Source organism: Carcharhinus amblyrhynchos, chromosome 4 (genome assembly GCF_965287045.1).
Source record: "Carcharhinus amblyrhynchos chromosome 4, sCarAmb.v2.hapA, whole genome shotgun sequence".
In the NCBI taxonomy this organism is placed as follows: domain Eukaryota; kingdom Metazoa; phylum Chordata; class Chondrichthyes; order Carcharhiniformes; family Carcharhinidae; genus Carcharhinus; species Carcharhinus amblyrhynchos.
The window spans coordinates 14,022,625-14,166,803 of record NC_137327.1 but is presented as its reverse complement, the minus strand read 5'-3'; the positions used below and the strand labels follow the sequence as shown (position 1 = coordinate 14,166,803).

Below are 144,179 nucleotides of genomic sequence, written 5' to 3'. Positions count from 1 at the left end.
GCAAGACCTCCCTACTTTTATATTCAATCCCCCTCGCTATGAAGGCCAGCATCCCATTCGCCTTCCTGACCACCTGCTGCACCTGCAAGCTGGGTTTTTGCGACTCATGCACAAGGACCCCGAGGTCCCTCTGCACCGTCGCCTGCTGCAGTTTTTCGCCACGTAAGTAATAGTCCTTCCTACCATTCTTCCTACCAAAGTGGACCACCTCACACTTGCCAACATTAAATTCCATTTGCCATTTCCTGGCCCATTCGCCCAGCCTATCTAGATCCTTCTGCAGACTCTCCACACCCTCCGCACAATTTGCCTTTCCCCCAATCTTGGTGTCATCAGCAGGGTTAATACGTGGGGTTATGGGGATAGGGCATGTATGCAATTGCTGTCAGTGCAAGCTTGTTAGGCCGAATGGCCTCTTTCAGCGTACAGAGATTCTATTCTATGATTTTGAGTCCATATGACTTCTGCAGAACTTCAATTACAGGGCTAGTAATCCCAAGGTCTGAATTAATAATCTGGAGAAACAACTTAATATTCCACCATGGAATATGGGAATTTAAACTGAGTCAATGGGGTGGCATGGTGGCACAGTGGTTAACACTGCTGTCTCATAGTACCAGGAGCCCAGGCTCAATTCCCAGCTTGGGTCACTGCTTGTGTGGAGTCTACACATTCTCCCCATGTCTGTGTGAGTTTCCACTGGGTGCTCTGGTTTCCTCCCACAGTTTGAAAGACATGTTGGTTATGTGCATTGGCCATAATAAATTCTCCCTCCGTGTACCCAAACAGGGGTCGGAGTATGGCGACTACGGGATTTTCACAGTAACTTCATTGCAGTGTTAATGTAAACCTACTTGTGACAAATAAATAAATAAACTTTAAAATAAATAATGTAGAGGAAAAACTGTCAGTAATGGTAATATGTAATGGGGCATGGCTTTAAACTAAGGGGGGGTAGTTATAGGACAGATGTCAGGGGTAGGTTCTTTACCCAGAGGGTGGTGAGGGATTGGAATGCCCTGCCTGCTGCAGTTGTAAATGCGCCTAGTTTGGGGGCGTTTAAGAGGTCTGTGGATAGGTTTATGGACGAAAAGGGATTGGTTTAGGTTAGTGGGTCATTGTTGTTGTTTTTTTTTACCTGGTCGGCGCAACATCGTGGGCCGAAGGGCCTGTTCTGCGCTGTAATGTTCTATGTTCTATGTAATCATTGGATTGTTATTAAAAAGCCATTTCTTTCACTAATGTCCTTTAGGGAAGCAAATCTGCTTGTCTTTACCTGTTCTGGCCTATGTATGAATTTTTCTATTCATTTGCAGGATGCGGGCGTCACTGATTGGGCCGGCATTTATTGCCCATCCTTAATTGTCCTTGAGCTAAACCCACAGCAGCGTGACTGACTCTCAACTCAGTCGTTGCTCTGTTCTACAGGCATGGGCAATAGCTACTGGCCATGCCACATCATGTGATGGAATTTTTAAAAATCGCCTAGGCTTTATCCCACTTCTCAAACTAAACCAACTAGGCAATCTGCTGGGAATAGCGTTGGATTTCACAATACACTGTTCCTAGCTGTTGCAGGATATGAACTGGCTCTCATAAACTCTCCAATGCAGTAATCATAACCCTTTAACAATCTCTCTCTCCAACACTACATTCGTGAATACTCTGCTATTATGGTTAATATTATCTTTTAAATTAAATTATACCTTGTGACCCACTAGTATCTTACTCATGCTAATTTAACATTGATTGGATTGTGCGATACTGAATATTTCAATGCCTGGGGGAATATAACTGTGGTTTGGAAATTGGATTGTGTCTCGAGTACAGCTCCTCACCCCTAATGAGGCCCACAGCAGGACCACAGCAAATTGGTTCTAATTTGTTTAATACCATCAAGCTGCAGGCATTAGTTTTTGCCCCAGAAATGGCTTGATGGTCACAAATGGGGAACCAATTCTGTCAGCTCAGATGCCAGCCTGTGCAGAGCTTGGAGGGATGAAGGAGGTATTTAGCATTAGAGAAATGTAGGTGATGAGTAGTGGTTTGTGGTGATCCATAGACCCTGGCTCGCAGATTTAATATGGAGCAGAGAGGAACACACGTTGTTCTTCTGTTTCACAATAAGGTAATTCTCATAGAATTCTCATAGAAACACTACAGTGCAGAAGGAGGCCATCTGGTCCATCAAGTCTGCACCGACCACAATCCCACCTAGGCCCCGCCCCCATATCCCTACATATTTACACACTAATTCCTCCAACCTATGCATCTCAGGACTCTAAGGGGCAATTTTAGCATGGCCAATCAACCTAACCCGCACATCTTTGGACTGTGGGAGGAAACCGGAGAACCCGGAGGAAACCCACGCAGACACAAAAAGAATGTGCAAACTCCACACAGACAGTGACCCGAGCCAGGAATCAAACCCAGGTCACCGGGGCTGTGAAGCAGCAGTGCTAACCACTGTGCTAACTTAAAAGGCTCTTGAGGTAACCTCCAGGGATGATTAAAAGAATCAAGTTTTGCTGTTGATTTTCGTTTACAAGGCACCTGGTGCCAGTTTCAGACAGACGCCCTGAATGCTTACAGTCCCAACCAACGTGGCAGACACCATATTTTCAAAGTGGAATTAGCGAACACATGCAATCCGCCATGTTAAGCCATTAGGTACAGCACAGTTTAATTACAAAGCCTGTGTGCTTGTATCCCAATCCAACATTAATAAACAATGGGTGGGATTTTCTGGCCCCTCCGACTGGCGAGACCTTCCAGTCCTGCTGATGGTGACACCCTGAAGGGAGTTTCTGGTGGCAGAATGGGCGCTGCCATGCAAAACTTTGTACACATCGGTAGGACCAGAAGAAGGCTGCAGTTTGGCACAGTGGTTAGCACTGCTGCCTCACAGTGCCAGGGGCCTGGGCGTAATTCCGGCTACGGGTCACTGTCTGTGTGGAGTCTGCACATTCTCCCTTTGCCTGCGTGGGTTTTCTCCAGGTGCTCTGGTTTCCTCCCACAGTCCAAAGATGTGCGGGTTAGGTTGATAGGCCATGATAAATTGCCTCTTACTAGAAACTGGCAGGATGAATACATGGTGTTGTGGGGATGGGGCCTGGTTGGGATTGTTGCCAGTGCAGGCTTGATGGGCCGAATGGCCTCCTTCTGCACTGTAGGGATTCTATGATTCTAAGAGCCAATCAGCAGCCAATGGCGAGCTGCCACTGTTACCAGGAGACACATTGCGGAGAGGGGGTGCGGGCGGGGTATACAGAAAATCCCTCTGATATCTTGACTGAATTGCCAAGGTGTGCTCCATAAAACCCCTTCAGTACTGAATATTCTGTTCAGTAATCAAAATACCTGCTACCAGTTTTGGCAAAGGGCTTTTACCTAAAACATTAACCATCCTCTTGTCTTCACAGATACTGACTGGCCTGCTATCCATTTTGCTGTTTACACTTCTGATCTTTAACATTTGCAGTTAATTTTTCCTTTTTATAGCATCTGATTTGAAATGAAATATTTGCAGTGAAACACTTCCATATACATTGTAAATCCATACAAAGAAACAAAGCCTCCAAATGGTTCTGTGAAAATCACAGTATTGTTTAGAATCAAAGGTTTTGATTATTATTTCTGGTATATCAGCATTGAATGGCATTCGCTGACGCGAATCATTTCATTTTGCAGTGATGATGAATAGACAGTCTGTTCAACATAGCACCAGGAAGGAACTGAAAAGAATGAGACAGACTGATACCTTTGGTAATTGGCTTTTGAACTCACAACCCAGGAGGGTCATGAGTTCAAGTCCAGGCCTTGACTGACATTACAACTTGACTGTGTTAAGTCAATAAGATTCACCAGTTCTCTTTCCTGTTCCAGAAGGTTGTGAGTTTAAATCCTATACCTTGATTGGCAATCCAAACTTTGCTGCCTTCACTCACTGGTCTCTTCTCCTTCTCTCATCTGATGTCCAAAACTGAAAATCCTATCTATGACAATCCTGCCTTCGAACCAGCTGCCTTTAGTTGATTAGCTTTGCCTGTTCTCGAGCTTCAACATGAGCAGGCATGAGGTTAAGACCCAGCTTCAAATAACATTCAAACCTGCCGGCTTTCAATTTTCAAGTTGTGCCAGATTGGCAACGAGGAGATGGCAGCCATTCAGAAACAAAAATAATGCCATGCATCATGGCAGTATGGTGGCACAGTGGTTAGCACTGCTGCCTCACAACACCAAGGACCTGGGTTCAATTCCTGGCTTGGGTCGATGTCTGTGTAGAGTTTGCACATTCTCCCGGTGTCTGTGTTGGCTTCCTCCGAGTGCTCCAGTTTCCTCCCACAGCCCATAGATGTGCAGGTTAGGTGGATTGGCCATGCTAATTTGCTCCTTAGTGTCAGGGGACTAGCTAGGCTAAATGCATGGGGTTATGGGGATAGGGCTTGGGTGGGATTGTGGTCAGTGTAGATTCGATGGGCCAAATAGTCTCCTTCTGCACTGTAGGATTCTATGATTCTTTAATTTCAGATCAGGCCTCCAACTAGTCGAGCCTTTATGCCCATTTGCAAAAGCTCATGATTGATGTCAATGCTTGGCAGAATGTGCATGATCCTTGCCTTTGATCTGACACTGGATTAATCGAATATGATATAAACAAGAGATACTAAATACAGGGGAGGGGCAATCAATTAAGTAAAACTTTTGTTCCCATTTATAGTTGATGTCACTTTCAGTGATATTGCCAGAATAACATTGGAGTTTAAATTATTTAATTTCAACACAAAATCATCTGTGAATGCACCAATCAGCATAAGACAGGCCAAAAGATTTCTGGACTAGGAGATCAAAGGAAGATCCATCTTTACAAATTGTGTTACACTACACAAATTTACCAGCTGAGGGAAAACATGACAATGGTATTGAATTACATCTTTCTACATAATGACAAGCAAGTGTGTCATCTCCAAATGTATTAATAAAAATTGGTGATTAGATAATTAAGTTTCAAGTCAGCCCACAGGCCATTTCAGGGGACTGTGAGAATTCATGTGGACGTCATATTCCCCCTGGGGAACAAACACACTTGTACCTTCTAGAGATTAAGATCTGCAACAATTAACCCACAAATAAATTATATTTTGAATGCAAAATCCATTCGTGAAATGAAGTTGCCAGTCTGATTGAATGAACCTCATGAGCACAGAGTACAAGCTACCTTCATGTCATCTTGGTAAGTAGGCACTGTATCGACCATTGTGTAAAGAGTCACCTTAACTTCCTTCCTTCTACCTCCTCCTTTCTATTATCTCTCCTGGGCATTATTCATACTTTAACTTTTTTAATTAGTTGAGGAGAATCCAGTCACCATGCAAACTTTTTTTTAAATTTTGATTTGATTTGTTTTGACACATGTATTAGTATACAGTGAAAAGTATTGTTTCTTGCATGCAATACAGACAAAGCATAGAGAAGGAAAGGAGAGAGTGCAGAATGTAGTTTTACAGTCATAGCTAGGGTGTAGAGAAAGATCAACTTAATGTGAGGTCGGTCCATTCAAAAGTCTGATGGCAGAAGGGAAGAGGCTGTTCTTGACTCAGTTGGTACATGACCTCAGACTTTTATATCTTTTCCCGACTGAAGAAGGTGGAAGAGAGTATGTCGAGGGTGCGTGGGTCCTTAATTATGCTGGCTGCTTTTCCAAGTTGGCGGGAAATCCAGACAGAATCAATGGATGGTTCGCATGATGGATTGGGCTACATTCACGACCTTTTGTAGTTTCTCGCAGTCTGGGGCAGAAAAAGGCATTTGTTTACATTCAGGAGTGCATTTGGGATAATCCAGGTCTGAGAACTGAAAGGGGGCCCTTTAAATAGGAAGATTTCTGAAGTTTATTTACTAGTGTCACAGGTAGGCTTACATTAATACTGCAGTGAAGTTACGGTGAAAATTCCCTAATCGCCACACTCTGGCACCTGTTCAGGTGCATTGTGGGAGAACTTAGCATGGCCAATCCACCCTAACCAGCATGTCTTTCAGTCAGAGCTCCCAGGGGAAACCCCTTACAGACACAGGGAAAACATGCAAACTCCACACAGACAGTGACCCAAGACTGGGATCAAACCCAGGTCCCTGGTGCTGTGAGGCAGCAGTGCTAACCACTGTGCCACCGTACTACCATTTCGCTGTATTTGCAGTTGATTTGTTTAGGGTGAATGCTGTTGTCCTGAATATTCATGAACACACAGAGATTTTTCTTCTAATCACCAAATTAAAACATGATGCATCCACAGCTTGTTTGTGTGGGGAGAGGGGTTGGTGCAAATTATTAATACCCTGCCTGAGGAAATGAGAAATTCTTGTAGGGAAACGCCTGTAAAATAAAGCATCTGGATTGCAAATTATACAACTTCAGTTCTATTCTAGTTTGTGGTTGCCAATGCATTTAAAGGAGCCCAGGGAGTGAAAGCTATTAGCGTGATACAATGAAAAATAAGTGTGGAGGGAGGCAGTGGTACAGGAAGAGAGATCTGAACCTTTACCACCCATTTAAAAGTCTTACACAGCATTACTGCACTCTATCCAGTTATCTAAGGCATATTTAATCAACATTTTGCACAATTGAAAACTTACGATCGTGTATATTTCTGCTACCCGTCACCCATCCCCCACTTCTTCCTCCCCCTATTCATTTCACAAGCTAGGAGATAACTGGGAAACTATATCTATGTTAATGCCAGAACATTTCTAACTTAAGCTTCAGTGACACTGTTAAGGAATTTCTGAGAATATCAGCCTCCGCCAGAAATAATGGAAACATATGTCCAAATTTTTTTCCCCTTAGCCAAGGCTGTAATCGTGAAACCCAGATAAAGAGAGGGATTTTCCACTCTCCCCACCTTGTAGCATGTTTTACCCTGTGGCAGAGGCAGCCGCCTTTGGCAGGCCACCCCCAGTGGGTTCTTCTGGTCCTGCCGCTGTTGTTGACGTAGCTATTTACATGGTCACGTGACAGAAGAGTGGGAGTTCTCCCCAGAGTACAGACTGAGGACAAGCACGTAAGAACTGCTTAGACTAGTGAATAAACTATTGTTTGTTAGAATTCTTCGGCTGCCAGCTTTGGGAGCCCAGCACCTCTACATGATGTCAGGAGTTGGCTATGACACAAGAACTTCACCGCTCATATCTGCTGAAAATATTGCAGACAACTGGGCCAAGTTTGAAAAGGAGTGACGTACATATTGAGGTGCTGGATTATCAGATAAATCAACAAAAGCACAAGCTTACGCCTTACTAAACTTGATGAGTCCCAAGGCTATCGAGAAGATTGAGTCGTTTGCATTTCAAATGGAGGAGGAGAAAGATGACCCCAAAATAAAAGTTGAAAACATGGGGTGGCACGGTAGCACAGTGGTTAGCACAGCTGCTTCACACCTCCAGGGACCTGGGTTCGATTCCCGGCTTGGGTCACTGTCTGTGTGGAGTTTGCACATTCTCCTCGTGTCTTTGTGGGTTTCCTTCGGGTGCTTTGGTTTCCTCCCACAGTCCAAAGATGTGCAGGTTAAGTTGATTGGCCATGCTAAAAATTGCCCCTTAGAATCCTGAGATGCATAGGTTAGAGGGATTAGCAGGTAAACATGTAGGGGATATTGGGGTAGGGCCTGGGTGGGATTGTGGTTGGTGCAGACGTGAGGGGCCAAACGGCCTCCTTCTGCACTGCAGGGTTTCTATGATTTACATTTGTCTCTGCCAGTGAAGAACATAACACTCAACAGGTACAAGTTTAAATCTACAAACCAAACATCTGACGAATCAATGCAATCATACATGGTAACTTTGAAAACCTTAGTGAAGAAATGTGCATTTGGCACTTTAATTAATGAGCTAATCAGGATCAAATAGTCTGTGGGGTCCACAGTAACCTAGGCCGCAAGCACATACTGCAAGGGAAAGGTTTAACACTATAAACAGCCATTAGTATTTTCTCACTAAACAAACAGCCTAAAATGGCCAAAAGATGTTGAGGTGGGAAACTAACATTTTTGTGGTACAGGACACGCCCTGCCCTAACTATGATAGCCATCACCCTCAGAACAGAGAAGCATGTTTGGCATTTGGTAAATGCTGCAACGCATGTGGAAAGTGGAGTCACTTCACAAAATGCTACAGATCAAAATCACAGTAGCTTTCCTTTGATAGGAGCCACATTGCAGCCAGTGAGTCCTCCAAGGTTTGGAGCGTCAGCAAAGTGAATGAAGTGGAGCTCAGCCAAGCAATCAAACCACTGAGTCTGTCAGAAATTTCATAACTTCATATGGTCATCCTGCAACTGTTGAAATTGATCACCAGCCACTCATAAGTACCTTAAGAAAAAGCCTCCTCACACTGTATCTGCGCGGCTGCAATGCCTGACGCTGAAGCTGCAATGTTACAAACTCAGCATCGTCTACTAGGCGAAATGGACAAATTGGGCTGACGGGCCTATTTCCATGCTGTAAATCTGTATGATTCTATGATGCCACAAACAGGGTAAGGAGCTGTACTTGGCTGATGCCCACTGGGGACCCTTCTACCCACTATAGACTAGGCGGATCATGAGGAAGACACAGATATCGTGACACTTAGAGGTGTTGTCCTCTCAGAGAATCCAGGAACTCAAAGACGCCTTACAAGTGGATATCACGTTAAAACAACTGCACAGCATTATCATGAAGGGCTGTCCTGGTTCCTCACAGGAGCTTCCCCATGAGGTCCATTCATTCTTCACCACCAGAGATGAACCAACCATAGAGGATGCTCTGATATTGCGAGGCCAGTGATTTATCAACCTCTTCTTCTTTTCAGAGGTACTACACCCAACTTCACCAGGGGCACCCTGGGTTGGAAACACCGAGATGCAAAGCCGATGATTCACTATATAGGCTATCCATGTTCACCGACATGCAGAGGGAAGCTTCCAGATGTGCATCATGCAATGCACTCAAGCCGCATCAAACAAAACAAGTGCTGCACTTGGGAGGCTGGATGGCACAGTGGTTAGCACAGCTGCCTCATAGCACCAAGAACCTGGGTTTGATTCCCGGCTTGGGTCCCTGTGTGGGTTTCCACGTCTGTGTGGGTTTTCTCCGGGAGCTGTGATATTTGTTCAGCCAAGATTAAAGTTATATGGCTTTTATTATTTTCACGCACAACATACCTCACTTCAGATGGTTTTGAAGCATAATTGATGGAAAACGTAACTAATAATTCTTCATAAGTATTTTTATACAAAAATTGGAAACATTATTTTAAAAAGTTGGGTAATCCAGTCTGCAAAGTAGTGGATTTAAGGCCAGACGATATAAGGAGTAATTCCCATGCTGTGTTGTTCTTTGTTCTTTGTTTTTGAGAGGAAACATGGTAGTTGTGGATCAGCCATTCCTTTTTAATGGGGAGGCGACAGTGGTATGTCAACACACTGTTGCCCATTTTCCACTATTGTCACAAGTTAACATTATTCCTTTTAATTCAAACTCCCATATACTCACTGCGTGGAATTTTCCAGCAACGCTCACCTCCAAAGTCAGGAAATCTAGCCTGAGATCAATGGACATTTGCATGGTCCATGTCCCGCCCTCTGCAATTCCCGAGGGAAATTCCGCCCACTCTCTTTTCAATCCTTCAGTGGCAGCTAAAACAAGTGCCATGTCTTAGACGGTGGAGAGAGATTAGGAGACTGTAAGGATTGGGACATATTTGCTATACTGTTAACTCATGGATGACAAGAATAAAATGAGGAAATCAGTGTAAACTACCTTACATGAATCAACTCTCTCTAATGTATTGCTTATAGTGGTAGTAATGTAGGCATGAAAATAACTGATGTTTCATCCTTTTCTTTACAACATTTGAAGACAAGAGTTTTCACTCTTCTCCCGTGTATCGTGTTGCAAGTATAAAGACAGCAGTCTTCATTAGTGTGTTTTTTTGAGAGGCTTTTATTGCATTAATCTTCAGATGTCTGCCTCCAGAGGCACTCTCATGGAATGGTCACATGACTTTGGAAAATCTGTGTTATCATTCAAACTGGTTTTCAAAACCCAAGCACCCCCTTTCTTATTAAACTAAAGATAGAAACATCCGCTTTCCCCGAGCGAATAAAACATTTGCATGCATAATCTTGTAAACACAAGTTATCCAGGTTTCTCCATGATTCACTCTGTTCTCATGCATTAACAACTTTTTGGTCTACTGGTCAGTCTTTGCACATGCATTGTAGGCACAGCCTTTGCACTTTGGTCACTTTGCATGAATATTGTCTCCCCCTCTCTGGGGCTTCTGCCTCCCTTCCTCTGGAGTATTTAGTTTCCCTTTCGATTCTTTTTCTGCCCCTTTCTCTGTTAGCATGTTTAGGTTAAACAGCTCAAGCTTCAGACTTGCTCCAGCTGAGATGAGTGACTGTTGCATCCATCTATGATCTGGAACTCAAGATCTCCCTTCATACCTTGGCATTGAGCTGTCGGATGAATTCATCCTCTCAGTATGAGTCTTGTGCCACACAAAGACTCAATCGTATTTTTGAGGGCTTCAGTTTTGGATTGCCACGTTGAGCCTCTTCACAAAGGCCAGTGAAAATCATTATTTTGCACAATACACTAGCATCTACCTGGCATGTCTTGTTCACTTGATTCTTTCCTTCTATGGTCTTCATAGTAACAGCCACAAACCATTTGTCCTCTGGAGACTTCACTAAACCAACTTGCTGCATGGTATATAATGCTTCATCAGACTCGTCTGTGGATGAGGGTAATTCTCTGGCTGTTCGTGCTGGCAGGATTCTCTGGTCCCACTGGCAGTGCACCCCCTCCCGCGAGTTTCCTGGCAGTGTGGAGTGACATTAATTCCATTGACAGCAGTGGGACCAGAGAATCCCATCATCAGTGAATAATGTGCCAACCCCCTGCTGCTAAGAAACACACAAGGCTGGGAGGCCAGTGAAATCCCCCCAGTATCTTTCCCTCTCGTGGCCTTCTGTGTATGCTTGGTTTGTTTTGTTTTTCTGGCCAAACACTTGTATGCAAAATTATTCAGCTTCCTGCAGTTAAAATACTGCTTTCCCCAAGCTGAGCTATTCTTCTTCTCCTGTGTAAGCTATCTTACACAGTATTTTCATCCTACCTTTTGCCTGTGATTCCTCAGCTCTTTCACAATGGACTCTCTGTCCAGCGTGATGCATCTCCAGATCTCCTCTGCTATACATATGATCCAGCTGTTGCTTCACAACTTCTGCATTTCACTTTTTTTGGCATCAGATTCTTATCTTTCAGTAGATGTGCTCTCACCAAGAATGTCTCACTCCTAGGATCAATCCATTTTTATTAAGGTCATTTTTTTGCTCATATGATCCTTCTAAGCTGAATTGCTGGTGTGATGTACATTTCAAATGGTCTTGTTTTCACTCTGAACTCTAATGTTAAAAATATATCTTTCATATATAACATTAATTTGGGGTTCCAATGTGCAATCAAGGCTTTCAAAATCTCTGCCATCTTTTTTATTTGTTTGCCTGTTAGATTTAGACTGGTATACACTTTATAGAAGACCCTCTCCAGCAGTTTTAACAGTATACTTACCTTTCACAGTTCACACAGTTAAGTCTGTTGCAATCTCATAGTTTTGCCACTTAAGTAGAAAAACAGCCAGCTTTGACATACATCATCATTTAATGTTGCTGGAGATGGGATTGGAAAATTTATTGCAGTCATTTTTACTCACTCAGTAATTTACTTGCAGGTTTTGTCCATTTTTTTTTCCTTTTTCTCTGCAGTCAATAATTTCACTTGCAGCCTGTGTGTGCTTTTCTTTTGTCACGTGCAGCCTTTGCCTGCTTTCCTTTGTTCTTTACTGCTGCTCTTAATTGTCAATTTGAATCATTGTATTCCTGAGTTCTTAGTGTCTTCTCTGCTTTCTTGCAGTGTTCAAAAATGTATGTAAAGCTGTTCTCTGACACCAAGTTGTGAATATAAGAACAGCAGTCTTCATTAGTGTGTTTCTGTGAGAGGCTTTTATTGAACTGATCTTAGGATTTCTTCCTCCAGAGAGAGGGGGACAGAGGGAGAGAGATGGCATGGTCACAGGACTGCAGCAGGCCTGAGATGTCAATCAGGCTGTTACATTTCAAAACCCAAAAGCATCCTATCTGTTGTTCTGTATCTTATTCTCGTCTAGTGTAAGAACTGTATCCTAAAATTGCAGACATTGGCAAATACAGCATGAGATCTGAAAGGAATTAATCAACTAAGTTTCAAATTCAAACATAATTGTGGGGTGGAATTTGCTGGTGGGGTTTGCCAACATCAGATACGGTAATACTTTTATTTCACTGTGTTATTATTCAAATTGGCACAGAGGTTGGCTTTACTAATTCTTTTGCTTGAATGTTTCAAAGAATGAAGGTACTTCTTCTGCTCAAAGACAGAAACATTGGACTTGAGTAATAAAAATACACCAACAGCTGTTCTAAACAACCTGACACATATAACAGCAATGGGAGTCAATCTTAAGCATTATCACTAGAATGACATTTATCACTTACACTGTACATGACTGTATAATTTATGAAGCATTACATGCCAGCAAGCAAGAAATAAGTTTTAAAATTCTTTTAGGATCATGTGCACATGCAGACGGCACAGTGGCACTGTGGTTAGGACTGTTACCTCACAGAGCCAAGAATCTGAGTTCGATTCTCGGCTTGGGCCATTGTCAGTGTGGAATCTGCACATTCTCCCCGTGTCTGCCTGGGTTTCCTCTGGGTGCTCCGGTTTCCTCCCACAATCCAAAGATGTGCTGGTTAGGTGGATTGGCCTTGTTAAATTGCCCCTTATTGTCGGGGGGACTAGTTAGGGTAAATAATTTTGGGGATAGGGCCTGGTTGGGATTGTGGTCAGTGCAAACATATTGGGCCAAATGGCCTTCTTCTGCACTGTAGGATTCTATGATTTTGCACATACATAGTATTAGGTGTAGCCGTATACAATTGAATTTGTTTCAATTATTCAGTCAAGGATGACAATAGAAGAAGTTGAATAATTCAAACAAGTTTTGATGAAATATTTTGAATTGCTGAAAAAAATGACAGAAAAATTACATCCGATTGTTTTTTTTTGAAGTCTTCAAAATGCACTAATTTATGCCTTTCTTACCTTGGGATTTGACTGTTCCAACTCACACCTACCTTTGTCATCCATGTTCTACTCTCCGTAGACTTGAGGTCATCCATAACTTTGCCACCAGTGTGTTCACTCACACTAAGTCCCATTTACCTATCACTTCTGTGCTCACTGACCAACATTTTCTTCCAGCCAACCAAGGTCTTAATTCTTAAATTCTCATCCTTGCTTTCAAATCCCTGTGTGTTCTTGCGTGCTCCTGTCTCTGTATCGCCTCCAGCCCCACAATCCTCAGTGATATCCACACTCATTTAATCCTGGCCTTTTCCACATGCCTGATTGTCTGTGCCTTCATTTGCATCAGCACTCAAGTTTATTTACTTATTAGTCACAAACAAAGTTTACATTATCACTGAAATGAAGTTACTGTGAAATTCCCCTAGTCACCACACCCCAGCGCTTGTTCAGATGAATGTAACTAACCAGCACATTTTACATACTGTGGGAGGAAACCGGAGCACCCAGAGCAAACCTACGCAGACACGGGGAGGACGTGCAAACAACTCACAAACAGTGACCTGAGCCAGGAATCGAACCTGGGTCCCTAGTGCTGTGAGGCAGCAAGGCTAACCACTGTGCCACCATGCAGCACTAAGCTCTGGGATTCCCTGCCTGCATCTATCCACCTTTCCTCCTTGCATTCTTTCTCTCAGATGCCACTTTTTGACCAAGTGTTTGGTTATCTGACCTGATATACCCTCACGCGGCTTGGTGTCACACTTCGCTTTCTAATACCCGGGCGAAGCGCCTTGGGCCACTTTTTTGCACTGAAGCTGCTGGAGAAATACAAGTTGTTGTTATTATTGCAAAATATCCAGTAGTTCAGCTCAACATTGATAGATTGTGACTTTTTGCAATGTGTAAAATGAGTAATGGTGAATTGGCAGCTTGTTTGTGTCTCTTCTAGTTTCTATTTCCATCGAAATAATCTTGGGAACACAGTAAAATGGCCTGCTGATTCACTAACACTTATCTTGGACCATTACACAGTCAAAATTGCCAAGGCCCAAGTTAGAGACAGCAGTGGGAATTTATGTGTGGAACCGGAAGAGATTGGAGAGGCATTGAACCAATATTTCTCTTCGGTGTTCACGCAGGGGGACATAAATGTAGCTGTGGAGAACACTGGGTTACAGGGTTGTAAACTGGACAGTATTGCAGTTGACAAGGAGGATGTGCTAGTTATTCTTGAGGGTTTGAAAATAGATAAGTCCCCTGGGCCGGACGGGATTTACCCTAGGATTCTCTGGGAGGCAAGGGAGGAGATTGCAGAGCCTCTGGCTCTGATCTTCAGGTCGTCGTTGGTCACCGGTATAGTGCCAGAAGATTGGAGGTTAACGAATGTTGTCCCATTGTTTAAGAAGGGGAACAGAGACTTCCCCAGGAATTATAGACCGGTGAGTCTTACTTCTGTTGTGGGTAAGGTTTTAGAAAAAATTATTAGGGATAGGATTTATAGTTATTTGGAGAGTAATGAAATGATTAGAGATAGTCAGCATGGTTTTGTGGAGGGTAGGTCGTGCCTTACTAACCTTATTGAGTTTTTTGAGAAAGTGGCCAAAGAGGTGGATTGGGGTAAGGCAGTTGACGTGGTGTATTTGGACTTTAGTAAGGCGTTTGATAAGGTTCACCATGGAAGCCTTCTGCAGAAATTGCAGATGTATGGGATTGAGGGTGATTTAGGAAATTGGATTAGGAATTGGCTGGCGGATAGGAGACAGAGGGTAGTGGTTGATGGTAAGTATTCAACATGGAGTTCAGTTATGAGTGGTGTGCCTCAGGGATCTGTTTTGGGGCCACTGCTGTTTGTAATTTTTATAAATGATCTGGATGAGGGTATAGCTGGGTGGATTAGTAAATTTGCTGATGACACCAAAGTCGGAGGTGTGGTAGATAGTGAGGAAGGGTGTCTTAGTCTACAGGGAGACTTGGTCAAGTTGCAGAGCTGGGCCGAGAGGTGGAGGATGGAGTTTAATGCGGAAAAGTGTGAGGTAATTCACTTTGGTAGGAATAATGGATGTGTAGAGTATAGGGCTAACGGTAGGACGCTGAATAGTGTGGATGAACAGAGGGATCTAGGTGTATGTGTACATAGATCCCTGAAAGTTGGGAATCAAGTAGATAGGGTTGTTAGAAAGGCATACGGTGTCTTGGCGTTTATTGGTAGGGGGATTGAATTTAAGAGCCGCAGCGTCATGTTGCAACTGTACAAAACTCTGGTGCGGCCGCACTTGGAGTATTGTGTGCAGTTCTGGTCCCCACATTATAGGAAGGATGTGGAGGCTTTGGAGAGGGTGCAGAGGAGGTTTACCAGGATGTTGCCTGGTATGGAGGGGAGGTCCTATGAGGAGAGACTGAGGGATTTGAGGTTGTTTTCATTAGAAAGAAGGCGGCTGCGAGGGGACCTTATTGAAACATATAAGATGATCAGAGGTTTGGATAGGGTGGACAGTGATAGCCTTTTTCCTTGGATGGAGAAAGCTAGCACGAGGGGGCATAGCTTTAAATTAAGGGGTGGTAGTTATAGGACGGATGTCAGGGGTAGGTTCTTTACCCAGAGGGTGGTGAGGGATTGGAATGCCCTGCCTGCTGCAGTTGTGGATGCGCCTAGTTTGGGGGCGTTTAAGAGATCCGTGGATAGGTTTATGGATGGAAAGGGTTTGGTTTAGGTTAGAGGGTCATTGTTTTTTAACTGGTCGGCGCAACATCGTGGGCCGAAGGGCCTGTTCTGCGCTGTAATGTTCTATGTTCTATGTTCTAAGGCCCAGTCTGTCTTCTCAGGTAGGTGTGTAAGATTCCATGACACTATAGAAGGAAAGGGAGTTTATTCCACTGTCCTGGTCAATAATTATCCCTCAACCAGCATGGCCAAAGAGAAGCTTGGTCATTATCACTGTGAAATTTGCAGTATGCAAATTTGCCTCATTTCCTATATCACAACACTGAATACACTCAATATGTTGTTAAACACTCTGAGACATCATAAGGCTGTGAAAGATGCTACGTTAATGCAATATTGTTTTTCCTTTATGAAAGGGTGGCATGGTGGCACAGTCATTAGCACTGTTGCATCACAGTGTCAGGGTTTGATTCCCAGCTTGGATCACTGTCTGTGTGGAGTTTGCACATTCTCCCTGTGTCTGCATGGATTTCCCCAGGTGCTCCGGTTTCCTCCCACAGTCCAAAGATGTGCGGATTGGATGGATTGGCCATTCTAGATTGTCCCTTGGTGTTAGGGGGACTAGCTAGGGTAAATGTATGGGGTTATGGGGATAGGGCCTGGGTGGGATTGTGGTCGGTGCAGACCTGATGGGCTGAATGGCCTCCTTCTGTATTGTAGGATTCCAGGATTCTACGATTCCCGTCTGTGATATGAGGATTGCAGTGTACAGATACCACTCTTCAAATGTAAGATTATAACATCATACCCTACCAACATCGAAACAATGCATGCATATTACATCAAATGGGAGGCTTCTTAAAGTGAAAGCAAATATCTTCATTCTCAATTCTGGTGGAAGCCTGATTAAGTTTGGGACAGTGAGAGCAGCTCCAAATCATTACTGTAACATAAAGCAAATTAGTAGGATCAATGTTCAGAGACAAAACTAATGGAGGATAAATTTACATCTGATGCTGGGAGGAACTTTCTTCACAAAACAGAGTGAAATATATCTTGAATAATCTGCAAGGTGAGTATTAGAAAAAGGATCTTTAGAAATCTTCATGACAACTGGCGAACATGTTGGAAAAGTTAGAAGAAAGAGGAAGAAAAGGTATTGCTTCTTCTGCTTTGATTTTTTTTACCTACCTTTTGAGGTCAGATAATTTACTAACAGAAGGATGGAACTTGCAAGTTTTGTGTTCAAACTGTTCAAATAAATCATTCCTTCATTATACTGCATGAATCACATTGAAACATAATACAAAGAAGCTCATTATAGTGTTGATTCCAGCTATAACAAATATTATTATTTTGTGTTCAAACAATTACAACCTTGTTGTTCACTTCCATATTGAAGTTATATTCTGTTTAAATATGTTTGGATGTTGCTCACTGTTCAATGTAGGATTCAACTCATTTCTAGATACAACATAAGTGTTTACAGTAATCAGCCACTGCACATTTATATGTGACCATTTTATTCAATTGCTGAAGTGTTTGGAGACAATTGGTCGATAAGCATTTTTGGCTATATTAGAGTTCACTCTTGGCTGAGAGTAATTATCTCTTTACCATTTATAAATCATCCACAGCTGGTCTGGTATCCATTATGCAATTAAATGTATTTGTAGAGGAATAATAGATTGTACAAGGTTTTTTTTTGGAATGAGGGTGTGTGGAATCCCTCTGCGATATGCTTGAGATTTCCAATATAGTCCACAGTGCAGGAATGTTTTGCTAATACTGCCTGTTGCTTACATGGAATGCTGTATTTTTATATGAAATTAATATGTTATATATAATATTGATACAGCGGTTGAGCTGGGCTTATGCCAGGGTGTGAAGATTTATATCACTATTGCCTTACTATTTCCAAAATTGCATTTCTATGCGCATTTTATTCTATCTTGGATACGAGATGCATTTTAGCGTTCTATTTGCCTACATTGATTTTTGTATAAAGACTATGAATGTAAGTCATGTGAAATCAACAGTAATAAACTATTTATTGTGAGAGTTAAGTATCTCTTGTGGAAGACATTTCAATCATAAGACTCTGTTTAATTGCCCTTGCTGTGTTTACTGTGGAAAGTTTGTAATAACACTGTTCATAAAGAAATGAAACATGCTTTTCTTCAGCCTAGGATTTCCTCCAAGGAAACAGCACCATAAAATGTCAGAAGCTGGGCTTTACTCCAAGGGTTACTTTTAAGGCCAAAAAATATGATCTCTACTTACTGAGGGTCATTTCTGTCTATAAAATTATAAATACTTATTGCACTCCAAGGCGTAAAACTCAACACTTTTTAGCTATGCATTCATACAGTTAGCAATTGCTGCCATGAGACAGCTGGTCTGTTTTATGTATTCACTTTTTTTTTCTGTCTGCTATGGTCTATATGGTACAGTTATATTTATATAGTAACCTTGTTGGAATTTTACTTCATCTCGTGGTAGGTGTACCCCTTACTTATGAAAAGAACTGTGCAGCTGTAAGCATTCAGCTGAATTGGTGATTCAGAACACTGTGCTTTTATGTAAGTATATTAACTCTTAAAATACCCAGTTATTCATGCTGCAGGGGCTTTCTTTGAAGAGTAACTAATATAATTGATAACACTATTTTTTTTAAAACATGCCTGTTTTAATATTACTGAACTGCAATGGGAGAGACAGGTACTGTCCCAATTCACGTCCTGAAGGTATACCAATTTATTTTCTTAAATCCTACCCATTTTACCAAGTTTTTGGACACAGATCTGCCATGACCCACTGTGGTTTGATTTAATACTTTGCCCGACTGTGCTCCTGTGAAGTGCCCTGGATGTTATATAAATGCCAAGTTGTTATTGTAGGAGATAGTTGGAGTAGAAGGTGCAATACTTCTCTAGCAAGGGTAATAGCCCCTCCTTCCAGAGTGGCAAGTAATAGAATATTGATTTCCTAGCCCCTTTAATGTGAGCATTTTTCTCTCTTCCATTTAGAAAGATCTTGTCTGCTCCTATATAGAGGCTATACAAATATGTCCACAAACTATCTTAGAATGATCTTTGATATTGGATGATTTTGATTCCTACGCATTTCCAATAATTTAAGAAATTTTGAATTTACTTCAAATGATTGAAATTACAAGGCAATTATTTGTCACTCAGAATAGGGAGTAAACAATTGCTGACAATTCAGCACCGTAATACACAGGGGAGGTGGAGTTATATCCTGAACTAGGGAAAACAGTTTGATGTGTGTTCAGAAAGTCCAATTACTTGTCTGCAATTCTCTTCTCTCTGATTTTAAGATTTGTGTCAAACATATATCACAAGGCTAGCCTGTGTCAGAAATAAACACTCAGAATCAAAACTGCTGGAAACCATATTTATACTTCCGTCAGGGAGCTAAAATTCCAACCTCTGGAGTTCATTTGCCAGCTCCAAGTGTGATCAGGAGCCAGAATGCTGATCTGACTCCCATGTCTATACTTCAAATTTTGCACACCTTAACATTTATGTGTAACCAACATGTGAAAATTCATGTTGGTTATATATTCATTTGAGAGATCAGCCATGATCTTACTGAATGGCAGAGCAGGCTCGAAGAGCTGAATTTGTCTACTTCTGCTCCTTGTTCCTATTTCCTTGCATACTTTTAAGTAGACGTCAATGCTATTCTTCTTTACTGTACAAGTATTTTGGCCTTTTGAAGTGATCAAAGCCAAAATTCGGCTTTTTTCATGAATACCTGAGATATATTTTAAAGTCCTTTTTTTCTTCTCTCCCTTAATTTTGGAAGTTACAACATCTGCCTTCTTTGATTTTCCCTTACGTTATTATTTGATGGAGAGGTTGGGCAAACAGATGCATTCCCAAAGCCAATGTTACTCTTGAATTGGATTATCTGAGGCCTATAAGAGCGAGACTGATGCTGGTTGGCACATTTACCTTTCCCTCCCCTTCCTGAGAGATTGTTTCTCACGCAGACCAGGAATTATGGCAGAGAGGGCTCAATGTTGTGGCTGGCCAGATGCAATCATCTAGTTCACCAATGTACTGTCATTCCAGATTAATCTCCGAAAGCCATTTTAATAATAAAGAGAAGTTTTCCGATTGTGCTCTCATTCAGCAAATATGAGCCCATGCGTGAAAAAGACAACACTCACCATAAATAAAGTGGAGTATGCAGCCAAAAATTACATTTTAAGAGCCTGAGATTGAGAGCTAGAGGACACGGATTTAAGTAATTGGCAAAAGAAGCAACGGTGACATGAGGAAAAACCTTGTCACAAAGGAGTGATTAGAATCTGAAATTCACTGCCTGAGAGCAAGGTGGAGGCAGGATTCACTGAGACTTTCAAAAGGGAATTGGATCATTATCTGGAAGGAAGAGTTTACAAGGCTACAGGGAAATGTTAGGGGAATGGCATCAGGAAAATTGCTCCTTTAGAGGACCAGCAGAAACGTGATGGCCAAGTGGCTCCCCCCGTGTTTTAATTATTCAATTATGCTATAATGAAACTGCATACACAGGTTGCTAATAATCTATTTTCTGCAGGGGTGTGGATTTGTACTTAGAATTAGTTTATTGGTATGGTTTTTTTTAGTTATAACTGCAAGCTAACCACACAACTGGCAAGAGAGTGCACTTCCTTTTCATCCTAATGATTTACTGCCAATGCTAAGGGAAACTCTTCAATAGAACATGAAATGTCGATGTCCAACCAGAAATGACTCACCTGATCTTTGCTGAGCATGGTTGACCTGGTGTCAAAATTGCAAGCATCACATTTTATTACAACAGTTTTTCCAAAGTAAAAATGGGAATTAATGGCTAAGAAACATATTTATCTGCATTGGGTAACCACCTAAACTAAACAGTGCAATGTGCAAAAAGATAATCAACTGCGGAAAGAGCCTGCATGCCCTAAAGATGGTCATGAGTGATGGTAATCAGTATCAAGGGCTTACAAAGCTGTGGCAGAGGTAGAGATGTGAAACTTAGAAATGCTCCTTCAAGAAGAAAGAAAATAAGTAATATTTTCCAGCTTAAGTGAGAAGCAAAACGCATCCCCTAGAATCTTGGATTCTTGCTGGGTTTTTTTATGTTATAAATTTTTAACTGCTTGAAATGTGGTGTAATATGATGCGATGCCAAAAAGACAGTTACATTCCCAACAGTTTTCTAAGCAGAAATGTGCTTCGCTGTTTTATGAAGCCATCTTTGGAATGTGAGTGAGGGGGTGGAGGAGGTCAGCAGATGATGCGCAATACAACTCATCTGCTCATAAATCATACTTTTATGCCTATGCAGATGGCTCATTCACATCCTAATCCATGACTGGATCCTGGATGAAGGTGCTATCATCTTGGCTGAGGAGGGAAAAGAGAAAGGAAGGAAGCACACTGCAACATTGGAGACCCAGCACTCAATGCCCATAGGCAGGCAGGAAGCAAAATAAGACACTGAATCCCTCATTTGCAAAAGGTCATTTCAAAAAAGAATGAGGTTTTTTTTTTGTGTGGTTGACTGAACAGATTCAGTTGATCTAGATTTGTAATGATATTAATGTGCCACAGAATACAAATTAGATGGCCAATTAGTTGGCAAGATTTACTTTGTTTCCACAAAGCTTGAGATTGTGACCTGTAAACTACTTATAATGGGCATTATGACTGCTGGAGGTAGTTGGAGATCTGGTCTCGTCTCCCTAGGTGTGCATATTTAAGGTAGCTATAAAATAATGAATAAACATGCTTTCCATTTATTTCTTACTGGCTCCTATCTTTTTAATTAGTCATAACATACTGACTTTATTTTAAAAATTTATACGTAAGATTGCCCCAGTTGCATCATGCTCCATCATAACAAATAGTTTATAAATCATAACATATTGCAGTACATACACAGCAAACTTTTAACCACACATTTGCATTAGTGAGACACTGGTGAGTCTGTGTTACGTTGAGAATGTGGTTTATTTTGCGGGATGAACAGGATAGGGACAATAGGAATAGTTCCAAACTTTTTTAAAAACACTTCCTGTAACAACAGAGAAATCTGATAATCTACCCTAAATAAGGGATGGAACATGTCCGTTTCCCTCAAATTTTCTTCCAGGTCAACATTCTAGCTGGAAAAATTGATCTCAGCTATTTTTCAATACTAATTCAGGATTCTGTAGCCTTCACTGATCTTTGCTGACACTGAACATGCGTTTTTCCTATTTAGACATTCTGACCTCAAGAAGTGAAACATAAACTATGCTAGCTGAACTCAATCAGATTATCTCAACAAGAATAGGTTTGAATAATCCTGAAAATATCTGAACCAACTTTCATTGTCTGAAATATATTGGTTTAAGCGTCACATCTGAGTTCTATTCTCCCAGCCTTACTATCAAGTGAAAACTCTTTTGAGAGCTAAATTCATAGGAATGTTCTGAGTGTATATATACCTATATTCTCTACGCTGGCATCTTCAGAAATACCACTGTGCAACAGTCTGAGAAAGTCTCACTATAGCACTTATCCTTGGGCCTGTATGCCTTTGAGTGTGGTTCCCTGCCAAGACTTCTGGAACATTGTGTCCTGATTTGTTTCACCGTTTTTTTGAAATAGAGTCAGATGATAATCACCCTGAATGATGGCACAAACTTGCATTTGTATAGCACCTTTAAAGTAGGAGACATTCAGGATTTTCTCATCCTTCCGTATTGGGAATGTTTTATTCTGGGTGTTTCATGGTCCTAGGGCCATAATCGAAGAGTTCTTTAGCCAACAACATTGTGGGATCACCTACCCCAAACAGACTACAGCAGTTTAGGAGAAAACTTGCCATCACTTTCTCAAGGTCAACTAAATTTGGACGATAAGTTCTGGCTTACTAGTGGTGCCCTTATTCCAAGGATAATTGTTATTTTTAAAAAATGGCACTTATGAATAAACCACATTCATGTCCGACGAGCCCCCAAGTATCTGTATCCCAAGACCTGATCACCAGAACAAAGAGAGTGTTGAAAATGGTATTCTTTGGGTGAGACAGTAAAAGGGAGCCCCAGCTGCCCTTTCAAGTGAATGCCATGGCTGCTGTGGATTTGAAAGAAGTGCAGAGTTCTCTCCCTCCTCTCCTGGTCAAAAGTTAACCATCAACCACACAAATCACATGGGCCAGAATTCTTTGCTCAGCCAAATCTCCATTCACAGCAGGGGGACCGAAGAATCCCAGCCATGGCCGAGGTTAGAGAATCCCAGCCATGATCTGATCATTATTATAGTGCTGGAGCCTGGCTGACATTGCGACAATGACTGCATTTCCAGAGTAATTCGTTCAGTGATGCCCTGAGGTTGTAAAAGGCAATATAAACTTGAATCTCATTCTTTAATTCCTTCCCTAAACAACATTTATAAATTAGTTGTGTTTTATATCGAAACTTCCATTTTCTTTTTAAATTGAGATTGAGTTTTCCATCTGCCGTTGGATTATTAGTCTCGGTCTCTGTATTACAAGCTTAGTAACACAGACAAAATATTACAGTACCCAACAGAATTGATCTCACTCCATGAAACATTGGAACCCCACCGTGATCCTCCTTGAAGGAATCTCATAGAGGTCTTAGTGATTTTGGGATTGAAATTAGCACTTTTCCCTTAACTTATGTCGGCACTACTGTTTTGACCTGTGTTTGACCTGTAATTGTGAGTGTAATTGGAGCCTTATTAGCTGCCCATTAACAAAGGACAGTTCTCGCTAAAGTTGGTAATAGTTGCTGGGTGAGAGCACACTAAGAACTTGGTTAAGATAGAAAATCAGAATCTTAAAGTAAGGCATTAGCCAATACATTACAACAATTTAAGACCCTTTCGCAAGCTCAGGATATTCCATGGTGCTTTACAGCCAGTGAAGAGCTCTTGTAAACTGGCAAAGGGGTCACAATATGTTCCCACAAAAAGCAATGTGATTGTGACCAGTGCAATAAATATTAGTCGGTTCAGGGGACTTTATTGGAAGCAGTACTCCTAATGGATCTACCTTGCATTAAGTTGATCTTTCTCTACACCCTAGCTATGACTGTAACACTACATTCTGCACTTTCTCATTTCCTTCTCAATGAACCGTATGCTTTGTCTGTATAGCGCGCAAGGAACAATACTTTTCACTGTGTATTAATACATGTGACAATAATAAGTCAAATCAATTCAATTTAGAGTTAGTTCTAATCTGCAGATCAATCAGTTTGTCGCTGATGAATTATCAATGTCAGGTTACACTTTAATTTAACCATTTTAATCAAACTCCACCTCACCCGAAATTCCATGAACAAAAAATTGTATTGCAAAACCTGAGTGAGATCTTCTGCTGAGAGTTGGAGAAAGAGCTACATCAATTTTAATCCATGTACAAGTGTCAGGATTTGCCCTGAGAACAAAATAAGTATGTAATTCTGAGAGGGAATCTCATCAGGTATCTGTGTCACTGGGTGAGTCACTTTCATTTTGTCATTTGTGATATTGAAAGGATATCTGAAATTGATACAAAATCCAAACTGCTGACCGTTGGTGTCCCATTGCAACCGCATGTTAACTCAAGTTTAAGGTTTATTTATTAGAGTCATAAGTAGGCTTACATTAACACTGCAATGAAGTTACTGTGAAAATCCCCTAGTCACCGCACTCTGGCACCTGTTCAGATGCAGTGAGGGAGACTTCAGTGTGGCCAATGCACCTAAGCAGCACATCTTTCAGACTGTGGGGGTGAACCGGAGCGCTCAGAAGAAACCCATGCAGACAGGGGGAGAACATGCAGACTCCACAAAAACAGCCACCCAAGTTGCAAATCGAACACGGTTCCCTAGCGATGAGGCAGCAGGACTAATCGCTGTGCCACCGTATTTTCTTGAGAATGTCTGATTTTTTTCAGATGAAACCTGCAAGCTGATGCACTTGACATTGTGTTCTTAGATTCACACCATCGTTTGTCCTAATAAGTCAATGGGGAAAGTTTGACTAACAACACAAAAATGCTCCATTTCTGGTCAGCACCGTCTTTGGCTGAGTTTGTGTTGGCTTGCCAAAAAAGTAACTCGTTGCTTTGAAGTGTTTTGATTGATAAATATGTTGCTATAAATAACTCAGCAGCAGCAGCAATATGATCCAAAAGTGGCTGCTGGTACAATGGGAATGCTACAAACAAGCCAGACGTGGAAGGAGATTTAAACAGTGCCTGTGGTTTGATGACTGATTTGATCTTTGTTTTTTTTTAAATGAAAAGACAAATTAGAGCTGATTTGATCTTGAAAACAAACAAATAAATACGAACGGATGAAGTTAAGAAGCTCAGACCCACCTTCGCACTTACTTTCTCCATGTGTGTTACCGATTGCAAGCTGTAAACTCTGCTGTGAAGAGAAAGACAATTTAAATAAACAAATATCTGTAGGCATGGCTTCAGATGTGGAACTTAATCCTCTCCACATGGCCACACCACTCCTTTCCTTAGGTTGTCTTTTCCACTGAAGTAACTGGCTCTGAATACTGGATCTCTGCGCATCAATAATTCTCTGTTGCCTGAAAACCTAGAGCAGTGCCCAACTCCAGCAGGCCAGGATATTCTAATATTCTTTATGCAAGGGAACCCTGTCATCCTTACCATGTCTGGTCTAGATGCGATGCAATTTCCTTACCCGTGTGATTGACTCATAATTGACTTGCCCGAGCAAGCCATTCATTTGTTCTCACTGGAACAGGATGAGGGGAGACCTGATAGAAGTCTACAAGATTATAAGGGACAGGACAGAGTGGATAATCAGAAGCTTTTTCCCAGGTGGATGAGTCAATTACTAGGGAGCATACATTTAAGGTGCAAGGGGCAAGGTTTAAAGGAGATGTATGAGGCAAGTTTTTTTACAGACGGTGGTGGGTGCCTGGAATTCGCTGCCGAGGGAGGTAGTGGAAGCAGACACGATAATGAGTTTTAAGGGGCATCTGGACAAATACATGAATAGAATGGGAATAGAGGGATATGGTCCCCAGAAGGGCAGGGGGTCTTAGTTCAGTCGGGCAGTATGATTGGTGCAGGCTTGGACAGCCAAAGGGCCTGTTCCTGTGCTGTAATTTTTTCTTCTTTGTTTTTATCCAGACTCCAAACATTGGCTCTGTTGGAAGCAGTGGTGTCTGATATTGTCCCTGGACTAGTAAATCAGAGACTCAGGGGAATACTTTGGGGACCCAGGCAGATGGTGAAATCTGAGTTCAATGAAAATCTGGAATTAAATGTCTAATGATGACAATGAAGCCATTGTCGATTGTCATAAAAACCCATCTTCACTAATGTACTTTAGGAAAGGGAATTTTGGGTGGCACGGTAGCACAGTGGTTAGCACTGCTGCTTCACAACTCCAGGGTCCTGGGTTCGATCCCCAGCTTGGGTCACTGTCTGTGTGCAGTTTGCACATTTTCCTTGTGTCTGCATGGGTTTCCTCCAGGTACTCTGGTTTTCTCCCACAGTCCAAAGATGTGCGGGTTAGGTTGATAGGCCATGCTAAGAAATTACCGCTTAGTGTCCAGGGATGTGTAGGTTAGAGGGATTAGTGAGTATAATATGTAGGAATATGGGGGTAGGGCCTGGGTGGGATTGTGTTCGGTGCAGACTTGATGGGCTGAAGGGCCTCTTTCTGCACTGTAGGATTCTATGATTCCGGAAATCTGTCATTCTCACGTGGTCTGACCTACATGTGACTCCAGATCCACAGTAATGTGATTGACTCTTAAATGCTCTCAGGGTTGGGCAATAAATGTTGACCCAGCCAGCGATGCCCACAAATATTAAAAAAACTTTCTCCACAGACGCTGAGATTTTTCCAGATTCTTCTGGGTTTTTATTTACACCGAGATTCAGGACATACCTAGACAATCTTCCACATTGTCAGGTGCCTGTCAGTGTTGTAATGGTAGTGGAGAATCTTGGCTGGTGTATGGCTATTTCCAGAACACAAGTCGCATCATGTACTACAGCAAGAATGTTTTCAGGGTCTATAGCCTTTGTAGTATCCATGCAGAATTCTCTGTATTCATTTTAATACACCCTGATCACTGCTTTCTCTTGACAGAAACATGCTGCAAAATGGGCACCATAAATCAGAACTGATTGTTCAACATAAGTCTAAAACCAGTACCTGTAGTGTAACTGCAGCATGAGATAAATCAGACTGCATTTTGCAACCGAAATGGGTGATAATCCAAATGAACGTGATTTGATAGATCAAGTGACCAAACAATTGAATGACATTCAGCGGACATGCCATATGTTTTTGTAATTGGAGACAGAGGTGTTAAAGACTTTATTTTGAAAGATTACTAAACCTTTAAAATGCCGTCCATGGCATGAATGGGTGATTTATGTAAATGCCTGGTGCCTGTTCATGTGTTTGTTTGTGTTGTCAGCACTGATTGGAGCAGCAGACCCTGAGATCACTCAATTATCTGCAAGCACCTACAACTGCTCTGTTGGCCCCTGGAATTAGTGTGGTTGATCATTTCAGTAATGTGCACACACACACACACATTGCTCCCAATCAAAGGAGGCACACACAACTCCAAATGAGTACCAGTGAATTGTAAGACAGCAGCTAAATGCTGATGATAGCATTGATTAGAAGAGCAAGCTTCAAACCACTTATAGACGGCAGAACCAAGAGCTGAATCAGTGCTTTCAGTTTATCCATGACCTTGCTGGTTATTACATAATACAGTTCATACTTAGAAATAGGGCTGTAGGCATTAAGTTAATGAGTATGAAAGCGGAATTAAAAAGGTAAATACACATTATACTGGGGATTCATGTGGAGTGTATTTGGAGTGCACACAGTAACCAAGATATGAAGTAAGTCAAATTGAATTTGAACAGGTACTGTGAGGAATGCTACTGCTTACTATGTACAATTTAACTACAATCAATTTAAAACAACTTTCTATAAGGGCTGGCAGTAAAGCTAACAGTAACTCACTAACCATCTCTTTGTAACTGTCCAAATGTTTGATTTGATTGCCACTGAGTTCCATTTTCTAGTCTTAAACCAGTACTTATTGACAACACCTCAAGACATCTGACCTCCTTTTCTTCCCCACAACAGAATATCAGGCAACCAAAAGAGAAAATGCTGGAAAGTATCAGCAGGTCTGGCAGCATCTGGAAGGAGAGAAAAAACCTTTTGAGACCAGAACTCAGACTTTAGATAGAAACATCAGCTCTTTTCTCTCCTTACAGACGCTGCCAAACCTGCTGAGATTTTCCAGCATTTTCTCTTTCGTTTTTCTCTTTCAGCTTCCACTATCCACAGTAATTTGCTTTTATCCAGAATACTGGGCAGCATATTTTAACAATTATTGATATATGTGTCAGTTTTATTATTTTTAACTAGAGCGTCAATAAAATGACTTGCTTTCCCCATTCATTTGTAGCAGCTTATTTATCACCCTTAGCCCTGTTGTACTCCCTCTTCTTCACCTGAGGTGATGCAATTGTCACTTTCTTCAGAAAATGCTCCAGGGATTCATTTGACAAGAAGGGCAAACGCCATGATTCAAACATACTGTAATCTGTTGTGACCATTACCGAGTGTGAAAATGATTTAACCCTTCCCTCTTCTGTAACATAAGAGAGAGACACGGAAATGAGTCACATCCAGTAGCATATTCTCGGGATTCATTATGATATGCACAAATTGTTTTATCTTTGTTCTTGTAGGTTTTTTTTAATGACATGAGCCCTTTAAATGTGTTGCAACATTAATTCACTAACCAGTCTGGCTGCTATTCTATGTAGATACTACTTAAGTAAAAGTGAACCATTTCATTGTTTGTCAATGCATTGAATAAAAATGTGCACATCAAAGGTGACTCATGACCATTAACTGGCTTAAGAATAAAGGTGTCTGACTTGGGCTTAATTGGGTTCTAGTTGTGCACCATAGCAACAGCACATGCCAGATCATGTCAACCAGCACCATCAGCCATTCAATCTATGATACCCTCATAAAACATGGGAAAAATAAATGAATGCAATTATGGTGCTTTCAATACTCATTGCATAAACAGAATGCCACATGTCTGAAGTGTAAAGGATCCACCAAGTGACTTGAAAATGGAAAAGCATATAGCAACATAGCTAGAGATACCTCAAAGCATGTTAAGTAAGTATATTAAATAAGTGGGGTGGCATGGTGGCACGGTGGTTAGCACTGCTGCCTCACAGCGCCAGGGACCCGGGTGTAAATTGGGTACTACCAGATCAATTGCATTGACTTCAGAGGAAATGAAAATCGAAAACCGTCTATATTGGATGATCGATATCGCTCATGTTGCACATTGCCCAAACACAAAATTACCCCTACTGAATGGTCAATGATTCATATTAATGCTGCTTGCAGGATAGTTGTTGAATTTGTTTGTGTGAAATAATAAAGTTTATACTTATTAGTCACAGGTAAGGCTTACATTCACACTGCAACGAAGTTACTGTGAAATTCCTCTAGTCGCCATGCCCCAGCGCCTGCTTGGTTAATGCACCTAACCAGCACGTCTTTCAGATTGTGGGAAGACGCAAGAGGAAACCCACACAGGCATGGGGAGAATATGCAAACTCCACACAGACAGTGACCTGAGGCCAGAATTGAACCCAGGTCTCTGGCGCTGTGAGGCAGCAGTGCTAACCATTGTGCTAGCATGCCGCCCCAATATCTGCCTGGTTTAAAGAACAGCAATATTGGAACACTTCGCTTGCATACTTAACCCATGGATTGGGACTGATGAGGCTTCCAACTCAGACGCAGCGGTACTAAAAACTATGCTAGGTCAACAATTCAATTCAGGTGTGTCTCATGTACACCTGTAGTTGAATATGGTCAGCAATTCTATTTCACCCAACCCGTGATTCATTACTTTGCCCATGTGCAATGCAAACTTTCAAACTCTGGTCTTTTTAATGTCATAGTTCTGGAAGAAATTAGAAAAGGCTGCTTTCTGATTGGTGAGATTAGACCTAGGAAAAAAAACATTCATTTCACCAAGAAATAAGGTAGGTGAAGTTAAATCACTATACCTAGTTATTTTTTACAATAGGAAGCTCGGATGTTTGCTGATTGGAAGCTTTACAATGTACATGGATGTGGAGTTTGGATCTTACCCTTCATGGGAATTTATAGGGGTCTAATTTTTATGTATAATGTGCTTGGATATTTTCTGTAGGGGTCTTGACCTTTTGGATTACGAGCTCTGCATTTCTGTTTGTAGGAGTTTTGATCTTCTCCGTATGCGTGTTACATTTTTTACAAAATAGAACTTGTGTTCTAGTCAATGGGACTTGCATATTTACAGATAGGTGTATCTCAAATTATTGCACAACTTATTGAACTTGCAGTTTTGTGTAATCATATACTACCCTCTGTGTATCCAGCCACCCCGCTTTAAAGGACTGAATACCCCTGAGTTACATAGCCCACCTGAGCCATTGGGCTAAAGTTTCCTCACCTTGTTGGAGATGGTGGAAACCAAGAAACTATGGGGGCAGCCATATTGCTTTGGCTCCCTGATGAAGTCCCAATGGATCCAAAACATAAAATATATGACATGTAACAGTAATGAAAGCTGTTGCTGCAGAAGGTGAACATTTCTTCGTTCACAAAGAATCATTTACATAGATAGCATTTTCTATCAATAGTTTCTGTCATACAGTCTTTGCTTTAGAATTCAGAATAGGATATAAATATTTAGTGTATGACACTACCATTAACCCATGACATCTCTGTCAAATCTCTCCTGAGTTCCCACCTATCCCTAACCCTCTACTTTGCTCCACCTGCTCCACCCCCTCCTGAACAGTATAAAAAATCCATTACACTTTTCTCTTTGAAGAAAAGTTGTACTGACTCAAAGCTTTAGCTCTGCTTCTTTTTCCACAGATGCTGCCTGACCTGCTGAGTGGTTCCAGCATTTTCTGTTTTTAAGCCAGGTCACATGCTTAGTTAAATATGAAAGGATCCAAAACTGCTAATGGTTCCACAGCCGAAATACACATGAGTCTAATTTAGATGTAGAAATCAGCTTGTGAATGATCCAAATTATTCAGCCACTCTGATGGCACCTGTAAGCTTTTACCCTCACCTCATGTATTGGTTCATTTTGAGGTAATCCAGTGGCACAGTGGTTAGCACTGCTGCCTCACAGCACCAGAGACAGAGGTTCAATTCCCAGCTTGGGTAATTGTCTGTGTGGAGTCAACATTTCTCTCTATGTCTGTGTGGATTTCCTCTGCTTTCCTCCCACAGTCTGAAAGACGTGCTGGTTAGGTGCATTGGCCATGCTAAATTCTCCCTCAGTGTACTCAAACAAGCACCAGAGTGTGGCAACTAGGGGATTTTCACAGTAACTTCTTAATAATCATAGAATCCCTTCAGTGCAGAAGGAGGCCATTTGGCCCACTGAGTCTGAACTGAAAACAATCACTCCCAGCCCCTATCCTCATAGCCGTACGACCCTGCTAGTCCTGCTAACACTAAGTGACAATTTAGCATGGCCAATTAATCTAACCCACACATCTTTGGACTGTGGGAGGACACCAGAGCTCCCAGAGGGAACCCATGCAGACATGGGAAGAACGTACAAATGCCACACAGACAGCGACCCAAGCTGGGAATCAAATTGGGTTGCTGGCGCTGTGAGGCAGCAGTGCTAACCACTGTGCCACTGTGTCGCCCACTTCATTGCAGTGTTAATGCAAACCTACTTGTGACAATAATAAATAAACTCTAAACTTTAATCCGCCTCTAGTAATTCTCCCAAATCCCTGGGTTCTTGCTTTGCAATTGTGTAATTTTGGGAGTAGCAATGAGTGCCTACCAAGCAATTCCCTCAAGGCTGAAAGGCATAGTCAGAGGGAGAATTTACTTCATAGTTCAGGCACTTGACACACTTCTGAGATTGCACCATCTATCCCATTGATCACAAATGGACTCTGACCATGGTTGACCAGGAATAGGAAGAAAGATATTGTAAAAAGAAGAATGTATCTTCTAATTTTATTTGAAAAATCATGGAGTTAGTTTAAAATTCTAGGTCTGTAATTTTATTTCACTTTAAGTGTATCAGAAGATAGAAAGTTCCATCACTCATACACACCCTTCCTGACAATCAGTGGTAAATGTACCATATTCCTTGTTGCAGCTACTTGTAAAACTCAGCTTCTAAATCTATTGAATGTTACAGTAGGAATAAGCCACATAGATAGAAATTCCAATTTGTCTCCAATGAAAACACTTCAAATTATATGCCACTTATGAAGTAATCACTGAGGTAGTTCAGAGGATTTGAATGGAGTCCCTGCAGCTGTATAAATTGTATTAATGAGGCCACTAAATAATACAATATAAAAATGACCCAGATGAGTGATATGATACTCTAAATTATATAGAGCAAAGGGGAGTTTTATTTTTGTCTACTGAGTATTCCTCCTGATTTCAGAGACCTTTCTGCTCTCTATGTTATGTTTCTATCTACTACAAAGATTTACAGAAAGATCTTGGGGTTTTGGTCCTTCATGCCCTCGTGTTGAAGGTTGATGACACTATTAAATACTGAAGATTGCTTCGTTAACCCAAGGTGCAATAGTATTGACTGCAATTCATTATTACAATGCTAAATTATTGTTTGGTCTAAGACTTTAGAAGTCACTAAAAATGTGGCAAAGCTGAGACTATTACCATACTCTGTCACTTCTGTATGAGAGGGACAGTGGCCTAATCACCTGAAACTACAATCAACACGTGTTTTATTACCAGAATCTATTAAAAATACAGCAATGAGCAGCAATTTATCAAATGAACGGCTTGTGGATTTTCGACATCCTGACTTTTCAAAATAGACTTGTGTTCATACAGCTCAATAAACATTGAAACTGTCCCTTCTGGGGTCTGAGCTTGAATTGAGCACATAGTAACATCTCTCCCATGTGTGTATGATGTATTATTTGGCTAGGTACTCCATCTTTAAAATGGCATATGGAACCAAAAGGTCTATCTCTCTTTTCTGATGATTCAGCGAGTTGATAATGACTTTGTTCGCTATTTAAAAAATTGCAGGATGTTTGCCTGCCATTAGTTAATCCAGGACAATTGTGGTTGCTACCAATATTTACTAGTTGCGTAACTTATAATAAGCACATTTCAAGTTCTTACTCAGATTGATTTTGCAATGATGTTTCTATACCAGCATTGTTTCTTACTCGTCAACCTTGACTTAGTGGTAGTATGGATATATCTGAGTCAGGGCATTGAGAGTTCAGGAAGTGTATTGGAGAACATACCCCTGTCTACGTCAATGGGGACAAAGTAGAAATGGTTAACAGCTTCAAGTTTTTAGGTGTCCAGACCAACAATCTGTCCAGGACCCCTCATGTCAACATTATAGTTAACAAAGCCCGCCAATGCCTCTTCTTTCCCAGAGACTAAGGACATTTGGCATGTCAGCTACCATTCTCACCAACTTTTACAGATACATCATAGAAAGCATTCTTTCTAGTTGTATCAGAGCTTTATATGGCTCCTGCACTGCCCAAGATCACAAGAAACGACAAAGGGTTGTGAATGAAGCCCAGTCCATCCCACAAATCAGCTTCCCATCCATTGATTCTGTCTACAATCCCCACTGCCTCAGAAAAGAGTGAGCATAATTAAGGGCCCCATGCACCCCGGACATTCTTGCTTCCACCTTCTTCCATTGGGATAAAGATACAAAAGTCTGAGGTCACATACCAACCAACTCAAGAACAGCTTCTTCCCTGCTGCCGTCAGACTTCAGAATGGAACTACCTTACATTAAGTTGATCTTTCTCTCCACCCTAGCTATGACTGTAACACTACATTCTGCACTCCTTTTCTTCTCTATGAATGGTATGGTTTGTCGATATAGAATGCAAGAAACAATACTTTTCACGATATACTAATACATGTGACAATAATAAATCAACTCAAATCAAATCAAAGTTCAAACCCTATTCCAGAAAGTGCAGTGCTATTGGAGGTGTTATCTTCCAGATGAGCCATCTGAGGCCCTGACCCGTATCTCTTAGGTGGGCATAAAAGATACATGACTCTATTCAAAGAAAAACATTCCCCCAAGACCACAGCATGTCTGTCCCTCAACCAACATCACTGCAATAAATTATCTAGACATTTATCACATTACATACACTGACCACCATGTTGTCCAACATTACAACTGAAAGTAGACTTCTGAAGCTCTTGATTGGTTGAAGCATTTTGGAACACCTTGAGAGTGTGAAAGGATTGATTTGTAGACTTGTTGGTCCAAAAACTGTTGTAGGGAAGTTATGGAATCAATAATGAAAGAGAGTGACTTAGAAGGCTGAGAACTTTGCATGCAATAAATAAAGAGAGACAATGTGAATTTGTAACAGATAGGGTAGTCAGAGAAATTAACTAAATGGTGGTGGACAGGAGAATGTCCATGGATTTCGTTTATATGGAATTCTTGGAAAAAAAGATCCACAGAAGTGAGAACATTAACTCAAACAAAAGCTCATGGAATTGAACAAAAATTATTGACATGGTTAGGAGATTGGTTAGGTAGCAGAAGACAGGTAGTAGGGACAATAGATATGCGATCAGATTAGAAGGATTGTTCCACAAAGAACTGCACTGGACCTCAAAAATTTGCTACATTTATTAATGATTTAGATAATGTAAAAGAACACCACATATACAAGTATGTTGCTGACACAAGGATTGGTGACATAGCAAGTAGTGTAGGCAGGGCCATAAAATTACAAAACAACATTGATAAATTAAATGAGTGGGTTTCCAGTTCAGGTAAGTGTGGAGTCATTCATTTTGGGCTTAAAAATGAATCAATCTGAGTATTCTTTAAATGTTGAACAGTTAGAGACAATGGCAGTCCACAGAGATACATAACACAAGTAACTAAAATGTATAATTTTTTAAATTTCAAAAGGGCTGGCAAAATATTAGTGTTTTCAACCAGTTAGAATATAAAGATGAGCATGTTTGCAGCTGTACACATATATGGACCACATCAGCAGTACAATGTCCAATGTTGGACCCAACACTTTAGATAGGAGATATTGGTCTTGGAAAATTTCCAGCACACACACTCATTAGTATGATACGAGGGCTCCAAAGATTACATTTTGAGGCAAAGTTACAAAAACTAGATTTAAATTCCCAGGACTGTACCAAGTCAACAGATGACTTGATTGAGATTTTGGAGGATCTTGAAAAGAATTGATGAGATAGAGAGAAACTGATCCTGCCGGTGAGGCAGTGTAGGGAAGGTACCTTAAAATCAGAGCTAGGACATTCAGAAGGATATTTAGGAAACATTGTGAACCCAAATAGGTAAAATGTGTAAAGTAGTAGATGTTAGCTCAATTCATAATTAAAGATTTGAAATTAATAAATTTTAACTAACCGATGGAGTATTGAGGCATGTGGAGCCAAGGATGGAGTCATGAAACATATCAGACATGATTCTTTGAACAGCAGAACAGGATTGAGGGACTGAATGGCCTGCTCCTAGTCCTATATTGCTATGTATTTCTTTAGGTGCATTGACTTTTCAATTGATTGGGAAATAAATGTGGACTTTTTATTTCACTGTTTCCCAGTTATTATCAACAGACCACTACCAAGTTTATAGAGTGTTAATCTATTTACTGTTGGCTATCTCAGTAACAATTTACACTTGGTTGGAAATATTACTTTTCCCCGCAACATAAAATTCAGGCCATTTTGACTTCTTTTTCGCAAAGTAACTGGATGATTAGTATATGAAATCTAAATTGTTGGTGCACTGACTCCCTATTCTTCTAAACATAGGCTTAAAGCACTGGAGGATAAAGCTGCTCTAGCCAATGGTTTCAGTGAAAAACCCATTGCAAGTACAAAGTTGGAAATCTCATTTTGCATTCATGCTGACTTTGATCTTAAAAGAATCAGTGTGAGAAATGTCAGCCTTTTGGTAATTCGGTGCAGAGAGATTAAATCAATGCTGGTCCTGATCTGGGAATGCTGAGGGCTGACAGTGCATGGGAAAACTGGAAAAATGTTACATTCCTCAGCTCTAAAATCCTTAGCAAACAAAATAATTAATCAAAACGTTAAAATGTGTGGATGTCATCCAAAATAAATTCTGCAACACCTATCACAAAATGACAGCTTATCCTGTTGCTTTGCTCAATTTCTAATGGTGCTCCATGTTAAAGTACTTCTAAAGGCATGGGCACTGAACTTGCTGAAATCTGTACTCCACAATGGCAGTGAATAAAATTTCCATTCCATTCGTTGCTGCCATGACCCGTTGGCGGGTAAGATTGATTAAAGTTTTGACTCAGATGATTTTGTTGTCCCTCAGTTAATAATTTGGTTGAACAATTTGGCTTTTAATTCTTGTAAAAGAAAATCAGCAGTGTCACTTTCAATGACATTGCAGTGGTTTTAAGCAAAACTTTGGGAGGCTGGTGGCACAGTGGTTAGCACAGCTGCCTCATAGCACCAAGGACCTAGGTTTGATTCCTGGCTTGGGTCCCTGTGTGGGTTTCCACATCTGTGTGGGTTTTCTCCGGGAGCTGTGGTTTCCTCCCATGGTCTGAAAGATGTGTTGCATTGGCCATGCTACGTTCTCCCTCAGTGTACCTGAACAGGCGCCAGAGTGTGGCAACCTGGGGATTTGCACAGTAACTCCATTGCAATGTTAATGTAAGCCTATTTGTGATTCTAATAAATAAACTTTAAACTGATGGTTAATGGTTTTTATAGAAACATAGGTAGGAGCAGGAGAAGGCCATTTGGTCCTTCGAGTCTGCTCCACCATTCATTGCGATCATGGCTGATCATCCAACGCAATTGTCCAGTCCTGCTTTTATCCCTTAACCTTTGATCCCATTTGCCCCAAGTGCTTCTTGAATGCATTCAATGTTTTGGCATTCCACATGCTCACCACTCTGGGTGAAGAAATGCCTCCACATCTCCATCCTAAATGGTCTACCCTGAATCGTCAGACTCTGATTTTGTTCTATTGTCCCCAGTGCCAACTCATTCTTTGCCCACTGAAATCAGTGGTGAAGCACTAGAGAAAGCAATTTTCTCATTTGAGCCAGCTCCTCAGTGTAGACACAAGCGGCAACATTCAACGCTGTGTATATTTTTTGTTACGGCATGTATTCATGGGATAATTATATAACGGATTTAGTAGCAATTGTGTGTTCTTGATCAGTAAACTGCAGTCAACTATATTTGCTCTGACCATAAATCGCTCAAATTGTTAATTGATTTGAAATCAGTACATATTGGCTTCTTCAGTAATATTGCATTAAATTCGAGTCAAACATGTCAATGCAAACGGGTGCAAGGGTAGGTGCCTAAATACACGCAGCGTGCAAATAGCCATAAGCTTTCAAAGTCCAATTAAAGACTAGGCCTATCTGGCTCAAAAAGGTCATATCCAGTGCTACACATATTTATGCTCATTGTATAGTCATCGTGTGATTTACTGGGTAAAGTAGACTTTGAAGTGCACCGTATAGGATTATTCGGAAAGGAACTGTTTGTGCATGAGAGCATTTGATTAAAAAAAAACTCTAAACAGGAAATACTTGCAAACGTCTTGGTTCTTTGCAGCAATCTGATGAAGTTTATTTACTTTCATGCACATTCCTCATCTGCACCCTGCAAGCATATAAAACAAAAAAAAATCCTGGGGGCGATTTCAACCGAAAACCAAAATGTGTATTTATTTCATTTTATTTTCACAATAAAACAAACCATTTTCTATATATACACACACACACACACGGCGTGGGCGAATCTCCAATTCACAATGACCTGTTGCCTCGGACGTTAGTTTGAATTTTGCTTTGTCAATTACTGATCTCGTCACATCGGTGTCCCTGTCAATCGCCAGGCACCTGAAAACTGTTCTTTGGGGACGGGCACACGCTTCATCTCTCTGGGAAACGCTCAGGAGTGGTATATTTGTTACAAGAAAGATAATTTTAATCGCTTGTGCTCCTTTTTTTTTGCATAGAACTTCCATAGAATGTACTGATGCCAGATCTTTGTTCAGATTCTCTTTAATATATTGGTCTCTTTCGGTGGGCAGTTTACGTTAAGTAACGCTCTCTTAAAAGAGAGATGAGGAATAAGACCCCCCAAAAAGGCTGTTGCCCATATTATTATTGGTATGGGTGAAGACTCGGGAAGGATTAATCGATTTAAATACCTATTGGTGGTCAGTCTTTTAAACTACTTCAGTAAAGGAACGATTAATAGTTTTAACTTGATATATACATGTGACACGTCTTTTAGTCTACATGTGTGGATTTAAAGGTTTATTTAGATCCAGGCAATCTTATCCTTCCTGTGCCGTGTTTATTTGACAGCCGTGGGGATTAGCAAGGATAAAACATGATTTTTAAGAAGAAAATGAATGACGCTTTTGATATGTCTAAGAGAGAATAAATTATTTCCTTCCAATAGCGACACGGTTTGGTTTAAATCCGTCTACAACCACTCTGCAGACTCATGTATATATGTGGATAGATAAATTGGAAAGACAACAGCCTCAGTCCGCATAACCTGGGTCATGAAAGTAAAAGTATAAGGGAAAAGAGTGCAAACTCCAACGTGTAGAGAGCTGCGTTTGCAAATGAAGCCCCCCCCCCCCCCCCCCATACTCTCTGGAGCTGTGGGAACTGCAAGCTTTTTGAATGGAAGCTTTGTTTAAATTCGGAACCCGCATCAGTGTTGGTCCCTGCTTTTGCTCCCATTCGCTCTCCAGCCCAACTCTCCAACAGAATCGCTGTTCTGTTTTTGTTTTCACAAATTAAAATAAAGGATGTCGCTTTCAGAAGCGAGAGAGAAACGATAATAATAATAATTTAGACATGTTTCCAACACTCACAGCAGAAGCGCCCAGTAATACACAACAAAAAAAATTAACTGGGGTAATTCAATTAACCGTTAGAGCGGAATTCCGCCTATCAAAATAAACAGCTGTCGGGTCTTCAGTTAGTCCTGGTGCTTGGATTACCATTAGGAATAACATTATAGATTGGCTATCTTTAAATACAAGTAGTTTGGATTATAGGACGATTGTCGATTTCATATTGCATCACTCGCTTCTGTGCTGGCTGGGGAAGGGGGCTGGGGGGGGAGGTGGTGGTGGTGGTGGTGGGGGTTCTAATCTCGGTCGGTGTAACTTGTCCCTTCCGCTGCTGGGTGAGATCACTCAATTTCCAGCGTGGCACAAGCATTGCCTAAAAGGTGTGTAAAATTGTCTAAGGAGAGCGCCGTGGTCCGTGTGACTGCTGTACGGCTCAACCGAATTAACGAATGTACAATTGACTGGGTTCCCCGCCCCTTCGCCAAATTCTGCTGCGGGTTGTGTCGAATCATCTGAGTATCGCATTGCAATAATGTGAGAGGATCGCCTCATTTCACCTGGTGTGAACAAGCCCAGGTGATCTTGTTTTCTCCTCCCCCAGCCCCCTCCCAAAATTCGGTAAATGTGCCAATTCAACGTTTCATCGTGTTTTTCGCCATGAAAAGATGTTTAAAAAAGGAAAGCAGACAGGGCAGTGTAAATAACACAAATGGTGTGCTTAATTAGAATACAAGTGGTCAAACCGGATAGTTTAATAGATAGTTTATTCGTGTTACATATCAGCAGCGAAACGGTGGACTAAACAGAAGTTACACTGGATGTCAAAGCATTTCTCTGCAAGAAATGAGGCGCTCTGTGGCGTGGCGCGCTGACAGAGAGGAAAACTATACTTGACGGTGGCAGAATACAGACAATGACTTTGCTCGGATATACATTAACGCAAGCAGCTGGGGTCTATCTCATAAAATGGTTGACATCGTGATGTGCCGGCTTAACCAGGCTGCACATTTACAAATGAATTATTGAAATCTGTATCATCTAAATGCTCTTGTTTAGAAATAAAGCGTTTTCAGTGAATGCAGCCGCTAGAATAATGCCCCCTTTTTAAATTCTATTTAATTTCAATGTGAAGCTCTCCCCCACCACCCCCCACGTTTTGACTTTTCCAAGGGGCGATAAGGCGCGATGTAAATGAAAATCTGTCTGATCATAAAAATCTGTCCAATAGGGGATAAAAGGGATTCATAGTCTCTGTCTTGTTGGGCTGCTGGAAGCAATTAAACGTGTGGGTCTTAAACTAAAACTAACGCATCGACACTCTGTAGGTGTGATAAATATTCAGTTGATAACTCAATAAAATTTCTGGCCCTTGTAAAAGATTTTTGCTTAGAAAATTAGCTTTCGTACCATACATAGGGGGGTCAGGTGTATTTTTGTTGAACTATTTAAAATTAAAACATGTTTCAGAGCAGGTCAGTGGAAAATAGGAATAAAAGGGAAAACCGATTTGATAATATTTACCAGGTAACTGATGGGTATCAAACGGCAAGGAGGTGTTAAAAGCTGTGCAGACCTTTGACGAGGTATCTAAAAGCGAATTGCCGGAACATCTATTGGATAGGTTTCGTAAGTTTAGTTTTGAAATTGGGCGCCCGGCGTTTTTGTCGATTTGGTCTTTTCCATAACTACTGTCGCTGTGATGGCTTTTCTTAGAGAGAATGCTTTCTATGCTAAAACTCTTGGATCGTGCAGCGTGTGGGTTGGGACTACTCTGAACTTTTTGCCCCCTGATATCTTGGCTGCCGTTTCCAACCAGGGACAGCGGACTCAGAGCTTGGGTTCCAGGGGTTCCTGCACCCTCTGGTGAATGGGTGCCCCGAGGTGCCAGCTGAGAGCCGGAGGGGGACGCCTCAGCTGATGTAGGCGAGCCGGCCTTCGCATCTCCTCCTGGCATCTGTTCACCTTGGCTACCCTCGGAAGGGGGGCAAGATCCCCCTTCCCCTGGGATGGCCGTGAATCCAGATTCAACGGGGGAGGCTACTGGGAGAGGGCTGGCCAGAGCAGAGGTAGAAGGGTTGGGCCACATACCACACTGGACTGCACGGGTCGCAGCCTGGTCAAGAGGTTCAGCTGCGAGCGGGGGGTGCAATGATAATCCGCCACACCCCAGTGTCTTGACGCTTTTGCCCCCGATGTCTGATGGTGCCAACGCAAGCTGGCAATCTTCCCGCTTCTCTCTGCATGTTCTGTCTCCAGTTCTCATATTTCCTGGAACAACATTGTCTGGCGAATCACCTACTTGTTTGAGATCCTCAAAATCGGAAGAGTTGGGCCGTGGTTTGGTGTCACGGTCTAGCCCAGTTTTGGAAAAGTCCTCAGCCATTGTGCCCTGCTCGCCATTGTCTGCTTTGTTCCTCTTTGCCTCCTTCTGCTCCTGAGCTCCTTGACCCTTGGCTTTTCTTTTCCTTCGTCTGTAGTTCCCATTTTCAAACATATCCGTGCACCTCGGGTCCAGTGTCCAGTAGCTACCCTTTCCCGGTTTGCCCTTCTCCCGAGGGACTTTGATAAAGCAATCGTTCAGTGAGAGGTTGTGCCTGATGGAGTTTTGCCACCCTTGCTTGTTGTCATGGTAAAATGGGAAGCGCTCCATGATGAACTGGTAGATGCCGTTCAGGGTCACCCTGTGTTCAGGAACACTCTTGATCGCCATGGCAATGAGGGCAATGTAACTGTATGGTGGCTTTTGAGGAGGTTCGTGCCTGGCCATCACGTTATTTCCACTGAATCCCAAAGCAGGGAACATCCTGCTGTCCCCTCCATACAGGTAGACTGCGGAACCACTATTCAAGCAGACAGCAGATCCTGACCCATTGAGTGGCTGCAACTGATTGCTATAGATATGGTTCATAGCTCTTCGCGGCGTCTCCCGAGCAAACTTTTTTTTTCTGCCTCTTCTTTTCTTTCAAACTTCCAAAAGAAATCACAGTTTACAACACACACAAAAAAAGTGGACTTGCAGGAGTCCACCACAAGACTCTATGCTACAGTTCAGTAAATGTCAGCGCTGCCTCTCTAAGATTGTTCCCACTTTGTCCCTTCGTCATGGTTTAAAATGTTAAATAATTGTTGTAAGTTGCTATTTTATGTTGACTTTGCGCTGGAAAATAAATTGTCTATGATAAACAGTCGTTTTATTCTCAGCCCACCCACATTAATTAAATTTCATTGCGAAAAAAAGCCTAAGCTCTCTCCACGTGTCTCCGAGGTACCAGCCAATCGCTTGCTCGGTTGTTCCTTCATTTGTTTATAGAATTAGTCTGTTGATAACTCTGCCCACCCAAGTTGAATCAAGCTGTGTTTATTTGGAAAAATTTCCGGGCACCCAATATATAAACGCACTGATCTGATGTTTGAAATATCACGTCCACCGCTGATTCTCTGAGCACAACACACACACACACACACATAGATTCAGTACCAAACTTCAGAAAACTTTTGCAACATTCACACATTTCTTTTAATCCGTATAAATCTATAAAGGATTGTATCTGGCAGATATGCTTTAGACTTACAATGGCACTTTCTTTCCTTCTATTTCGTGTGTGTGTGTTTCTTTTGTTGTTCTACACATTTGGTCATTTCGTACAAGTTATCTGCAAAACATAGATTGGGCCGCAGGCTGTCAGGGAGAGTACTTGCAAAAAAAGGAAAGTTCCAAGCGACAGGGTTGCAATAAAGGAGAACTTGGCAAAGAGTGATAGAGAGATAAAAAAAAGCTCTCTTGCGGACCAGTTTTATTGTTAATGTATGCCTCTTGCTTCATATTATATACTTTTTTTCCTGTTTACAGCAAGAATGGGGATTATAACAACTTTGCAAGTAATCACAGCTGTCTAATGATTACATAGAGCGCTGGGCGCTTCGACTTGTAAACTTTCGGTTCCTTGAGCGAATATCACTGTGTGCCAATTGTGCAGAAGGAAATGCGAAGAAACGTTACGAGGAACTTTGATTCAGGGCACCTTCTTTTCTGTCATTTGTGTTGCGGGAAAACAATCGAAACGCGATAGAAACCAAAAAAAGCGAAGAAACACGTTCCAGGCTCGACAAAACCGTGTCAAACACTTTTAAAGTGGGGACAAGTGTGTTTTAAGCAATGGCTTGCTTCGCCAGTTGCAGGTCCATCCCATACTGTCAAAGCCCAGTCACCCAGAACATCTCTGCGAAGTGGGAGGAATTAGAAGCGCAGCGGTTATCAGTAAATATTTTATATATATATGTGTATTCAAGAACAAAATTCCTCGGGATACAAATGCACTTGAAAAGATCAGAGAAATGTAAAGGGATGTTAATATGCTTTCAGTTGTGTGTGTGTGTGTGTGTGTGTGTCTTCAGTATAGTACTCGAGCCCCCCCCGCCCCCGCCGCCTCCCCACCAACACCAAAAGCAAATAACAGTAACTTAATAGCATGCTTTGAAATGGCGTTTTTATTTTGCATTTATTTATAACAAGTTCAACAATTGAATGCTTTGTCCTTATGGCGTAAAGATGTCAAAACAGACCACAGTGTGTAGACATCCTGTTAACCTCTTCGGCGTTGGAATGAGTTTTTTTTTGCCCCATGTTCAAAAATAGAACGTTTCGTTTCAGTCAAAATAAGACATCCAAAGTAGACATCCTGTTAACCGCCTGCTATAGATTTCGCCCTGCCTTAAGGTTAGAACGGGATGATTTAATTCTGTTCGGAGTGATCTTGCCATACCTTTTCCTCAGTCCGGTGGTTAGCATTTCTTAAATGAAAATACCGATTAGGGGAGCAGGGATTAACTGAGATTTCAGCGTTGTAAGATAACAAGGGTTTCAGCTTATGTGAATGAATTGTTCCCTTTCTGATTACAGTTGAAAATAAATATGTTTTTTAAACTTAATCGTCTTCAATGCTTGATATAATTCTTCGGTTAGGCTTGTGTTAAAGGGATGTTAGAAAACAACTAATGGTAGGGCCTTTCCCAGCCAAAGACCTGAGAGTGGATCGGGCGGTTTGTAGAGTGGGAGAGTTCCTATGAACCCTCCTCGAGTTTACCAAACGCACAAAGTTAACTTTGGAAGTCGCCCGACCTCCGCACATTGCTTTCGTTCAAAAAAAACACCATAACTTTTGCCCGACCATTAATTTGAAAGCATTTGGTTTAATGGGCGTTTCATCTGGGAGGAATCCAGGCCGGGCTAATGAAAATAATAAATATTCACACGGGGGTGAGGGGGGTGGTGGGCTACCCAATCCTTTAGATACAATCAGAATTGTCAGGTGAAAAAGCAGAGGTGTGGGGATAGGGTGTGTGTGTAGGGGGATGCGGGGCGGGGGGGGGGGTGGGGCGGGGAGGGCGGGTGGTGATGTGAGAGTTAGTCCAGAACTTGGTGTGTCATGACGAGGGTGACTGCTATTATCACGACTTATTATTATAACCCTTTCGGGTGGTTACACCTCAGCTTAACGCGCGCTGCAATCTGCGTACTTCAATGATAGGCTTGAGTGAGGCTGGTGGGGACTGTGCTTGTCATTTTAGTAATTAACTTCAAGTTGAAATCTGAGAAGCAATAATGACTTTCGCAGAGATCCCATGACTGGATAAATGCTGACAGACTTGAGGCTGATTACAACTGGCCGGCCTCGATCGGATCCAGTCGAGCGCGAGTGGAACGTCCCAGGTGTTTCAATCTTAAATAATAGTTAAGAAACCACCCCCGCAGTCAAAATTATCTCCCAACGAGTTATACCTAAAATACCTGACCGCAATAAGACCAATATGTTTTAAGTGTCAATATTGTGCTCTCCAATCCGTGCCCCGTTTTACAATAATTATAAACGACCATACATGCTGCAATAGACTGCATTGCATTCCAGAATGTGTGGAACTGTGAACACGATCCGTGTTACATTATTTACATAACAACAGTCACTGCACCTCAGAGTAATTGGTTACTTGTGAAGTCCTTTGAGAAGTTGCTGAGGAACGTGTCGAGTTCTCTATGTAAATAAGAAAAAATCTTTAGGTCTGCCAGCGCTGTTAAGTATGGGGAAAAGGATGATAATTAAATTAATTTATAAGTGTTAATAATCGTCGAGTTTTTGTTGTTGTAAGTCTCGCCCATCGCATTTTGGAGCTTGCCTGTTCCTGAAATTCAATCAGTCCCTTCAAGAACAGCTGGCAAAGATTTTATTTTGGTCTAATGTTAAATTAAAATTTAAATAAATTCAGAGAATGTGGGATTCCGTAGCAATTCAGCTCATCAGGGCTGTCAGATCTGTTTGAAAGAATTGTCTCACTCTCCTGCTCTTTCCCTCTGAATGTTTTTTTTTATTCATAAGAACATAAGAACATAAGAAATAGGAGCAGGAGAAGGCCATCTAGCCCTTCGAGCCTGCCCCGCCATTCAATAAGATCATGGCTGATCTGTCGTGGCTCAGTTCCACTTTCCGTGGGGCATGGGCGTTGCTGGCTGGGCCAGCATTTATTGCCCATCCCTAGTTGCCTGAGGGCAGTCCAGAGTCAACCACATTTCTGTGGCTCTGGAGTCACATGTAGGTCAGACCAGCTAAGGGCAGCAGCTTTCCTTCTTTAAAGGACATTAGCGAAGCAGACTGGGTTTTCCGACAATCGACAATGGTTTCATGGTCTTTAGTGGGTTCTTAATTCCAGATTTTTTTTTGTTGAATTCAAATTCCACCATCTGCTGTAGTGAGATTCGAACCCGGGGCCCCAGAACATTAGTTGAGTTTCTGGATTAATAGCCTAGCAATAATAGCAGTAAGCCATTGCCTCCGCTCAAAGGTTCCCTTCAAGTATTTATCCAATTCCTTTTTGGAAGTTACTATTGAATCTGCTTCCACCGCCCCTTTAGGCAGCGCATTCCAGTCCCCAACATTATAAATGGCCTCATTATCTGGTCTCTGGTAATCTGACCAAGTATCTTCGATCTGTGTCCTCTGGTTACTACTACCTGTGTCACAGGAAACAGTTTCTCCTTATTTCATATCAAAACACATTCATCATTTTCAACACTTCGATCAAATTTACCCCTCCCTGCCCCCACCCCTAGCTCTCCCCCCCCCCTCCACCCCCCCTCCACCCCACCCCCTTCTGAGGTACGCTCCCAGGTCCTCTCGACTTTGTGTGACAGTCACCAGCCATTGCCAAATTGCTGACAGAAATCTTGCAGCCCTTACAATTTTCCTACTATCAATCCTTCTGCAGCTTTGGGTCCGTTTCCCGGAGGGAAGCGGGGTGGCATTGTGCTGTGGGAACGTGTGATAGAAAGCGCGTCTCACTTTAGGCAAAGGATCAGGAAAATACCACTTTGCAACCATATACATTTCAGTATTGGAAACAATTAAAATGGGGAGAAAGGTAATGGGGGGGGGGGGGTAGAGGGGGAGGGGCGGTTGTAAGGTACTCATAGTGAAAAAAAAACAAGTTATCGTCCCGTTCCATAAATTACACCAAATGTCTAATGCTATAGAGTAGCAACCAACAGCAAAACCTTTAATGCTACCACACTTTACAGGTCAGTTTATAAATTAAATGGTTCATGTTAATTCCAAACAGATTAAATAAATATATATTGCACATGTAAATAAATACAGCGCGCCTCTCGATATCTCACTATTCGAAACGGATCCCACTTTTTGTGTTTAAAAAAAATAGCTTTACTTTTGAATTTCCTAGTCTGGCTTTGGTTTATTGCGAAAGAATAGCGGGTATCAATTGCATTACCATGTGTTTCCCCTCCTAAAAGAATACAATCCAATATATAAAATTACACTGCAGCTTACACTCGGCTGTTATCTCGGTCATGAACTATATACACTGGCCCTGTAGGCAGGTGGCCGTCCAGTCAAGGGGGGCATGGAAAAACAGGTCTGCAGTTTGTGGAAAATGCGAGCGATTACAGTGTTTAAGTGAGGGCTGTTTGTCCCCGTGCGAAAACTTGTGCCTGGAGGACAAGTTTCCAATCAATGGCGTTACTATTACTGCCACTTGATGCCATTGACCCAGAGACTCAAACTCCACCAGTGGGTGTTTTCTTTGCAAACCAGTAGAAGTATCATTGTAATTCCCGATCGGAGCAGGGGCTGGTTATTAAATGGAGTTTTAAAAAGAAAATAAAGTAAAAAAAATGCTTCCGAGAACGTCTTAGATTTGCAGACAGATAACCGATTTTTAAAAAATGGGTTCTCCTTCGCATAATGTTAAAATTAGAGACCTTCGCTAATGGTTTCATGTGTTAAATTTGAGAAAAAGAAATGTTAATTCGTGCACCCAGATCACATTTGCTCATTAATCATCCTCGGTTGCAAGGTCGAGTGGGGTTTATTTTTAAAACACAAACGGGAACGTATTACTTATTCAAAGGGATGATGTAAAGAAGAAATTAAATCTTTGGGCGGGCAGTAGAATCGGGACGAAATCCCCTGCCTACATTTTAGTGTGAGTTTTTTAGGCAGTAGCTTCCTCCTCGCAGGGAGAATTGATCTGTTCAGACCACCTTTGAGATTGACTTGAGGTGATTTTTGCAGGCAGATAGTTTACTAATCCAGCTCCAATACTCATTGTTACTGGGGGCTGAAGGTACGCGACCTATATAGGCCCCACGGCACCTTAGAGGCTTGCTCCATTGTTCGTAAAATCCCCATTCCAGCTCGTGTAGTGAGCAGAGTTAAATATGAGTTCACATTTGAGTCAATCTTGCCCTGCAAAATAATCCTTTATTTTAAACTCTTGCCACACTGTTTAACACGCTCGTCGCAGGCATCCAATGTTGTGGCGTGCGGAAATTGGGAAAAAAATAATGAAAATAATAATAAGGCCAGCACAAAATTGATCTCAGATTGTCGAAAAATGCACGCGATTTCCATGCCTGGCTCTTGGCATGAAACTGTATGCGCAGCTTCTTTTTTCCTTCAAAAAAAACAAAGAAATAGAGGAATCGTTTATCCAAATTTGTACTGGATATTTTTAGTTTATTTAGATCATGCAAATCGATGGGATCCCAGAGCGCCAGACAGACTTCCGTTTTGATTACCCAACGCCAGATGTTTGCGCATTCTATCCGCAGCTGACTCTCAACTCTATATTGTTAATGACAGGTGCAACTATCTAGCGAGGCCATCAGTTGGTCCAGGAGTCTGGGCAGGCGAAGATAGGACGGCCCGATCTGAGACAGAGCCCGCATGTATGCTGAGAAACTCGTGTTCAGACTCTTTTTTTTCATTTATCCAAGCTCGTCTCTTGGTCAATTATAACACACTCACGCACCCTGAACTCATTTCGTGCACTTTCCAATAACTTTCATCAGGTCCAAACCTGCCAAGGCTAGCTTACAGTGGAGTCTGTCGGGATGAGCACTTGGCCACGGGCCTTGGTAGTTTTTAACATGACACTCATTCAACGCACTACAGCCCCAATAACCGTGTAGAGGAAATACATCACGATAAGTAAATATAGAATCAGGAACTATAACCTCGAAATATTTTGCGTGGAATTAACAGTAAACCTCACTTTTTTTTAAGGACTGTCAGAAAAGTTACACCATTTTGCCCCCCAAAGTCTCAATATTCTGAGTTACAGCACCAGGCTTTCTGAGGCCTTTTGCAGACAGATCTGCAAAATATATTTACACCGGCCTAGCTTCAGGTTTGTTGCGAGTTCCTGACAATGGGCAACCATGTTGGGACATTGGAAGGGCCGCGAGTCGCTTTGCTGCGGGCCCCCTTCTCTCGGTGCTTGGTTGCTTTTGAACATCTGATGAATTAATTTAAAATTGACTGCGAAGTCTGTCAAGTGAAGGGACTTGCATCGTCTCAGATTTCTAAGTTCTGAGGCTCTTGGAACGCTTCGGAGTTTTAACTTTGTAAATAGAACGCTTTGTAATCAACTGATATACTAATGAGAGAATGGCGCATCCTGCAGAACAGCAACTAGAAATAGCCATGTTCATTAAAGCTGTATCGTGGCAAAACACATGACCTTATTACGTCGAACTATTTATGATTGTTTTTAAAAATGCACTCACAAAGACATTAAGTTGCCCTTTAAAGAATAGGCTGAAAGCTACATAAGACCCCCTCAGACTCTTGGCATGTTTGATCTAAACTTGTTTGTTCTCAGTTTACCATTCTTTGATTTTTACACGACTTAAGCACTAGCTTTTGGCGACTATTTGCCAGCTTTGGGAACTTAATAGTTGTCAGCAAAGACACGATGTGATATTAGTCAACCCTTCATCGCAAGGCGTGCAGTTTGATGCTACTCTGCTAAACTAATCTGCAGTTAAGTAGGCATCGACTTGATCATAGACTTAGTGGAAACCTGCACGGGTTATATTCAGAGAAATCCGCAAAGACCAGACAAACGGCCAATTACAAAGCAGCATGCATTAAACCCATACACACAAAAAAAGCCACCACCTTAAAGTAAGGCAAAAAAAAACACTGATTTATTCTGGGTTTCTTTTTTTTCAGATAAATACAGAAATTAAGATCAACCGAACTCCGAAAGGAGAGGAATCCACTACAGATTAAAGGGTGCACAAGGGGCCTGAGTCTGCAATGCAGAACTTTCACTTTAAAAAAAAGAGATTTCGAGTTTTAGAAAAATACTATGCATCCAATAAATTAGTTCTTTGGTTTTAAACGGAGCAAATATATCGATGATAAGAACGTAATAAAAATTACACTGTACAAGGCACATGACTATAAAACTTGAGGTTGAATAACAGTTATGCTTTGGCACTTTACAATGGCTGGGGAACTTTTTTCAAAAAAAAAGACAACATCCAGTGAACTGAACTTTCAAATATATTAAATGGCTCTGTAACGCAGCCTCCATAGAAAATCGTACATTTTACATCAAATATAACGTCGCATCAACACGGGACAAAAGGTGGGAGGGGAGGTGGGGGGGGGAATCCTCAGCTGTCGAAAATGGAACGTGATTGTACTAAACAAATACTGCATAAACAAAACATACAAGGTATCACTAGAATATTGGTCCATCAGACAGTTTAGACCCCACATTTGGCGGTTGCCATTTCGCTAAACTTTAATTATTCAAGTAGGTCTCCCTTATTTTAAGAATGTTAAACGATTGCTGTGTTTTCAAACTCTTTATACACACTCCCTAACTTCAACTCGTCAACACATTCGGCCACTCAATGCTGTTTGGAAAATCTCAGTCATCATTTTATGTGCAGTCTTACATTGTGTTTTTTTTCGCAGTTTTGTTGTCATGTCCCAATATACATTTTTTCTATTTAAAAAAAAGATAGATAGGTTGCTTTCTAAATCAATACTTATTGCAGTCGTAGGCGTATGGGCCCGAATGACGGTATACTGACGGTGTTGATCGATAAGGTATTTGACAGCTTGTGTTCCCGCTCACCTGATGGTCACTGAGGGCTGAGCTCTCAATGCCGAGCCGGTGGGAGTTAAACATGTCCCGGACATTGGGGAAAGTCTGCTGCTGGCCGCCGAACGTGTGGCCCGAGAGGTGATTGAGGTCTGCCCCGTGGTTCAGGTACCAGGAGGCGGCTTGGCCCGCGCCCCCAGTCTGCTGGTGGTGGCTGGAGGTGAGGACACCTTCCGGCCCTGTGCTCAGATTCATGGCGTTCAACGACGAGCTGGTGCTAACAGAATGGTCTGAGATAGCTTCCTCCAACGTGGTGGGCACCAGCATGTGGTTGTTCCTGTCCCCCGCGTACAGGCTCATGGTTCGCATGCTGCAATGGTAACTTCCACTGGAGTCCATGTTGTGGTTGCAGGATGGGCTGTAGAGGGATTGTTGAGTCTGGGGGTAATTGACAGGCAGTGAGGGTCCCATACCAGTCCTGCTGGAGGGCACAGCCACCGGGCTGAGATCCCCTTGCGGAGATGTCCTTAATGTCATGATATTTTCCACGCTGAAGCCAGACAGAGCGTTGTTGTTGGTGGGATTAGGCTCTGGGATGGAGTTTTCAGTCGAAACGGACGGCGTGGAGGCCACGCTCCTGGGGCTGTCTTGGATTAGGCTGCTGTTATCCGGGCTCTCCAAGCTTTCCACCTTGGTGATGACAGGCATGCCGGGGGACATGGCTTCGTTCTTGACCACCACTTTCTTCTCGGCGCCCTCTTTACAGGTGTCGGTCTGGGAGGCCACGTTCTGGCCCCCCTTGGGCTCTTTCTGCTGGCGGTCCCGCTCCTCCTTGTCCCGGATGGCGTCCTTCTTCTTAAACCTCCTCCTCCTCCGCAAGAAGCTGCCGTTCTCGAACATGTTGTAGGAGTCCGGGTCCAGCGTCCAGTAGCTGCCTTTGCCCGGTTTTTTATCGTCCCGGGGCACTTTAACAAAACACTCGTTCAGAGATAAGTTGTGACGGATGCTGTTCTGCCAGCCCTGTTTATTTTCACGGTAAAATGGAAAGCGGTCCATGATAAACTGATAGATTCCATTGAGAGTAATTTTCTTATCAGGAGCGTTCTGGATTGCCATAGTTATGAGGGCGATGTAACTGTAAGGAGGCTTGACCAGGTCTTTAGGAGCTGGTTGCTGGTGATGGTGGTAGGGTCCGTACGATCTTGCCATACCTGTAGTATACTGATCATGTCCCGAGTACACACTCATCGGGGTGGGCATGCTGCCATAACTGCCGGCGGCTCGGTAATAATTTTGGTCGCTGATGTAAGGCACAACTCCCAGAGCATTGGGGTCTGACACTGGGTAACGCGCTTGCATCGTCGGGGTGGTATTCTGAATTTTTTGAGTTGGGTTCGACACAGAACGCTGCTTGGAGCTAGTATGGAGAAATAATTTCTTTTCTTTTTTTATTGTTTCAAGGCGTGGATCCAATTTTTTTTTAGTCCTTGATTAAGAGCGCGCCCGGAGATAGTCCTAAAGGTTTGGGGAAGTTTCAAAAACTTTCAGGCGAGCGAGTCTTTTACGGCAGGCAGGCTCCTCCCTCTCCCCAAACTTTCGACCTATCACAGCCGGAGCTGGAGGGCGTTAATACATATCGACGCACGTAGGTGGCGTAATGTAAAATGAAACAGGTTTGACTGAGATAGAGAGGGGGTGGTGGCGGGGGGGGGGGGGGGAACAATATAATGCATTGTAAATAGTTTATACATTTTACGGAATGGGCATCTTGTCCTGGTCTATATGAATCTTATCCTGAAGGGAGTGTAAGTTACTGAGGTTTAAATCACTGAGATTTTATTTTGGATCAAGTCTCACTTACTGCGTTATCTTTACCCACGTGAAATTGCCTCTTTCTAACGAAAATATCGCAGGAACAGCCCGTTGTAATTAACAAAAAAAAGCTCATTCTTTTCAGATTTCAAGCGCACTTTGTTTGTCAATCAATAAATGAATGGGAACGATGGATTAGCCCCCCCCCCCCCTTAAAAAAGCCCCAAGCAACGTAACAGTTTCATTATGGGTTAGTCCGGTTTTATTAATTAGCGAAGGGCGTCTTTTGACAAGGTACCTATTCTTATATTCCCCCTCACATAGCAAAGTAAAATGATGCCATATATAGGTATAGATGTACATACACACGCACACAAATATATTGTTGTACTTTCATTTGACTGTTGTAGATTTTATTCTGAAAAGTCCCAAATTCAACATGTAACTAAAAAAAAGTTCAAACAAGAATTTTGAAGGTAAGTAAAATATTTTTAAACATAAACGCTGACTTCAAACATGTTGTACCGATGGTGAAACTGGCGTGCAGTTACTGGCCGGTTACCCCAAAAACGGATACACCAAGGAATGCATGGAAAGTTGACCTTATAAAGGCATGAAAACTATATTTCGATTGTATGTAAAATCACAGAAATAACACGAGTAGATATTTGTTCGAACGATACACTGCATGCAAACAAAACAGGACAACGCATTCCAGCTTAAAATTAGTAGTCCTGAATGTAAGGCAAGTCAGAATTCACCTTGTTCAAAGTGTGCACTCGATTTAAATCTCCAGGCACTTTATTAAATACGCTACACATTTATTTTCCTCCTGGTCCACTCGCGTGGAAATCGATTACACTTTTCGTTGTAAAATCGGTGAAGTTCGGTTGTAATTTGGGTTCCCGCTTCTCCCTCTCCAACACACCCCTCCCCATTCAAAATTAAACCAAAAAGAGAAGAGGGGATATTATCGGCAGGATTTATTAAACCTAAATTTCAAGGATTGTTTTATGGTTCATGTATCTGATGCTAATTCCTTGCTCTGCCTCCTGGATTATTTTATTTCACGCGTTTAACCGGTTTTAATCAGGTTGCCTATTTGGGTAATAATGAGATTGATAAGTGAGAAACGTCCTGTGCCAAAACCCCCCACTGAAGTCTGGCGGACTTTGATAACCGTTTTCTCTTTATTTTGTCGAGTTATTTGTGTTGCTGTTATCTACAGACACCCCCCTTCTCCCAACACTGGAACAGTTTTCAGAATTGTTTTCCGTTTTGGCTTTTCAGCGAGTCCCACAAACTAATGAGACGGCTGTGGAGTGTCTATCGAATTTTGTCAGCCGGCGAGCGAGGGATCAAAATGTTATTGCAATCAAGCCAAAACAAAAAAAACACTCTCGTTAATTTTGGATTAATTACTACTTAAACAATAATCGGGATATGATTCTAAACGTGGGAAGGCAACTGGCTTCTCAGCAAGTGCTCCTCTGACATTAGTTTATGCATCTGACTACCGTTTGGGTTTGTTTGAAGGATGCTCACACTCATGCACCTCCATACCTCTATCCATCTGCCTGTGTCATTTTCACCGGCGTGTCAATCAGCTTCGGTTTGTACATGCCATGGTAATACTGTCCCCGGGAAAGTGTCTGCACAATTGCAGCCAAGCGGACTGGCGCTTGGTGGAATTCAAATGTTGCTTAAAATCAGGCACTCAGGGACAGGCCGTAGAAATAATGGGAGAACTGTAGGAGATGGGGATGATATGGATTTGCCTTTATTGATTGTGGGGGTGGGGGAGTGGTGTAAATGATTGCCAGCTACGCTTAAATCAGTGTAAACAACTGTTTTACAATAAAGCACTGGAGGTAGCATCCTACCAGCCAAATCATGAGTACTGACCATACATAACTGGGATAGAGCAGTGAGAGAATGGGATTTTTTTTTAAATCCAGTGTATGGATGATGCGAATGTGATTTTTTTTGCTCTTGTCAAGCAATGTAATGGCTTTCTTGTCTGAATGAGGTCTCGGTGGTGAATCGCTGAACTTACTTGATAATCTCAGCCACCCTAAGCGGGGTTTTCTCTTTCTCTCTCTCTCTCTCACACACAGCATTTTTTTGAATTGTCACAGCAAGTCAGTTCTAAATGACACATTGAAATCGACGAACAAATATTATGTCTCCGCGTTTTATTGTGTCTGTGCTGATCCTAATGTCAATACCAACTGAAAGCACCATGGTTCAGTGGCAGCAATAACAACCCGTTGCAGAAGTCAGGGCAAGAACAAAAATGTCTTCAGTAGCAGGGAGGTACATGGGGAGATAGGTCAGAATTCCCCTTGGCTTGAACCCTGGCCATTCTCTTTGCCAAGCTAATTCCTCCTGCCGTTCCCCACCACCCCCGCCCCCGTCCCCCCCCCCCCCACCCCCGAAAGGATCTTCCCTCAATTAATATAGGCCAATGTTGCTGGATACCAAATAGATAACAGCTATTTCCCCATTCGAATGATATAAATCGTCATTTGACAATGAGTTGAAGATTATATCGGTGAGGTTTAGTATTCTGTGCGAGGATTCCGTGTTTTCAAGGGACAAAAAAAATACAAATCCACATTTACGGTGTAAAGGGGACCTGGAAGATGAATTCAGTGACAACGGTAGTATGAATGAGTAGAATGTTATTTGCCCGATCGAATTGATTTGCAATAATGCATGATTTTATGAGTTTGCCATTGAGCTAAACAACCCCCTACCCTTTCTCCCGCCCCCCTCCCCCCCCCACACACAATCTAACATGGTGTGAGGTTCTCCCCTTTCACCCCCGCATTTACTTGAGCATTGGGAGTACTGGGCGTCCGTCACGGTGCAAAGAGGCGGTAAGTTTTCAGCGAGAAACCCACTGGGTTGTACGCACTTGTTCGAGACAGACCCTTCATATTCTCTATTAAATACTGCCCCCTCGTGATGATGTTCATTCCTGCAGGATTCCCTGTATTTTTTTGGGGGGGGGGGAAATATCTTTATACCTTTACCTGAGCTGATTAACATGAACAGGACATTTTTTTTCTCCCGGCCTTCTGCACATTCTTCGTTACCGATTTTCGCGTTTAATTTCATTCCCACCGTTTAGAATCGGGAGGTCACCAAAAAAAACCACACCATTCTGCTCGTTGGTTACAAGTGACCATTAAGACCTGAAATTGATGGGAAGAATGCATAGTCTGAGGCTTTTAAAATCACCCGGACGAATATGTTGCTTTGGAGTTCAGCAATGTACTGGAAAAAAATACGCCCAAAAGTTTATTGAGTTTGAGAGGTAATGTACAAAGTGTTACAAGAGAAATGTATGCATATTGGTCACAGATATAAAAATAATACCACAGCCGAATAAATAGGATTTCTTTTTAATTTAAAATGTATAATAAAATTGTGGAGGGACATCTAATTGGTTTGTTTTCGATATAAGTGCCCGCTGCTATTAATGAATGGGTTATGGGTTAATGTGTTGACACTTCAAAAACAAAGAAAGATTTCTGTGCAGATTCATTTGATTTGTCTAGGATTCGTTTACAATACGCTTGTTGTAATACCCAACTACTCCGGCATTAGATAACGGGTCTTAAAACCAGAGCGATGCCCAATAGACATGTCAACGGATTTATAAAATATTCGACAAAAAAACCTTCCTCTCTTCCATTCATTACTCCCAACGCTTTAAATCATAATTTCTGTTTCCCTAGTTTACCCCCCCCCCCACCCCACCCAATGCAAGATCCAAAAATTGTCTTCTTTCAGAATCGAAATGCGTTGCATTTTAAGGATGGGTTTGTTTACATTTTTAACCTTGGTCCATTCTGGCACGGAGTCGCCTCAGCGTGAGCTGGAGTAGAAACGAACTGCGGACAACAAAACACCCAGTTAACGAGGCGGGCTCCGAAGAAGCGCTTGGGTTTACAAGGAAGACACGAAGCGATTATATCCATCCAGTCCCTCGCAGTTAGATTTCTTGAAATTTCAGCCTTTCTTCATATAGATTCGTCCCCAGCGCCGCCGAAAGAGTCTACTTCTGTTCGTTAAATTTGAGTGTTTGCATCAGAAACATAAGTACAAACTGGCAGTACCAAAGAGTTCTTATTTTGAGGTCGCGCAGGACTCCAATATACGCATGTATACAGTATAAGCGAGTTGGAATAAAATGTGTTTGTTTTCGTTTGAACGCCGTGAAGCGGCGAAAAATGTTTCCAAGGTTAAGAGTCACTTGTTTTATTTTGTTTCAATATTTCTTTCCCGACGATGTAACGATTTCGAGATGAGTAAACTAAAGTAAAAAACCTTGGGAAATGCAAACACATCAAAAATAAATGAATGTCCTGCCAATGAAGCTGCATGAAATTGTGTGTGATCTGAATGAATAAACGATGCACTTCGTGTGGGAGGAATGAGAGCAAAATAATCACACTTTCCCCCCCTCTTTTTCTCTCTCCCAGCTGGTTCTCCATCGCTATAAGACTAAATTGACTGCAACTGCACCCGGGCTTGGCTGGAGGGCAGCAGGTTAGGATCAAGAGAGAAGAAAATGAGAGAGAGAAAAGAAAAATAATGATACTTCGCAAGGACAGAGGGGAAAGACAGCAGATTAAGACGTTATTGTGTATTGTGGCAGAACTTAACGCAGTAGAACCGAATTGTCACAGGCGCTGTCTCTGTCTGGAATATTAGCTACCACTTTGCAGACATTTTAACAACAAACTCTCCTTTCGGAGAATCAAAGCTGTCCTTATCGGTTGAAACAGGGACTTGTTAATGTGCCATTGTCGCAGTTAGACGCTTGCCAATTTCGCCTTTATTATCAAGACATAATTTTTTCAAGTTTATTTATAATTGAACATGTACCTGCGCGTTTTCATATTTTTTTTCCGAATAAACGGGTCAACAATTTCCACCTCCTCTTTCCCCCCCCCCCCACCCCTACATCACCTTCGAAAGGAAATGAGAGCATTAATCTTTGGATTACACAATAATAATTCCTAATTGCAGCATCCATTGTAAAGAGAATTTATGGTTTACGCGACAGGAAGAGAGAAGATTTACTGCGTTGGGGCGAAAAGGATTTTTTTTTGAAATAGCCTAATCATTAATAAGAAAAGGATGGAGCAACTGATTAGGAGATAGCGATGGTTGGAGAGATGGGGGTGGGTGGTGGTGTGGGGGGAGAAGATTAGCTCTGCAGGAAGTTTCCCACTTGCTCCAAATCTCCTTTCACCTTTAGCCGTGTGGCCATCAGCACTTGGTGCGTTTTCCTTTCCACTGATTTGTGATGCTTGTGATCTGGGATTTGATTGTGACATTTTATAGAGGCTCCCCTTGACCCCCACCCCGCCCCCTCCCCATTCCCTCACCAGCACAACTGCTGTTTAAAAACAACAGACTTGGTGGTTGTCAATAATCTGCAAAACAACGCGCGCAGAAAGGTACGAATAATATAATGTCAAAGGTATTTTTTTTACACGCGCTGCGATTCTGTGTGACTGTTCCTTCGTCTGCCCGTGTCCACACGACACAGCAAACAAATGTGACCCGTGTTTCTGCACTTGGGATAGCATTCCCACGTCACCACTGGCTGTCAGGTAGGAAGAAGTCTCACAACGCCAGGTTAAAGTCCAACAGGTATATGTTGTCGCACAAGCCACTAGCTTTCGGAGAGCTACCCCTTCGTCAGGTATGTCAGGCAGCCCAGTGGTTGCGAAAGGCGCTATATAAATGCAGAGCGGCTGTTTTTTTTAATTTCTGGGCAAAAACGTACCTGACGGCACAGAACAGCGATGACATTTCAAGCAGCAGTTTGGTGATTAAATACAAACCCCATACTAGGTTCTAGAGTGCGTTGGAATACTCCTGGATCATTAGGTGCCACGCAAATACAGGTTCTCCACGAATTCAAGTTCAAGCTGGTCAAATATATTTTGAACCATCATACTTAGAACCATTCCACCAATGTCTAAGTTACATTTTGAGCAAGCAGATTGTGCACAATCCTCTTTCCCCAATTTATTTCCGTAGATTTATATTAAGCGTGACTGGTTAAAAAAACGGGCAGGAACCAGTTAAAACAGTTTTCAAATTCACTATCTGAGTAAGCAATGATGTCTGGCGAACAAAAAAAACGAAGGTAAACCAAAAATGTTTGTATTTACGGAATGGCTTCAATGATTTCAATGATAACCAACGAAGTTCATTTGAAGCGTTGTCACTGCTGGAATACAGTGGGGCAACCAGTTTGCAAACAGCATGCACACTGCAAGGTCCCACGAACAGCAATGCGATGATGACTGTTTATTTAGCGATGCCGGGTGAGGTATAAATAATGTCACCTGCTGCCACAACGGGGGACAGGCACCCCCACAGTTGGTGAACGGAAATTGGACAGACAACTGAAGCTCCTCAAACTTGATTTTATTTATTATTGTCACATGCATCAGCATACAGTGAAAAGTATTGTTTCTTGTGCGCTTTTCAGACAAAGCATACTGTACATAGAGGAGGAAAGGAGAGTGTGCAAAATGTAGTGTTACAGTCATAGCTAGGGTGCAGACAAAAGATCAACTTAATACAAGGTAGGTCCATTCGAAAGTCTGACCGCAGCAGGAAAGAAGTTGTTCTTGAGTCGGTTGGTACGTGACTTCAGACTTTTGTATTTTTTTCCTCGACGGAAGAACATTGGAAATTAAATACATATCACATATCGGGTCTAGGAATTAAGTTGAACATGTGCAGCCTAAAAAAGGAGCGTTACTTTTGCAAATCCACTGAACAAAAAAAGAGATAAAACAACAACATTCTGAAAACTAGCAAATCAACTAAAGCACAGCCATTGAAGGGTCCAAAGCAGTACCAAACATTTTAGAACACCATTTTAATCCAAAGTATTCGACCTCACTGAACCTATTACTTTGATATGATGACTGTTGTAAAATGAAATGAAAGTTGTCAAAATGATATGCTATTTTGAAAAACATGCTATTCGTAAAATGAACATTCCAACCCTAATGTGGGTCAACGTGACATTATCATCGTCTAACTAATTATGAAATTGGGTTGTGAAACGCGATATATTTCCAGTATGTCTTCTCCCATCTTAGGATTTATTGAATTTTGGAAGCGATGAAATGAAATAATGTGTTGAATTTATGTGTTTGACTTGTTGAGTGTCAGTTGCAAGAAAATATACAGGAAGGCACAATTAAGGGAATGATCAGATACTAATGCTCTAAATAAATTTATTTAAGGCATACTTCTTTCTGTTGCTTCAACATTGAAAGTAGCACATAATTTCTTGCTTTTTTGCTGGTTAGTAAGAAGGAAAACCACATTTTATAGGGATGGGCGTTCATATCAGGAGATTGCTGAGTTTTTGCATTTTCTAAGACAAGTAGTAATATTTTGGGTTATATTTGCATGATATATTATTTTTCAAGCCCCCATCCTCCTGCCTCCTGGGATACAAATATTAAGAAGTATTTTTAAAGGGTTTTATTTTTCAGCTTGACTCCAAGGCTTCAGTTTGTCAGTTTCCATTGAGTGATGTCAGCAATTTCCACGCAAAACAATGCAGCTGTCAGTAAAGTGCCCAGAACGTAAGTATTTTCCTCTTGTCGCAGTTCCCGATTGCAATATACTGTGTATATTTTTTAACAATTGTTTACTTTGTCGAACAGCCTCTTTAAGGCTGTTGCAAACATATATCTAAAGGCCAAGAAACGACCGATTAGGGGAAAAAAAGCAGCTGATCTCAGTCAGCCCACTCTGTCGTGTCTTCTTACACAGATTGCTGTCCATATCCGTGCCATGAGATTGTGTGGAGATTTCCTGACTAATTCTGCCGTGCACATTGCCATTGCTTAACACTGACATAACTTTGGATTGATCAAGGGTGACAAACATTGACAATATCTCGGGCGATCTGAGAATTTTCATAATGTTTATTTTAAATTCCAGGAACTTGGGAGAATAATAACTAAAAGACTGATATTTCAGGGGAAAAAAAATCTCAGCTTTTCACGTACAAAGAAAGCGACACAGAAAACCCCGCTCTCAATGCTCCAGGGCTGGAATTCTACTGACATTTTTGAGAAGTAATTTTTGGTGTGAACTGTTCAAAAAAGGTATAGCATAATGGGGCATCAGTTCTCAATCTAGAAAAACTCGACTACCAAATGGGGCAGGTGTCTTCCATCAATTTAAATTTTTGCTGTCTATTTTAAAAAGTTTATTTATTCGTGTCACAAGTAGGCTTACAGTGAGTAGTCTCACAACACCAGGTTAAAGTCCAACAGGTTTATTTGGTAGCTTTCGGAGCACTCACCTGATGAAGAGACAACACTTCCAAAACTCTTGCTACCAAATAAACCTGTTAGTCTTTAACCTGGTGTTGTGAGGCTATTTACTATGACTACCCCAATGCAACGCCAGCAACTCCACATTGCGGAGGCTTACATAGCACTGCAATGAAGTTACTGTGAAAATCCCCTAGTCGCCACACTCTGGCACCTGTTCAGATACACTGAAGGAGAGTTTAGCACTTAACCAGCCCATCTTTCAGACTGTGAGAGGAAACTGGATACCCAAAGGAAACCCATGCAGGCACGAAGAGAATGTGCAGTCTCTGCACAGACAGTCATCTAAGCAGGGAATGGCGCCTCCTCCCTGGCACTGTGAGGCAGCAGTGCTAACCACTGTGCCACCATGCCTCTCCTGTGCTCTAACTTTCACCCAATATAAATTTGCATTTCAAAAATAGACAACTTCTTGGACTACCAGGGCACTTTTAAAACTTGGAATGGATTTAAAATATATACATATAAGGAGAAAGCAGATGCTTCCAAAATATTTTTCTAACATGAAACAATAGGAGTGGACCTTTGCACATGTATCAAATTACACATGCTCCTGTACAGCTCCTTTGTCACAGGCCTTCATTGTTGAGCAGACTAAGTCCAGAATGCACTACATCAAGGGATTACCAATTCCACATTGAAGCCAGATGATATGAGTCTCAGGTTGTTAGCTATAATAAAGTTGCATCAAAGTTTCCTCATTTTGGCATGGACTTCAGTCAAAAGATAAGGATCAGAAGTGATTTGAAAATCACATTCAAATGTTGGTAATGAATCATATACTTTATAGCACAGACACTTTTATTGTGTCTTCAAAATAAAGTATTTATGTGGAAAAAAGGCACAAGGGAGGAATCTATAGCATCAAACATTAGCTTTTTTTTGTTCTTTTGTGTGTTTTTCATGGAAAACATCCACCAATTATTTCATATCATCAACTATTGAAGGAATTACATTATTTGGTGCAAAAATAGCAATGCAACAGCATTTTCACCTGAAGATGTGTTTGCATCACATCAAGGCAATTGATTATTGATTATTTACAGGTTTTTGCTCCAGATTGCTGAATATTTGAATATTTTGTCTAACGTACATAGACTATGGTTCAGAAAGGGAATCATTCAAGGAAATCGTAGGCTAAGAATACTCTGCCGAGTAATTCACCTCCTGACTCCCCAAAGCCTATCCACCATCTTCAAGGCACAAGTCAGGAGTGTGATGAAATACTTCCCACTTGCCTGGATGGGTGCATTTCCAATAACACTCAAGTAGCTTGACACCATCCAGGATAAAGCAGCCTGCTTGATTGGCACTACATCTAGAAACATTCAATCCCTCCACCAACGATGCTCGGGAGCAGCAGTGTGTACTATTTACAAGATGAGCTGCAGCAATTCACCAGAGATCCTTAGACAGCACCTTCCAAATCCATGACCACTTCCATCTACAATGACGAGGGCAGCAAATAAATGGAAATGCTACCACTGCAAGTTCCCCTTCAAGTCGCTCACCATTCTGACTTGGAAAGATTGCTACTCCTTCACAGTCGCTGGGTCAAAATCCTGGAATTCCCTCCCTAACGGCATTGTGAGTCAACCCACATGGACTGCAGCGATTCAAGAAGGCAGCTCACCACCACCTTCTCAAGGGCAACTAGGGATGGGCAATAAATGCTGGCCAGCCAGCAACACTCATGTCCCGTGAATGAATAAAAAAAACTTAAATGCAACATGCTGCAAATGATGATTTTCAATACTGTCTGAAAGAGTTAAGGAAAATCAACTGAGGAAGAAATACACTAATTCAGCTTGGTGGAGATGATTCAAAGTCAAACTATCCCATCTTTCTGGTGCAAATATAAAAAGGTACAGTATGTAGATAGGGGCCTATGGTTTTTCTCTGACTTGGCAACAGTTTGGTTCAGATGAACAAAACAAGACTGCAGTTTTTGGAAAGCTGAAAATTGTTCGGCAGCATCTGTGAGTAAGAAAATAGAGTTATTGCTTCCCGTTGAATGGTCTTTCTTCAGAACTGAAAACTGAGCTGATAATCTAGAGAAGCGTGTATTCCATAAGTTAATATGACCATAAGACATAGGAGCAAAATTAGGCCACTCAGCGTGTTAAGTCTGCTCCACCATTCAATCATGGCTCATATTTTTCTCATCCCCATTCTCCTGCCTTTTCCCCATAACCCCTTATTAATCAAGAGCCTATCTATCTCTGTCTTAAAGACATTCAATGACCTGGCCTCCACAACCTTCTGCAGCAAAGAGTTCCACAGATTTATCACTCTCCATCAGAAGAAATTCCTCCTCATTTCTCTTTTAAAGGATCATCCCTTTAGCCGAAAGTTGTGCCCTCTGGTTCTAGTTTTTCCTACTAGTGGAAACATTCTCTCCACATCCATTCTATCCAGGCCTCACGGTATCCTGTAAGCTTAAATAAGATCCCCCTTCATCCTTCTAAACTCCAGTGAGTACAAACCCAGAGTCCTCAACTGTTCTTCATATGACAAGCTCTTCATTCCAGGGATCATTCTTGTGAACCTCCTTTGGACCCTTTAAGAACATAAGAACATAAGAAATAGGAGCAGGAGTAGGCCATCTAGCCCTTCGAGCCTGCCCCGCCATTCAATAAGATCATGGCTGATCTGTCTCTGCTCAGTTCCACTTTCCCGCCCTCTCCCCATAACCCTTAATCCCCTCTCTTATCAAAAACCCATCAACCCGCGTCTTAAAAATATTTAGCGAGGCAGCCTCCACCACTTCAACGGGCAGAGAATTCCAGAGATTCACCACCCTTTGAGTGAAGAAGTTCCTCCTCAACTCCGTTCTAAACCGCCCCCCTTTTATCTTGAGGCTGTGCCCCCTAGTCCTACTGTCTTTTTTGAGCGGGAAGAGTCTCTCCACCTCTATCCTATCCATCTCATTCATCATCTTATACGTCTCAATGAGATCTCCTCTCATTCTTCTAAACTCTAACGAGTACAAGCCCAGTTTATTCAGCCTCTCCTCATAGCTCAACCCCCTCAACTCCGGTATCAGCCTAGTAAACCTCCTCTGCACTCCCTCCAAGGCCAAAATATCTTTGCGCAGGTGCGGCGCCCAAAACTGCACACAGTACTCCAGCTGCGGCCTCACCAATGCCCTATACAGCTGCAGCACGACCTCCCTACTTTTATATTCAATCCCCCTCGCTATGAAGGCCAGCATCCCATTTGCCTTCCTGACCACCTGCTGCACCTGCAAGCTGGGTTTTTGCGACTCATGCACAAGGACCCCGAGGTCCCTCTGCACCGTTGCCTGCTGCACTTTTTCGCCCCGTAAGTAATAGTCCTTCCTACCATTCTTCCTATCAAAGTGGACCACCTCACACTTGCCAACATTAAATTCCATTTGCCAAGGCCAGTAATTCTTCCTTAGATATGGGGCCCAAAACTGCTCACAATATTCCAAATGGGATCTGATCAGAGCCTTATACAGCCTCAGAAGTACATCCTTGCTCTTACATTCTAGCCCTCTTGACATGAATGCTAACTTTGCATTTGCCTTCATAGCTGCCGACTGAACCTGCATGTTAACCTTAAGAGAATTTTGAACAAGGAATCCCAAGTCTGCCACTTCTTTGCCCATTCTCCTAACCTAAGTCCTTCTGCAGCCCCCGGCTTCCTCAATGCTACCTTTCCCTCTACATATCTTTGTATCAAATCCAAAGGCTTTGGCCATGTTGTGGATGTGAATCCAGGTAACTCCAACATCATAATGGTTGGACTAGCTTGAATAATCTGAATTTAAGAATATGGCTTTGCTTCACAACAATGCAGTGAGTCATTCTAACCAAGGTGCTTATCAATACTATCAGACCTGGTTGTATAATCGACACTCTATATACTTATATAAACAAAATGCCCATCTTCATTGTCACTTTTCCATTTAAGTATTCTTATGCACAGTCAAACCATCTAAGTTTTTGTAAGTGGGACCCATTCTATCAAATGCAAAAATTCTCATCTTCATATACAATCGACTAATTGAGAACCAATATAAAAACCTGAACAAATGTCCAAGAAAAGTAAAGAATGAAAAATCACACTCTCAAGCATATTGTCACAAGTAGGCTTATATTAACGCTGCAAAGAAAGCTCTTGAGTCATCACACTGGCACCTGTTTGGGTGCACTGAGGGAGATTTTAGCGTGGCTAATGCACCGAATCAACACATCTTCAGACTGCAGGAGGAAACGGTGCAAACCCATGCAGACGCAAGGAAAACATGCAGACTCTGCACAGACAGTGACCCAAACCAGGAATCGAACCCAGGTCCCTGGCGCTGTGAGGCAGCAGTGCTAATCACTGTGCCACTATGCCACCTCAAGAAGCACCAGGTATAATTTGATTAAAATAACTATCCTTTTATCCTTTTCATTTGGGTTTCAATCTAGCCATCTCCTTGTTCAGAGACTTGCTAAAAACCACTAAATAGTCTTAAAAGCCCAAAATCTGAAGCTCTAAGCTGATTACAGATTGATAGTCTTACTAAGGTCTTGAGAAAGAATGGCCACAAGATGTGAAACTCCAGTGGAATAAGGAGAGTAAGGAGAGCTGTTTGAGTTTAGAGTTAACTCCTTTGTCGAGACATGGGAGAGGAAGCTTTGCTCTACACTTTATCTAGGCTATTCCTGTCACAGTGGGTGCAATTGTAGAACAAGTGTCAGTCATTTATAACAATTAGTTTAATGCAAAAATTGCAAAATATGCTACAATATATTCCTAATTTAAAAGCAAAAACAAAAACCAGCTTTTTTTAACCCATGCCTTGAATGCACTGTTACCATAACATTGTATAATAATACCAGATAACATGTGAATAGAACAGGCAGACTTTTTTAATACAGGAATGGGGCAGGCCATAGAGGAATTTTGAGGATTATATGCAATGAACTGAGATTCTTCGATTCACTGGTAGGTGGAAATTATTTATTTTGTTTCTGATTAAAAGATTTGAATTTATTTTGCCTGAGTTGACAAAAAGTGCAATGATCAGAAGCAACAACTTAATTCTTTTTCCCACAAATTTCCATGGCATATTGTATGCTTAATCACGGACTGTTCATCACAAGGTAAAGTGGAAGGCACAGTGGCACAGTCATTGGCATTATGGCCTCACAGGACATGGACCTCAGTTTGATTCCTGGCTTGGGTCACTGTCTGCTTGGAGTTGGCATGTTCTCCCCATGTCTGCATGGGTTTCCTTTGGGTGCTCTTGTTTCCTTCCACTGTCTGAAAGATGTGCTGGTTAGGTGCATCGTTCACACTAAATTCTCCCTAGTATACCCGAACAAGCGTTGGAGTGTTGTGTCTAGAGGATTTGCACAATAACTTCATTACAGTGTTAATGTAACCTACTTGTGACAAATAAATAAATAAACTTAAATAAATGAATAAACTCATTGGCTCAATTTTTCCAAAACATAATGGTGGGATTGGAGTTGGGAGAGCCAAAAAAAAGTGTTCAGATAGCTATCCAATGCATTCCAGCTGTAAGGGAACCTTCCCAGGGTGGGCAGTGAAATGGATTGACTGCTCACTCCAGGGAGACAGCTCAATAATCATGCTTGTTAAAGCTCCAGCGAAGGGTGATTTTGTGGCCTCACTGGTATTTTGCCATGAGTAGACTGGCCCCACCTGCAACACATGAAGGTCACCAGCTCAATGGAGGCGGCTGCCAGGGTTCTTAACCATAAAGCCATTAGACCATAAGAAATAGGAACATGAGTCGACAGACTATTCCGCCACTCATGCTTGCTCTGCAATTCAATAGGGTTCTCTTATTGATCAAAAATCTATTTCAGCTTTAAATATACAGGACTCTTTCCCACAGCTCTCTGTGGCAAAGTGAGATGCCTCCTGGTCTCCAAACTGCCTCAGCAGTGTGTCCACCTCTCCCAGTGGGGTTGCTAAGACTCCAGAGCTGCTGGCCCTCTGATTGGACCTGCAGTATTGAGAACCCACCTGCCAGAGGTGCCAATTAAGAAGCCAACTTTTGAAAGGTTACTGAGCCAGTCTTGCTGCCATTTGGTCCAGACACCAGGCTTCTGAAGCCCACAGCAACATGCACACCCCATTTCACAGAGTACTGTGCTTATCACGCAGCAGGAAATCATTTTCTTGCATTTAAAACTTACTTTTGTAGTTTACTTTATCATTTTCAATTTTTTGTCTCACCTAACATAAACTCAGTTATCTCATCATATCTTTAAGTTCTTGTGACTTGTCAGTCAGCACACTTCCTTGTCTAGAATACCAGACAGTTTTTTTTCCTAATTGAATTTAAGTTGCCCCAGTGTACAGTGTTGCATCAGTGTGTGTCTCATCTAGTCATTTATCCATCAAACCAGGAGAATGGTAACTTTGCCAAGCCTTCCTGAATATTTATCTTGTGCACTAGGGGCGTCACGGTGGCACAGTGGTTAGCAATGCTGCCTCACAGCGCCAGGGACCGGCTTGGGTCACTGTCTGTGTGGAGTTTGCATGTTCTCCCCGCGTCTGCATGGATTTCCTCCGGGTGCTCCAATTTCCTCCCACAGCCTGAAAGACATGCTGGTTAGGTGCATTGATCCAGGCAGGTGCGATAGTGTGGCGACTGGGAGAATTTCACAGTAACTTCATTGCAGTGTGACTTGTGACTAATAAATAAACTTTACTTTTTGTGGTTCTGGAAGTCAGTATTTCCTCGGCTGCTGCAGGGAATTCACACGATCACAGAGTTCATTGTTTTTAAATTTTATTTGACTCGATCCTTTAGCGCCAAGGTTCAGCATTATTAGATATTTATAGCATTATTCACATTTTTCTGTTGGTTCATCATACATGAATGAATGTGCATACCATTGATATTACTGAATTATGATGCACCTCTCATGAGCTAACACAGAAGTTAGGAACAGGAGTAACACTTTGAGCCTGCTCCAAAATTCAATAAGACCATGGCTGATCTGGTTGTGGTCTCAAATCCATTTTGCTGTCCTCCATAAAGTTTGACTCCTCTGTTTATCAGAAATCTCTGCTTTAAATAAGTTGAATGACCCATCCTCCACAGTCCCTGCATAAGAGCATTCCACATACTAAAAACACTTTGAGGGAAAGAAATTCTTCTCATCTCCAGCTTAATCTGTGTCCCCTGGATCTAGTCCCTCCCACAAGTATGAAGGAAAATCATAGAACCCTACAGTGCAGAAAGAAGCCCTTCAGCCCATCAAGTCTGCACCAAACACAATCCCACCCAGGTCCTACCCCCATATCCCAACATATTAAACCCACTAATCCCTCTAACCTACACATTTCTGGACACTAAGGGGCAATTTCTTAGCATGGCCAATCAACCTAACCCGCACATCTTTGGTAGGAGGAAAGCAGAGTACACGTAAAAAACCCACACAGACACGAGGAGAATGTGCAAACTCCACAGAGACAGTGACCCGAGTCAGGAATCGAACCGAGGACTCTGGAGCTATGAAGCAGCAGTGCTAACCACTGTGCCACCGTACCGCCCTGTGGAACCATCCTCCGAGTATCTACCCTGTCAAGTCCCCTCAGGATTTTATAAGTTTCAATAAGATCACCTCTCATTCTTCTCAGCGCCAAAGGGCATAGACCCAGCCTGTTCACCCAGTCATCATAAGATAAGCCCCTCATCCCAGGAATAAGTTGAGTGAATTTTAAATAAAAATTAAATAAGGGACTTGCATTTATATAATGCCTTGAATTATTTCAGAATATTGCAAAGTATTTTATAACCAATACTTTCAAACTGTCTTCACTGTTGTAAGGTAACAAATCACCAACATAATAATCTATCTCTCAAAGTTAGCTTTGGCTCAGTAGTTGCATTTCTATCTCTGAGCCCCACTCAAGAGACCCAAGTATATAACTGATGTTTTTATTTAAGTGCAATAGTAATGGAGTCAGGGATACCAGTTTTTGGATTAGACTATGTCATTAACTATAGGATTATAGAATGTAGGAGCAGAAGTAGGCAAATTGAGTCCTTTGAGCCTGCTCCACCATTCAATCAGATCATGGCTGATCTCTCCCTAGTCTCAAATCCACTTTCCCACCTATTCCCCATATCCCATTCTCCCTTTTTTAATTGAAATATATCTATCTCCTTCTTGAAACCATTCAATGATTCAGACTCCACTGCGCTATGGGGCAGTGAGTTCCACAAATTAACCACCCTCTGCGAGGAGTTCCTCCTCATCTATCATTTCACTTAGACCACAAAGAAACCATGTTGAAAAAGAGCAGAGGAGTTTTTATGATGTTCTAGCCAATATTTACCCTTCAACAAACATCATCAAAACAGATTATCTGGTCAAACTAGCTGTTTGTGGGATATTGCTGTCTGAAAATTGACTTTTGTGTTTCCCCTTATTATATTGATTAGGATACTTCAAGAACACACTTCATTGGTAGTGAAACATTGTGGAAAAGTTACTACAGAGATGTTTTTTCTTTCTAGTTTTGCATTTAGATCAGAGCATGAAGAACATGGTCAAAAACATCTTAAAATGCAGTTTTTAGTGTAATTAATTTTGAATGCATTAATACATAATTTGATGTTCCACAGAGTCACAGGTCTGGATTTTCTATTGACATTCCAATCTATCTACTTCAGAAGGTGTATATATGGAGGGAGAGTTGTGTGGCAGATGTTATGAGATATCTGAACAGACATGACATAAAACAAGCAGCATTTTGTGTAAAACAGATATGACATAGAAAGATAGCTAAAGAGGAAATAGGAGCAAGACTCGACCTTCAGACCTTCATGCCTGCTCCTCCATTCAATATGATGTGCATAATGTTTTAATACTGATTAGTAGCAAAAACAAGAACAGAAAATGACAAAGATGCAGAACAATACACCTCAAAAATTATGGGGATGGATTTTCTCAGGGTGAGGAGGGGTATCCACCTCTCATGATACAGGACTGTCTTATATCTGACTCCACTGTCTCCTTTCCCAAGCTGCATGCTGTTGTTTCCATATTTGTCCCACAATTTAGAACATTACAGTGGGCAGTGCATGCCCATTTCCTGTGTATGTGTTCTGGCAGCTCTGGAGCTATCTCCCCCACCTCCTTTCCTCCTGCCCTGTTTTCACACTGCCCTGGTGACCTCATGCCCCACAAAGCACCCTGTCAGGACTGCCCACTCCCCACCCCCTCAACACAGAACCGCTTGGCAGATTATCCCTTAAATTTCTCTGCAAAAGCTAGTCACCCTGCCTACATCACTCCCCAACCAAGGAGTCCATGGTCAGCCTGCCTAACAAAAGTCCAGCTGCCCTGTAGTGACATTGTGTTGAGGGAGAGGTAACTGAGTGGCCTCCTGCCCTCATCTGGAAGGAAGTTCCCTCTCCAGAGAGTTGATTGGACAAATAAGAATGATCTGATTGGCCAGCAGCTCTGCAAACCCAGCAGTGCCAGGATGGATTAAGTTTTAAGTTTATTTATTTGTGTCACTAGTAGACACTGCAATGAAGTTACTGTGAAAATCCCCTAGTCACCACACTCTGGCACCTGTGTGGGTACACTGAGTGAGAATTTAGCACAGCCAATGTATCTAATCAGTATGTTTTTCAGACAGTGGGAGGAAATCGAAGCACCCAAAGGAAACCCATACAGACACGGGGGGAATGTGCAAACTCAACACAGACAGTGACCCAAGGTGGGAATCGAACCCGAGTCAGTGGACACTGCTGGCAGGACACGCAGTCCCTGAATGAGAAGCCATTTGGATCCTGGGGAGGATGGTGGGAGAGGGGCAGGGGCATGTTTTACAGATGGTGGATGAGGTTTAAAGAGGGGCTATGCTTTTGAGGTGTGGGTTCCCTGTAATGGGGGTGACCCTCCCCCAAAAGAAGTGCATCTTTTTACCTGACAGTAGCCCACACAGTGAAAGCTGTCTGGCTTCCGTTTTGCTTCTGCCTTCTGCATGGGTTTGATTTGATTTATTACTCACATGCATTAACATATGGTAAAAATATTATTACTTGTGCGCTATACAGACAAAGCATACGATTCATACAGAAGGAAATGAGAGAGTGCAGAATGCAGCATTACAGTCATAGCTGGAGAGTAGCAAAAGATCAATTTAATGCAAGGTTGATTCAAAAGTCTCCATTCAAAAGTCTCACAGCAGCAGGAAAGAAGCTGTTCTTGAGTTGGTTGGTATGTGACCTCAGACTTTTGTATCTTTTTCCCAATGGAAGAAGGTGGAAGACGGAATGTCTGGGGTGCATGGGGTCCTTAATTATGCTGGCTGCTTTGCCAAAGCAGTGGAAAGTGTAGACAAAGTCAATGGATGGGAGGCTGGTTTGCGTGATGGAGTGGGCTCCATTCAGGACCTTTTGTAGTTCTTTGTGGTTTTGGGCACAGCAGGAGCCATTCCAAGCTATGATACAACCAGAAAGAATGCTTTCTATAGTGCATCTGTAAAAGTTGGTGAGAGTCATAGCTGACATGCCAAATTTCCTTAGTCTTTTGAGAAAGTAGAGGTGTTTGTGGGCTTTCTTAACTGAATTTCCTTCAGGTGCTCTAGTTTCCTCCCACAGTCCAAAGATGTGCAGGTTAGGTGGATTGGCTATGCTCAATTGGCCCTTGGTATCCCAAAGTGTGTAGGTGTTATGGGATTAGCGGCATAAATGCAGGGGGTTACAAGGATAGGGTGGGGACTGGGCCTGAGAAAGATGTCCTATCAGAGAGTCAGTGCAAACTCAATGGGCAGAATGGCCTCCTTCTGCACTGTAGGGTTCTATGATTCTCCTCCCACATATATTAAAGCAGTGGAGATGGAATGAGGCCCTTAGTTGGGCCTTAAGAGACAAGTTGGGGGGTGGATGAGAAGGTAGTGGGAAGTCCATCCATTCTATGAGCCCCAATACCATCAAACACATTAGTGTGGGAGGGTGAAACAGCATAAAATTCAGTGCATGGAATTTTAAGTTAGGCAAAGTGCTCAATGAAGATGAACAGATAAATGATCATTTCACATCACAAATTAACACAGCAAGCATAACAGGGAAAGATACACTAACAGTTAGTTTATTTACTTCTTTTTAAAAAAATCTCTTGAGAGGAACTGGATAACGCAGAAAGTGTGAATAACTGCTCTTTCACCGGGGTTTGAATCCAGCCCAGATTGATGGAATGAAAGAATCTTCTCTGTAAAAGATACAAGGGGGCTCAGTGAAGTGAATGTGAATGGTCCCAAACCGTTTCTTAGCCCCATGTCCTAAGCACAAAACTGACCACAAATTGGCAATCTCACTTAGACCATGAGGACAGCTGATGTGGGAAATGGAAAGTATGTGCGTGTGTTGCAATGGGAGTGCTTGTGAGGTTAGTATTCGGTACCTTGGTAGAATTCAGTACAGGAGATTTGCCACTCACCTCATCAGTACCACATCTGATGTGATTTCCTGGTAGTGATCAATCTTATCCTTGTGACTTTTGCTGTACATTTCTTTCTTATTACAATCCCAGACAAAAAAAAAATTAATCTAGCAAGCCTAGAAATGCATACAGAATTCACCAGAATTAATATGTGTGCATTTTTTATCAGTAAATATTGTACAGGTTTCATACTGAAAATGAACGTCAGGAGTTGAACTCATTTAGGGAAAGCAGTGGGGCAGTGGTATTGTCAGATGACTAGTAATTCAGAATCTCAGGGTAATGCTCTGGAGCACACAGGTTCAAATCCCACCACAGCAGATGGTGAAATTTGAATTCAATAAAAAAAAATCTGGAATTAAAAGTCTAATGATAACCACAAATCGATTGCCCTAAAAACTCATGTCGTTCACTAAGTTTAAGTTTTTTTAAAATTAGTGTCATAAGTAGGTTTACATTAACACTGCAATGAAGTTACTGTGAAAATTCCCTAGGCACCACACTTGGGCGCCTGTTCAGATGCACTGCACATCTTTGGACTGTGGGAGGAAACCGGAGCACCCAGACACAGGGAAGATGTGCCAACTCCACACAGATAGTGATCCAAGCTGGGAATCAAACCGGGGTCACTGAAGCTGTGAGGCAGCAATGCTAACCACTGTGCTACCGTGCCGCCCAAATGTCTTTTTGAGAAGAAAATCTGTCAGCGTTACCTGGTCTTGCCTATATGTGATTCCAGATCCACACCAAGTGGCTAACTCTTAAATGCCCTCAGGATTGGGTAATAAATGCTGGCTCAGCAAGCAATGCCCACATCCCATGAATAAATTTTTTAAAAAAGCTTAAGATAACAATATTAAATAGCTGTCATGAATGTGCCAATAGGGTAAAAGCTACCAGCATTTCAAAAGGTATTTCACAGGACGTGAATCCCAGGAGCGAGATTAGCAGTTGTAGACAGACCAAAAGAATACCTCATTCTGCTAAAACACTTTGTGTGGCTGATTGCACCATCCAAGGAAGGCATACATGTATTCATCTTTTAAAACTACAGAGGCTGGCAAGCTTTTTGTGGAAGCATGGAGACAGATTCCATCCAGTAGCCTGAGGAGCAGGATTCCAACCAGCAGCATGTAAGCTGGTTCTACCTAGCAGGCCAGAAGCAAGAGTGCAGAAAAACTTTGTGGACGCAGCTAAAACTATATCATCACAGAACCGCGAAGAAATTTACCAGAATAACTATTGAATCGTATACAGCGGATGCTGTTTAAGAGGCTATTTAAGTCCTGAAAGAATCCAGATCTTGTAAATGTGCTTTGAAGTAAAAAGGATAATTTCTACTTAACCTATGTGGGTATGTTTAGTAGTTTCTTGTATGGAATTGTCTTAGATCCTTATCGTCCTGTCCATATACATAAGTCTTTCCTTTATTGTAATAAATAGTCTTTACCATGTATTATACTATGACTGGCTGCTTATTGTTCTCATTGGGTCTTACATGTGGCTCCTCACACCATTCCTGTAAAGAAAATGATACACCACCATGAACCAGTGTCCCAGGTTTGGACACTCTCGCAGATAATGGGCAGGGGGTGGGGTGAAATTTTCCAGCTTTACATGTCAGCAGGATTTTCTGTTCTCACTGCAGAGAATGGAGATTTGGCTGAGCACCAAATTATCTGTCCTCACTCATAGCAGCAACTGGGCGTGAATGCTGGCCAGTAAGATCGTGCCCAACAGCAGCCAGGTTCGTGACGTAGCTCACTACTTTTTGTCCTCGGATGTTTTTGGTAGCACAAGGGAACAGGATAAGTGGAGAAAAGCGACAATGTGTCCTGCCTCTTTTTGATTTGATTTGATTTATTATTGTCACATGTATTAACATATAGGGAAACATATTGTTTCTTGTGCACTATATAGAAAAAAAACACATACCATTCATAGAGAAGGAAACAAGAGAGTGCAGAATGTAGTGTTACAGTCATAGCTAGGGAGAAGAGAAAAATCAACTTAATGCAAGGTAAGTCCATTCAGCAGCAGGGAAGAAGCTGTTCTTGAGTCGGTTGGCACGTGACCTCAGATTTTTGTATCTTTTCTCAAAGGAAGAAGGTGGAAGAGAGAATGTCTGGAGTGCATGGGGTTCTTAATTATGCTGGATGCTGTCTCATTCCTACTATTCCATTTTGCTTGATTTATGTGCTAATTTTAAACTTTGCTGTTGAAAAATGAAGAGTAACCCTGGTCAGTGAAAAAAAGTTTGACAACTGAGAGCATTTTTCATGGATCATTACTTTAGGGTCAAATCCTCCCATCAGAAGAGTAAAGAAGAGAGCATTGGTATGAAGCCCACATTGCCTACTTGCAATTCAGTCAAACTGGACATTGGTTTCCAAGGGAAATTATCAGTGGTGGTTACATTGAAATTTGTAGATTGTGAGAATGAATGCAGAAACTGTCTTGGATTTCTAATAAAGCACCATAAATTTCCAATTATGCAGTTGTAGGCTATTCCAGCTGCCCATTCCTCACACTTACACTGAAAATGGTCAATAATTTTAAACAATTTCACACCATTCTTAAAATTGTTCTCATTGTGATTATTTCCATTTGCTTTATAGTCTTCAGGAGTTACATTACAATACTATATTCATAAAAATAATTCGGGAGATATTTCATCCTTTGAAAGACAGAATGATGCACATCTAATATAGACTCAACAGTTAACCTTCTGTGAATAAGTTGTGATCAGAAAAAATTAAAAAGCAAGGCGTTGCTGGACTGGTCATGTAAGCTCGGAGGTGATGGGTGAATGGAACTTAGTGAAAATTAGGACACAGGCAATTGCCGTATGAATAACGAACAGCCTTCTGGATCTTGGTAAATCAACATTTAATGATAAATAAGTCTTTCAAAATAAGCAACTGGAACTGGAACTTAAATGTTTAGCCTTTGCTACAAGATATCCATAATAAGTTGCGATCAGAAATTTCAACAGTGACTTTGCTTCTGCCATCTCCAACTAGGGCAATGCAGGTAGCAAACGATCAAACAATCAATATTGTAGATGTCTGAGTCAGCTCTGGTTAGTCAGGCAATGTTTGCTCTGCCATTGTTCATGATAATTGACTTGAACCCATTAATTGTTATAGAACATAGAAAAACTACAGCACAAACATATCTTCTTATTACCTGCCCAAAAGAAATGAGTAAACAGATGTTCTAATTTTATTTTACGACACATTGTCTTCAAAATCTCCAGATTGATAGAATCATAGAATGCTACAAGGAGGACATTTGGTGCAATTATGTCATACAATCCCAATAATCAGAAGCATCAACTCACATCCTGATAATCAGTTCAAAAAAGTTTAATATCTTTAAAAAGGTGACTAAGGAGTCATGTATTTCAGTAACTGTTTGCTGATTCAAAAGGGGCTGCCAATTAAAAATCTATTTGAATAAATCACACAGAATACTTTTATTCAAAGTTAGTTACTTGGCTCCACCCCAAACACTTGTTTTGCAGATAAACTGAAAAATTACTGAAGCAAAATATAAGATGTGCTAGAAAATCCTTCTGTGGTTGGACATATTTTACTTTTATCCCTTTTGCAGCATGACAGGATTGCATTTTAAAACCAAACTGCCACACTATCTTCTAAAAGTACACTTACGTAGACCAAGAGAAACAGAACAAAGAAAATTACAGCACTGGCACAGGCCCTTCGGCCCTCCAAGCCTTCACCGACCATGCTACTGACTGAGTTAAAACCCCCTACCCTTCCAGGGACCATATCCCTCTATTCCCATCCTATTCATGTATTTGTCAAGATGTCCCCTAAAAATTACTATTATATCTGCTTCCATTACCTCCCACAGCAGTGAGTTCCAGGCACCCACCACCCTCTGTGTAAAAAAATTGCCTCATACGGAACCTTTAAACCTTGCCCCTCACACCTTAAACTGATGCCCCCTAGTAATTGACTCTTTCGCCCTGGGAAAAAGCTTCTAACTATCCACTCTCTCCATGCCTCTCATAATCTTGTAGGTTTCTATCAGGTCGCCCCTCAACCTCCATCTTTCCAGTAAGAACAAACCAAGTTTCTCCAACCTCTCCTCATAACTAATGCCGTAAACAGGTTCTTGATAGAGTCCAGATTTCAACTATAATTCATAAGCATTCAAGAGAATATAAATGTAAAATCCTGAACGGTCTGCAAAAGATGGGCATTGAAAGTATGGGTGAGATTTTATGGCCTCGCTCAGTAGAGACTGGAAATTCCTGCCCGAGGTCAATGGAGATTTCCATGGTCGGATCCTTGCCCATGCCGATTACATGGCAGGTGAGATGGTAAAGTCCCGGCCAATGCTTCCTCTTGTGGGTGAATCCAGCACTAGGCGACACTATTTTAAAATTCGGTTTTGACCAGTAATCTCTTTCCTTGTCTCTTTAAGAGATACAGAGCTTACATGCAAACTTCCCTGACATTTCCGTGGACGTACATCCAACGTATAATACTTTAATCCACTGAAAAATCTCTGTTAAAACTCAGATTTGTTCAACGACCCAAAATAAAAGCTCCATTCAGTCCAACCAAATGTTGGTTCAACATTCAGAAGGACCACCAGTGCTGGGTAATAAATCTTCACATTAATACTGTTAGGATCAAGTACCTTGTGGATGTTATTATAGGCATCTTGGTCTTATATAAAATACACTTGGCTCCAACGTACATATTTTGAACTGATTTTCTGTCAACCTGATGCCAATGTCTTGGCTAAAATCTTGCAATTTACCTCGAATTGGCTTAAAATTCATACGGTCCACAAGAGCTTTTTTATGCGTTTAACTTTTTAAAGTTAGCATTGACGCAAGATTTGACCCCACGGCGGAATGGTGAATTTCAATTTGAAAGGAATAAGTTTAAAATATCTGCTGAAAAATGATAAAGATCAATAGGGAAGGAATCTATAAAATCCATTCACACTGAAAATCTGTTATCAAGCAAATATTAAATAGCATTTCTCAATTCTAAAAGTTCACCATTTCTCTAATTTTCCACTTTCCAGCAAGACAGGAAGTATATAAATACTAATAAACTACTGTATCTTCTGAGTTAATAGCTTCCTCTCAAAAAGACATGATTATTGACTATCCACAAGTAGCTGTTTAAGGATAGATTTCAAAAGCATCTAACTATGTTTATTTCATTCCAATTGTAGAGGTTTCCTAATCCTAGCATGACATAAAAACACAATAATCCTTTTCCAAGTGTAAAATATCCCCCCACAACTATCAGGTCTCTAATCTGTTGCACGTGCATATATTTATATACTTCTCAGGAGTTGACTATTAAAATGATTTTAGAAAACCATTGATTCACACAAAAGCCAGCAGAGAACCTTTTAGTAAATTCGGCAAATGGTTTAGTTAACAAATTTGAGCATCGCCTGATATGTTGCATTCAGATTTGTAAAAAATCAGAAATTAGTGGCATTAACAAATGGGATTCTTCCCACACAGACAGAAAGTAATGGGAAAAAATATTTTGCTTGTTCTTCAGAGTCACAACTGATTGATGCAATTTTGGGGTCGGGTCTTGTAATTAAATAAATAACAAAATAGTCCTAATTTTTGATTTTGATTTATTGTCATATTAGCATACATATGACACTACACAAAACATACCATTCATAGAGAAGGAAATGAGAGTGCAGAATATAGTGTTACAGTTATAGCCCATGTGTAGAGGAAAATCAACTTAATGCAAGATAAGTCCATTCAAAAGTCTGATGGCAGCAGGGAAGAAGCAAGCTGTTCTTCTGTTGGTTGGTATGTGACCTCAAACTTTTGTATCTTTTTCCCAATGGAAGAAGGTGGAAGAGAGAATGTCTGGGGTGCACGGGGTCCTTAATTATACCGGTTGCTTTTCTGAGGCAGTGGAAGTGTAGATCAAGTTAATAGATGGGAGGCTGGTTTGCATGATGGATTGGGCTACATTCATGACCTTCTGTAGTTTCTTGTGGTCTTGGGTAGAGCAAGAGCCATACCAAGCTGTGACATAACCAGAAAGAATGTTTTCTTGGTACATATGCTTCTGAGTTTGAAATGCGTGGAATCATTTCATCCAATTGAACAGGTCTATGTTGACACTTTCATGCATTACTGAGGCAGGGCTGCACAGTTGGAAATGCCACCTTTTAAATATGAGGTGAAACTGAATCCCAACTATGCTCATAGGTGAACATCAAAGATCTCATTCTGCTTTTTAGAGGATAAGGCAAATTCACCAAATAGTTCCTGATCAATCATCATCATGAAAAACAAATTATCTTATTTATCCCCACTTCTGTTAGTGGGACCTTACTTTGAGCATTTGCTTAGAAACCAACAGTTATACTTTAATATATTCTGATGCGGTGAATGGTCCTATATAAATATGTTTTTAAAAAATTATTTCTCCCTCACTGTACACAACTTGTAGCAGAGCAGTTCCAACACTGTTTCATTCAAAGAGCTCCCTCTGAATTAAAGCATTGTATGTCAAAAAATAAACAGGTATGCAAAACCAAGCTTTTGTCTGTTTCCTTTCACCAAAATACATACAGATTTGATTGGATAAAATTGCTGCTTCTTTTTTACATATGACGAATAATCAAATTAAGTTGAATATAGCAGTGAACTTGTATCAAAGTCCAAGATGTTTAGAGGTCTGCTCAATGTGCTATGATAGTGAAGGTATTGGAACTAAATTATGATTGCTCATGAAATTTTATGTGAAGACTTTTATTTGTAGAGGTATGTTGTGAGCTGTACTGAGAACTAACATGCAAGCTGTATATTGAATATTCTTTAAATGGAATACAACTGGGAGAAAAGTTTGGCACAATTTGACTGGTGACAAATGAAAGCCTGACAAAAATAGTAAGAAAAGTAAGTAGGTTGAAGAGAGGCAAAGGCTATAACTGATGAGTTAAAAGAAAAATGTCTGTTGCTTCATTGACGTAAATTCTAGAATGATTCGATCACGTCAAAGTTATGGAAGTTAGGAAGTGTAATACCACTATTCAAGAAATGAGGGAGAGAGAAAATGGGAAATTACAGGCCAGTTAGTCTGACATTAGACATCAAGAAAATGCTGGATTCTATTATCAAGGAAGTCTAACAAGAGGGCGGCACGGTAGCATAATGGTTAGCACTGCCGCTTCACAGCACCACGGGATCCAGGTTTGATTCCCGGCTTTGGTCACTGTCTCTGTGGGATCTGCATGTTCTCCCCGTGTCTGCGAGAGTTGCTCCTGTTTCCTCCCGCATTCTGAAAGACATGCTGGTTCAGTGCATTGACCTGAACAGGTGCCAGACTGTGGCGACCAGGGGAATTTCACAGTAACTTCATTGCAGTGTTAATGTAAACCTTATTTTTGACTAATAAACAAACTTCTACTTTATTTTTCTCGACAATGCATTTAGGAAATCATAGCTAGATTAGACAAAGTTAACACTATCTTATGAAAGGGAAATTGTGTTTGATAAATCTATTAAAGTTTTTATGAGGATGTAATTAGTCGGGTGGATAAAAGAGAACCATGCAGCAGATGTGGTATACTTGGGTTTCCAAAAGGCATTTGATAAAGTACCACATAAATGGTGAATGTGCAAAATAAGGGCCTATGGAAATGGGAGTCATATAATGGCTTGGATAAATTATTGGTTAAGGGACAGAAATCAGAGATTAGGGTTAAATGGGACATTTACACATTGGCCACAATAATCCAGTGGAAGGCCACAATAATCAATGCTGGGGCCTCAGCTTTTTATTATACAATAAATTCTTAATGAAGAGACTGGGAGTAACATACCTTAGTTTGTCTATAATGCAAAGCTGGGTGGGAATGTAAGAGGCTACAAAGAAATAAAAGTAGGTTCAGTGACTGGGAAACAAGGTAGCAGGAAGTGGCTTAATGGTATTGTCACTGGATTAGTAATCCAGAGGCCCCGGGTAATGGGTACGCACATTCAAATCCTGCTGCAGCAGATGGTGAAATTTGAATTCAATATAAATCTGGAATGATGGCCATTGTCAATTGTTCCAAAACCTCATCTGGTTCACTAATGACCTTTAGTGAAGGAAATCTGTCGACCTTACCTGGTCTATCCTACATGTGGCTCCAGATCTGCAGCAATAAGGTTGACTCTTAAATGCCCTCAGCTGAAAGGTAACTCGGGATGGGCCCAACCAGTGATGTCCACATCCCATGAATGAATAAAAAAGTGATGTGTAATAATGTAGGGAAGGATAAAGTTCCTTATTTTTGTAATAAGAAGAGAAAAGCAGAATATTTTTTAAAAAGGCATGAAATTTCTAAATGTTGCTGTTCAGTGAGATTTGGGAGTACTTGTACAAGGGACACAGAAAGTTGGCATGCAAGTACAGCAAGCAACTAGGAAGGCAAATGGCATGTTAGTCTTAATTGCAAGCGGATTGGAGTTCAAGAATAAAAACATGTATTGTTGTCATTAATTGTACAGGGCTTTGTTGAGACCAAAGCTGGACTACTGTTTGCAGTTTGGGTCTCTTAATTTAACGAAGGACATAGGCGCCTTGGGAGACAGTGCAGTAAAAGTTCACCAGTTTGGTTCCTGGAATGAGCAAGTTGCCCAGTGATGGGAAGCTGAGTAAGGTGGGACTACACCCTTTGGAATTTGGAAGAACAAGAGATATTTCATTGAAGCACCCAAGATTCTGAAAGGGATTCATAGGGTAGACATCGAGCGGAGATTTCTCCTGGCTGGGGAATCTAGAACACAAGCAAAGGCTTAGGATAAGGGGTCGATCATTCAGAGTTCTTCACTCAAGAAGTTGTGAATCTTTGAAATTATGTAGCTAGACGTTTATGGATGTTTCATCATTGACTATATTAAAATATGTGATAGACAGACTTATGTTCTCTCAGGGAATCAAGGGATATGGGGGGGGGGGGGCGCAGGTAGGAAATTGGGGTTGAGAAAGAAGATCAGCCATGATCAAGCTAAATAGCAGAATAGGTTCGGTCAGTTGTAAGGTCTCCTCCTCCTATTTCTTAGGTTATTGTATAGAAATATGGGGTGGAATTTTACTGGCAAGTCCTCCTGAGGCTCGTACGATCTGCCCAAGGCCAATGGACAATGCCGTTCTCCATGCCTTGCCCGCCCCTGGAATCGGAGCGGGTGTGCCAGTAAAATTCTGGCCATGGATTTGCTTCACCAAAAATATGGACAATTTCTCAAAGCGAAATATGTTTCCTCAACAACAAAACTGATGCACCATCTGCTGCCTATAATTAGAGCATAGGGAAGTATTAATATGAATGTGAAACTAATTTATTAAATAAGCAATGCCTTCACAAGCCATCAAACGTGCTTGCGTTTGTTCCTTCAGTTTAGCAAATAGATAATCCTGACTAAATCTCATCATTATAAAACAATTTGACATGGACTCTTATCAAATTTCTTTGTGTCATTTCAAAATCTGCCAAGGTTATAGACTGGAATGTTCCACATCCATTGTGATGTTAAGTATAACACACAGCTAATTGAAACGATTTTGATATCTTCGAACTCATTTGGAGTTTTGCTTCCAAATTTAATTTTAACATGGAACAGAAGTTTTCAATTTAGAGCTGAAACATACTGGGATCAAAACGTGTTTGGGTCCATTACCTTCCTCGTTATGTAATAGCTTTTGAAGGCAGGCTTTTGGAAATGGAAAGACTCTCTCATTAAATCATGAAATGATCGTAACTTAAAGAAGGGATGAATAGATTTTTGCTACTGAGATAAAAACAGATTAGAATAATTGCCAAGTCACACAGGGGAATAGTTTGGCAAGTTAACTTAATGGAACGGACAAGACTGGACTATATGTCATTGGCTTCAGTTTTGGCTTAGATATCTATGCATTGGTGGTCATGAGGTTCTTATTGTGGATGTATTTGGGTCACCACACACATGCAGAAATTCTCACAAATCGCTTGGAAAAAGAATACAGGAGGTGAATTTCCTCAACATTTCCAGCACATCGGTTACTCTGGAACAAAATCATCTGTTGGAAGCCAATTCTATTGCTTGTGCGCCTGGAAAATCCTTCTCCAGGAGCTCCCTTCATTCCTTTTGAACCTTTCTGCAATCTGCCTGTTCAGTCCCTGGTACAGAAAAATTGAAACTAGGAGCATGAGTAGGCTATTCAGCCCTTCGAGCCTGCTCCGCCGTTCACTTTGATCATGGCTTATCATCAAATTCAATATCCTGTTCCCACTTTCCCTATATCCCTTGATCATTTTAGCTTCAAGCATGATATCTGATTATTTCTTGATCCTTTGAATGTGACTATATACCAGCTAATGGCATTTTATATTTGTTTTCTCATTTTACCCAGTTAATACAACTAGAGTAATCAAGATTATGAAGTGTAGGAGGTGCCTACTGAAACATAGAAAATAGGTGTAGGAATAGGCCATTCGGCCCTTCAAACTTGGACCACCATTCCATATGATCATGCACTCTCTGTATCCCAGTCCCACTTTCTCTCCAGGCCCCTTGATCCCTTTAGCCACAAGGGCCATGTCCAGCTCCTTCTTGAACATATGTAATGAACTGGCCCCAACAACTTTGTGGTAGAAAATTCCACAGGTTCACAACCCTCTGAGTGAAGAACTTCTTCCTCATCTCAGTCCTGAATGGCTTACTCCTTATTCTTAGACTGTGACCCCGAGTTCTGCACTTCCCCAACATCGGGAACATTCTTCTCGCATCTAGCCTGTCTATCTGATCAAAGAGAAAGAGAGGAGTTAAGTTGCTTTGAAACATCTATGAAGTTGGGTTAATGGTTTTAGTAGTTTGAAAACATTTCCTCAATCTGTGTGTGTGTTTTTTAATTTGTTGCCCAGGCTCCTTTGAGACACCTTCAGACCTGAACAATGTAAGCCAAGCTGTAGTACAGGCATGCATTTCTGAGTCACTATTGTTCTTTACAACACAGCAACCCATTTCTCTGCCATGCAGCTAACCTTGGCATCTCTGGTTACATAGTGAAGGCCCCACCACTAACAGAAGTAGAGGAGTAGTTCAGTGGGGCATCCTGCATTGGCAATTGGGGAGACTATCAGGGTGCACTTTCATCACTTCAACAGTTGGGATCTGCATTGTTAGCCTGAGAAGCGCTCCACAAATATCTACTGCTCACAACTTTGCCATGGAGAAAGAGGTGCAGTTGGACAGAACCAAAGAGATTTTAGCTCCAAAGAATCTCCAAAGGACCTCAAAGAGCAAAACACCAGGACAAGGTCCATTTCGAGGGGGTCCTTGCTGCAAGCTGCAAAGGACATCAGAGGCAGAAAGTTACAGAGGTAGATTACTTGGGACTTGGTGGCAACCTGGATACCACAGTCTGATTGCCTTCAGATTTACCCTGTGCCTCTGATCCTGGCTTTACAACACCAGCAATTACAGGTATGCAGCCTTCTAAAACACTGTCAGAATCCACCGGGACGATCGGGAAAAGTTCCATCATGTGGGTCCCTGCAAGTTTGCCAATTATTCACTGCATGTGTGATCAAGTTAGAATGACATTCTTGCACAAAAATAAAGCATCCTTTAAGAATGCACCAAGCTTTCTGTTGCAGTGTGAAAACCTGGTCCTAGGCTTCCCCCACATTGTGCAAATTGCAGAGGGTTACAATTAAACTTTGCACGTAAATAATACCATATTCAATTGCTTTGGTTAATTGTTTCCATCTTTCTTTCAATCTTTAAATGTGTTTCCAACTATTATCTTTGCAAGAATTAACTTCATTAGACATGCTATGAGTAGGTAAGTAAAATTACTCTTTAATGTTTCTTTTCAAATTGGTGTGCCATTGTTTTCTCATTTAGTAATCTTGCTCACTGCTGAACCTTTGCATCATGAGTGCCGCAGAGTCAACCAGTTTAATCATTTCTCCATACATACTGATCAAGAACAGCTTGAAGTAAAGCTCCGAAATCATCTATCTTACTTCTGTGGTACAAATTAATTACATTCTTTGGTTTTGGAATCCTGATCTTGCGTGACTCATCCATACAAACGGAATCTGCTTCTCATATGGATGAAAAGCAAGCTCTGCGATTCAATATCTGGTGACATTTACTCTATTTACAAATTATTTCTTCCTAAATAAGCTAAGCTTTCGGAAATTGTGATCAAAGTACTGCACAAGCAGATGTTCAGCAAGACTGCAATTCCACCTGCCAATGCAACGTTTAAACTTTATTAGTGTCACAAGTAGGCTTACACTAACACTGCAACTAAGTTACTGTGAAAATCCCCTAACTGCCACACTCTGGCGCCTGTTCGGGTGCACTGAGGGAAATGTTAGCATGGGCAATGCACCTAACCAGCACATCTTTCGGTCTGTGGGAGGAAACCAGAGCACCCGGAGGAAACCAACCAGACACGGGGAGAACATGCAGACTCTGCACAGACAGTGACTCAAGTTGGGAGTCAAACCCAGGTCCCTGGAGCTGTGAGGCAGCAGTGCTAACCACTGTGTTGTCGTGCCACCCACCAATGTGCCGGTCAGCATGAATGTAATCAGGGTAAGCACCCACTGGTTGGCATTTTACCATCCACGACCCATCTGTTGCAGTTTCAGCAGTAACCATGGCTTCCGTGGTACTGTGCTCTTGCGATCTGAGCTCCTCCCTTTCAAAAGTACGTGAAGCTCAAAAGTAACTTATCAATAGCTGACAAACAGAAAATGCATCCTGCAATCCCACAACAGGATGAAGCAGGTTGCCGCCAGGGTTAGGACTCATCATTTAGATCCCCACCTCTCTGGCAAAATTCCAGCCACTAAATCCACCATTCCCTGGATGCCTGCACCGTGATTATTTTAAAAATTCATTCATGGGACATGAGCGCCATTGGCTGGCCAGCGTTTATTGCCTACCCCTAGTTGTCCATGACTGATTGGCTTGCTGGGCCATTTCAGAGGGCAGCTAAGAGTCAACCACATTGCTGTGGCTCTGAATCACATATAGGCAAGGCCAGGTAGGAATGCAGATCTTCTTCCCTAAAGGACATTAGAGAACCAGATGGGTTTTTCTGACAATCGACAATAGTTTCATGGTCATCAGCAGATCTTTAATTCCAGATACTTTTTATTGACTTCAAACCACTAGATTTGAACCCCAGAACATTAGCCGAGTTATTGGATTAATAGTCTTGCGATAATACCACTAGATCATCACCTCCCCGAAAATGATAGGGGTGAAGGAGGTGGAAGAATTTACAAATGGCACCTTGCCACTTTGGTAGAGAATGAGGTTGATAACTAATGAGTTTGGGACCTCCCAAACTTTGGCCAATAATCTTTAAGGGGAATTTTGAACAGAGGATTTCTGAATTGCCGATGGGTCACCGTGTATGTTTGATTTTACCACAAGGTAGGTGAGTAGATGGGGCTGAATTAGGCTAACATGCCGGTTCAGTCAGCTGTTATAAAAGCAAATGCAATGTTAGCATTTGTATCAAGAGGGCTAGAATACAAGAGCAGGGATGTACTTCTGTGGCTCTGGTCAGACCTCATTTAGAATATTGTGAGCAGTTTTGGGCTCCATATCTAAGGAAGGATGGTCCTTGGGAAGGGTCCAGAGGTTCACAAGAATGATCCCTGGAATGCTTGTCACATGAGGAACAGTTGAGGACTCTGAGTCTGTACTTGTTGGAGTTTAGAAGGGCGAGGGGGCATCTTATTGATCCCCCTCAGGATACTGCAAGGCCTGGATAGAGTAGACATGGAGACGATGTTTCCACTAATAGGAAAAACTAGAACCAGAGGGCACATCCTCAGGCTGAAGGGACAATTCTTTAAAACAGAGATGAGGAGTAATTTCTTCAGCCAGAGCGTGGTGAATCTGTGGAATTCTTCACTGCAGAAGGCTGTGGAGGCCAGGTCATTGAATGTCTTTAAGACAGAGATAGATAGGTTCTTGATTAATAAGGGGATCTGGGGTTATGGAGAAAAGGCAGGAGAATGGGGATGAGAAAAATGTCAGCCATGATTGAATGGCAGAGCAGACTCAATGGGCCAAGTAGCCTAATTCTGCTTATATGTCTTATGGTCTTAAAATTGGGTCATATGCTGATGAATCTGATGGAGTTTTGTTTCAAACTAAGTACACAACACTGGCGAATTTCTAAACCTCCTCCTGCTGAAGATTGTACTTTTGTGCCAATGTTTTTACTTGAGCCAATAAAACATGATAAATGCTTCTTACATCTGTATGTTAACACTATGTCTCATGGGGTTGTCAACTCTCCAGCAGTGTTTTCAAGTTTCCAAGAATTAGAGATTTATCACCTGGACACTGTTGTGAGAAACCAAGAGAAACACAAACAAAGTGACATTTAAAAAGTTGCATTTCTTTTTTGCTTTCTTTTAACAGTTTTTAAAAAAAAATCATTTGAAAAAAAAACTGGAGATAGATAATATAATAAGTCTGCAGAGGCAGAAGTCCCTTCACCAAATCCCTTTATTTCCAAACTCTAACAACAGTACACAGAGTACTAGCACTTAGCAGTCTATCTCTGGAGGAATTGACACTCTGAGTTAAGTAAAAGGTAAGGCCTCCCTGATTGGCCCACCAATTGAATTCTTAATCAGGGACTCCAATGGCCTGATTGAAGTCATTACAGATAGAAAAGCTCCACTCCCTAAAATTGACTCTGTTCCCTCTCCTCAGATGCTGCCAGACCCACTGATGTTTTTTCCAAGCACTTTTTCGTGTTATTTTGAATTTCTAGCTTCTGCAGTATTTTTGCTTCTACTTTGGCTGTTTGACTGGGAAGGAAATTCATGGTGTGAGATCAGGGCACAAATATTGCTGAAAGATAGTGCGACTGTCAGCATTCACCATCATTACTGACAGTTAACTCTGGAGAATAAGGTGGAAATCTGCTGATATCTCTCTGATCTGATAAGAACTTCCACTCTCAATCTGTTAAAGGCCCATAATTCCCATTCCTTGTGGGAGCATACCCCCTCCACGCTCGGAGGTGCCCACAAAATGAGTGTACCACGATTATCCAGGAAGTTTTCCGATTGAAATCATTGTCTTTGGATGGTTTCCAATCTCTTAAACCCATTTCCAACTCCTGGGTAACTACTTCCCAGGGGAGTCCCCCATTATCCTCTCCCCACCCCAAATACCACATTTCTGTGCCTTGACTATCCTCCCAAACGCCATGGGAGTCTCCAGCCACCTCCCCAACTCTTAAGAACCGACCCCCGCATTCCCCTCCATCTGCTAGTTACCTGCCTGAGTCACCATGGGGCTTGCTGATTAGCCTTCCACCCCACAACTATACTTACAACTCACCTCCCAACCATACATGAGACTCCCTGATTATCCCCACATCCCAGGCTGTCCCTCACCCCTGACACCCACAGCCCCCAAATACAAACCCCATTACTTTGAATACCACCCACACCCTACCATGGCCGTCCAACTGCCTCCCCTTCACGGTCCAATCAACACTCTCCATTTACCACTTGACCCCACCCTACCAACCCCTCCCAAATCATCCCATCATTCTACCCATTTACATAACCTACTTACATCACTGCCTTCTCAAAGTGGGTGGATGATTAAAGTTACCTGCTTTGCAGCAGCTGATGCCATAAAAAGGAGGGGGCATGACTTCCTTACCCTCGACTTGCATGCACTTGACAGAAGGCCTTGGGAACTCATTGCACAGTCCTGATCTCATGTCTCCTGGCCTGATTTGGAAGGCTGCACGTGAAAGGTGTGACTGCACTTCAGTAACTAGGAGAGTGGTCATGTGATTGCCCTGCCACTGAAATTGTGGCCCACTGTGAATTTGTTATGTTTTCTAGTTTTCCTTAATTAGAAATAATCACACTTTATACTCAAAATGCTGGGGTTCCATTAAGTGTGTTTCTTCCAGCTCTCCATGTGGCTGTGATAATGAATAGACTGATACATTGTTACTCTGCACATGAGTGTTGTGCAGCAGTAAAATGTGGCACCTCAGGATATATAAACATAACAATTAGTTCCTAGGCCTTTAATCATAATATAACAAAGTCTCACTGCAAAATCTGGGAAAAGTTATATCTTGTTGAATGTGGTGTAATTGACTTTTTAAACAGTGTGCCAACTTTCTTTTTAATCAGTAAGGGAATCAAGGGTTATGGGGATAAGATAAGAAAGCCGAGCTGAGGATTATATCAGATCAGTCATGACCTTCTTGAATGGCAGATCAGACATCTTGGAATGGAATCCCTACAGTGCAGAAGGATGCCATTTGACCCATTGAGTCTGCACCGACCACAATCCCAGCCAGACCCTACTCCTGTCACCCCACCAATTTACCCTGTTAATCCCCTGACACTGGGGTCAATTTAGCATGGCCAGTCCACCCAACCCACACATCTTTGGAGCATGGGAGGGAAATCCCCCTGCAGACACAGGGAGAATGTGCAAACTCCACACAGACTTTGAGTAAAGGCTGGAATTGAACCCAGGTCCCTGGCTCTGTGAAGCAACAGTGCTAACCAGTGTGCCACCATGCTGCCCCAACTTTAAGGACTGAATGGTCTACTTCTGCTCCTGTGGTCATATACTCTTCATAATTACTGCTTAACACTGGTGCTGAGAAACTAAAATAATTATGGAATGTCAAATTTCTCCTACACTTTAAAAACAATATTTCATTTGTTGCACATCCCTGTTTGTTCTGCCATTTCAGAAGGCAGTAAAGAGTCAACTCCATTGTTGTGGGTCTGGAGTCACATGTAGGCTAGAACGGATAAAGATGGCAGATTTCCTTTCCTTAAGGACATTAGTGAAACAAATGTGTCTTTAGACAATTGATGATGGAGTGGACTCAACGGCCTACTTCAACTCCTGCATTGTATGATCTTATAGTCATCATAATTAAAGTTTATTTATTAGTCACAAATATGGCTTACATTAACATTGCAATGGGGTTACTGTGAAATTCCCCTAATTACTGCTAAACCCACCCTGAGAAACTAACATATTTATGGATTCCAACTTTCCATTCCAGAATGATTGATTAAATTTAAATTCCATCACCTGCTCTAGCAGGATTTGATTGAACCCATATCTCCCGGAGCATTAGCCGGGGGTCTGTGGATTACACAATCATTATCGCTACTCCACCAACTCTCCACATTTGCCAAAGTTTGTTTTCGAAGACCAACTTTGTGGGGAATTAAGGTTGCGGCTGAAACGTGGGTGATTGATAAGTTAGTGATGTCGTTGAGAAAACCCTGAGGCAGCCGAAGGGTTGCTGAATTGTGTGTTTGTGTGCATATGCAGCCAGCAATGTGAAGCGATTCGCAGTTGCGGCTTCTCTTGCCTTGTATGAAGTGCGGAAGCTGCTGCTTCTGCCTGCAGCCTCCGCGCTGCGCCATAGCGTGTCAGCCGCGGGGAAGCTGCAATTTGCTACATTGCCCGCATTCCATTCCTTCTTGGCTACTTTGTACATTTCGGGTAACTTCACTGGGAAACAACCTCCAGCGGGATACAATCCCAGTTTAAAGGCACCTCATTATTCTCATTGGCAGAGGCCCTTTCCGTAGTACTTTATATAAAAAAAACATGGAACCTGCAATCAAGTTAAAGCCTGGTATGGTCTTTATTTATGTTCCAGCAAAGTTTTAAGCTCACGCAGTTTGTCATCGTATTTTACAACTTTTCTTTCCTGTTTGAAATGTGATACGGTTTTGCAAGCCCCGCAGTTTTCCCCAGATCTCTGCAAGTCCTGGCCCCTTGCTCATCCCCTGGGCAGGAATTTAATGCCCTCCCCCACCACCGTGGCAGGTTTGGTGACAGGGTAGGCGATTGCCACTCCGCCTTCTTCCTGCTTCCACCCTGATTGGTGCTTGGCAGGAGAGTCTGTGGAGGACCACCCAGTCTGCTGCCAGTGAGGCCTTCACGTGGGCAATTGATTAAAAAGCAAATTACTGCGGATGCTGGAATCTGAAACCAAAAGAGAAAATGCTGGAAAGTCTCAGCAGGCCTGGCAGCATCTGTAAGGAGAGAAAAAAGCTGACCCAAAACAGCGTCGCTTTGTTAATTGAAGCCCAGTTAATGGCCCCATCTTGTCGTCACAGTGATTAACCCAGAGTTGGCTGGCACATGGGTGGTGGTGCATGGGGTTCTCCATGCATGGAGTAATACAAGTAAACCTGAGTGGGTAAAGGTGAAATACCGTGGATGCATTTTGATTTTTTTTATTTGATTTACTATTGTCACATGTATTAACAGAGTGAAAAGTATTGTTTCTTGCACACCAGACAGACAAAGCATACCGTTCATAGAGAAGGAAACAAGGGAGTGCATAATGCAGTGTTACAGTCATAGCTGGGGTGTAGAGAAAGATCAACTTAATGCGAGGGAATTTGAAACAAAAACAGAAAATGCTGGAAAATCTCAGCAGGTTGAACAGCATCCATGAAGGGTGAACAGAGCTAATGTTTTGAGTCTCGATGACCCTTTTAAATCTGGGTGGAACTCCCTCATTCAAAATCACTCAGTGCCTAAGGGACCTGTCAATGCAAAGGTTTGGGGAGGCAGGGGAATTGACACCGAGAGTCACCCTGTGTGACATTGCTGCTGAACCTTGAATCCACCATCACTCACAGGTGTCCTGGGACTCAGTGACCACAGTAAGAAGCCTCACAACACCAGGTTAAAGTCCAACAGGTTTATTTGGTAGTAAAAGTCACACTCAGTGACCATACCAGGCCTCAGGTGGGTGTCAAAATGGAAGTAGCCACTGTCTGCCCTGACGTCGTGGCTGTTCAGCAGAACTGGCAAACTCGGATTGCCTGGCAGCTCTCGGCAGGTGGGACTTCTGGGGTACTTGATTCCAGCTAAGGCCCCCCAACCCCGTGCCCCCCCCCTCACCCCCCTCACCCCCCTGGCTGTTAAGTTCCCAAAGGACATGACATGGGGTGTCCACCAACTCTTCAGCAAGACTCCAATCACCTCTTTAAATCCAGCTGCTGGTTTTTAATCGGTCCACCATTGGTGGCTGTGCCTTCAACAGTTTTGTTTTCAAGAATTGGAGTCCCCTTCCTAAAGCACTCTGTCTCTTGCTTCCGTAGAAGTATAGAATGCTGACAGTGCAGAAAGAGGCAATCTGGCCCATTGAGTCTGCATCGACTCTCCAAAAGAGTATCCCACCCATGCCCTCTCCTCTTCCACCCTATCCCCATAACCCTGTGCATTTACCATGGCTAATTCACCTAACCTACACATCTTTGGACACTAAGGAGCAATTTAGCGTGGCCAACCCACCTAAACTACACATCTTTAGAGTTTGGGAGGAAACCGGAATACCCAGAGGAAACCCACACGAGACGCGGACAGAATTTGTAAACTACATACAGACAGTAAGCCAAGGCCGGAATCAAAATGTATTTATCCACTTCTTAAAAGTGTAAAATCTTGCCTCATATCCTAAGAAGCAATCTAGGATAATTTACAACATTTGAAAGTGCAATATAAATGCAAGTTCTGGATCATTGCATTTGAATTGTGACATTTGAAGTTAGGAACAGTGTTGGGGTTAGTTTTAGCTTTAGACAGAATTGGGGAAAATGACTGCAAATTATATTTGACCTTTTGCTGATTGAGTTACAGTTCAGGTTTCCACTGAAGTGTATTTGTATAATCATCTGACCAGTGAAATCACACAGCAATATAAAATGTAATTGAATCTTTTCACATTTAAAAAGACTCATTCATTTAATAGTAATGACATGGTGTAGTGTTATTCATACAGCTGAAAAGGATCATCACAAAATTGTTATTATTTTTAATTAGGATGCGGAGGATGGTGGCACAGCGGTTAGCATTGCTGCCTTACAGTGCCAGGGACCCAGGTTCAATTCTGGCCTCAGGTCTGTGTGGAATTTGCACGTTACTCCCTGTGTCTGCATGGGGTTTCCACCCACACTCCAAAGATGTGCAGGTTAGGTGGATTGGCCATGCTAAATTGATCATTAGTGTCAGGGGATTAGCAGGATAAAAATGTGGGTTTGCGGGAATAAGGGCTGGGATGGGATTGGGTCAGTGCAGACTTGATGGGCTGAATGGCCTCCCTCTGCGCTGTAGGGATTCTGTGACCTCTTGTGTGTATGATTTTGACCATTGAAATCAACTAAAAGAAAATAGACAATGTGGAAATAAGAACATAAGAACATAAGAAATAGGAGCAGGAGTAGGCCATCTAGCCCTTCGAGCCTGCCCCGCCATTCAATAAGATCATGGCTGATCTGTTGTGGCTCAGTTCCACTTTCCCGCCCTCTCCCCATAACCCTTAATCCCCTCTCTTATCAAAAACCCATCAACCCGCTTCTTAAAAATATTTAGCGAGGCAGCCTCCACCACTTCAACGGGCAGAGAATTCCAGAGATTCACCACCCTTTGAGTGAAGAAGTTCCTCCTCAACTCCGTTCTAAACCGCCTCCCCTTTATCTTGTTTACTAGTTTCTTTAATATACACTAATCAATTTGTTTGTAGATGCAATATTATGTTTAATATTTACAAATGTCTAAAACATACCTTGTATCTGTATAACCTCAATTTGGCAATAAGATTTTCAGATGGAGTGTGATATGGCAAAATGTGAGGTTGGTTATTTTAAAAGTAACAGTAGAAAAGTGGAGCATTACACCTTGTGAATGTTGTTGTTCAGAGAGACTTGGGTGTACTCATGCCTATCTCCAATTCCTGCCTATCTCCAATACCATCCCCCGCACCAGTCACAGCAGCACAATGGTTAGCACTGCTGCTTCACAGCCGCAGGGACCTGGGTTCGACTCCCTGCTTGGGTAACTGTCTGTGCAGAGTCTGGACATTCTCCCTATGTCTGCGTGGGTTTCCTCCGCATGCACCGGTTTCCCCCCCCCCCACAGTCCGAACAACATGCTGGTTGGGTGCATAGGCCATGCTAAATTCTTCCTCAGTGTACCCGAACAGGTGCTGGAATGTGACGACCAGGGCATTCTCACAGTGATTTCATTGCAGTGTAAATGTAAGCCTACTTGTGACACCATAAATAAACTTCAAACTTTAGTTCTATGCCTTGGTCTTTATTGCAAGGGGATTGGAGTACTGAAGTCTTGTTAGAATTGTATGGTGCTTTAGTGAGAGTACATCTGGAGAACTGTACTCAGTTCTGATCTCCATATTAAAGAAAGGATATACTCAACCTGGAATCAGTCCCCCCCAAATGTTCATGAGATTAGTTCCTGGGAAGTGATGGCTGTTGTATGATGAGAGGTTGAATAAATTGGGCCTACGCTCTCTGTCGTTCAGATGAGTGAGAAGTGATTTCACTGAATCGTGGAAAACCTTGAACAGGCTTGACAAGGTAGACGATGAGAGGTTGTTTCCCCTTGCTGGAGAATCTAGAACATCGGGGGACACAGCCTCAAGAAAAGCAGTGGATCATTAAGGATTGAGAAGACAACAAATTCCATCACTTGGAGGGTTTTAAAATTTTTCAATTGTCCACCTAGAGGGTTGTGAATGTTTTATCATTTGAGTGTATTGAAGGCGGAGATAGACAGACTTTTATTCTCGTATGGTATCAGAGGATATGGGGAGTGGTCAGGGAAGTAGAGCTAAGGTGGAAGATTGTATTGAATGATAGAGCAGGTTCACAAGGCTGTATTCAAATTTCTTATATTCTTATGAATTGGCATATTCAGGGACAACGTGCTCTCCTCATTACTTCAGTCTGGAGGCTTATTCAGTTTTGTGGGTGGTGATGCTTCAGGCAGAATGGTTTTTAAAACAAGGATAAAGATCATGAAGGCTCAGTTTATGCTTGATGGAACTGAGGTTTTGCATTCCCTGAAGTGTTGCACTCCTTTGGCCAATTTCATCCAGATTGCATTAATAAAACTAATGCAAACTAGTGGAAAATCGCGCTGCTTTTATATAAAGTCCAGCACTGTAGGTTATACCTTCAGCATTTTTTTGTTTTTAAAATACTAAAGGGAAAATGCAAATTAAATTATTCTACCAGAGCCAATTTTCTCAGAGGTAATATTATTACAATTCACTTATCATAACTTCAATTCCATTTGTAACAATACCAAATTTCCTTCATATGCTTTGCATTCTTCTTTGAGATTGTGTTCCTCTTAACTGTTTTCAATTCACATTGCATTCTTTTGAACTCTGCAATTATAAACTCCATTATCTTTGTTTTGTTTTCTTTTAGACATATTCTTAATGATGCAATTGTTAATTTACGTGCCATACTTGAAGCCAGAATGCAGACCAGTTGCTGACTATATGAAGATGGACCTTAATATCAGTCACCCATGAGGCCTCAGTTGTAATATTGCACTGTTATGTTGGATACTACACTTTAGGAAGGGTGTCAAGCTCTTGGAGAAGGTGTGAAGGAGGTTAACTAGAATTGTACCATGAGGGATATGGGACTTCAGTTATGTACGGAGAAGCTTGGATCATTCATAGTGCAGAGAAGGTTAAGGATAAATTTAGATACATACAGTCATAGAGATTTACAGCATGGAAACAGGCCCTTCCACCTAGCTTGTCCATGCTAACCTTTTTTTTAAACCTCTAAGCTAGTTCCAATTGCCCACATTTGGCCCATGTAACTGTCTAAATTCTTTTTAAAAGACAAAATTGTACTTGCCTCTACTATTACCTCTGGCAGCTTGTTCCAGAGCAAGAAGTCTCAGAACACCAGGTTAGAGTCCAACAGGTTTATTTGGTAGCACAGGCTTTTGGAGTGTCTCTCCTTCTTCAGGTGAGTGAGGAGCTGTGTTCACAAACAGGATATATATAGACACAAACTCAATTTACAAGATAGTCGTTAGAATGCAAGTCTTTACAGGTCATCAGGTCTTAAAGGTACAGATAACTTGAATGGAGAGAGGGTTAAGCGCAGGTTAAAAAAAGTGTGTGTTGTCTCTAGATGGGACAGTTAGTGAGATTTTGCAAGCCCAAGCAACAGGGTTACAGATAGTGTGACATGAACCCAAGATCCCAGTTGAGGCCGTCCTCGTGTTTGTGGAACTAGGCTACTAGTTTCTGCTCAGTGATCCTGCGTTGTATTGTGATGTGAAGGTCGCCTTGGAGAACACTTACCTGAAGATCAGAGGTTGAATGCCTGTGACTGCTGAAATGTCCCCCTTGGAGTGTCTTGTTCCAGACACTTACCATCCTCTGTGTGAAAAAATTGCCCCTTTGGACACTTTTGTATCTCTCCTCTCTTACCTTAAACCTATACCCACTAGTTTTAAATTCCCCTACCTTTGGGAAAAGGTATTGACTATTTGGCTGATTTGTGCCCCTCATTACCTTGCATTAAGTTGATCTTTCTCTACACCCTAGCTATGATTGTAACACTACATTCTGCGCTGTCTCATTTCCTTCTCTATGAATGGTATGCTTTGTCTGTCAAGCAAGCAAGAAACAATACTCTTCACTGTAAAGACATGTGACAATAATAAATCAAATCAAATTAAAACTTACGTTTCTTACCAAAAGTCAACAGCAAATGGTTTATTCTGGTTGTAAAGTTTCTGCTGCCAAAGTACTTGTTTCTGCCAAAGGAGTTGGCAGCAGCAACTGCCAGGTGTCACTTTGTAACCAGTAAGAGGTGTGTGCTGATGTGCAAAAGTGGACTATTCCCTGCACATTGAAGGAATGTGTCCCCTCCACCCCCACCCCCAACACATACCCCTTCCAATCTCCTCTTGAAAACCTTGAACAGATGGTGAATTCAGCTGGTGGAGAATATCAACCTGAGAAGGTGTATTAGTGCGGAAATCTCTTATACCAGTATAAATCACTTTGCAAGCTGTCTCCTTTAGAGGCAGCCAAACTCTAAAAAGGGAGATGGAAATTCTTAAAACCCGAGCTTTAAGAAATTTTGCTGAGGTGCACATAATTGGAAACTCATGCCAGTAACAATGAAAAGCTAATTTCAGAGTAGAACCATGTGCAGAGGTGAGAATGCTGCACATTTGGGGATCTTTTGATCATTTGAAGGGTACAAAATGCTTTACTTACCAATGGATGCTGTTTCAAAAACAGTTTTTGTTTAAACTTTTATGATTGTCATACTTTTATGAGACATCTGAAGCACACAGTCAGATGTGTACTCCATCTCATTTTTTCTGTCTTATTTCCCTGCTGTACAGTGGCTTCTGTATTTTAAAATATTTATGTAAAAGCAATAAATTGCAGAATGTTGATGATCATTCAAAGCATTGGCTAAACAGAACACTTTTTTCAAATGTAGGGATTATGGTTGCATATGGCAGTTAGCATTCATATTATTTATTAAAAACTATTTTGACCAATCAGTACAATAAATCTTGAACAGATTTGAGGGAGATGAAGGGGAGCAAAAGAAAGCAGTTAATTGCTGAATTAGGTTCATGCAAAAGACTTAAACATTAAAAAAAAGTCTTCATGAGAAATGGGTGAAACGCAAGATTATAACACTCAAACTTAGAAACAAACGCAGCCAGTGATATATCTGACGAACAGTTGGACAAGGTGCTTGCCTCCATCAGCCGGGGCATTGGGTTTAAAAATTGGCAAGTCATGTTGCAGCTTTATAGAACCTTAGTTAGGCCACCCTTGGAATATAATGTTCAATTCTGGTCGCCACACGATCAAAAGGATGTGGAGGCTTTGGAGAGGGTACAGAAAAGATTTACCAGGATATTGCCTGGTATGGAGGGCATTAGCTATGAGGAGAGGTTGGAGAAACTTGATTTGTTCTCACTGGAACGATGGTTGAGAGGTGACCTGATAGAAGTCTACAAGATTATGAGGGGCATGGACAGAGTGGATAGTCAGAAGCTTTCTCCCAGGGTGAAAGAGTTAATAACTAGAGGGCATAGTTTTAAGGTGCGAGGGGCAAGGTTTAAAGAAGATGTACGAGGCAAGTTTTTTACAGAGGGTGGTGGGTGCCAGGGGAAGTAATGGAAGCAGATACAATTATGATTCTAAGGGGTTGGTTGACAAATACATGAATAGGATGGAAATAGAGGAATATGCTTCCTGGAAGGGTGGGGCTTTAGTTCAGTCAGGCAGCATAGTTGGTGGAAGCTCGGGGGGCCAAAAGGCCTGTTCTTGTGCTGTAATTTTCTTTGCTCTTTGTTCTTTGAATATGGACACAAGGGTACAGTATTTCAACATTATGAACCCAAATTGTAATGGGTTATTTTATCCCTGATCTCAATAATCACTGATCATCACAGTGGCGCAATGGTTAGCACTGCTGCCTCACAGCACCAGGGAGGCAGGTTCAATTCTGGCCTCGTGTAACTGTCTGTATGGAGTTTGCACATTTTCCCCATGTCTTCGTGGGTTTCCTCCCACAGTCCAAAGATGTGTGGGTTAGGTTGATTTGCCAGGCTAAATTGACCCTGTGTCAGGGGAACTTTGATGGTTATGGGAATAGAGCCTCGGTGGGATTGTGGTCGATACAGACTCGATGGGCCAAATGGCCTCCTTCAGTGCTGTAGGGATTCTATGAAATAAAGTATTCTGCTTTCAAATGCAAATTTCTTGCGTGCTTTCCAAGTTAAATGTGTTGATTAATGATACCTGGTTGATCTGACATTACCTGTTGTGTTCTTTATTTCTCATCAATGCAAGTAATGATGAGATGTTACGCTTTATGCTTCTGATATTTCAGAATAGTGCAGCTTTTTCAAAAAGAACACTGGATATGCATTCAATCAAGGGGTTGATGATATGGTGTGTGAGAGCGAAATGCCGAGAAACATAAATTGCAGTGGTGTGTGAACATCTGGAGTTGACTTGTACCCAGTCATGGGACCTGTGAACCCGTCTAAAATATATGTTTTGTTTATTCGTTCGTGAGATATGGTCGTCATTGGCTGGCTAGCATTTTTAGTCCATTCCTACTTGCCCTTGAGAATGCGGTGGTGCAGTACAATTGAGTGGCTTGCTGGGCCATTTCAGAGGGCAGCTGAGAGTCAACCACATTGCGGTGGCTCTGGAGTCACAAGTAGGCCAGACTAGTTAAGGACGGCAGATTTCCTTCCCTTGAAGACATTAGTGAACTAGATGGATTTTTCCGACAATCGACAATGGCTTCATGATCCTTAATTCCCAATACTTTTAATGAATTCAAATTCTGCCATCTGCCATGGCGGGATTCGAATTCGGGTCTCCAGAGCATTAGCTGAGTCTATTGATCACACCACTAAGCCGTCGCCTCCCCATGTAATGGAAAAAGAAAATAGGATTAAACGCGAAAAAATATACTGGATGAAATGGTAGAGGGGGAAAAGTGCAATGGTCACAAAAATGTAAAAATAAATTGTTGTCATATCTACAGAGTAGAACACTAAACATAACAACATGGATGCTAGTAAGAAGGGAGTTTTACTTCAGATTTGAATTGAAGTTGTGCAGGTCAAAATTATGACAGGCAGAAAATGTTACCTTAATCAGCACCTAATTGTTTTTTGTCATCAAATGAAGAATGACTGAAAAATAAGTGCAAATAATCAAGATCTAGTCTACAAGTGTAGAGCAGATAATGAAGCAATTTATGTAAATTGTAATAGTTACCTCCAGCCTGTATTTACATTCTGCATCCTCTCTGGGTGAAGGCACTTCTTCATGTAGTGATTGTGGACTGTAAAGTTTATTTATTTATTAGTCACAAGTAGGTTTACATTAACATTGCAGTGAAGTTACTGTGAAAATCTCCGAGTCGCCACACTTCGGCAGCTGTTTGGATAGACTGAGGGAGAATTTAGCATGACCAATGCAGTTGACCAGCACGTGTTTTGGACTTTAGGCAGGAAACAAGAGCACCTGGAGGAAACCCGCACAGACACGGGGAGAATGTGCAGACTCCGCAGTGATCCAAGCCGGGAATCGAACCCAGGTCGCTGGTGCTGTGCGGCAGCGGTGCTGACCACTGTGCTGCCCCAGGACTGTTTCATCCCCAACAGAAATAAAGATCAGACAGTTATAATTTTAGAATGATATTTCAGAACTGAGATTCCTTTTTAAATTTTTTTCCAGGTGCTTCTAAATGGGACATCCGTCAGAAAGTTTGGGATTACATGGAAGAAAACAATTTGGCAAACTTCCCAAGGCCGGTTCATCGCAGAATTCCCAATTTCAAGGTAAAACCACTGTGAAACCTCGCCAGCCTTAGACCTAAAACTACCCTTATGTTTGCCTCTTAAATGTCAAGTTCTCATGTCAGATTCATTCTAGGCAAATCATTAGCAAACCTCGTTTGTTGTATTCACTACAGACTGAACCCACATCTGTCAGTTGTCACTCCCTGAGGCAAAAAGCAATTGATTTAATTGACGGCTGTAAGATTTTGACAAGCTCACAAACTTTATCCTGTTAGTAGACACATTCAGTGGAGTTCTTGGATTGGTACAAGGACGTCTGCTGTTAACACAACCTACTGCACGTTAAAGAACTGTTGGCATAAATAGTTTTTCATTAACAATCTTTACTTTTATATTTTAAGTGAGGATTCTATATTTACCACTCAGAAAATCTGCACCTTGGTTCACTATAATTTAGACTTGAAGCTGATTTCTTTTTCACACTATCCTCCCCTTTCTACTGCTCTCTAAAATGATCACTGACAAAAATAATCACAATATTTTTGGACGATATTTTAATGTCAGACTCTCTGAATATCAGACACATTATGAATTTAGTTTGAAAAGGAGTAGGCATTGGATTGGTTGTCTGTACTTAAAAAGCACCAGGACCAGTACTAAAGAAAGTGAAAGTGAAAATTGTGGTGACACTGGCAATAATTTTACAATCCTTCTGGGATTCAGGGGTGTTCCCAGAGGGTTTGATAATTGTTAATGTTACACTCCTTTTCAAAAAAGGATGTAATGATAAGCCCAACAAGTACAGGTCAGTCGTAGAACATAGAAAAACTACAGCACAAACAGACCCTTCGGCCCACAAGTTGCGCCAATCATATCTCTACCTACTAGGCTTACCTATAACCCTCAATCCTATGAAGTCCCATGTACTCATCCAGAAGTCTCTTAAAAGACCCTATCGAAACCGCCTCCATCACCACTGACGGCAGCCGATTCCACTCACCCACCACCTTCTGAGTGAAAAACTTACCCCTGACATCTCCTCTGTAGCTACTCCCCAGCACCCTAAACCTGGGTCCTCTCAGTCAGTTGAACTTCGGAGGTTGGGAAGCTTCTAGAAACGATGGGCTGAATTTAATGCCCTCCCTCATGTTGGGTTTTGGGCAGGGGTATCCAGGAATGGTCACTTCCTATCTCGACCCTGATTAAGTTCGTGCTGGGAAGGCCTCACCAATCAGCACCTTAAGTAGGCCAAAATAACCTAGTTCTGCCAGTGCTGGCATTAACCCAGAATGGATGAGTAGTTGGGGATGCTCAATGAGTGGGTGCACGATAAGCACACCTGAGCAGGGTTAATTATGGGCTTCTAGGTGGGTGTCCCTCATTCAAAGGTACTCAGTGCCTGTCCATGGGACCTGACCTGATCAGGATGGGGGGCCACACTCCTGTCTTTACTAATAGATACTATCCTCCCCCCTGTCCCCCCAACACCCTTCTGACTTCCAAATTCCATTTGACCTTCTGCTCTCCCACCCATTATCACTCACCTGTAGCCCAGGATTCAGCAGCAATACTAAGCCTCGGGTGAATGTCTTACTGCGGCAGCCTCTGCCTCTCAGGTGGCACTGCCATTCAATAGAGCTGATGATGTGGAGATGCTGGCATTGGACTGGGGTAAACACAGTAAGAAGTCTCGCAACACCAGGTTAAAGTCCAACAGGTTTATTTGGCAGCAAAGGCCAATAGCTTCGACAATCACCAGGCAAGAGTGTTTGTTTCCTGTGGGGGAACACTTCAGCAGTCACGGGCATTTGGCCTCTGATCTTCGGGTAAGCATTCTCCAAGGCGGCCTTCACGACACGTGACAGTGCAGAACCATTGAGCAGAGACTGATAGCCAAGTTCTGCACACATGAGGACAGCTTCAACCAGGATCTTGGGTTCATGTCACACTATTTGTAACCCGCACAACTTGCCTGGGCTTGCAAAATCTCACTAACTGTCCTGGCTGGAGACAATACACATCTCTTTAACCTGTGCTTAACTCTCGCTCCACTCGCATTGTCTGTACCTTTAAAATTTGATTACCTGTAGAGACTCGCATTCCAACCATTATTTTGTAAATTGAGTTTGTGTCTTTATATGTCCTATTTGTGAACTGAAATCCCATTCACCTGATGAAGAAACAGTGCTTCGAAAGCTAGTGGCTTTTGCTATCAAATAAACCTGTTGGGCTTTAACCTGGTGTTGCGAGACTTCTTACTGTATTCAATAGAGCTATCAGACTCTGACTATCTTCCACCTCCAGATCTGAAATCCCGAGGAAAGACCTTCACTCTTCAGCTTTTTGGCCCTCAGGTGATATCCCTGTTGCCTCTATTTAACAACAGCTGATAATCCCTGACAAAATTAATACTCAATTGGGCAAATGCTGGTTAATTAAAACAAACTTGGGTGTGTTAAGTGCAAGTAATGGTTAACCAACTGCTTGAGTTTTTTGATGAGGAATAGAGGGGGTTGATGAGCGCAATGCTTTTGATGTGGTATATATGGACTTCCAAAAAACATTTGATGAAGTGCCACACAGCAGACTTATGAACAAAGTTAGTCCTCACGGAATAAATAGGGCAATAGCAACATAGATACGGGTACGTAATTGTTAGTGTGCTAGGAAACAAAGTGCAGAGCTGAGCATTTGTTTTTCAGACTGGCAGAAGGTTTCCTGGGTTCCCCAGGTATCAGTGTTAGGACTCCTCCTCTTCCTAATATATACTATCCTAGACCTTGGTTACAGGTTACAAGTCCAAAATTTGTGGTTGATTGAAAACTTGGAAGTGTTGTGAACCGTGAGGAAGATGGTGTAGAATTTCGAAAGGACATAGACAGTTTGGTGGATTGGGTAGGTAAACTATGAAATAATTAATTTAGACGGGAAGGATGCAGAGAGACAACATGACATAAAAGATACAATTCTAAAAGTGGGTGAGTGTGATGGGGTGGGGGGATGGGTGGGCTGCAGGAACAGAGGGACTTAGTGTTTGTGTGCATAAATAATTGAACGTAGCCGAACAGTTTAAGAAACAGGTTAATAAAGCATCAGGCATCCTGGACTTTATCAATAGGAGCATGGAGTACAAGCTCGGAAGTTAGTTTAAACCTCTAAAACCTTCAACCACTGCTCGACCTCAACGAGAGTATGGTCACCATACTTAGCGCACTGTAGAGAGGATGTGAAGATATTAGAGCAGATGAAGGAAAGATTCACAAGAATGTTCCCGGGGGGTATGAGAAATTTTAGTTACGTAGCTGTAAACATTCTATGATTCCATGTACTGGATACAAAACCTACAGCATTTAGTCCATCATTAATCTTTGCATTTATTTTCAAGATGCAGTAATATTAGCTCTAAGATTGGAGTGGGTTCTAAGTAAAAATCTGGAAATTAAGAGCTGGCATCAATAAACACAAAAGTGATTGATGAAGTTGTTGGATTATCAGAATAGTCTAGCTGATGTATTTTAGGGAAGGAAAGCTGCTATCATTGTCCGGTCTGGCCTATCTGTCAGTTCGGTCACACAGCGATGTGTTTGACTCTTCACTGTCCTCTGAAATGACCGAGCCAGCCGCTTGGTTGTGTCGAGGTGCTACAAAGATGACAAGACTTCAGCGGTTCAAGAAAGCACACCAGCTCTGCCTTCTTGGATTGGGCAAGCGTCCACATGGTGAGAATTAATTAAAATATCAATTTGTCTGTGCTGTAGCTGTCAGAGCCGGGGGAAAAAAGCCCCTTCTACAGTGGAGCATGAGAATAAAATGCTGACGCTTCCTCCTCGCTTGAAGTTTGAAACCAGCACTATCATTATGTATTTCATTAACAAACACCATTCTGTCTTATATGGAAAGGTTGAAAGGAGATTGGTTGTTCTACCATGTTGTTAAACAAATTCATAGCACAGCCTGTGAATATTAATTGCCACACCACCACTGAGTTTTTTTTAAGAAATTAAGCTTCAGCTTGCCTGTTCCTGAAATCCAAAAGATCTAAAATCAAAACTTCTATTTTCTCAGTCTCCTCCTTTAGTGCTTTCCGTTAGAGTAGGTGAGACATTAGGACTAATGCAGTAAGCACCATTACAGACTCAATGATGCGCAGACAAGGGAAGCGTGATTGTGAATCTACTCAGACACAATTGCCATGCCAATTACAGTGAGATGTTTGCTTTGCATTATTTCCCCAAGACAGAATTTACACAAGCAAATTTAAATTGCAGCTCAATTGACAATAATAAACTCTTTGGTCAATGTGCAAAAACAATTAATTGGACACTACTATTTTTTCCCCCTTCCAATCACATTAAGGTTGGCAGAGTGGCACAGTGGTTAGCACTACTGCCTCACAACACCAGGGACCTGGTTCGATTCCAGCCTTGGGTGACTGTGTGGAATTTGCACATTCTCCTTGTGTCTGTGGGGATTTCTTCCAGATTTCTTCCCACAGTCTGAAGATATGCAGGTTAGGCGGATTGACCATGCTAAATTGCCCCTTAGTGTCCAAAGGTGAAATGGATTAGCCATGGTCAATGCATGAGGTTATGGGGATGGTAGGTGAGGGTGTGGGCCTTGGTAAGATGTTCTTTCACAGAGGCAGCGCAGACTTGATGGGCCAAATGGTCTTCCTCTGCACTGTAGGGATTCAGTTTTATTCTATGGTTCTATTCTGAGTGTGCTTTAGGAAATTTACAGATAGGGAAGATCAGTAGAAAATAGATTGTGAATATAATTGATTCATCAGGATATAGATAACCTCACAACTTTTAAGAAGCATTTAGATGAGCTCATGAAACATAACAGCATCCAAGGCTCAGGCCAAATGCTGGAAAATGGGATTAAAATAGATGGGTGCTTGATGCCCAGCACAGACATGATGGGCTGAAGGGCCCCTTTCTGTGCTCTTTCTATGACTCTATAATCACAATAAACTCTTACTTTGTTCAGTTACATAATGAATGGAGACGTTTAAAGAATTCGAATTGAGTAGAGTTGAGTGACTACAACCTTTAAGATTAGGACAGAATTTCTGTTAGACCATGAGGTTTTCGCAAATTTTAAAATATATACTCTTAACATTTTGCCGTAAGTATCCAAGAAAAACATAGCTGCTTGCACCACTTTTTTTGTAATAAGGATGGATGGAGATTATCATTAAAGATTGTTGTTTTTATTTAAACACCCTTTTTTGTACCATTCTGTGGGCAAAAAAAATAAAAAGTTAAGCCACCGCAACCTAACCAACCACAGTCAGGTCTTAGGGGTAAGCATTTAAATATATCCCTTGCAGCTGCTTACAGAATCTGGGTGGGTGCTGAAAGGCTTACTGATCCTTCTGGCCTTTGCAGTCTGTTGTATGCCCAGCTTCCACGCATGCTGGCAGCCTCTGATTCCAACCATGCTGATTTTTCGTTTTCATTTCATCAGTTTTGTACTTGCAAGGGTGTCACTGCTGATGACGAGAACTTTTGGCTCCCCCTTTGAGCATTTAGCACTGGGTCGTTTGTGTTGTGCAAAAAGAACTAGCGAGTGAGGGAGACTGTTGCATGCGGTCACTAAGTAGCTCCGTCGAATGTTTACTTTTTTACATAAGAGCATTGTGCGTTCCAGCACAGAGCCGCGAACAATTTGTGGGAAGATTTAGAAGATCAGTTTTATTATTTTTGTTGTGAATGTGTTTGTCCTGCTGATTTTAGGGCAGGATAATGAAACCCTTTGTATCTCAGTTCCTGGGTATCAGTGTCAGCATCAAAGACTGCATCAAGGCCCAGAAAACTGCTTCCATTTTTCCCTAATTGCCTGTGTCATGGCTAACACTTGAACTGCTTCAGTGTGATGGAATCAGAGAGCCCCTCAGTGCAGGAGGAGGCCAATCGAGCCTGCGCCAGCAGCAATCCCACCCAGGCCCTATCCCTGTAACCACACCTATTTACCCTGCTAGTCCCCCTGACACTAATGGGCAATTTAGCATGACTAATCCACCTAACCAGCACATCTTTTGGACTGTGCGAGGAAACCAGAGCACCCGGAAGGAAACCCATGCAGACACGGGGAGAATGTGCAAACTCCACACAGACAGTGACCCAAAGCCGGAATTGAACCCGTGTCCTTGGCGCTGTGAGGCAGCAGTGCTAACCACTGGACCACCATGCTGCCCAAATGATTAAGCCATTTCACAGACCAGCTGTGCAGCAGTCCTTTTGATTAGAATGACTGCTTAGTGCTGAACTAAGAACATGTTTCTTATGCTGCAAACCCGTAGAGACTTGTGTCGACTTGTGGGATCCTCAACAGTCAACAAATAGACATATTTAGCCTATCGTCTGTGCTGGATTTAAAGTCTTAGACATGAAGATTTGAAGATTGCGCATCAACCCAGTCTTTGCTTTATTTTGTACAAAGAATTTCATTTCAGCAATGTTCTGCTTTCTGGGCGACCCTCTGTGCATTTTTCACGAATGTGCAGAATGCTTTTTCAACTAATTTTATTCCGAAAGCATTGTTGACTGTGAGCAGGAAAAGTTAAGTGTGTGGGTGCTCCGGTTTTATTACTCTGTTCTCAATGTTCAAAATACCGCAGTGAAATATAACCCCTTGTGTAATCTAGATTTTTTAGGATGTGCTGGGAAGGGAGATTTATGCGGGTAAAAAGGTTAATGCACTGTGAGGGAGGGCGCAGAGTTTAAAATGTGGGGGAAATAAAGATATCATAAAGCATGTATGTTTCCGGTGGCTGTTTTTCATTGTAATTCGTCACATCTTCTGGAAACAGGGGGCTGCCCAGGCTGCAGAGTATTTGCCAAATCTGCAAGAGTTCAAAAACGCAAGGATTATCAAAGTAAATCCCGACAAGCCGCAGGAAAATGTCCGTTTCCTCACGCTGGAAGTAAGTCTTTGCTTCTTCTTGTGATTGCAGGGTGCATATGAGGCCTGTAATAAAATCACACAACTAGATAGTTTCACCAAGACGAGGGAGGTTAAGGTGGATCCCGACAAACCGCTAGAAGGAGTCCATTTAGCCACGCTCCAGGTAATAATGCATTTAAGCACTTGAACACGACAATTTTAAATTGAATGGTGGCGTGGTGGCACAATGGTTAGCACAGCTGCCTCACAGCGCCCGGGACCCAGATTCAGTTCCAGCCTTGGGTGACTGTGTGGAACTTGCATGATGTCTGCGTGGGTTTCCTCTGGTTTCCTCCCACAGTCCAAAGTTTATTTATTAGTGTCACAAGCTTACATTAACACTGCGATGAAGTTACTGTGAAAATCCCCCAGTCGCTACGCTCAGGCACCTGTTCGGGTACACTGAGGGAGAATTTAGCATGGCCAATGCACCTACCAGCACGTCTTTCGGACACTGGGAGGAAAGTGGAGCACCTGGAGGAAATGCACGCGGGCACGGGGAGAACGTGCAGACTTCGCACAGACAGCAACCCAAGTTGGGAATCGAACCTGGGTCCCTGGCGCTGTGAGGCAGCAGTGTGAGCCGCTCTGCACGGATTAGGTGGATTGGCCATTCTAAATTGCCGCTTAGTGTAAAGGGGACAAGTAGGGTAAATACCTGGGTTTATGGAGATTAGGGGCTGGGTGGGATTGTAATCAGTGTAGTCTCGATGGGCCAAAGGGCCTCCTTTTACACTGTTGGGATTCCATGATTGTATGAACCTCCCAATCTGGTTCAGGGAGTCAGACAATTGTTTAGAAAAAAATTTAATTGATAGTTGCTCCCCCATGTATATTTCCGACTCGAATATTATCTGTGGATGCCGACCTGCTTTAATAATGATGATGAAAGCATTAGCTATTGCTAGAATCACTGCTGTCTACCCTTTGCCAGAGAATAGGTTAACTGGTAATTCCATGCATCAGTGTGTTTTTAAGAGAGGGCATTACCAAGAGCAATAAAGTCCGCAATGACTGGTGTTTCCGGTTCACTGAATTCATGAACTGGTGACACTTCATAACTTGGTGTTGTGAGACTTCTTACACTTTGTACTTTCCATGTATACACAGACCACCTAACCATCGTACTGAAAAACATGATAATCGGCATAGGCTCTCTGTTTTTCACCTCGACTGGCTACTGAAACCACGGTGGAGCCACATTTTGTGGCCACTCTATTTCTGAAGGTCATTTATTGTGTGCAGCTCACATTTGAAATGTATTCATGATGTACGATCGATTGCAAGTCTCTCTCCTTCCTTTGGAAGCCACCATGCTGGCTCACTGCTAAGCGAACAACGTTTTATTTCCAAGTTCAGACATTCTAATAATACATCGGGTAGACCATTACCCCTGCAAAATATGAGAAAAGCATATTTGATGTGAAAAGGTGGTGACTGGTTACTTTATACCTCTACAGTTGAAGACGAATGCATTAAAAGAGCTTCAACTTGGGAGGTCATGTGCAGAAATTTATTGCAGTCAACAGTTTGACTGCTGCCAGACTGGATACTTGATTATTTGACCCCACAATAAAAATGGGCTCAGGCGAGGGAAGTATTTCAACATGAACTTAAGGAGAACCCAAGCTAGCTGTTTGCAACCCTGTCTTACTCCTCCACATTGCTTGCAGAGTATTTATACTTTGTCCTTGGGCAAGCATCCAGCCAGTTCTAGTGCCAAGATATCACTGGTGTCTCAGTATTGTGCAGAGAATCACCTGTCAGCCCACTAGCATGACTGTTATGGGATGGCTGACTGTTGGTTTTTCTGGGTTCTGGTCGCATAAATGGCAAACTCCGTGAATCAACAGATTTGGACAACTGCTTGGGGGAGGAATCCCACTGGCATTTAACCATAGCAGTTGGTTCGCGAGGTCACGAGGAATGTTGCAATGTGCTTTTAACATGTCGAAACTCCTTGCCTTAAATTTCCATACAAATAGGACATTGGATATGCTCATTTGTTAAATATAATGAGAGTAACCCGCGGGGACCAAAGAAACAAAGGGTGGAATTTTCCAATCCAGCCCGCCACGGGAATCGTAGCGGGTGGAACATGGACCACGCAAAGATCTGTTGTGTGGGCTTGGGCAGGGTTTTCCAGTCTAGGGGCAAGCGCAGCCAAAAAATCCCACCCAAAGTGTCAAGCACAGCAGCACAGTGTTTAGCACTGCTGGCTCACAGCGCCAGGGACCAGCTTCGGTCACTGTCATTGAGGAGTCTGCATGTAATCCCTGTGTCTGCATGGGTTTCCTCCGGGTGCTCCGGTTTCCTCCCACAGTCTGAAAGACGTGCTGGTTGGGTGCATTGGCCATGCTAAATTCTCCCTCAGTGTACCCAAATAGGTGCCAGAGTGTGGTGATTAGGGGATTTTCACAGTAACTTAATTGCATTGTTAATATAAGTCTACTTGTGACACAAATAAATAAACTTTTAAAAAATTTTAAGCAGCTCAGGTTCACAGTTTATTGTACCCAAATATAATAGGGAGATTACTGGTCACTTAGATGAATAGAATGTTACTATTTTGGAATGTAATTGGAGATGTTTTAGATTTTAAAACTGTAATTTTTTTTTGGTGAATTACAAGATCAAACTGTAAAATTTGTCCAGCTATCTATTATCAAGAAACTGTTGAAATAACATTGGAGAACACAACGCACTCTGAATGCAGAATATTAGCTGCTTTATCATGTGTATTGCTTTTGATAAAGTGCACAGAATATTTATGGCCTGGGAAGAATAAATTTGCATTGGAAATATTAACTCGGAATGATGTGGTATCTCCATCAGTTACAGTGCTGTTCATCGATGTCATAAATCAGTGCAACTCTCGTGTTAATTGCCAGTTTGCTGTGGGTCAATTTGACCCTGATGATACATTACTCATGTTTTTAAAAGGGAAAAAAGTTATGCAGGTGAGCCAGAAATACATTAGCGTTTTGAAGTTCACTATTTATTAATCGCGAAGATATATTGCGTTGTAAAGACTAATGGAGCAGCAAGGATGTTTTTCTCCTAAGCAGAGGGAGGTGCTTGGATACAAACCAAGAGACCTACACCGATGAGGATCTGCAGCTGTCCATAGGTGCTCCAATTCCTCAGTTACTCTGCATTATTGTGGTACCTGCCTATTCATTCCGTCAGCCACTTTCCTTATAGCCAAAGTTTGTTGATTCCAAACAAAAACTACTGCATGTCAAAGCACTTTACAACCAATGATGTTTTGAAGTGTAGTCACCATTGTAATGTAGAAAATGTAATAGCCAATTTATGCACAGCACGACCATAAACAGTAATTACACTATCCAATTTTAAGGATGTTGATTGAGCAATAAATATTGGCAAGGAGAGTGAGAAAACTCCCCTGTCTAATGTTGAAATAGTGCAATGGAATCATTTCCCTCTACCTGATGGCCGTGGCATGGTGTATTGCCACTCACTTGACCAGTAATCCAGAGACCCCTGGTAATGTTCTGGGGACTCCAGGTTCACATCCCACATGGCAGGTGGTGAAAGTCTAATGATGACCATGAAACCATTGTCGATTGTCATAAAAATCATCTGGTTCACGAATGTCTTTTGGGGAAAGGAATCTGTCAGCTTTATCTGGCCTGGCCTACATGTGACTCCAGATCCACAGCAATGTGGTTGACTCTTAAATGCCCTCGGCAATGGACAATAAATGCTCGTGTTGAAGATAATCATGGAGAAGGTGATGTTGTCTATCCTTACTGATTGCGGTCTGAGGGTTAGGAAGTTTGGGATCCACCTGCAGAGGGAGGAACAGAGTTTGGAGATGACTTTAGTAGGAATAATCCTGTTGAAGGCTGTAGTCAACAACTAGGAGTCTGACATAATTTCTTTGTTATCAAGGTGTTCCAGGGTTGAGTGCAGGGCCAGGAAGATGGCATCTCCTGTGGACCTGCTGTTGCAGTGGTGGACAAACTGTAGTGGATCCAGGCAATTTGGGAGGCTGGATTTGATTTGTGCCATGAATAATTTTCAAAGCACTTCATAATGATGGATGTCAGAGCCACCAGACAGTTGTCATTAAGGCATCCTGGCCTGGCTTTCCTTTGGTACTGGGATGATGGTTGTCTTCTTGAAGCAGATAGGGAACTCAAATTGTTGTAAAGAGAGGCTGAAGATGTCTGTGAGTACCTCTGCCAGCTGATCCACACAGGATCTGAGTGCTTGTCCAGGTATCCCATCCAGGCCAGTCGCTTTGCGTGTGCAGACCTTCGGGAAGGCTGCTCTGACATCTGCAGGTCCATTCAAGAGGATGTACTCTTGCTGAGCTCTTGTTCAAAATGGACATAGAATGCATTGAGCTCATCAGGGAGGGCTGCCTTGGTGCCAGCAATTTTACCCGTTGTTTGCTGAAGTCCAGATCTGAGTGGTTCAGGGCAGGCAACACTGACCTATACAAGAAAGCCAGATATAATCTAAGGAGATCCATCAAAGATGCCAAAAGACAGTACCAATCAAGCCAGAGTCCCAAGCTAGCCACACGCATCCTTGCTAACCATGGCAAGGTCTGCAAGACATAACAGGCTGCAAGATAAAGGCATGTAATTTAAACGTAATGACAACTGTTTGATGACTCTGACATCCATCATTAAGAAGCGCTTCAAAAAGTTAGTTGTGGCACAAATCAAATCCGGCCTCCCAGATTGCCTGGATCCATTACAGTTTGTTTACCACTGCAGCAGCAGGTCCACAGCAGATGCTAGGAACAGGAGTAGGAGTCTGGCCCCTCGTGTCAGCTCCGTCATTCAATAAAATCATGGCTGATCTTTTCGTGGGCTCAGCTCCACTTAACCGCCCACTCACCATAACCCTTAATTTCTTTACTGTTCAAAAATGTATCTATCCTTGCCTTAAAAACATTCAGTGGGGTAGCCTCAACTGTTTCACTGGCCAGGGAATTCCAGAGATAAATAAATCATCTTGTGGCCTGTTATGTCTTGCAGATCTTGTCATAGTCAGCGGGAGCCCGTGTGGGACTCTAGCTTGGTCCAGTACTGTCTTTTGACACCTTTGATGGATCTCCTTGGATCATATCTGGCTGTCTCGCATAGATCAGGGTTGCCTGAGCTGAATGCCTCAGAGCTGGACTTCAGCAAGCAGCGGATATCCCTGTTCCCTGAATTGGCACTGGTATTTGTGCTTGCTACCAATTATAAAGCCACTGATTGTTTTAGATATATATAGAGAATATATATACACCCTTCACTACATTTGCACTCTTTATGCCATTTCGGTTTAAAGAATTATACTGAAAATTCCAAAGTTTAATCAATTTTTTTATTCCTTGTCTCCCTTTGACTCCATACCACAGATCCAAGGTGTAGTGATTAAAAATGGGATTCTGACATTGGAATTAAATGGGGGTCACTATCCTGCAACGTGTGGAGAAAAAGTCACTTGACAGTAATTTTCTGTGAATTTGCCACTTAGGGGCTGGGGCACACTTCTTCTCCAATTAGTGACAGCAAGTGTGTCCTCAAACCTAGAAGGCCAGTAAGAACCCCTCCAGTTTGCAAGGTGAGAGGAATGGAGGGTACCTCAAGACAGTGCCAGCAACTTTTAAAAGTTAAAAAAAAACAGCCAAAGCTACCAAGCCACCATCATAGAGGGGAAGCCCCTCGACAGGGAAGCCTGTGTCTGCAACTGCAGCAAGGCAAGCAGGGAGGGCTTTAAAGCCTGCCAAGAGCATTGGTGCCTTGGCCTGCAGCCAGGAGGCCACCTTGAGCCAGTTGGCCTAGTTCCTGAAGGCCTCACAGGCCCCACAGGCTGACTGGAAAATTCCAGTCAGCCCCTGGCAGTGGGCTTAATCTACCATTTACTCACCTTAATTGGCTCACCTCAGCTTGTGGATAGGAAGCCCTGATGGCTTCAATCCCTCATCTAGGAAAGTGGCCCCGGGGGTGCAATTGTGCTGGTACTTTGGCCAATGTTTCTGCCTGCTTCTGTCCTCTGAGTTCAAAACATTGTGTGATTTCAAGAAGAAATCAGTTATAGCTCTTGGGACTAAAGGAATCAGGGGATTTGCGGGGGGTGGGGGGGGGGGGGGGGGAGAGACGGGATCAGGATACTGAATTTGAACCATGATCGAAATGAATAGCAGAGCAGCCTTGAAGGGCCGAATGGCCTCCGCCTGCTTCTCTTTTCTATATTTCTAGTCCTCACCTCTATGTGGGGCGAAACCCTTTAGAAGTACAGTAATTAGAAATTTCTGCGTTAAAATTACGAATCTAAAATCTGGGTCTAATGTGTTTCCAAGTATTTGAAAGCTTCCATCAATACTTCAATATTTTAGTAATGAAAGTGTGTTGTTCATGCCTCATGTTAATGCTGCTGATCTACATGTCTGTAGCTTCTGAGGCATTAAAGATTCTTCCAAACAATCACATAGTTATGTCACCCGTAAGCACCAGACTTTGCATTCTGAGATTCCTGAAGCTTCCATTCCTTAATTGTATGTCTGGGTAGTTTGGACTTCATACACATTGATTTGCAAAATGCCAGTGGATTGTGTTAATAGTTTGCCAGCGAGGCTTCCCATTGCTTCTTGAAGACTAGGTTGCAGTTTGGGTGATAATATCTTAATCCTTTCAATCCTATTTAAGCTCTTCTAAAATCTATGCCCTTCCTTATTTAGATTTGTACTTCTTTTGACCTTTCTTCTTCTCCCTATATGCATTAATGCAGTCGCTACTGCTCATATGCACATTCATGTACACCCATACTCATACACACTAACCCACGCATATTGTTATGCACACATACGCACAATGTGGAATTCTCCCATTTTGATACTCTGCGGTGGATGCAGGAATGCAAAGTGTTTCCCACAGTGGCCATCAGCAGGAAAACACGCCTCATCTTCCAGCCCCAGCATCATTAATTATGCACCTGGCTGTTTCACACCATATTCAGTGGCTGGGCAGCCCTGGATGGCACACAGTCTGCCAATGTGTCCACGTGCCATAGTGAAAAAGTGCCCAACATCACTGACCCACTGTTGAAAAAAGAAGGTACGTTGCAGGGAGCACTCTGAGGCTGGAAGATGGACCCCACTCCAGGACACCTGGTCTGGAAGGTCCATCTGCAGATGCTCTCCCAGTCCACTGCCGTGGTAGTCCAGGATTGAACTCTGGAGGCAGACCCAGGCAGTGTTCAGATGAGTCCTGACATCTGCGTGCCAAGCTGTCCTGAATGTGTTTTACATTAGTATGTTTTCCCACTGGCAATGTGGAGAATTGGCTTGGAAGAGCAGGGTGTGGGGGTGGGGGGCATGGGGAGGGGTGGTAAGACCTTCTTCGAGTTCACCTGGTTCTCTGGTAAGTTTTTCGACCCGTGATGATGGGCAATAGCAGATGCACCCATGTTAAATTCATGCTGGCACTACACCTCTCACCAACTTTTACAGATGCACCATAGCAACTATTCTTTCTGGTTGCATCACAGCTTGGTATGGCTCCTGCTCTGCCCAAGACTGCAAGGAACTACAATGAATGCAGCCCAGTTCATCACACAAACCATTCTCATCTATTGACGCTGTCTACACTTCCCGCTGCCTCGGCAAAGCAGCCAGCATAAGTAAGGACCCCATGTACTCCGGACATTCTCTCTTCCATCTTCTTCCATCAGGAAAAAGATAGAAAAGTTTGAGGCCATGTACCAACCGACTCGAGAACAGTTTCTTCCCTGATGCCATCAGATTTTTGAATGGACCTACATTATATTAAGTTGATCTTTCTCTACATCCTGGCTATGATTGTAACACTACATTCTGCACTGTCTCCTTTCCTTCTCTGTGAATGGTGTCTTTGTCTGTACAGCACACAAGAAACAATATTTTTCAATGTATCCCAATACATGCGATAATAATAAATCAAATTTCTGGCCCTCTCGCCATAATCTCCCACTGTTCACCAGCAAACACATCGACAGGGGCTTGGGAGAATTCCATCCACTTACTCAGAAACAGACACTCACTTACACAGCACGACACTAACTCACAAACCTCGACACAAATGCAGAATCATGCAAACACAGAGTAAACATTTTTCCATCAGGATCCTCCAATGCGTTGCCACACTTGCAGCAGCCTGTAGCATCGGGCAGGATGGTGGGTACGTGAGCCTGACTTTCCCTCAGCCAAGACAAATGGTGGGCTGAGAAATGGATCGAAGGCTTTTGTCAATCCATCTCCCAGTTTATCTTGTTTTCTCTCTCTGGGGAGCCCATCAGTTTTGCTGGCCACCTACCTTCCCATTGAAGGGATTTCCAAAAGGGAAGCTTTGATTACAAACGTACATTTTGCTGTTTTGAGGTATAGTATAGTTGATGAGAGCTTCTTGCATTCTCTGTTACTTTAAATCCACTCCAGCTAAATAACTCCACAACATTGAGATCAAAGTTAGTAGATACATTAAATAAAACAATTTTGATAAAATTTGGAGATATTAAAATTGATTATTCTGTGAATTTCATCTGAATTCATGACTACTTTGTTTCTGCCCCACCATATTTCTTAAATTGATGAGTAGCTGTCTTCCTGTATAATATGAGAGCTAACATTGCTTTTTAAAAGGGCACAACAGGCAGCTACATTCTTTTCTATTCTGTGCTGCTCTTCACATAGAATCATAGAATCCATCGAGCCCTACTGTGCAGAAGGAGGCCGTTTGGCCCATCGAGTCTGCACTGACCACAAACCCACCAGGCCCTATCTGCAGAACCCTATACCTTTATCCCAGCTAGTCCCCCTGACACTAAGGAGCAATTTAGCATGGCCAGTCAACCTAACCGGCACATCTTTGGACACCTTTCTCCCTTCTGGTCCAATGGCCCCCCCCCCCCCCGACTCAGAAGTTGGGCTGAAAGTTCAGGTGGCACCGTGACACAGCGCTTAGCACTGATGCCCCACAGCGCCAGGTTCCTGGGTTCCATCCTGGCCTGGGGTCACTGTCTGTGCAGAGTTTGCATGTTCTCTCTGTGATTGCATGGGTTTCCTCTGGAAGCTCCAGTTTCCTCCCACAGTCCAAAGATGTACAGGTTAGCTTGATTGGCCGTGCAAAATTGACCCTTTACTGTCGGGGGGATTAGCAGGATAAATACGAGGGTTATGGGGATAGGGCCTGGGTGGGATTGTTTTCAGTGCAAGTTCCATAAGCCAAATGGTCTCCTTCTGCACTGTAGGGATTCTATAATAATCTTGTGTGAGGACAATGGCAGGACTGGCATGCTGCATTGCTGGATGGATACTCACTGGTATGAACTGTCTTGGCCTGCATATTAAAACTTGCAGTATAGTTGGACATCTCACAAATGCTGCCATTGCTTCTTTCCAACTTCGCAGCATTCAGGTGGGAGCACTGTGGGTGAGGCACAGTAATCTTCACGTGGAGTGTGCTAAGCTACAGTAGTGTAACGTGGTGTACTTATCGAGCTCCAACTAGTGTGTCGTAACTAATGTACTCTTTACTACAGGCCAGAAAAACACTATTGGTTCCAACCCCTCGGCTGAGAACTGGACTGTTCAACAAAATTGTCCCACCTCCTGGTGCCTCGAAGGAAATACTGCGAGTATGTTCTACTGCTCAGGTGGGTACATCAGTCGGAAGCACATTCTTTACATGTTTTAAGCATGTTTTAAGCAGAGGGGCACGGTAGCACAGTGGTTAGCACTGCCGCTTCACAGCGCCAGGGACGCAGGTTTGATTTGCGACTTGGGTCTCTGTCTGTGCAGAGTTTGCACATTCTCCCTGTGTCTGTGTGGGTTTCCTCCCGGTGCTCCGGTTTCCACCCACAGTCTGAAAGACAGGCTGATTAGTTGCTTTGGCCATGCTAAAATCTCCCTCAATTTACCTGAACAGGAGTGTGGCGACTAGGAGATTTTCACAGTAACTTCATTGCATTGTGCATATAAGCCTATTGGTCACACTAATAAATAAACTTAACAACTTTATCTGTTGGCTGGCTTCGAGATAGGGCAATTTATTTGTTGTGCACGGTATTTCACAACAAATCTCACAAATTTCTACATCCACCACCAATATCTGTTGCCTGCTGTATGTATTGCAATTTTGCCAGCAAGGTTTCAGGCAAGATGAAAAGCCCCATTTGCTCTATTTACAAAACATGGTGACGGCAAATGGCCTTCTTTAGTTTCACAATCGAGGAATCTGTTTAAAAACTAGCTGGTCAGTTGCAGTTTGAAGCCCACACAAGTTATTCAGTTTAGTTCATAGTTAAGTCACGACCAAAAAAAAACCTACATTTTAGAAAATTCTAAAAGTGATATATTTCCTTTGCCAAGACGACGCACTATACCGAAAGCAGATTCTAAACTGGCTATTGGAACAACTTTATCCATTTTTATCATAATATCTAAGGATGAAATCAACTTTTATGAACTTTGAGTAAACATGACCAGACTGTTGCAGAAATGTGGTCTTCCTGCAAACTCTGGGCGGTCCTTTCAATTTTTGAACGTTTTTATTTTTGTTAGATGTCTTCATTCGATAACTGTTTGCTATGTTATGATGACCCAACTCAAAAGACTTTTCATGGCCAGTAAACCGTGCAGTAGTTGCCTGTTGACTAGAGGGAATATTTCTGCTCGTTTCCAGCAGCCGAGGCCTCTGCTGGTGGTAGACCACCACCTAGTGCTTCTTCCTGGTCCAGCAGTTGCTACCGCTAGGAAATGGCAACCTGTCTGGGTCTGCAAATATTAACAGCAAGTTAAAGATTGGTAGATCAAGTGATCTGGAACAGGGCGCAGAACTGGAGCCACAGTGATATTGATTCAAGATCTGGTGGAGAATAAATGAGAGGACACAAAAACGGTTGCATTTAACAGAGGAAGAAGTTAAGGGGTAATGATGGGTTCTTTCATTAACAGGGTCACCAGCTACTTACAATTGCTGCTGTGACAGGATATGAACTGGTAATGAATTAACTGAGAAGTGGACATGGAAAAAACGTGCAGAGAATCCGCAGCAAATGATTAGATTCAGTAAAGCGGTCACATGTCTTGGTATAATGATACCAGTGACTGTATGACAAGGGTTCCATTGGGAAAGGTTAACTCCTTGTGCTGGGACAGTGTGCTGGTCGAAACTGTGATCTTTTTGTTCCAAGCTGCCTGACATGAAGTTAATATTTAAATTATTATTTTTTGTTCCCCTGATTGAGAGGACCGTTAATTTGAGAAACTTGAAAACAATGTTAACTCTGTTTACAGGTTTGCACAAAGCATTTGCCAATATCAGGAGGCTTACTGAAATAGTCTCCATTCATTGAAAGTAAAAGTTCAACCTTTAGTGCATTTTTCCTTGGTTACACATTTACACGCAAACAGGTGCAGTAGGAATTTAGAACAACTCTGAGATGGGCTTTTGAAACTGAACCATCCATATGTTCTGCTGTGAATTTCTATACGTACCCGTTATTGCAGAAGGTCAGGGGGCATGGAGTTGGGGGTAGGGTGTTAGCGTGGATAGAGGACTGGTTGTCAAATAGGAGGCAGAGAGTGGGGGTCAATGGGTGCTATTCGGATTGGCGGGTGGTGACTAGTGGAGTGCCCCAGGGGTCAGTGCTGGGGCCTCAGCTATTTACCATTTATATAGATGATCTGGAGGAGGGAACCGAGTGTAGGGTGTCGAAATTTGCTGATGACACCAAAATTGGTGGAAAGGCAAATTGTGCGGAGGGTGGGGAGAGTCTACAGAAGGATCTAGATAGGCTGGGCGAATGGGCCAGGAAATGGCAAATGGAATTTAATGTTGGCAAGTGCGAGGTGGTCCACTTTGGTAGGAATAATGGTAGGAAGGATTATTACTTACGTGGAGAAAAACTGCAGCAGGCGACGGTGCAGAGGGACCTCAGGGTCCTTGTGCATGAGTCGCAAAAACCCAGCTCGCAGGTGCAGCAGGTGGTCAGGAAGGCGAATGGGATGCTGGCCTTCATCGCGAGGGGGATTGAATATAAAAGTAGGGAGGTCTTGCTGCGGCTGTATAGGGTATTGGTGAGGCCACAGCTGGAGTACTGTGTGCAGTTTTGGGCGCCGTACTTACGCAAGGATATTTTGGCCTTGGAGGGAGTGCAGAGGAGGTTTACTAGGCTGATGCCGGAGTTGAGGGGGTTGAGCTATGAGGAGACGCTGAATAGATTAGGCTTGTACTCGTTAGAGTTTAGAAGAATGAGGGGAGATCTCATTGAGATGTATAAGATGATGAATGGGATGGATAGGATAGAGGTGGAGAGACTCTTCCTGCTCAGAAAGGATAGTAGGACTAGGGGGCACAGCCTCAAGATAAAGGGGGGGCGGTTTGGAACAGAGTTGAGGAGGAACTTCTTCACTCAAAGGGTGGTGAATCTCTGGAATTCTCTGCCCGTTGAAGTGGTGGAGGCTGCCTCGCTAAATATTTTTAAGACGCGGGTTGATGGGTTTTTGATGAGAGAGGGGATTAAGGGTTATGGGGAGAGGGCGGGAATGTGGAACTGAGCCACAACAGATCAGCCATGATCTTATTGAATGGCGGGGCAGGCTCGAAGGGCTAGTTGGCCTACTCCTGCTCCTATTTCTTATGTTCTTATGTTCATCCTTTCTGTTACCCCATCCCAACATCCCTACAAGGCCTTAGAGGAAGAAAATTTACAATACATGGTTTAGTATGCAGCCAATGTTAAGGATGTTCCTGTACACGCTCTCATTAGCTCCGTTAACAAAAAAAAGATTTGCATTTACACAAAGAAAGAATGAAATTATATGTATAAATTATTTATACAGCATCTTTCACAATCTTAGGACATCCCAAAACTCTCTATAGCCAATTAACCACCTTTTTTGTAGTGTTGTAACTAGAGAATATAGCAACTAACTTGCCACAAACAACGATTCTCCAATGACCAGATCGCCATTTTTAGTGAATTGATTGAGGGGGAAATATTGGCCAAATGTTGGGTACAATTCAACTCGTCTTATTTAAATATAGTCAAGGGATGGATCTTTTACAAGCATCACAGATGACTGATAGAGGCCCGGTTTAATGTCTCGTCCCAATAATGGCATTTCCATTAAATGTGGGAGGCAGTAGACATGCTCTAACCTTGGAGAGGATGATTTATGTACAAGCAGCTTCACTTAGTTTCTCCCCTCTCCCCCCTGTTTCCTTGGTAGTTTTCTACTCTTTTCTGAATTTTTGTTCACTTTGCTGGGATACAGGTCCAAGGCTGGTGGAGGCCCCTCAGTTCATCTCTCCGCCCTTAGCCACAATTCACATTGAGAATCCGTAATAAATGTTGGCAACTACACCAAGCCTGACTCTTCCTGTTAAACTTATGTATGACCTTGCTTAGACAACACTTTGTGTACTGTGTACAGTTCTGGCCTCACAAAAACAATATAGAGGCATTGGGAAGATGCAAAACTGGTTGACAAGGCCAGAGCTGACTAGTTATAAGCCATCAGGAAAGACTGGGGCTCAATCCTCTTATAAAAAGAGAAGTCTGAAAGGCAGCCTAATTGGAATCATAGAATCCCTTCAGTGCAGAAAGTAGCCATTTGGCCCATCAATCCCCGACCAACAAGAATCCCACCCAGGCCCTAGCCATGTAATCCCATGCATTTACCCTGCTGAATCCCTCTGACACTAAGGGACAATTGAGCATGGCCAATTCAATCTAACCTGCACATCTTTGGACTATGGGCAGAAAGCAGAGCACCGGGAGGAAACCCACAAAGACACAGGAAAAATGTGCAAACGCCACACAGACAGTCCACGCGAGGCTGGAATTGAACTCGGCTCTCTGGTGCTGTGAGTTAGCAGTGCTAACCACTGGGTCACCTTGCTGCCTTTTTCAATACAAGGTGAACCTAATCATAAGTCAAAAGCTATGGATGTTGGTAATCTGAAACAATTGCATGAAATGCTGGAAATGCCCAGCATCTGTGGAGAAAGAGAGAGCGGCAAAGCCAGCATTTCAACAAACACCTTATTTCACTCTTGTATCTCGGGCAACATTCTGCTGCCTTCCAAGGCCAGTGTAATCTAGGTCTGATTCCCTGGCCACCCTGCCACATGCTTCTCATGGTGGGATCTTCTGATTTCCCATTGACTGCATCTCACGCCACCGGAAAACTCATGGCAGGGGTGCACCATCGGAGGGACCAGAAGATCCCACCGGCATGAACAGCCGGAGAATTCCAGTCTCTATCTTTCCTGTGGTGCAGTCCCTAGAACTAAACACAGTACTCTCAGCAGGGGCTTAACAACAGCTTTTAAATAACCTTAACATAAGTTTCAGACTCAACATTGAATCAGACTCCATTTCAGTATTTATTTGCACATTTTTTTGGTAACTGCTTGTGCTTCCTTGTCTTATAAGATCTTTAAAATGTTTAGCCAGTTTGAACCAGTATTCATGAATGAATTTCTCCTATTAAATGCTGACTTTTCTTCCAAGGGCAGTTTTAAGTTGTCTGTGTAAGTTGGCAGTAAGTTCATAGTACTCCATCAGCCTGGAAGCCGGGTTCTGTGTCTTCATCAGTGTCCAAGATATGATTTTTCCTGTCTCTCAAAGCTATCATGTTAAGTCCATTGGAGAGGTAATATAGACCGATGGCCAACTGGTTAATGCATTAAGAGAGAAACGAGACTTGGAGTCACAGGTATTTCCTGAAGCAAAGCTGTTTTGGGCACCCCGAGTACAAGTGCAGCTGAAATAAAGAGATTTTCATGGACTTTATTCCACAAGGTAAAGCAGCCAAAGGCTTGGCTCACCAGTTCTGCTGCTTCAATAAGAGAGAGGGCTATAGTGATGCAGAGCCCAGCATTCCTGAGATTCACAGTCCAAATGTAAAAAGACAAGAGCTGTGAACACGTTTTGTTTCTCAGAAACTGGATGAAGTTATGTGTATTAAAATAAGAATTTTGTTTGAGCCAAGGAAAAGACAAACAGACCAAATAATGCAACAAGTTACGATGTGAAAGGGAGATACAAGGTTATAGAAAGTCAAGGTTAATTTTGATAGTGAGTACAGAAGTATAAAATTAATAAGCCTTAACCAGGGAGATTAGAGAACTGACTCCCAGAGAAGCTGGTTAATTATGGCTTAGCTTACAGCATAAAAAAGGAACGATTGCAATGCATTGGGAATTTTTAAAAAAATCTAATATATTGCATTTTTGAAAATCCTCCTTGATTAGTTTTAATTGACCTAATTCTGTGCAATACCAAGGTGTACTTTATTCGCACAAGAATTTAATTTAATTAGAAATGACTAAATGTCTTTGCTGCCCAAATGGCAAGTGTTTGTTTGTTGTAGTCAAATATACTGGATTAGTCCTTTAGGTATCTTGGGAATCTTGACTGTAATGTTCTGTTCTATGTATGACTTTGTGTATAATAGCATCAGCAAATATGTGTATTAAAAAAAGAATTGGCTTATAAATATACCTCAGTATGGGTAATATAAATGCAAAGTCTGTGGACTGGATTTTCACACGGGGAGGGCAATTGTTGGGCAGTAGAGACTAAGTGACTGAGAAAATGCTTTAACATGGACGCATCCTTTCACTGATTTTTCTGAAGATTTTAAATAAAAAATAGTGAGAATAGCCGGGCCACCATTTTTTAGGTCTGTCCACAGTGGGGCCCATGGATGCACTCACATCCAAGCAAGCCAGGAGGGCCTCTGAAGCCTCCAGCCTGCCAGAGGCTGCCTGCCTCCAGAAAGTTAATCTGCACTCTCCGTCAAGTCGAGAAACTGGGTGCTGGCTGGAAAATCCCACTTGTCATTGTAGCACCCAATTCTTAAATGACTTTCTAGGTTTTTCCCTCCATTAGTCTGTCTAGAAGCTTATTCCACGTAATTATTACTTTTTGCAAAGAAGAATTTCCCGATGTCTGTCTTGAAAGTTTCTGTTTCTGGGCCCCGACCTTTGTGTGAGCGTAGAAAGACCCAATCTGTGCATTTTTGCACCTTATAAAATGCACACCCGCGTAACTTTATCTGTGAGGCTTGTCTCATACTGGGATCGCAGTGCATTTTGTGAGCCGCAGTGAAGTACATCAGGTCACGGTTGATTATGTTTCATTTGTGACGTCCTGGGACACTTCAACTAAAACTTCTCTTTCCAACCTATTCCCATCTCTATTCTATGTCTGATGGAAAACTTTTTCTTTTCCACCGCAGGGAGTGAAGGATTTCAGTGTGCCTGTGGGACTCGATGCAAGGGTTCATGTGGACCTGGTTGTAGTGGGTTCTGTGGCTGTGTCAGACAAAGGTAACATTTAGAATGTAACTTCTAAAAACTCAGGGTAGGACTTTCCTCGCCCTTCGCGGTGGTGGGAGACAGTGTACCACTCACTGGCAGCAGAATCTTATGGACCCGCAGTTATCAGTGGGGTTTCCTGTTGAACGCACTCCTCATTCTTAGTGTATTCACTGAGGGAGAATTTAGCATGGCCAATGCACCTAACCAGCATGTCTTTCGGACTGTGGGAGGAAAGCGAAGCACCTAGAGGAAACCCAAGCAGACACGGAGAGGGTGCAGATTCTGCACAAACAGTAACTTAAACATTGCAAGATAAAACTTGAATTTAAAATCCTTCTTCACGCAGACAGCGAGCCTGGAAATCGAACCCAGGGTCTGGCACTGTGAAGCAGCAGTGCTAACCATCGTGCCACCGTGCTGCTCTTTAAGGATTAAAGGTGGGCAGTGAATGTTGGCCTCATCAGCAAAGCTGACACCCTTTGAATGAATAAAACAACTTACAATTTGAACTGCATCCAATAACTGCATTAAATAAAAGTTTAAAATGTTTTAATATATTTATTCATAATAGCAAAAAAAATGTGTGGGGCCCTTAATGATTAGAGTTTTGTAATTTTTAAAGTATTATTGTGAATGTTGAATCACACCTAAAGACTCCCTTGGAATTGAGAGTGTCATGCTGTGCTCACATTCCCTGTTAAAAGGATAGGACTTCACCAGACACTTGTGTTCTTTGCCAAAGGTCTCACTCATAAGATAACCCCCTCACTCCCTATTAACTGGAGTATAACTTTACACACAAAACAACTGGTGTCTACATGTACACTTAAACTCAAGTGAATAATGCAGGAAATAAGATTAAAAAGGCTGAGCTGCATCTCAGATTGATGTTAAAACCATAGGTTTTTGAGCTGTAGTCTAATTTTTTAAGAGAGCCCATCATTTATTTCAGGAATGCACACCAGTCACTGAGCCTAAAAGAGATACATGCTAGCATTCTTTTTTTTTAGTCTCTCTCCCCTGCTTATGAAACATTGCAACTTCTCATTCTGAGGAAATTTGTTAGCAATATTGCAAAGTATGCAGTGAACAAGAATTTAGAAGTAGGCACCATATTTTGCCATAAAAGTAATTGTGTATATTTTTATTTGAAAATGGTTCTGCGAAAGGGAGGGGCTCTCCTCAAGGGTAGCAGAGTGGCAAAATGATTAGCACAGATGCCTCACAGTGCCAGGGACCCGGGTTCAATTCCTGGCTTGGGCCAACTATCTGTGCAGAGTCTGCACATTCTCCCTGTGTCTGCATGGATTTCCTCTGGATGCTGTGGTTCCCTCTCACAATCCGAAAGACGTACTGGTTAGGTGCAAGTTCTCCCTTAGTGTACCCCAACAGGTACAAGAGTGTGGCAATTAGGAGATTTTCACAGTAATTTCATTGCAGTGTTAATGTAAGCCTACCTATTACACTAATAAATAAACTTAAAGAGTAATTTGCTTTTTGAGCTTTTAGACCTATGAACAAAATATTGCCAGTTTTCTCTTCATAATTGGCCATTTATTTTTCTTTTGTCTGCGATACAGCTCTTATTGTATAAATTGTGTTTGTGTCAAGGCTGGAGGATTGGAAAAGGCGAGGGATTTGCTGATCTGGAATATGCAATGATGGTGTCGATGGGAGCCGTTGATGAGAACACAGTTGTAGTTACCACAGTGCACGACTGTCAGGTTCGTTATACAAAAGGACATTGGAAATGATAAGTGAAAAATTGAGGGAGTGTGTTCACTTAGAAGCAAAAAAGTAACATTGAATAGTTTTTGCTCCAAGAATGGTTCATAACTGATATCTTCTTATTACAATGAGCCTTGGTGTTAAAATAATAGATACCATCACAGTCTGTTACCTATGAGCAGGAGTGACAGTGTTAAGACCCAGGCCAGAAACACCAAGGTGTTTTATGAAGATAGCCTAGACCTTAAGTTTTCACATTTGAATTTGGTACAGGTAAGCAGAAGGTATTTCACTCTGGATGTGATTTAAGTGACCCACTAGTTTATTTAAGAACACAGTTAAAATATATTAAGAAAAATTTATAAGACCCTTGTCAGACCCCACTTGGAGTACTGTGCGCAGTTCTGGTCGCCTCACTACAGGAAGGATGTGGAAGCTATTGCAGAGGAGATTTACAAGGATGTTGCCTGGATTGGGAGGCATGCCTTATGAAGATAGGTTGAGGGAGCTGGGACTCTTCTCCCTGGAGAGACGAAGGTTGAGAGACGACCTGATAGAGGTTTATAAGATGTTGAGAGGAATAGATAGGGTGGATTCTCAGAGGCTATTTCCCTGGGCTGAAATGGTCGCTACGAGAGGACACAGATTTAAGGTGCAGGGAAGCAAGTACAGAGGAGATGTTAGGGGTAAGTTTTTCACTCAGAGGGTGGTGAGTGAATGGAATCGGCTGCCATCGGTGGTGGTGGAGGCGAACTCGCTGGGGTCTTTTAAAAGACTTCTGGATGAGTATATGGGATCTAATGGGATTGGGGGTTATAGATAGGTCTATGGCTTAATAGGTATAGATGTGATCGGCGCAACTTGTGGGCCAAAGGGCCTGTTTGTGCTGTAGTGTTCTATGTTCTATGTTCTATGTTCTGTGTTCTAAAAACTAGCATAACTTTTACCAATTACAAGAATCAACCATGATGTAGTATAAATGTTAACAGCTAGCTGTCTATGATGTTCCTAGTCAAACAACACCCACGAACATACCCTCTTCTAGACTTGGCACAAAAAGCAAGAATGCACATATGATCCTGGATTTTGCAGCTTTTAAACATCTGCTGTGAATTGATCAAATTTTGGATCAATTTTCTGATGCTCACTAGTCCTGGGACTTTCAGCACACCTCTGGAGAGCGAGAGAGAGAAAGACACTGCCTGCTTCTAACAGCAACTGAACTGAAATTAAAAGCTTGGACTTTTCTGTGGGAAAAAACTGCCCCCAGGCAACAGTTGACCTGGCAATCATCCCCAAATCAAGCTCCACTTAGCAATTCCAAAAGGACCATAAAACCCCAGGACAGTACATTAGGCCAGATTAAAAATAAACAAGAAATTCATTACATTGCTTCAGTAACAATTAGATGACACCGGCTACAGAAATCTCTACGCCAAAAATAAAATGCTCGGCGCTGCTTGAAAAACCTGCAAAGAAACATGATTAAAAATACTTTTCTTAAAGGCACAATATTATCACAACAGATATGTAGACATTCAAAAATTATAGGAAAATTCCAAATGGTCCATCAATCCTTCTCCACACCTCGTGATAGCCCATGAGGCATCATGACTAGACAGTTCCTAACCCAAACCCCAGCCCTGCCCTTACACTCAAGTAATCTCCTGGGAAAGGCAAGAAAATAGCCAATAAAACCAGGGCTAAAAAAGGTAAAAGTAAAGCTTATTTATCAGTCACAAGTAGGCTTACGTTAACACTGCAATGATGTTTCTGTGAAAAAGGGGCAAATACCTGAAAAATCCCTTTCTGACTCCTTCAGCAAGCAAAACCAGTTCAGGAGATCACATTGACCAAGCGTGCGTAACTTATATTCTATATGAAACATTATTTGGTAGGGGTGGACAATTTTCTGAGGTGTTTAGACTGGGTAGACTAAGAAAGGCTACTCCCATTAGCTGAGGTACAAGGACTAAGAGACATAGATTTAAAATTTTGGGCAGGAGAGATATGGAGTGTGAGGGGGGAATGGAATTTCTTTTATTCATTCGCGGGACATGGGCGTCACTGGCTGGCCAGCATTTATTGCCCATCCCTTGTTGCCCAACCACATTACTGTGGTTCTGGAGTCACATATAGGCCAGATCAGGTAAGCACGGTGGATTACCTTCCCTAAAGGACATCAGTGAACCAGATGGATTTTTCTGACAATCGACAATGGCTTCATGATCGTCAGTCAATTCTTAATTCCAGGTATTTTTTATTGAATTCAAATTCCACCATCTGCTGTGGCAGGATTCGAACCCAGGTCCCCAGAACATTAGCTGAGTTGCTGGATTAACAGTCCAGTGATAATTCCACTAGGCCATCGCCTCCTCTAGAGGAATGTTATGAATCAAGTGACCCACTAGTTTATTTGAGAAAGGTTATCAAGAGTAGGCAGGAATGTGGGCTTGAGGTTACAATCAGATCAGCCATGATCTCATTGAATGGCGGAGCTGAGGACTGAGTCGTCAACTCCTGCTCCTAATCTGTATGTTTGTAACTCTCTTTCAAAGAGCCATAACTGAAATGATGGGCTGAATGGCCTCATCGGTGCTGTGTGATTCCTTCCACAGCGTTTTCAACCCATTTTAAGAAAACGTATCTGTTATTTTGACATAGTCTACTTTTCCTCTCAATAACTGCATGATAATAGCTCTCAAACAGACCACAAAACCAAAGTTAGAGATGGGAATGGAGTTTGGCTGCTGTATGTGTTGTGCAGGGTAGGCTGGCATGGAGGGGCACTGGGAGTAGTGTACCTGGTGGGGCACTGAGAGCAGCATGAAAGGAAATGTGTGTTTTCTTAAAGACATTATTAAAACTCCTTACGTGCAGCACTCCCTTGTTGTGAGCGTTGTGTAGAAAAATGTAGATTTATTTCTGGGATTACTAAACCATTTGAGAAAAGATTCTTCGAGCAAAATACTTTGAGAACCACTACAGAGCCCCATCGGGCTGGGCAGAATTGTCATATTCTGCAGATGGTTATAATTTACAGGAGAGTCCTGGTAAAAGCAATCACCTTTTATTCAAATGGCGAATGTTAAGTTTAAAGTTTATCTATTAGTGTCACAAGTAGGCTTACATTAACACTGCAATGAAGTTACTGTGAAAATCCCCTAGCTGCTACACTCAGGCGCCTGGGCACTGAGGGAGAATTCAGCATGGCCAAAGCACCTAACCAACACATCTTTCGGACCGTGGGAGGAAACTGGAGCACCCGGAGGAAACCCACGCAGACACAGGGAAAGTTGTAGACTCTGCACAGACAAGTCACCCAAGCTTGGAATTGAACCTGGGTCGCTGCGCTGTGAGGCAGCAGTGCTAACCACTGTGCCACCGTTCTTTCGTGTTAATGCTGCTTGGCCTCATTGTAAAGTCAATCAACACTCAAGCAATCATTTTGTAGCATTATTTTGACTTGGCGTAAAGTCCTGTTTCAGGATTTGAGCTCAAAAGGGGTGGCACGGTGGCACAGTGTTAGCACTGCTGCCTCACAATGCCAGGGACCCAGGTTCGATTCCTGGTTTGGGTCACTATCTGTGCGTCTGCACGTTCTACCCATGTCTGTCCGGATGCTCCAGTTCCTTCCCACAGTCTGAAAGATGTGTGGATTAGATGCATTGGCCATGCTAAATTGTCCCTCAGTGTACCCAAATAGGCGTCGGAAGGTGGCGACTTGAGGATTTTCACAGTAACTTCATTGCAGTGTTCATGTAAGCCTACTTGTAACACTAATAAATAAACTTTAATTTAGATTGGCACTTTGGTGCACCACTGAGAAGTGGTGGTTTTTGGAGTGAGGTAGTCAACAAAGGCCATGTCTGTCCGGCTGAACGTTAAGGATCCCAGGATACTGGTTGAAAATATTTGGGAGTGTTTTCAGTGCCCTGGTCGATGTCGCCCCCTCAACTAAACCACCAAGTTCATTTTGTTTATAATTAAAAATGCTGGAAATATTCAACCAGTCTGGCAGCATCCTTGGCAAGAGAGAGAGAAAGAGCAAGTGTTAGAAACAGAATTGATGTTTCTGATCACTCAGATGGAAACAGTTTGAGCTCCAACAGCTTTTAAGTTAGTCCAGAGATGAAAAGATGGTAAGGGGTGGATAGCAAAGAACAAAAGGGAAAGTCTGTGTTAGTATCCAAGACAGGAGTGAATAACCGACAAGGTGTTGATGGTGCAAAGAAATGGGAGTGATAATGGGACAAGAAAAGAAACAAAAGTTAGTTTTAAAGGAGGTACATTTGACTGCAGCAGAATAATTACCAACAGTGGTTTTTGGAAAAAGTGGGTAAAGTAGTTAAGCTTTGTTTTGCTTTAAAGCCTCCGTGTAATAAGGGAAGGCCGTCACACTTGTTTCTTCTGCAAGTCTTGTACCATTGACCCCAGTAGTTCTCAGCTGTAACCCCTGGATTATATGCAAGTCCCTATTTCAAACACTAGCAATCTGGTCCTCAAAACCCAGACAACTCAATTCCAATTGGTGCTCCAATTTCTTATTCATTGGTTTGTCCTATTTCAAGTGCCAGCACCACAGTGTATTTACTGAGTGTTATTTAACAATAATACAATTCAACAAGACATTCAAAGATTGCTATTGTGTAGGTTCCTTGTTGTTGACTGGAAGCCAATGCAGATTTAACTTCAATTATAAGGCCGCAGTCTCTATGGCAAAGGAATGTTGACTCATTCATAGCATTTCCATATATTTCCTTTCTTCATCTTGATGATCAGGAGAATCAAGCATCAATTGCTGACTCACACAGTCATCCTAATGAAAGTAGTATGTTCTCATTTCTTTGTCCAGATCTGCATACTGCAGCCAAGAGTTCTCTATTGGAGCTTTGGCAGCTCCATTCATCAGTTAAGATAACTCATGCTAGCGTTGGAACACTATTGCTATTTGACGTCAGTTGGAAACGTTGAATTACTAAAACATTTGATAATGATCATGTCTGGTTTAAATTGAGCCCCGTGCTTTCGTGATCTATAAATGACATTGATGAGAAAAGCTTATACTTATATGGCATGTTAGAGGGAGTAAGATGTCCCAAGCTGCTTCACAGGAATATTGTAAAACAACATATGACACTAAACCACTTCTGGAGATATGGGGGCAGATAACCAACAGTATGGTCAAATAGAGAGGCTTTAATGAACATCTTGAAGGAGGATAAGAAAGGGAGAGAGGTGGAGAAATTTAACATAGAAGCATTGAAGATAGGAGCAGGAGGAGGCTATTTGGCCCTTCGAGCCGGCTCGTCATTCATTATGATCATGGCTGATCGTCCAACTCAATCACCTAATCCTGCTTTCTCCCCATAACCTTTGATCCCATCCGCCCCAAGTGCTACATCTAACCAAAATATATAATAGAGAATTTCCCTATTCAAGATTGTCAATTGGCGTTTAAGAGGTTCTACTAGTTTGCTGTTGCAGAGGCCTTCATCCATGAATGTTTTTATTAATCCTGTTCCTAATGTACTCCCTTAATTTAAGTAGATTGAAGATTGGACGAGCTTTCTTAAACCTGTAGGTTGCACAAGCTGGATTTGTGTCCTGATCACTGAATATCTACAGGGTGCGGGAGCAGCAATTTTTACTCCTTTTTTTCCTAAATTACACCTTTTGAATTTTGTTTGCAGTTGATTAGTTACCAGCAGAGTACAGTGGTTCCAGGGTGGGCGAAATATTACCAAGCAGTAAAAAACATTTACAGGATATAAGCAAGCGATATAATACAATATGGCTTCCTGTTCTTCAAAGCTATTCTGCTTGTTTTTTTCAAACAGAAGAAGTTGGTACTGTTTGCAGGCTCCTTACCCGGGCAGAAATCCAGGCCTGTCTTGCTCAGAAAGGAATAGGAGTTTTGCACAGCTACTCATAGTTGGTAGAAAGTACCCAGTTTGAATGCAGATTTTACCTTCCCATCGAGCAAGTTGGCCCATTTAGGAGAAACCAGACCAGCTTTAGAAGAAGAAATGTTTGACCATTACCCGAATGGCCCTGGACAAATCAGAAGAGGAAGAATAGACTAGGAGGTGAAACTGCATTGCTTAGCACAAGCATCAACCGACTCAAGAACAGCTTCTTCCCTGCTGCCGTCAGACTTCTGAATGGACCTATCCTATATTAAGTTGATCTTTCTCTACACCGTAGCATGACTGTATCACTACATTTTGCACCCTCTCCTTTCCTTCTCTCCTGTGAACTCCCCTATGCAAGGTGACACTGCAGCACTGCTGACTCACCACAACAGTGACTGGGTTTGATTCCTGGCTTGGGTCACTGTCTGTGTGGAGTTTATACGCTCTCCCCGTGTCTGCGTTGGTTTCGCCTGAGTGCTCTGGTTTCCTCCCACGTGCTGGTTAGGTGCATTGGCCATGCTAAATTCTCCCTCAGTGTCCCTGAACAGGCGCTGGAGTGTGGCGACTAGGGGATTTTCACAGTAACTTCATCGCAGTGTTAATGTAAGCCACACTTGTGACACTAGTAAACTTAAACTTACTCTGAATGGTATGTTTAGCACAAGAAACAATACTTTTCACTGTATCCCAATACATGTGTGGCAATAATAAATCAAATCAAAGTAGCTGGTGCTCAAAAGATTCACTTTTGAATGCTACAGCTTAGATAGGAAGAGACTTTTAGGGGTTATGACTGGAAGGACCACCTAGTTTATTTTCTCTTGGTGCTGCAGTGTTTGTAAGTATATAAAAGTGGCTGCGAAAGGTGCGTGTCTGTGAACATTTCCATGCCTTGGGCTGAAATAAAACCTGGTGGGGAACTGAAAAGGCTGGAGTGTCACGCCTCACTGCTTAGCATCGGAAGACGATGCAAAAACTGTGGCTCCGATCAGGAAGCCAATCATAGCAAGGTAAACATTTAAAGATGGCTTGAGTTCTAAATAAATTGGGGGAGGGATAAATAAACACCAGGGTGTATATTTGTTGGAGGATTGCAGTCTGACCCTTGTTTTTTTTATTTCTTCTAATTCATTCACTGGCATTTGGCATCACCCTCAGTATATTTCAGGGATGCAGAGAGGATTCCAGAGAGTGCTGCCTTGGTAGCAAAGCAGAATGAGTGCCAACAGTAGCAAGCGATGTCAGGTTGGCAGGGCGCAGTCAGTGAGATGATACCAAGTAAAACTGACTGACTATTTGACATTCTGGAGCAAAGACTATGAAGACAGTTTTAAAAGCTTTAATCAATGTTTTTTATGTTTTTCCAGTTGCTTGACATCCCAGAAGAGCTAATGGATGACCACGATTTAACCGTAGATTACATCCTGACACCTACAAAAGTGATCAAAACTGACTGCAAGCGTTCCAAACCTCAAGGAATTATATGGTCAAAGGTTTGCAATCCTTTTTATATAAAAGCAAAATGCTGCGGATGCTGGAATCTGAAACATAAGCAGAAAGTGCTGGAAAATCTCAGCAGGTCTGACAGCATATGTGGAGAGAGAGTAGAGCCAACATTTCAACATTGGCTTTATTCTGTCTCCCCAGGTGCTATGAGACCAGCTGAGATTTCCCAGCATTTCCTGCTTTTGTTGTGACCCTTTCTCTTTTCTTTGAGTTGCTGATGGGAAAAGTTCTGAATCAAAATACTGTTTTCTCCCATTTCCCATTCTTCAGTCTGCCTGAGACAGACGCCATTTTCCATCACACTGTCCCCATCCTAATCTAGTCATTTTGTAAACAGGCAGCCAGAAACTCTTAAGTTCATTCCCCCTCTTCCCGTTCCTGCCCCTGTCCAATGGGGAAGTGCACGGGACTCCGCGTCCCATGAGATCGGGAAATCGTAGGGAAAAACAGTGCACGTAATGCAGTGAACTGCAGCATTGCAACCTCATTGAACTCCTCATTGTCCGCTTAGCTTTAATTCCATGTTGTGCAACAGAAACCTCAATGTGATATTTGTAAGTAATTTAAATTGGGATTTGGGGTTTTTGGTCGGGACGATGACATGGGGGGGGTGTAAATGGGGGACCCGACTTGCAGTTTGTGGGGAATGGTCATCAGGACTGATTTTTGCCTCAACTGGCCAATTATCACCTAGAGGAAGTGTTTGTCATCTAATTATGGATGTGTGGGGGCTGAGTGTTTCTCCAGAAGGAACTTTTTCAATACAGACAATAAAAAATATAACATAATATACTCCAACTTATAAATTAAAGAAAGAGTTTAATAAAGAACCTTCATTACTCCAAACTAAGGGCCTCGCCCTGGGCCAATCTATGTTCCCCTCAATTCCCAACAGATTCTTATTTATAGTGAGTCAGCTGGTCAGCTGATCATCACATCATTCTGTAATTGGTTCCATGGTTTACTGGGTCAGCTGACCCTTACAACTTGTTATCATTAGTCCCGTTACATCTGATAACATCCGTTACGTTTTAACACTGGGTTCTCAAAGCTTTAGGGCCAATCAGTGGCCCTGCAGTATAGGCAGAGCCTCTGCCTGCCTTTCCATCATGAGGTGCCCTGTTAGCAGTTTCTAAAACCTTTGAATTCAAAAATGGCAATAGCTCCAGGGCCATCATGGTGGAGGTGAGGGGAGGGCGGAGGGCGGGAGATGCTGCTCTATAGAGTGACATGCAGATAGGGAGGTAAAAGAGGCCTCCAAGTCTCCCAGAAGCTCTGGCTGACTGGAATACTGCCAGAAAGCTGCCTCCAGGCAACTTGCCAGTTCCCCAGGCTGCTGTAGCCCCACAGGCCTGTGACAGCCATTAACTCAGCTTAATTGGCTAGCTGTGGCTTACAGGCAGGAAGCCCTTTTGATCCCAATCCAGGCCTGACAGTATCAGCAAATTAGAACACTAGCCAATGGCACAAATTTACATGTCCAGCCTCCAGCTTCCATATATTCTGCCCTGGATGCCTGCAGGTGAACTAAGGTAAATCGTTTTGGGCTTTCTCACACAGCTTCTCAATTAATATGTGTCCATGGCTTAAAGCTGTCCATTTTGAACTGGCTGGTATCAGAAATGGAAATGTCTTATATAATCGTACAGTGCAGAAGGAGGCCATTCGGCCCATCGATCCTGCACCAGCCACAATCCCATCCAGGCCCTATCCCCATAAACGCATGCATTTACCCTTGTTAGCTCCCTTGACAGTAAGGGGTAATTTAGCATGGCCAATCCCCCTAACCTGCACACCTTCGGACTGCGGGAGGAAACCGGAGTGTCCAGAGGAACCCCACACAGACACGGGGAGAATGTACACACTCCACAGAGACAGTGACCCAAGCTAGGAATCGAACCCAGGTCCCTGGCGCTGTGAGGCAGCAGTGCTAACTACTGTGCCACCGTATTGCCCCTTACTGGTACTATTTCTGAGGTTAGAATGAATACATGGCATAGCATCTGTGAAGATGGGAGTGCCTGATACTGGCCCTGAGTGTGGGAAAACCAACCTGTTCATTATTTCAGTAAACAAACATGCATGTACCTCGCCGGGCCTAGGAAGGTAACAATTGTCGTCAACGCTGCCAAACAGTTGACTTGCCTTCAACACATCAGGAACAGAAAATGCTGGAAAATCTCAGCAGGTCTGACACTATCTGTGGAGAGAGAATAGAGCCAAATTTCAAATCAGGATGACCCTTTGTCAGAGCTGAAGACAAACAGGGTGATATTTATACTGTTAGGGTGAGGAGGGGGGATTGACAAAGACATCATAGACAATACTCCACCTTAAGTGACTTGCCTTATGTGGACAAATAGTTTTAAACAGTTGCACTAACAGTTCCTCTTGTGGAACCTCGTTGACAAATTTCAAGCACAAATGTGAGATGCCACATACTTGCACTCATTTTACCAGGTATTGAGCGACCTAACAAATGATCCTTAAAGAGACGGCCGGAGGTAGTTGCAGAAACAAGGAGGAGCGGTGGCACAGTGGTTAGCTCTGCAGCCTTGGAGCACCAGGGACTCGGGTTCAGTTCCGGCCTTGGGTCATTATATGTGTGGAGTTTGCACATTCTCCCCATGTCTGCGTGGATTTCCTCCAGGTGCTCCAGTTTCCTTCCACAGAACAAAGATGTGCGGATTTGGTTGATTGGCCATGCTAAATTGACCCTAGTATCAGTGGATTGGCAGGGCACATAGCCTGGGTGGGATTGTGGTTGGTGCCGTCTCAATGGGCCAAATGGCCTCATTCTGCACTGTAGGGATTCTCTGATTCTATGAAACAGCCTGCAACTTCTCTTTGTATGGGAAAGGCTTATATTTTGTCCGGTCAGAAGGAGCAGAATTTTATTTTTGTTTCTTAGTCCAACAAAGATGCTGGAGACTGACTGACTCCCTGTTCTTTCACCTGTTAACTTGCAGCCATGCTTATCTATCAAGCAGCCTGCATTTCTCTTCCCACCAGCGTGGTGAGGTTCTGGTGAGCACTCGTAGAATAGAATCATAGAATCCCTACAGTGCAGAAGGAGGCCATCCAGCCATCAAGTCAGACAACAATCCCACCCAGGCCCTACCTTTGTAACCTCACGTAACCCCCCTCACACTAAGGGGCAATCCCACCCAGACCTGTTCCCTGTAACTCCAAGTATTTGTCCCATTAATCCCACTAATCTACACAGCTTGGGACACTAAGGGGCAATTTAGCATCGCCAATCCACCTAACATGCGCGTCTTTCGACTGTGGGAGGAAACAGGAGCACCCAGAGGAAACCCATGCAGACATGGGAAGAATGTGCAAACTCCCCATGGACAGTGACCCGAGGCTGGAATTGAACCCGGGTCCCTGGTGCTGTGAGGCAGCAAGGCAAACCACTGTCCTCCTCATCCTAAATTATAAGTCACTCCCATTGGGTCTCAAACAAAACCACACCTTGCTCATGTTAAGCATCCTTTTACCACTCCTTCAGCTGTTTATTTTCCCTTTTCTGTTGCCCAGGTGGATTCAGAGATGATGGAAAAAATGCCAATCCTTAAAAGCCTTCGATTCAGGGAGAAAAAAGCTGGAAAGGATGTCACGCTGAAGGACGAAAGGCTGGCAGGGAAACAAGAACTGCCGGGCTTGTCACACTCAAGAAAATGGTCAGGGAAAGATGGAAGCTCAACACAGATTAAAACTAATCCAACTGAAATGACCAAAAATAGTGAAGGCAGTGAAGAACAAATAGAATCTGGTTGCAAAATGCAACCCACTGTTCCAAGTAGAGTTACTGCAGTTTATATGGGCAACATACCACATAGTCTGAGAGTCAGTGAATTGAAGAATATTTTGAGAGATCACAATGCGCTTCCATTGCGTCTGAATTGGCAGGGTGCCCAGCACAGGGCTTTTCTTGATTACAAGGATGAGGTAACTGCAGAAGAAGCTGTAACTTCCCTCACTGGGCTAAGCATCAGTGGGAGTACGATTAAAGTGGAGCTTGCCAAGAGTCAGAGAGGCAACAGATCGAGAAGTCAAACGAGCAAACAACCGCTCGTCTGATTACACACCAAAGCTGTCAACACCAGACTTCACATATCCTAAATTGCCTTAAAAGTATTGGTCATATTGAGATGTGTAAAAAGCAATGGAGTCAAAGAGCACACATGTATTTCAGGAATAGTCACTGGAAAAGAAATGTTGCCTGAGCATGCAAACATCTATTTGGAACGGCACAGTGAGTTAGCACTGCTGCCTCACAGCATCAGGGACCCTGGTTCAATTGCCTGCTTGGGTCACTGTCTGTGTGGAGTCTGCACGTTCTCCCTGTGTATGTGTGGGTTTCCTCCAGGTGCTCTGGTTTCCTCCCGCAGTCCAAAGATGTGCAGGTTAGGTGCATTGGCCATGATAAATTGCCACTTAGTGTCCTGGGTTGCATAGTAAGAGGGATTAGTGTAGTAAAGATGTGGGGATAGGGTCTTTTTCACATTGTTGTCGGTGCAGACCCGATGGGCCAAATGGCCTTCTTTTGCACTATGATCCTATTCTGATGTGATGCAGATATTATCTACTGGATTCTGTGGGATTCCATGACAAAATGCAGACAGAATTTTACAGCAGCGGGATTTAATGACCCCGCCAAAGGCAAGGGACTTTTCAACAAATCACCACATTTTATAGACCCCGCCCTCACTTTACAGGGCCGTAAATTTCCGACCCTCTGTCTGCCATAACACGATTGCCTTGATAATTGGTTAGCACTGCAGTCTCACAGCGCCAGGGACTCGGTTCAGTTCCGGCCTTGGGTGACTGTCTGTGCGGAATCTGCACATTCTCCCTGTGTCTGCAACGATTTCCTCAGGGTGCTCTGGTTTCCTTTCAGTCTGAAAGATGTGCTGGTTAGGTGCATTGGCCATGCAAAATTTCCCTTTTAGTATCCCAGGATGTGTGTGTTAGGGAGATTAGTGGGGTAAGAACATGGGGTTATGGGGATAGGATTTGGGTAAAATTCTCTATCGGATAGTCAATGCGGACGTGATGGGCCAAATTACTTCCTTTTGTTCTGTAGGGATTCAATGATTCTATGAATAATAGAAATCAAGTAAAACACTGCACCTGACTTTGTATGTATTTCCTATTCCATTTTGTAGAAAGCATCAAGCGGACATTAATGACTTTGTGCTCACAGGTTTGATTGGCACATAGGTGAATATCAGAGCATTGATTTGTTTTTTGTTCTTGATCAGTTTTGTGTTAAGCTCTCTCCCCTTCAGGTTACTAACTGGGCAGCAAGGTGGCACTGTGGTTAGCACTGCTGCCTCACAGGGCCAGGGACCGAGGTTCTGTTCTGGCCTCGGGTGATTGTCTGCACATTTTCCCTGCATCTGCATGTGCTTCCTCTGGGTGCTCTGCTTTCCTCCCACAATCCAAATAAGTGAATTGGCCACACTAAATTACCCCTCAGTGTCAGAGTAAATACGTGGGGTTACGGGGATAGGTGGGATTGTTGTTGGCACAGACTCGGTGAGGCTGAATGGCCTCCTTCTGCACTGCAGGGATTGTATAGTTCCACACAATGCTGAGGCTACTTTTTTTGGGCCAGGAAAATTAATGGAATCCAGCTGTTATTTGTAGAAATATGGTCCATCAGAAATTTATTGTAGTAAGATTTGTTTCACACACATTAAGTGGTCAAAAGGCTTGAAATGAACTAAAGCGAGGGCTACAAACCATGAAAAAAGTATATTTTCTCAGGAACTGAATATCAAGAGAGACATGATGTAATCCTGGAGAAGAAGAGGGTCTCACTGGCTCATCCAGGGTAACAGTCGCATAGATTTGTTTCCCAGCGTAGCAGGCCAGAAATCACACTGAGAACGTGCATCATGTCCATTACCATTAGTGATGGACAGAGGTCAGAAAAAGTTTAATAACTGAAGAAAAAAGAGTGCAAAGTGAGCGGGTAAGTTAGGCCAAATGTCAAGCAGTTAATTATGTCCAAGCCATATTAAAGTAGCACAGACCATATGTGATGTGACCGATGGAATGAAAATGCAACTACTTAGACCGAAATCTTACCACCATTCAGGCCGGTGGTTTTTCCCATTCCACCGTGGTGAACGGGGATTTGGCTGGCTGCCAGATTCTCCAACTGCGCTGCAGCGGGAGCGTAGCAGATAAGATTAGACAACGGCTGAGAGAAAATCAGTTAGAACTGCTCTCCTTTAAGGAAAAGATTATGCCACTACTATGTGGCCTAAGGACATAAGAAATAGGAGCAGGAGTAGGCCATCTAGCCCTTCGAGCCTGCCACACCATTCATGGTTGATCTGAAGTGAATCAGTTCCACTTTCCCGCTTTCTCCCCATAACCCTTAATTCCCTTGTCTATCAGAAATCCATCTACCCGTGACTTAAATATATTCAGCGAGGCAGCCTCCACCACTTCAATGGGCAGAGAATTCCAGAGATTCACCACCCTTTGAGTGAAGAAGTTCCTCCTAAACTGCACCCCCCCACCCCTTATTTTGAGGCTGTGCCCTCGAGTTCTGTTACAAGGCTTGGCCTTGTATATGTGTGACTCCAGTCTACATTCCACATTTTGCGCCTGGAATAACTAAGAAGGAGCAACAAGCACAGTATTGAGAGCTTTACACCCACTGGCTAACTGATTAACTTAGTGCACGACCTATAAATTTCACAACAAAAAAGCAGCTTTACTGGCCAACTGAGAAGTCTGTAATTTTTCCTTCTTCCAGAATGTGAGATCACTGGCCTTGATATTCATGCATAGATGGTTAGGTGAGTTGTCTGGAAGGTTGCTAGTACCATTTTTAAGGCCAGGTTTTTATGGATTTACTGGCCCGAGACTACTGGAATCATTCACCTCTGGATTCTTATCGATCGAGAAATGGTACTTTCTGAACTGAAATGCACTGCACAATGAGAAGGGACAGTAGTTTGACAGGTTACCTTCTCGATTTGGAGATGTACTTCTTAAGTGGACGATATTCTGTCGTTTGTATTTTCACAGCCTATGAGCAGAATTTTCCTGTTCTGTTCCCACAGGATTCGTAGTGGTTGGAGCACGGACCGTGCAAAGGTCTGTTGACCTCAGGTGGGATCTTGGGAAGAGCGCGACCAGAAAATCCCACCCTTAGTGTCCACAGGACTGAATGAATAGATCTGCTGGTTATGCTTCAAAGTGCGATGTTTCATTCTGACTGGGAACTTAAAATTTCTGGCTTGCGTGGTTCCTTGTTGTTGTCGGTGCAGACTCGTTGGGCTGATGGCCTCCTACTGCACTGTAGGGATTTTATGGTTTACTAAACAGCAGATAAGTGCTTCGGCTTGACACATTGTGGCCTTAAGGGGATGCAGTTCCATTTAAACTTCAAAATACTGCATTCGTTATGGGAACGTTTCATCAAATGGGATAAAGATCAGGCAGCTCACAAAGCAGGTGAGTGGTTTCCCCTGCTATGCAATAACATAGGTTATAGTGTGCCCCACCCAGAGCAAGCTACCTAGTTGGCAATTGAAAATGACGAATTCAATAAATCTGCTAACCTAGCATCACAAGAAGACAGTTCCCAGTTTTGAGAGGAGTTTGGGGCAGCAGCTAGCCACAGAAATGCTACGCAACCTCTTTAATGAGCACCAGCAGACAATTTAAGTAACAGCCAACCACTTTAGCTATTGCTCAGGTCACAATTTATAGCTTCCCTTAAGCTCCTTTTTCAAAGTGATGCCTGGCACCAAACTCAGGCTACAGTGGCACTGCAGATTGAGACCTCTGAGGCCATGTAGCCATTTAAATAGCTGTTCAAAATCCCTCCTTGACACTATCGAGTCCCAATTATCCCTTTGTCAATGTGGCCAAATCCAGGATAGATTCAGACTCTTAAAAGGAGATTTCTACTTTTTTTTTGCCAAGGAAACAAAGGTTAGAGAGGGAGTGAGGAAAAGTTTAAAGAAAGTCACATTGAGTGAAACGGTAGGGATCTATTTCATTATTTTATCTGGTTACCAGTACAGGTACTGAATACTTAAATGAGCAAAATAATAACAACAAGTAAATGGCCATCATTAAATACACTACTGTGAAAAATGTTTTCTGTACCTTGTCAGAAAGTAGAGCATCTATTTTCCTTATTCACCAAGTAGTGAGATAAATGTGACAATCTACAGAATTTGTCCTTTTAAGACTTTTAAAACATCTCCACAGTTCATATTGTGCATATTTCACCACTAGGGGGAAGCAAGCTACAAGGAAAAGAATGCCATTCTGAGAAGGTTACTCATCTTGCTGAAGTCTTCAAAGAATTCTGTTTCTTCAAAGGAGAGAAATATTTGTTTACATTTTGAAATTTGAGTGTTGACACGAAAAATATAACTTACCAGTCTGCTAATCTGGCACAGTGCTCAGCGCTGCTGCCCCAGGGAGCCAGGTTCAATTCTGGCCTTGGGTGACTGTGTGGAGTTTACACATTCTCCCCGTGACTGTGTGGGTTTCCTCCAGGTGTTCCGGTTTCCTCCCACGCTCCAAAGATGTGCGTGTTAGGTTGATTGGCCATGCTCAAATGCCTCTGGGTGTCGGGGGGAGGGGAGATTAGTGGAGTAAATAGGTGGGGTTATGGAGATAGAGTCTCAGTGCAGACTTGTTGGGTCAGATGGCCACCTTCTGCACTGTAGGGATTCTATGATTTTAATTGTAATGGTGTTTTCAGATTCCAAGGACAATGTTACTATGAATGCAGCAATATAAATCCAATGAGATTCATAAATGCTTAATTCAAGGATAGCTCAATTTAAGCTGTAAGATTCAAAGTTTTCTCAAAGCCTCCAGGCAGAGGATACTGGTATAGATTTTAAAAGTCCCCTTCTTGACGATGTAGAATTCATGAGGATATTGTCATCCTGCCATTAAACCTTTCCCTACTCAAGTTCAACGAGCTGTATCTAAGCCTGGAAGTTGCACAGAGGTTTTCCTGGTCTGCACTATAACTTTGGCAAATGCCCCAAAGAAACAGCTTAAAAATGATGGAGTTTAAACTCAGTCTGAAGAACCAGATTGGCCCTGTTTCCCCTGGGTCACCACTGAAGTGAGGGCAGTAAATCGTGCGCACCCCATGGAAATTCTCCACACCTCGGTTCAACGGGCAAAAAGAAATTTAACACTGACAAATGAAGTGTTGCCTACGAGAAGAAATAATAATAACATAATAGTTCCAACGGACAAAGCCACAGGAAACTTCCCACACTCTATGCTGCGTTAACTAGTGTGTGCCCATGTGGAGAGTATGTGCATCCATGTCAGGCAAACAGTACTACACCTACATGGATTGCTCTGCTTTTTATCGGTAGGCCGGGAAGAACGGTGATGGGTTTTCACGTAACCAGGTGATCAAAAAGATAGAAATCAACAACTTAGGGCTATGATGAAAGAAGTAGATTTAGCAGAGAGTGTTTGCAAGTGATGTTGAAGAGGCATTCAATTCGTCACTTTTAATGTCGATACAATGTGGAGAAACACTTAAGCAGGTTGCTGGGATAGGTTGTCCCAGTGGAATGAGTTTTTACGGGAACTGCTAAGGTTTTAGGAACATAGAAAATAGGTGCAGGAGTAGGTCATTCGGCCCCTCAAGCCTGCACCATCATTCAATTTGGTCACGGCAGAGCCAGCACTTTCAGTATCCCACTCGCACTTTCTCTCCATAGCAATTGGTCCCTTTAGCCACATTCAGTTCCCTCTTGAACATATCCAACGAACTGGTCCCCAACAGAGAATGTGGAAGAGAATTCCACAGTTCTACAACTCTCTGAGTGAAGAAATTCTTCCTCATCTTAGTCCAAAAATGTGATTGGGCATGCTAAATGGACTCTAGCGTCAGGGAGATTAGCAGAGTAAATACGGGAATAGGGCCTGGGTGGAATTGTAGTTGGTGCAGACTTGATAGGCCAAATAGCCTCTTCTTGCACTAGAGATTCTATGAATCCTGAATGGCTTACCCCTTATTATTAGACAGTGACCCCTAGTTCTGGACTTTTATAATATGCAATGAGACCATCTTTAGAATATTTTAATGTACCTCTGGTCACGAAGTGACATTCAAGTGTGGGAGAGGTTTACAGAATGACACAAATATGAAATTAAGATTTCAAAACCTTACATTTTACAGTTCAGGAAGAGAGTTAAGGCCATTGAGGCTTATTACATAGAAAATTTCATAGGTAGGATCAATTCAATATTTATTTGGCAATCATGCCATTGGAAGAGGATATAATTTTAGCTTAAAATTGAATGAAAAGTAAGAAACAAGGGAAATAAATCAGGGGCAGCACGGTGGCACAATGGTTAGCACTCTTGCCTCACAGCGCCAGGGATCCAGGTTCAATTCTGGCCTCGGGTCATTGTCCGTGTGGAGTTTGCACATTCTCCCTGTGTCTGCATGGGTTTCCTCTGGGTGCTGCAGTTTCCTCCCACAGTCCAAAGATATGCGGGTTACGTTGATTGGCCATGCTAAATTGACTCTAGCATCGGGATTAGCAGGGCAAATATGTGGAGTTATAGGAATATGGGTGGGGTTGTGGTTGGTGCAGACTCGGTGGACTGAACGGCCTCCTTCTGCACTGTAGGGATTCTATGAATCCTTGCTCATGGTGTGAGCTGTGTCTGGAATAATCAATCAGATAAAGTGGTGAGGTAAAATATATTCATGGAGTCTACAATGTAGCTGGGTAAGGTAAAATACTCAGGGAACTAGCTCAATATATGCTATATTTCTCTTTCCCTTTTTCTTAAGTTCAAGCAAATGCCACATTCAGTGCAGAACAGCCTAACGATAATTGATTATCATGATCCTGAATCCTTGGTTGATGAACTGTGCAGCAACGAGGTCTCTACTCCGTCACCTCCCAGGCTTCCTCCCACCATTTCACCCCTTCATGTGTTTTCCACAAAGTCTCTTTGTCATTGATATTGCCTGGCAGTCAGTTAGCTTTCAGATTTTTCTTGACTCTGATCGTCACATAACTGTCAGAGTACAGTGCTTTTAGTTACTAACAGGTTCCAGTCTCAAAAGGGGGTGGTTTGCAGAATATTGTTAGTAAAGCTTAAAGTCTCATTCAGTGTTTTTTTTTTATGTAGTGAAAGTGAATGGGTTACTATTTTGAACCAATGCATTTGGAAACACTTTGGACATTTTTACGTTGCTTAGAAACAAGCGGCTTATTCTGTTACTCCAGTAATTCATTGCTGGATTTCCAACTGCACGTCTAAAAGAAGTATTAGCTATTGAAATTTACTATAACTGGACATTCAAAATCTGGAATATGAACAAAAAACTTTAGAAATTTATCATAGAATCCTACAGTGCAGAAGGAGTCATTCAGCCCATTGAATCTACACTGACCACAATCCCACCCAGGCCCTATCCCCATAATCCCATGCATTTACCCTAGCTAGTCCCCCTGACACTAAGACAATTTAGCTTGCCCAATCCACCTAACCCGCACATCTTTGGAGCATGGGAGGAAACTGGAACACCCGGAGGAAACCCACACAGACACGGGGAGAATGTGCAAACTCAACACAGACAGTGACCCAAGCCGGGAATGAAACCTGGGTCCCTGGCACCGTAAGGCAGCAGTGCTAACCACTGTGCAACTCCAGTTATAGCAGACCTCACAGGATTTGAAAGAGAAAAGTCAAGTTTAGGTCCTGGGTGAGACAGTTCAGAAGACAAATTGAACCAAGTCACTAAGCCTATCCTTATTTGTCCTCATACAAAAGGTAGGGACAATATGACATTAATTAGATTTTCTTTCCCTTAACTAACCCCTCCCAGCAGGCTTCCTGATTTTTTGTGTGGGCTGGGGTGTGTTATATATTGTGTTGCAATTGCTTGTCAATACTCATCTATTTTTAAGATGCAGGGTGACTGGCTATGTAATTTCCATAAAACTCACCCTTAAGCAAACTAGTGAAAAATGTGAGGAAAGATCAAGTGATCCACTCACCAGAAACTGGTGCTGATGTTCCCCCAATCACATTGCTCACCGCTGTGTACCAAACATAAAGGGCAGCCCTTGAGAAATTGGGATTGCTTGGCTCTGTATTTTGTGTGCTACGAGAGTCCAAAATAGTGCCCGCAGTTCAAAGCTTGAATTTCCACGCTCCAGCTATTGCCTTTTCTTGATCTTGCACAACTGACCCCCATTCAGCAGTAAAAAGGACCCCTCCAGCAATGGGACAGCATCAAACATATTTGATTAGTTATCAGTTGATTTCTTCTGGCTGTTGCTTCAATTCTACAAGTGTTTGGTTCTCTCTATAATGTCAAAGCTACATGGGGTGGGGTGGAAGGTGCTGAAGTTTTTGCTGACTTCCAGACTCCTGCACAAACCTAGCAACCATTCCCCCTGGTATACAGCGTGATGTGGAGATTGAGCAGAGGCCACTCAGAGCAGTACAATCTGCTGGAAGGGGGTGCGGGAGGGGGGAGGATTTCCAGCAGTAGGCCATATCCACCGTGCGTGTTCAGGGAGTAATTTTACCACTGTCAGGCACTCGGGATGCCTTTACTCTAAC

General features: G+C 42.4%; 3 protein-coding genes across 8 annotated transcripts; 1 reads left to right on the top strand and 2 right to left on the bottom strand.

Annotated features, from left to right (window-relative positions):
- Positions 1–39,582: 39,582 nt before the first annotated feature.
- LOC145342513 (uncharacterized) lies at positions 39,583–42,034 on the bottom strand. Its single transcript, XM_080188074.1, has one exon. It carries the CDS (start codon positions 41,740–41,742, stop codon positions 40,276–40,278), a length of 1,467 nt encoding a protein of 488 aa, XP_080044200.1. The 5' UTR covers positions 41,743–42,034; the 3' UTR covers positions 39,583–40,275.
- A 7,282-nt stretch (positions 42,035–49,316) lies between these two features.
- Positions 49,317–51,761, bottom strand: LOC145342512 (forkhead box protein C2-like). Its single transcript, XM_080188073.1, has one exon. It carries the CDS (start codon positions 51,600–51,602, stop codon positions 50,181–50,183), a length of 1,422 nt encoding a protein of 473 aa, XP_080044199.1. The 5' UTR covers positions 51,603–51,761; the 3' UTR covers positions 49,317–50,180.
- A 37,655-nt stretch (positions 51,762–89,416) lies between these two features.
- Positions 89,417–137,864, top strand: mthfsd (methenyltetrahydrofolate synthetase domain containing). 6 transcript variants are annotated; one of them, XM_080186723.1, is made up of 8 exons: positions 89,417–89,609; positions 99,060–99,163; positions 106,086–106,199; positions 115,622–115,735; positions 122,334–122,424; positions 124,027–124,139; positions 131,426–131,551; positions 135,108–137,864. In XM_080186723.1, exons 1-8 carry the CDS (start codon positions 89,582–89,584, stop codon positions 135,648–135,650), a joined length of 1,233 nt encoding a protein of 410 aa, XP_080042849.1. In that variant the 5' UTR covers positions 89,417–89,581; the 3' UTR covers positions 135,651–137,864. The 6 variants fall into 6 exon arrangements, with proteins under 6 accessions (XP_080042849.1, XP_080042850.1, XP_080042847.1 ...); XM_080186724.1 differs by lacking the exon at positions 106,086–106,199 and adding an exon at positions 105,942–106,055; XM_080186721.1 differs by lacking the exon at positions 89,417–89,609 and adding an exon at positions 89,915–90,175.
- Positions 137,865–144,179: the final 6,315 nt, after the last annotated feature.

Bases quoted from the DNA above. Each gene is read 5' to 3' on its own strand.
- LOC145342513 (XM_080188074.1), bottom strand. From the start codon at position 41,742: ATGAACCATATCTATAGCAATCAGTTGCAGCCACTCAATGGGTCAGGA.
- LOC145342512 (XM_080188073.1), bottom strand. From the start codon at position 51,602: ATGCAAGCGCGTTACCCAGTGTCAGACCCCAATGCTCTGGGAGTTGTG.
- mthfsd (XM_080186721.1), top strand. From the start codon at position 90,136: ATGGGGTTCTCCATGCATGGAGTAATACAAGTAAACCTGA. The intron at 115,736-122,333 runs GTGGGTACATCA...TTTCCACCGCAG, and splicing joins GAGTATGTTCTACTGCTCAG to GGAGTGAAGGATTTCAGTGT. The intron at 131,552-135,107 runs GTTTGCAATCCT...TCTGTTGCCCAG, and splicing joins AAGGAATTATATGGTCAAAG to GTGGATTCAGAGATGATGGA.